At 46.0% G+C, this 107281-nt stretch overlaps 3 protein-coding genes across 4 annotated transcripts; all 3 read right to left on the reverse strand.

The window, feature by feature from the left end:
* Positions 1 to 32589: 32589 nt before the first annotated feature.
* Positions 32590 to 77517, reverse strand: LOC145348174 (uncharacterized). 2 transcript variants are annotated; one of them, XM_080196366.1, is made up of 11 exons: positions 77326 to 77517; positions 73012 to 73323; positions 69578 to 69847; positions 67772 to 67888; positions 65135 to 65236; positions 56938 to 57063; positions 51803 to 51898; positions 50436 to 50540; positions 40050 to 40129; positions 35254 to 35343; positions 32590 to 33840 (listed from the first exon to the last, which is right to left on the reverse strand). In XM_080196366.1, exons 1-10 carry the CDS (start codon positions 77393 to 77395, stop codon positions 35281 to 35283), a joined length of 1341 nt encoding a protein of 446 aa, XP_080052492.1. In that variant the 5' UTR covers positions 77396 to 77517; the 3' UTR covers positions 32590 to 33840; positions 35254 to 35280. The 2 variants fall into 2 exon arrangements, with proteins under 2 accessions (XP_080052492.1, XP_080052493.1); XM_080196367.1 differs by lacking the exon at positions 50436 to 50540.
* Positions 77518 to 81451: 3934 nt separating this feature from the next.
* Positions 81452 to 90069, reverse strand: LOC145348535 (zinc-binding protein A33-like). The gene is made up of 6 exons (XM_080196724.1): positions 89637 to 90069; positions 89148 to 89243; positions 88269 to 88502; positions 86828 to 86850; positions 86625 to 86743; positions 81452 to 82937 (listed from the first exon to the last, which is right to left on the reverse strand). Exons 1-6 carry the CDS (start codon positions 90036 to 90038, stop codon positions 82405 to 82407), a joined length of 1407 nt encoding a protein of 468 aa, XP_080052850.1. The 5' UTR covers positions 90039 to 90069; the 3' UTR covers positions 81452 to 82404.
* Positions 90070 to 95164: 5095 nt separating this feature from the next.
* Positions 95165 to 102035, reverse strand: LOC145348536 (zinc-binding protein A33-like). The gene is made up of 6 exons (XM_080196726.1): positions 101634 to 102035; positions 101124 to 101219; positions 100071 to 100304; positions 98641 to 98663; positions 98438 to 98556; positions 95165 to 97171 (listed from the first exon to the last, which is right to left on the reverse strand). The coding sequence occupies exons 1-6, from the start codon at positions 102033 to 102035 to the stop codon at positions 96639 to 96641; spliced, it is 1407 nt and encodes a 468-aa protein (XP_080052852.1). The 3' UTR covers positions 95165 to 96638.
* Between the last annotated feature and the right edge of the window lie 5246 nt (positions 102036 to 107281).

The following is a 107281-nucleotide window of genomic DNA, read 5'->3' on the forward strand; positions in this document are numbered from 1 at the left end:
GTGTGATGGGTGTATGAGTGTGTGAGCTGAGAGTGATGGGAGGAGTGACTTACCCTGCCAGGATGGAGGAGATCATTCATTCTTCCCTGGCACTGGATAGCTGTCCTCCTCTGCAAGGAGGCCACTGCTGCCCGTGCCTCCTGTACTGGGTAGGTGTACTGACTTGATGGCCTCCTTCATGGACAGGGAAGATGAAGATGTATGTGGGAGAGCGCGTGGTGGTGTACCTTGAGGTGCCAGCAAATGAGCTTTTTTACGAACTTTATTTATTTGACTTATCCATTCACTCCACCAGCGACACTTAGCAGCAGCAGTGTGTACCATCTACAAGATGCACTGCAGCAATTCACTAAAGATCCTTAGACAGCACCTTTTAAACCCACAACCACTTCCATCTAGAAGGACAAGGGCAGCAGATACATGGGAACACCACCACCTGAGAGTTCCCCTCCAAGCCACTCACCATCCTGACTTGGAAATAGATCACCGTTCCTTCGCAGTTACTGGGTCAAAATCCTGGAATTCCCTCCCAAACGACATCGTGGGTCATCCCACAGCACATGGACTGCAGCGATTCAAGAAGGTGGCTCCTCACCACCTTCTCAAGGACAACTAAGGATGGGCAATAAATTCTGACTAAGCAGCGAGGCCCGTGTATGAATAAAAAAAAATGGTGTCACACATAAGCTTACATTAATACTTACTATTAATATTCCCTAGTTGCCACACTCCAGCACCTGTCCGGGTATTACTGAGGGGCAATTTAGCATGGCCAAAGCACCCTGACCAGCACATCTTTTGGAGTGTGAGAGGAAACCAGAGCACCCGGATGAAATCCATGCCGTCACGGGGAGAGTGTGCAAACTCTGCACAGACAGTGACCCAAGCTGGGTATTGAACCTAGGTCCCTGATGCTGTGAGGGAGCAATGCTGACCACTGTGCCATGTGCCACTCTGTATATGTGTGATGGGTGTATGAGTGTGTGAGCTGAGAGTGATGGGAGGAGTGACTTACCCTGCCAGAATGGAGGAGATCATTCATTTTTCCCTGGCACTGGATGCCTGTCCTCTTCTGCGGGTTTGGCAGTGACCATTGCTGCCCATGCCTCCTGTACTGGGTAGGTGTACTGGTTTGATAGCCTCCTTCATGGACAGCATGGTGGCACAATGGTTAGCACTGGTGCCTCACAGCTCCAAAGACCTGGATTCAGTTCCCAGCTTGTGTACAGTCTGTGTGGAGTTTGCACATTGTCTGCGTAGGTTTCCTCCGGGTGCACCAGTTTCCTCTCATGGTCTGAAGATGTGCGGGTTATGTTGATTGGCCATGCTAAATTGCTCGTTAGTGTCCTGGGATGTGAAGGTTAGAGGGATCAGTGGGGTAAATGTGTGGGGTAGTGGCAGTAAGGCCGAGGTAGGATTGTTGCTGGTGCAGTCTCAATGGGCTGAATGGCCTCTTTCTGCACTTTAAGGTTGCTATGATTGTATAATGTGAGCAGGTACAGGACGTCACAACACACCTCCATGGCAGTCTGGAGGCTTCGGAAAAATTTTAGGCAGACTTTGTAGCAGCTATGATTCCTGCCTTCCCTCTGATAACCTTTCACCAACACCCTCCCCCCCCTCTTATTAATCAAGAATGTATCTATCTTGGCGTTAAAAATATTCAAACACTTTGCTTCTTTTGAGGAAGAGAGCTGCAGAAACTCACCACCTTCTGAAACACAAAAATTCTCCCCATCTCTGTCTTAAATTTAACCAGTGGGGCCAGGTTCCAGATTTTCTCACTAGAATTCCTAGTTGAAATTCCAACTTGCTTTTGTGAGCGTATAGATAAATTCAAGCAAATTATGTGGGGTTTTCCGACATTTCACCTTTGTGTGTATATTCAAGATTACAAAATAAATGTATGATAACAAAGCATATGAGTAATCTAGGAACTGCTGAAGGCAAGTCATACTGACTCAGAACAGGACCTATGCTAGCCACTGTTGGGTGGCACAATAGTCAGCACAGCTACCTCACAGTGCCGAGCATCCGGATTCAATTCCGGCCTCGGGTGTCTGTGTGGAGTTTACATGTTCTCCCCACGTCTGCGTGCGTTTTCTCCGGGTGTTCCGGTCTCTGCCCACTCTCCAATGATATATATATAAAGGGTCAATACTCAGTGGAGTTCGGAAAGATGAGGAGATATCTAACTGAAACTTACTCAATACTGAGAAGCCCAGATAGAGATAGATTAGGTTAGATGGATTGGCCTTGCTAATTTGCCCTTAGTGTCAAGGGGGGACTAGCTAGGGTGAATACATGGGGCTATGGGGGGAGGGCCTGGGTGGATTTGTGGTCAGTGCAGACTTGATGGGCCTCCTTCTGCACCATAGGGATTCTATGATACTATGAGTGGACGTGGAGAGATTGATTCCACTAGTGAGAGAGACTAGAGTTGGAGGGCATAACCTCAGAGTGAAGGGGCACTCCTTTAAAACTGAGATGAGGAGGAATTTCTTCAGTCAGACAGTGGTGAATCTGTGGAACTCATTGCCACAGAAGGCTGTATAGGCCAGGTCATCGTGTGTTAAAACAGAGATAGATTGGTTCTTGATCAATAAGGGGATCAATGGTTATGGGGATGAGAGCAGGAGAATGGGGATGAAATTATATCAGTCATGATTGAATGGCGGAGCAGACTCGATGGGCCAACTGGCGTAATTCTGCTCCTATTTCTTATTGTCTTGTGGTATTATATGCAGGTTTGGTGGATTGAACATGTTAAATTGCCACTCAGTGCCCCAAGATGAGCAGGTTTGGTGAGTTGGCCATGCTAAGTTGCCACTTAGTACCCCAAGATGTGCAGGTAGGTGGATTGGCCACGCCAAGATACCACTTACTGCCCCAAGGTGTGCAAGTTAGGTGGATTGGCCATGCTAATTTGCCACTTAGTGCCCCATGATTTGCAGATTAGGCAGATTGGCCATGCTAAATTGCCCCAAGATGTGTAGGCTGGGGGAACTAGCAGGGTGAAGGCTTTGTTTTACAAGGATAGGACCTGAGATAGATGCTCTGTTGGAGAGTTGGAGAATAGCCACCTTCCTCACTGTAAGGATTCAATGATTTTATGGATTCCAGTCCAGATAGATGGGGAAGGATACCCAATGGCAGGGCACCTGGCTGCAAAACCCTGACACCAAGTCGCAAAATGATCTTTGGTATCATTATTCAACATCATGACCACCCCCTATAACACAACAGCTGAAAGAGGAATAAAAGGTAAAGGGAAAATGAGTAATCAGATACCAATGCACATAGGTCATTGTTTCCCCCTATAGTCAAATGAGCGTGGAAACAATGTAAATCTAAAACCAGACCAGCTAGAGGAAGGTAGATGACAAGATGAGTCACCTTTCATTTTAGCTCAAAATTGAAAGCCGGCAAGGTGCTTTAGTAACGTTGGATAGGGAAAAAAAAACTTGCTTTTATATCACATCTCTCATGGCTTTGGAACATCCTAGGTGCTTTGCAGTAAACAAATTAGTTTGGTTATTATTGTCACAAGTAGACTTACATTAACTGCAATGAAGTTACTGTGAAAATCCCGTAGTCGCCACACTCTGGTGCCTGTTCAGGTACACTGACGGAGAATTTAGCGTGGTCAATACACCTAACCAACATGTCTTTCTGACTGTGGGGGGGAGCCCATGCAGACACAGGGACAATGTGCAGACTCTGCACTGACAGCGATCCAAGCCGGGAATGAAACCCCGTGTGCCTGACGCTGTGAGGCAGTAGTATAATTTAAATTACAGGTCTAAAATGGTCAGTTACATGGCATAAATTCAAATACCCTCCAACACCAATTTTTGACAACTCTCTATATCTCTTTGCAGACTCATAAGGGGCGACTTTACGGCCTCGTTCATCCCGAAACCGTAAAACCCCACCCAAGGTCAATGGACTTTCCCATTGTCCGTCCCTCGCCCACTCTGATTCCATGGTGGGTGGGGTGGTAGAATTCCAATTGCACAGATCCTCTTCACAGCTTACTCTCCAGCTTATCTTTCTGTCAACAGCAAATGGTCCCCTTCCCCTTCCCTACTATGATATGCAAGTGACCAAATATAAGACTCTATAAATACAGGACAGATTACATAGTGTTAATGTAAGCCTATTTGTGACACTAATAGATAAAAAGACCACAAGATATAGGAGCAGAATTAGGACATCCGGCCCATCGAGCCTGCTCTGCCATTCAATCATGGCTGATAAGTTTCTCAACCCCATTCTCCCATATTTTCCCTGTAACCTTTGATCTGCTTACCAGTCAAGAACCTATCCATCTCTATTATATGCAGTCAATGATCTGGCCTCCACGGCCTTCTGTGGCAGTGAGTTCCACAGTTTCACCACCCTCTGGCTGAAGAAACTCCTCCTCATCTCGGTTCTGAAGGGTTGTCCCTTTACTCTGAGGCCGTGCCCGCGGATCCCAGTCTCTCTCTTACTATGGAAACATCTTTTCCACGTCCTCTCTATCCTGGCTTTTCAGTATTCTGTAAGTTTCAATGAGATCTCCCCTCATCCTTCTAAACTTCATCGAGTACAGACCCGGCCTCAGATGCTCCACATACATCAAGCTGTTCATCCCCAAATATGGAAAATGAACATTGGAAGCCATGGTGCGTTGCCCTTCTCAAGGGCAATTAGGGATGGGCAAAGAATGTCAGCCTAGCCAGTGACACTTCCATCTCTTGGCAGAACAAACAAAGAGCTGCAAATGATTAATTGGAGGCCGTAAAATAATGGTGCAATCATCAACTTCCTTATAGAAAGCATGTCAAAACTTGTACAAATAGTTTCCCTTTATCGTGTTTCCTTTAGGCAAGAATAAAATTGCAAAAGTTCCAACGATCTAAATTACAAGTTTAGAACAGTCAGTTTACATGGCACTAATGCCGATAAAAGCTGAAAACAACTCCTGTTGGTCTCTGACATGAAGCAGAGACAAAAGGACAGCATTGTACACTGCGTTATCTCCAAAGCAACTCCTCTTGTTAGTGACTAAGCAGAAAAGAACTGGGTGGCTTTCGATTGTTTCTTAAGATTCACTCCCTTATGCTAAAGACTGAGTTTCACAAAACTATAAATCGAAAGAACTCCAGGCAAAACATCTTGTAAGTTTAAGTGCCACAAGTAGGCTTACATTAACACTGTAATGCCGTGAAAATCCGTGAGTGGCCACACTCCGATGCCTGTTCGGGTACGCTGAGGGAGAATTTAGCCAACGCTCCTAACCAGCACATCTTTTGGGAGGAAACCGGAGCACCCAGAGGAAACCCACACAGACATGAGAAGAGTGTGCTGGCACCTCACAGACAATGCCCCAAGCCGGAAATCGAACCTGAATCCCTGCTACTCTGGGGCAGCAGTGCTAACCACTGTGCCACCCTGGTTTAATTATAACAACACATACGTGACTCCAGTACAGTGCAGTTTGATCTGTTCTATTTAAGGTATGTCACTAATGTACTTTAGGGAAGGAAATCTGATGTCCTCACCTGGTCTGGCCTACATGTGACTCCAGAGCCACAGCAATGTGGTTGACTCTCAACTGCCCTTGGGCAACTAGAGGTGGGCAATAAATGCTGGTCGGCCAGTGATGCCCATGTCCCATGAATGAATAGCCCTGAAGACTGGAGAAGTGGATTGACGGTGTGATTGAGATCAGGAGAGCAAGACAATTCATATCAGGAATTTCAAACCTCAGCACAGCTCAGCTGGTTAGCAATGAGCACCTCACCTCTCAAGCTCATAGTTTCACATTCAATCTCAAAAGCTTTGAACACAAAATCGAGGCTGACATTCCAGTGCAAACTGAAGGAGCCCCCACACTGTCTGAGGTGCTGCCTTTCAGTCGAGACACTAAATTGGGGTTCCATCAGGGACATGTCAAACATGCCATGCACCTTTCTCAAAGAAGAATTGAGGCTTTTTCCTGACCACTATTTATCCTTCAACCTGCAGCATCTCAAGAACGCAGCTCGCCACCACCTTCTCGAGGGCAGTTAGCATTGGGGGGGGTGGGGGAGGTGGGGGCAGCAATAAATGCTGGGCCTAACCAGTGATGTCCACATTCCGTAAATGAATATTTTAAAATATAATTTGACATAATTCTAATTTTGCGGCTGCTTTGCCGAGGCAGCGGGAAGTGAAGACAGGGTCAGTGGATGGAAGGCTGGTTTGCGTGATGGATTGGGCTACGTTCATAAAAAAAGGGTGGCACGGTAGCACAGTGGTTAGCACTGCCGCTTCACAGCTCCAGGGACTTGGGTTCGAATCCCGGCTTGGGTCACTGTCTGTGTGGAGTTTGCATGTTCTCCCTGTGTCTGCGTGGGTTTCCTCCGGGTCCTCCGGTTTCCTCCCACAGTCCAAAGATGTGTTGGCTAGGGTGGTTGGCCATTCTAAATTGCCCCTTAGTGTCTTAGGATGCATAGGTTAGAGGAGTTAGTGGGTAAATATGTCAGGATACGTGGATAGGGCCTGGGTGAGATTGTGGTTGGTGCAGACTCAATGGGCCGAATGGCCTCTTTTTGCACTGTAGGATTCTTTGATTTCAATAAATATTTAAGAGATTGACAAGGTCTCACCAAATGTCCAAATGTTTCCTCTTATGAGGCAATCTCGAACGAGGGGTCACAGGTACAAGTTGAAAGGTGGTAGATTTAAAACTGTGATGTGGAGATGGATTGGGATGGACACAGTAAGAAATCTCACAACACCACATTAAAGTCCAACAGGTTTATTTGGTAGCATGAGCTTTTGGAGCGCTGCTCCTTCATCAGATGAGATGTGGGTGTGTGCCCTCACCTGATGAAGGAGCATCGCTCCGAAATACCAAATAAACCTGTTGGACTTCAACCTGGTGTTGTGAGATTTAAAACCGAGATGAGGAGTGCAGTAGGGAATGGGTTAATGAACTTTGTAATGCTTGGAGATTTGTAAAAAAAGTATTGTAAGACTTGTTTTCGACTTGTTTTCATGTGTCCCAGACAGATAAGTCAGCAGCTGTCCCTGCTGTTGCACACAAGTTTATGATAGTCCCAGTTAATTGTACTTAGAAATGTAGCTGATTCAGCTTGTATCTATGTTTGTGTCTTTAATATTATGGACTTCTGCCTAACATAGTGGAGTTTGCATGTCTTCATATGTATTTGTTATGTACTGATGTATTATATGTTATACAACCTACGAACATAAAATTGTTATACAGGCCCCGTTAACTTGCTTGCCGTTAATTTGTCTGTGCCGGCCTGTATGTCAGCCAAGGGCTAATCGCACCACAGATGTGGGACAGTTGTGGCCTTGAGATAACCATGAAGAAACACTGAGGCAGCCATGTTCCCACGATGGAGGACAACCCATAGCCTGGGAACCTGCCGAGAATGAGAAAATGTGTGCGTGCTCGGGGCAGGGGGGTATAAATATGTGCTCTTAATCTGTGTTCAGAGAGAAGCCTGGGGAACCGCTGTTAGGTACCAGGTGTATCTCCCAAAAGCTTTTGAATAAACTTGCTATACTTTGACTCACAACTGGTCTCAGAGGTATCTTTTACCTACAACAAGGAGGGACTCCTCGCAGAGGGTGGTGAATTTGTGGAACTTGCTGTGGTGGGATCTGAATTGTTGAGTGGTTTCAAGAAAGAACTAGAAATAGTTCTAATTAAGAAAAGGGATGAGGGGAATATGAGGAACAGGTAGGAAGGTGGATTTGAGACCAGGGAGGGTTTAGCCATGATCTAATTGAATGGCGGAGCAGGCTCAAAGGGCTGAATTTGCCAACTTCTGCTCCTAATTCCTATGTTCCTAATTAAAATAGATTTCGGGCCATTATCATTTTGTGGAAACTGTTGGAGGATATACTAAAGATTGAGTCTTCAGACCGCAGTGGAATGTAACAAGGCAAATAGATTCAAGTTTTTAACCACATCCATGCGGGAGAGGCTTTCCAAGTCAAACTTGGGCAGTGTCTGCTGTTTACAGATCTAAGCAATATATTTAAGTATTTTTATGTCTCAATAATAACATGCAATATTACTTCAAAGTAAACCACATATTAATGAAGTGTCAATACTTCCTGTTTTCTCCGTACTGCAAATTGTGTCAAGTACAGGCTCTTTGACCTATATCATCTGCTCATTGTTCTCTGACATGGTCATGTGACTGAATTACCTAAGATGCCCTCACTATTTTCTTATCTGGATGTGTTCTTCTCCTTTCTCGATACTCTCTGCTTCTCCATTTTGTACTGTGTGCTTATTTCAAGCATCTTTCTACTTTCCTTGTGTTTGCTCCTTTTTTGCGCTCTCTTATCTACCTCATCTGTCTTCATTTGTTTCGATTTGACTTATTATTGTCACATAGAATCATAGAACCCTACAGTGCAGAGAGAGGCCCTTTGGCCCATCGAGTCTTCCCCGAACACAATCCCACCTAGGCCCTACCCCCATATCCCTACATATTGTACCCACTAATCCTGCTAACCTACGGATCCCTGGACACTAAGGGGCAATTTTCTTAGCATGGCCAATCAACCTGACCCGCAGATCTTTGGACTGTGGGAGGAAACTGGAGTACCTGGAGAAAACCCATGCAGACACAAGGAGAATGTGCAAACTCCACACAGACAGTGACCCGCGCCAGGAATCAAACCCAGGACCCTGAAGCTGTGAGGCAGCAGTGCTAGCCACTGTTCCACCATGCCGCCCTATACTGGGGATATATTGGGATGCAGTGAAAAGTATTGTTTTTTGCACTACGCAGACAAAGCATACTGTTCATAAAGTACATTGGGGAGACAGAAAGGAGAGGGTGCAGAACGTAGTGTTACAGCCACAGTTAGGGTGTAGAGAAATATCAGCTTAATGCGAGGTAGGTCCATTCAAAAATCTAATGGCAGTAGGGTTAGAAGCTGTTCTTGAGTCGGTGATCTCAGATTTTTGTATCTTTTCCCCAACAGAAGAAGGTGGAAGAGAATATGCCTGGGGTCCTTAATTATGCTGGCTGCTTGCCCGAGACAGCAGGAAGCATAGACGGAGTCAATGGATGGGAGGCTGGTTTGCATAATGGATTGGGCTACGTCCACAACCCTTTGTAGTTTCTTGCTGTCTTGGTCAGAGCAAGAGACATACCAAGATGTGGTATATCTGGAAAGGATGCTTTCTGTGATTCATCCGAAAAACCTGGAACCTTGTGCGGAATTTTACTGCCTGCAATTCTTAGAATTCTTACAATTCATTCATATTTCCAGAAGATCTCTGTGACGTTAAAGTGCTTTAGGGCACTTGAGGATTGAAAACTCCACTTAGTTTCAATATCCACAGCCCGTAGGGTGAGGAAAGTTTGGATTTCTACGACACTCCATGTGAAGAATCTGTGAATTTATCTGCTCATAGACCTAGCTTTAATTTTAAGTTCCCCCACCAGTATAGATCACCTCTCAATCATCTACAATCAAGAGAATACAATCTAAGGTAATGCATTATGTCACCATACTTGAATCTCTAAGATTGTCTATCATTCTGATGAACCTGGGTTGCACCTCGGGGTGGGGGAGGAAGGGGTGGAAGATCCTAGAATTGCCATTTCAGGGAGAGGCATCGGGAGGGGTCACCTGCAGGCCTTACCTTCCCTTCATGTCGGGGCTCCCCTTGCCCTAAAGGGGTTGTGAAGGCTGTTATGTGGGCTGGTCTGGGGAAGTCCTGTCTCCTTCCTGTGTCCCTGTCCATACCGCAGTGAGGGAGTGCCCTTCCTCAGTAGGGGCTGGCAAGAGGGTGGGAGGGACATAGCACTGCCTTTCTCACACTCCACAGGGCTGAGGCAGTGCTTCCCCAAGCTTAGTGGCATGGACGGACAGGGGTGAGGCCATGTGGGTGAACAACTGAAAACTCTTCCCGAACATTCAAAACAAAATGGTGACCTATCTACACTAGTCACCCTATTATAGAAAGGTTAGTATTAAATTAGAATGAGTACAGAAAAGATTTACTAGGATGCTATTGGGACTTGATGGTTTAAGTTATAAGGAGAGGCTGGATAGACTGGGACTTTTTCCCCTGGAGCACGGGAGACTTAGGGGTGATCTTAAAAAAATCTATAAAATAATGAGGGGTATAGATAAGGTAGATAGTCAATACCTTTTCCCAAAGTTACAGCAGCCCACAATTAGAGGGCATGGGTTTAAGGTGAGAGGGGAGAGGTACAAAAGGGTCCAGAGGGGCAATTTTTGCACTCAGAGGGTGGTGAGTGTCTGGAACGAGCTGTCAGAGGTAATAGTAGAGGCGGGTACAATTTTGTCTTTTAACAACCATTTAGACAGTTACATGGATAATTTGAGTATTGAGGGATATGGGCAAAACCTGGGCAAGTGGGACTAGCTTAGTGGTTTAAAAAAAGGGTGGTATGGACAAGTTGGGCCGAAGGGCCTGTTTCCATGCTGTAAACCACTATGACTCTATCAGTGCATTAGCGGGGGTACGGAGTGAACACTGATTACTCACTTAAAACTTGAGCAATGATAGCTTATGTGCTGAGAATTATTACATTTTTCTGTTGCCCCCACTTCACCAGTGGTGCTGGTGCAGTATTCCGCCTCCCCGGCCAGCCCGAGGACTCGCTGCTCGAAGCGTGTGAGGGTTCGCAGCCCGGGCATGGCTCCAGCTGACAGTGCCTGCTGATGCCTGTTGTGGTTGAGTTTGTCCAGCAATGACACAGATAGGAAGAATGTAGGTGGGACTGTGGACATTTAAGATAGCGATGAGTTGTGGCAGGCTTGGCTGGGAGTTGAAGTGTGTGGAGAATAGCAGCAACCGGTGTTGAGGGTGGGGCGGGGTGGGGGGGGAGGGAGGGGTTGAAGTGTGTGAAGAATAGAATAGCAGTGACTGGTGTTGGTGCGGTGGAGGGGGGGGGAAGAGCAGTGCGGTGGGAGGCGGTGGGGCACATGGTGGTTGTGGGGGGAACCTGGTGCCTGGTGTTGAGAGAGACCAAGGTGGCTGAATGCAAGAAGGAGTTGGGTGTGTGTGGTATGTGTGAGACTAGGGGTGGCTCCCTTACACTGGCTGAATGAAGAAGATAATCCATAGGATGGCGTGGTGGCACAATGGTTAGCACTGCTGCCTCGCAGCATTAGGTCACCTGGGTTCGATTTCTGGCTTGGGTCACTGTCTGTGTGGTATCTGCACATTCTCCCTGTGTCAGTGTGGGCTTCCTCTGGGTGCTCCAGTTTCTTCCCACAGTCCAAAGATGTGCAGGTTAGGCAGATTGGCCATACTCAATTGCCTCTTGGTGTCAGGGGGACTAAATATGAGGGGTCACGAGGATAGGGGCTGTGTGGGATTATGGTTGGTGCAGACTTGATGGGCCAAATGGCCTCCTTTTGAAGTATAGGGATTCTATGCTTCGAAGATCATTCATTTTCTTTCGACTCTGCTGCCCTGTTGTGTTCTGGGGAACGCTTGCACTGGCCAGGGCTGCCATTACTTTCCAGGTAGGGGTGGTTACCTTGGTGAAAGGCTGTCTCTTGGAGTAGGTGCAGAGTGTCTCCCACCTCTGCTCCACTCCATCCAGCATTCTGGTAAGGGCCCCCTCTGAAAAATGCGGTGTGGCCTTTTTGGCTGCCATCTCCTACACTCGCTGTGGAACAAGTGTTGGAGAACCGTTTATACTGAGCTCCCCCAATACTTGCCATGGTTAGCACACTGCAGGGTGGGTAAATCAGAGGGGACACATAGAAGGTGCGGCGTGGAGCTCGTGGGCATAAAAATGATCATGAATGAGGTGTGAGATTCAGTTCAAAAACATCTTGGTGATGTTGGCGGCAAACACTCTGTTTTTTGAGCTAAAACCAACAGTGTACCATTGTTTAATAAGATTTTGGTGTCCTTATCTGAGGAAGGATGTCCTTGACGTAGAGGGAATGCAGCAAAGGTTTACCAGGCTGATCCCCGAGATGGCAGTTCTGTCATATGAGGGGAGACTAAGTTGGTTAGGTTTATTTTCACTGGAGTTTAGAAGAGTGAGAGGGGATCTTATTGAAACTTATAAAATTCAAACAGGGTTAGATTCAGAAAGTGTGTTCCTAATGGTGGGGGAAGTCCAGAACTAAGGGTCATAGTCTGAGGATAAGGGGTAACCCTTTTTAGAACTGGGGTGAGGAGAAATTTCTTCACCCAGACAGTGGTGAATGTGTGGAATTCACTACTACAGAAAGTAGTTGAGGCCAAAATGTTGTGTGATTTCAAGAAATTAGATATAGCTCTTGGCACTAAAGAGTGATATGAGGGGAAGTGGGGATCAGGATATTGAATTTGACGGTCAGCCATGATCAAAATGAATGGAGCAGGCGCGAAGGACTGAATGGCCTCCTCCTGCTTCTACTTTCTATGTTTTGTCCTCAGCTTCAGCTCCGTCATCAGCAATGGGAATGGTAAGGATCAGACTCAGCTGGTTCTCAGTCAAATCAATCCATGGTTCTACAACCAACAAAATTATTAGTCCCGAGCTGTCGGCACAATTGCGTCGGGACACACATTCAGTGATAAACATCATGGGACAAAACTTTAATTTGTGTCCCCCCCAGTGTGGAGAACCACCTAACTGGAGAAACCGCATGTGGAAAGCCCAAACTTTTCCAGCCATGAACTCTCCCCTTGAGTCCGATCCCCTACTGACATTGAGAAGGTGGTTCCCCCTTGGGGACAGAATCACAAGCAGAATTCATAAATGTAAGAGAGTCGTGAAGAAAAGCAGCTAAGGATCCATGAGCAGAAAATGCTGGAAAATCTCAGCAGGTCTGACAGCGTCCGTGAAGAGAGAATGGAGCCAACGTTTCAAGTCAAGGTGAATGTCTTTCTGAGCTAAGAGCAAAGAAGGTCAGACATGATTCATTCTATGAGGATGTGGGGGTGCTGAAATAGGACAAAGGGACTGAAGATGAGGGAGACTGAGAGAGATGCTAAAATATCCATCAAATGATCAGAATATGTGAATGGCAGAACAGAGGGATAGATGGTTAAGGTAGATAGCCTAGAGGAGGGAGGGGGACAAGAAGGAGAATGGGACATGGAAAAAATGGAAATGAGAAAGAAGGATGATAAAAATAGATTATTGTGATGAAAAGAAGGAACAGAATGAAATTAAATAAGTGGAAATGGGGTGAAGGTGGAAGGAGAGTTCACACTCTGAAGCTGTTGAACTCAATGTTCAGTCCAGAAGGCTGTAAAGTGCCCAATCGGAAGACAAAGTGCTGTTCCTCCAGTTGATATTGAAAAAGACAGACATGTGGACAGGAGAGTAGGGTGGTGTGTTGAAGTGGCAATTGGCAGGGAGGTCTGGGTTCTGCTTGCAGATGGACTGAAGGTGATCAGGAAAGCGGTCACTCAGTCTGTGTTTGGTCTCTCCAACATTGATTCAGGATTCAGGAGAACGTCAATTAGTCCAGGAATAGTAGGAAAATTGAGCAATCGAATCCAATAATCAAGGAATCTTTGCCCTGTACTGAACTGGGTGTGTCAGTTCCAATAACACCCCTGGAGATAGATTGTTAACTGACAGCACTCTGTATACTGCTGTTAGACTTTGTAAATAAAGGGATTTTGGTGAAGGGATCTTTGCCTCCGAAGACTTATTACAACTTTGTTGCAGTATGAATATAAACCTACTTGTGATTAACAAATAAATTTAACATAATCAACATTAACTTTTACTCCTCACCTCTTTCTCGCAGTGGAAATCCCCTTGTCAACGAGTCTGCAGGTGCAGCAAGTGATCAAGAAGGCGAATGGAATGTTGGCCTTTATAGCGAGGGGGGTAGAGTATACAAGTAGGGAGGTCTCTTGCTGCAACTGTACAGGGTACTGGTGAGGCTGCAAATGGAGTACTGTTGGCAGTTTTGGTCGCTGCACTTGCGGAAGGATATGGAGGGAGTGCAGAGGAGGTTCACTAGGCTGATACCGGAGATGAGGGGGTTGGCCTATGAAGAGAGACTAAATAGCCTGGGTCTGTACTTGTTGGAATTTAGAAGGGTGAGGGGGGATCTTATAGAGACATATAAGATAATGAAGGGGATGGATAGGGTAGAGGTAGAGAGATTCTTCCCACTCAGAAAGGATAGCAGGACTAGAGGGCACAGCCTTAAGATAAGGTGGTGGCGGGGGACAGTTTAGATCAGAGTTGAGAAGGAACTTTTTCACTCAAAGGTTGGTGAGTCTCTGGAATTCTCTGCCCATTGAAGTGGTGGAGGCTACCTCGCTAAATATATTTAAGTCACGGGTAGATAGGTTTCTGATAGACAAGGGAATTAAGGGTTATGGGAGAAAGCAGGAAAGTGGAACTGATCCACTCCAGATCAGCCATGATCTTATTGAATGGTGGGGCAGGCTCAAAGGGCTAGATGGCCTACTCCTGTTCCTATTTCTTATGTTCTTATGTTCTTATTAACACACTCTGGTACCTGTTTGTGAGGAAGAATTTAGCATAGCCAATGCACCTAACCAGCACATCTTTGGACATCCTGGCACAGCAGGGGGGTGGCACAGTGGCACAGTGGTCAGCACTGCTGCCTCACAGTGCCAGGGACCTGAGTTCAAATCCAGCCTTGGGTCACTGTCTGCGTGGAGTTTGCACATTCTCCCCTGTGATCGCGTGGGTTTCCTCCCACAGTCCAAAGATGTGCGGGTTAGGTTAATTGGCTATGCTAAATTAATCCTACTGTCGGGGGATTAGCAGGGTAAATATGAGGGGTTACGGGAATAGGGCCTGGGTGGGATTGTGCTCGGTGCAGACTTGATGGGCCGAATGGCCTCCTTCTGTGCTGTAGGAATTCTATAATTCTAAAATCCCATTTAGAATAGAATGAAATAAACACAGCGGGAGGTGACCCATGTGGCGTTATTGTATGATGTGGGTATGCTGGCGTTGGACTGGCGTAAACACAGTAAAAAGTCTGACAACACCAGGTTTTAGTCCAACCGATTTATTTGATAATAGACTCGCAAGCTTTCGGGGTTAGTCCCTTGGTCAGGTGAATGGAGAGTTCTGGCCTCAGACAGAGCATATAAAGCACAGACAGTTCAGGGATTACTGATTAGAATGCGAATCCTTACTAAACTGTCTGTGCTTTATATGCTGTGTCTGAGGCCAGAGCTCTCCATTCACCTGACCAAGGGACTAACCCCGAAAGCTTGCGAGTCTATTATCAAATAAATCGGTTGGACTAAAACCTGGTGTTGTCAGACTTTTTACTGCGTTATTGTATGTCAGGCGATATTCATTCTATATAAGATTTAGTTGTTTAAACATGCACATCTCTTTTATTTGTGTATGGAGAGAGCACAATGAGGATAAAGGATCTATTGTGTTTACTCGTATTGCAGAAACCAATTGTGAGCTTAGGCACAGTAACAGAGGGAAGTGTAAAATTGCGGAACTGCTTCATATCATGGGTAATTTTAGCCTGGCTGGGAGGTGAAGTGAGGTTGGGGGAACTTTAAAACTGCAGGGAACAATAGTGAGTCAGTTCCCTGAAACATTCCCAAAGCCAGGGTTTTTTTTACAGTGGCGGAACTGGGTGCAAAAGTCTACTCACTCCAAGGACATGGACAGTTAATTCATGGCGTGGTGGCACAGCGGTTAGCACTGCTGCCTTACAGTGCCAGGGACCTGTGTTCGATTCTGGCCTTGGCTGACTGTGTGGAGTTTGCACTAAGATATTCCTTTGGAGAGTTGGTGCAGACTCGATGGGCTGGTTGGTCTCCTTCTTCTGCACTGTAGAGATTCTATGATAATTAAAGGCTTAATTAGGGGCCTTTTTCATAGAATTATAGAATCCTGCAGTGCAGAACAAGGCCATTCGGCCCATCAAGTCTGCACCCACCACAATCCCATCCAGGCCTGATCCCTGTAATGCCATGCATTTACCCCAGCTCATCCCCTTGACATTAAGGGTCAATTTAGCATGTCCAATCCGCCTAACCCGCACGTCTTTGGACTGCGGGAGGAAACCGGAGACCCAAGCCAGGAATTGAACCCAGGTCCTTGGCGCCATGAGGCATCAGTGCTAACCACAGCTTTTGCCGTGAGTAGGACGGCCCCCTTCCATTCCCCTTCCTACCATGCTCCTCCCCCGCTCCCCCCCCCACCAACCCGTCCTGCCACCTCCTCCCCAGCACAGAGGGGAGGGGCCGATTGGAAGGGGTCTATTGGAGCACACGGACCAATGGCTGAAAGTGTGGAGTCACAGCAGGACTGCCAATGAGGGTCCAATGATCCCCCTGGAAGGCTTTCCACTCAAACCGCCCCTCCCCATTTTGAGGACTGCTTCCAATGTCTCTCACCTACCTCAGCAGTGCCTATCTCTCCCATATGGGATACTATCCATACTGACAGCAGCATCAGTCTGCCTGGCACCCCTGGCTGGAAAGCGAGCACACTGGTGGCACTTGGTAAAATTGCCAAGCCTGACCCGCTGCCAGCAAGTGTGAGTTCAGCACTGGTTTTTCACCCTGACCTTGGGGTCCCCAGGTTTTCAGTAAAACTCAGGCACTCATGCCCACAGAATAACAAACAGCATACCCTAGACTGGGGTTGGAACTGGGGAGAACCACATTTTCCTTTTGTTTTTATGGGAAGTGGGATCGCTGGCTAGACCAGCATTTATTGCCCATCCCTAATTGCCCTTGAGAAGGTGGTCATGAGCTGCCTTCTTGAAAAGCTGCAGTCCCTGTGGTGTAGGTACACCTACTGTGCTGTTAGGGAGTGGAATTCCAGGACTTTGACCCAGCAACACTGAAGGAATGGGCAATATATTTCCAAGTCAGGGTTGTGAGTGACTTGGAGGGGAACCTCCAGGGTAGTGGTGTTCCCAGGTGTCTGCTGCTCTTGAACTTCTAGGTAGAAGTGGGTTTAAAGTTTAACGTTCATTTATTAGTGTCACAAGTTGGCTTCCATTAACACTGCGATAAATTTACTGTGAAAACCCCCTAGTTGCCACACTCAGGTGCCTGTTTGGGTACACTGAGGGAGAATTTAGCACTGCCAATGCACCCTAACCATCATGTCTTTCGGACTTTGGAAGGAAACCGGGACACCCGGTGGGAATCAACGCAAACACAGGGAGAATGTACAAATTTTGCATTGGCCCAAGCTGGAATTCGAGCCCGGGTCCCCAGCACTGTGAGGCAGCAGTGATAACCATTGCGCCACATGTTTGGAAGATGCTGCCTAAGGAGCCTTGGTGAGTTGCTGCAGTGCATCTTGTAGATGGTACAGACATTTGCCACAGTGCACCGGTGGTGGAAGGTTTGAATGTGTGCAGCCACTGTCTGGCTGTGTGTGCTCTGTCTGAGTTTCCCCTCGTGCAGTTAAAGTGCTCAGGCATCCAAACAGAGGTGCACCCGCTTGGGAAAAGCTCTGAGGGGGTTTGATCACAGGATGCAGCGTGGCAGTGTTGAAAAAGGGTGGGTATTGAGGGTTTGGGGGGATAACCCTTGAGTCGGAAAGTAGAAAATCACCAGGGTAAAGAACAACTGGAGTAACCACTGGGGAATGCCTAGAGAGAGGAGAAAATCCCCCCTGGGATGGAACCAGAGGTTATGGAATTACTGGGGAGGGGAGAAGAGAGGTACAGGCTGCCAGCAGTGAAAGTGGTCTTGACTGCTGCTTCCCTATTGTTTGGCCTCAAAGAAGCCCAGAGGAACTGAAAAGGTGGTGGTAGACCATTGACACTGCATTACAAACAACAACACACACGGGAAACAGGCCCTTTGGCCCAACGAGCCCGTGCCGCCATTTTAACATTGAGTGCCCTCCTCTACCTATGACCTTTGTCTACGCCCATTGGGGAAGATTGAAGGAAGACTAATTTAGGGACAATTTGTTACACTAATCAGCCTAAGAGCACGTTCTTTGGGGTGTGGGAAGAAACCGGAGCACCCGGAGAAAACCCACGCAATCACAGGGAGAATGTGCAAACTCCTGCAGACACTGGCCCAAATCCATGTATCTTCACAGCAAACAGTAATAGTCACTGAGCTGTCATGTTGCCCATCAGATGGTCCAGTTTAAGCGTACAGTAACGATGTGAAGCACTCGGCAACTCTCGAAGCAACATCCAAGAGCAGCCCTTGCACGACCCATCGCGTGTATGCCCCTTGTTGAACAACAAGGCAGACCGAAGAACCTGTGAAGTTAAAAAGATATCAATAAGCATGCAAAACTTTGACAGACATTTATGGAATCCCCAGAAGCTCGGAGGTAAGACAAGTGAGCCATACAGTATATTGGAAGGTCCATAGGAATCAATTGATTCCCAGAGACGTCCCAAGGCTCTTGATCTTTATTTAGATCAGTCTCCTGTATCCCTCCATCTGTAGTCCGCTCATTTGCCTGTCTAAGTAAGCCTTAAACAACTCTAGCTTGCCTGCCTCCAACTCCCTACTTGGCAGTGCATTCCAGGCCTCCACCACCCTCTGTGTGAAAAACCTCCCTCTAACATCAGGATTATACCTCGTCCACCTCACCCTAAGCCTGTGGCCCCACGTAAGTTTTGTTTCCAACCTAGGATAAAGCTTACCTCTGTTCACTCTATCTATACCCTTTATAATTTTATACACCCCTATTAGATCTCCCTTCATTCTCTGCCTTTCTAAGGAAAAGAGCCCCAATTTGCCCAATCTCTCCTCATAGCTCAGTCCTTCCATACCAGGCAGCATCCTGGTAAACCTTCTCTGAACTCTCTCCAGGGTGTCCACGTCCTTTCGGTAGTAAGAATGAGGCCTGATAAGTATGCTTTGTCTGAAGTGTGCAAAAAAAAACTTTTCCCTGTATAACATATGTGACAAATTGAATAAAACAAAATGAATGGGCTACCCCTGTTATGCCAATTTTGAAGACAGATGGCATGGTGAGAATCTGTAGGGATTCCAAAATAACCATCAACCCAGCACTGCAGATCAATACCCACTTCCTCGTATTGCAGACCTGCTTAGTTGATTGGCCCATGGAAGAAATTTGGCAAAATGGACTTGTCTCGGGCCTATCTCCAAATGAGGATCATGGAAGTGTCCCAAGCACCCCTGACAATAATTCATTGGGCATTTTTCAGCTATGAGTGTCTCCCTTTCGGCAACATGTCGGCATTGGCCATTTTCCAAAGTGCAGTGAATCAAATTCCCAAGTGGGTTAACTGGGGTCCAGTGTTATCTGGATGATATTTTGCTAGCAGTCTCCATTAAGGAGGAGCATTGGAGAACTTTGAAGAGACAATTGGAAATTTGGAGGAGCAAGGCCTGCAGGTAAAGAAAGAAAAATGCAAATTCTTTAGCGTTTCGATTGCATATCATGCCGTGTCATTGATAGTGGGCAACTACACAAGGCATCTAGAAAATGGATGCCATTTTGGAAAGTAGACCAGAGCATGTCTTGCAATTGCAATCGTTCCTGGGATTGATAAATTATTATGGCAATGTGTTGCCAGATCTGGCCACCATACTGAAACCTTTACAACAACTGCTTGGTAAAGGCTGACTATGGAAATGGACCCCGAGGTGTGAAGAGGCTTATTGGCAAGTTAAACATGTCTAATGAAGGTCAAAAGTGCGAACCCATTTTGACCCACAGTTGCCATTATAATTAGCCTGCGATGCCTTGCCTAATGGGATTAGCAGTGTATTCCATATGTATCATGTATTGTCCAATGAAGAAGGTCTTTGACAAAAAGAGAAATATGCCCAGGTCAAGAAAGAGGGTTTAAGTATCGTATTTGGAGTGGAGAAATTCTCCTATTTTCTTTTTGGCCCATATACCAGAATGCCTCTAACAAAGGGTAATCCTGACTCAACGTTGGCTCTATTCTCTCTCCTCTAATGTCAGATCTGCTGAGATTTTCCGGCATTTTCTGTTTTTGTTTCAGATTCCAGCATCAGCGGCATTTTGCTTTTACCAGAATACCATCAATGGCAGCAGTATGTTTATAATAACAGGTACTATTTTTATCAGCAAACACATATGACCTACTGAGCAGACAACCCGAACAACGTGGCAATGTAGATGCTCTTTCAAGGCTGTGTTTCCTTGGAATAACATATGTTCCTGATTGGCATTTGAAAATTGTACTTTCGCCGGTATCAGCAGCCCAAGTACGAAACACCACAAGAAATGATTTAGTCACGCAAGGGAAGACTATTCAGCCTGATCTATATCTCTACCTGTCCAGGAGGTGGGAGTTGTCGTAACGGATGGATGTCCTTTGTTGCATGAGAGAGTGGTCTGAAAATAGATAAGTCCCCTGGTCCGGATGGGATTTACCCCAGGATTCTCTGGGAGGCAAGAGAAGTGATTGCAGAGCCTCTGGCTCTGATCTTCAGGTCGTCGTTGGCCTCTGGTATAGTACCGGAAGATTGGAGGTTAGCGAATGTTGTCCCATTGTTTAAGAAGGAGAACAGAGACTTCCCCGGGAATTATAGACCGGTGAGTCTCACTTCTGTTGTGGGCAAGGTTTTAGAAAAAATTATTCGGGATAGGATTTATAGTTATTTGGAGAGTAGAGAATTGATTGGAGATAGTCAGCATGGTTTTGTGGCGGGTAGGTCGTGCCTTACTAACCTTATTGAGTTTTTTGAGAAAGTGACCAAAGAGGTGGATGGGGGTAAGGCAGTGGACGTGGTGTATATGGATTTTAGTAAGGTGTTTGATAAGGTTCACCATGGTAGGCTTCTGCAGAAAATGCAGATGTATGGGATTGGGGGTGGTCTAGGGAATTGGATCAGGAATTGGCTAGCGGATAGGAGACAGAGGGTGGTGGTTGATGGTAAATATTCATCATGGAGTTCGGTTTCGAGTGGTGTGCCTCAGGGATCTGTTTTGGGGCCACTGCTGTTTGTAATTTTTATTAATGATCTGGATGAGGGTATAGTTGGGTGGATTAGTAAGTTTGCTGATGACACCAAAGTCGGAGGTGTGGTAGATAGTGATGAAGGGTGTCATAGTTTGCAGGAAGACTTAGACAGGTTGCAGAGCTGGGCCGAGAGGTGGCGGATAGAGTTTAATGCGGAGAAGTGTGAGGTAATTCACTTTGGTAGGAATAACAGATGTGTCGAGTATAGGGCTAACGGGAGGACTTTGAATAGTGTGGATGAGCAGAGGGATCTAGTTGTATGTGTACATAGATCCCTGAAAGTTGGGAGTCAAGTAGATAAGGTTGTTAAGAAGGCATACGGTGTCTTGGCGTTTATTGGTAGGGGGATTGAATTTAGGAATCGCAGCGTCATGTTGCAACTGTACACAACTCTGGTGCGGCCGCACTTGGAGTACTGTGTGCAGTTCTGGTCCCCACATTATAGGAAGGATGTGGAGGCTTTGGAGAGGGTGCAGAGGAGGTTTACCAGGATGTTGCCTGCTATGGAGGGGAGGTCCTATGAGGAGAGGCTGAGGGATTTGGGGTTGTTTTCGCTGGAAAGAAGGCGGCTAAGAGGGGATCTTATTGAAACATATAAGATGATTAGAGGTTTAGATAGGGTGGATAGTAATAGCCTTTTTCCTCTGATGGAGAAATCTAGCACAAGGGGGCATGGCTTTAAATTAAGGGGTGGTAGTTATAGGACGGATGTCAGGGGTAAGTTCTTTACCCAGAGGGTGGTGAGGGATTGGAATGCCCTGCCTGCTGCAGTTGTAAATGCGCCTAGTTTGGGGGCATTTAAGAGATCCGTGGATAGGTTTATGGACGAGAAGGGATTGGTTTAGGTTAGTGGGTCATTGTTTTGTAACTGGTCGGCGCAACATCGTGGGCCGAAGGGCCTGTTCTGCGCTGTAATGTTCTATGTTCTATGTTCTATGTTCTATGGTCTACCATGTTATGAAGAAAGGTGCTGGATCAAGTGTGCCAAAGCCATCTGAGTGATGCGAGCAAAATAGATTGTCAGGAGCGACTTTTGTTGACCAAGTGTTGACTCCCAGATCAAGCAGAGGACAGGCACTTGTGAATCTTGTGCTGTTCTGCAGAAAGCACCATCCTTGTTGCCCCTTCACCCATGGGAATATCCTGGAGCTCCTTGGCTAAGGATCCATGTAGATTTCACAGGCCTGGTAGAAGAAAAAATGCTATTGGTGCTAGTTGATGCCCACTCAAAATGGCTAGAAGTCACTATTATGAAGTCTTGTGTTCAGAGACTTGAAGTTGTTTGGTTGATATGGAAGTTCTGATCAAGTAGTGAGTGACAATGGGCCATAGTTTATAGCAAAGTGGTTCGAGGACTAGCTTGACCACTAAGGAATCTGCCAGGTGAAGTGGGCTCCATAGCATCCTGCGACAAAAGGCCAGGCCGAAAGGCTTGTCCAGATTTTAAAACTGGCACTTAGATTTTCCCAAGGGTAGGGATCCCTTGGAAGACAAGTGAATTGATTCTTAAGTACATATTGCAACACTCCTTGTGTAATGATCCAATGTTCCCTGGTGTCTTTGATGTTTGGTACAAATTGAGGACCACTTTTGACCCGATTGCCAGAGGAGACACGGAAAATGGTATAAAAGAACCAGAAGGGGAAGCCAAGGAAGGGAGAAGCCGTATTAGCAAGGCGCCTACATGGCAGATGAGAAATGGGTTCCCGTGACAGTGGTGGCTCAGACAGGACCAGTGCCTTACACTGTATAGATCCTGGACACAGGAATCAAGAAGAGACATTGATGGCATCATACAAAAGGAAGCCCTCCCTGATCTGAAATTGAGGAACTGGAGGAAGCAGATAGCGATAGTTCTGCCCAGAGAGGAAATGTTGGCAGAAGCTACTAACGGCAAAAACCAGGCTGAGGAAGGTTGAGAGCTTCAGAAAATTCAGGGAAGAATGCCCAAGCAGACTCCATAGGTGACTAGACAGTCATCCAGGAGCAATCGTCTTCTAGATAGACTGATTGTTAGTGTAGACATTTTAAGTGGACGTTGATAGTGCCATTCACAGTTGATCATGTTTTTGTATAGAGTTAAATTATGCATTTATATAATTTGTGTTAAAGTATATATGTTGTTGTTGGGGGGGGGGGGGGTCAGTTGAAGTAAAGGGGGGAGGAATGTTATGTATTTTGAGGCTTCTTTAAGCGTGCGAGTTAGGTGACCTGAGACTTGTGCTGACTGTTAGGGAATGGATGTGTTAATAAACAATTCCAGTTAGTTTACTCCCACTTTCGCTCTCTTGTTTTTGAAAAGCCAAAAGTTACAAGCCTTCACTTTCTGTTTAAAGCAATGCAATTTAGAAAGCAATTAATGCAAGTAGAGTTGGTTAACACTGTATCCTTTTGCCTCAAGTAAATCGGTGTCAAATCCAATTAATGACATAAACAGCAAGCAAGTAAATAGGCAAGTTAAAACTTAATTCCTCAAATGCGCCACAAGTCTGGTTCAGGAAGTACAACATGTCAGAAACATAGAACATTACAGCACAGTACAGGCCCTTCGGCCCTCAATGTTGTACAGGGTACTGGTGAGGCCGCAGCTGGAGTACTGTGTGCAGTTTTGGTCACCGCACTTGCGGAAGGATATATTGGCCTTGGAGGGACTGCAGAGGAGGTTCACTTGGCTGATACTGGAGATGAGGGGGTTGGACTATGAAGAGAGACTAAATAGACTAGATCTGTACTTGTTGGAGTTTAGAAGGATGAGGGGGGAACTTATAGAGACGTATAAGATAATGAAGGAGATGGATAGGGTAGAGGTAGAGAGATTCTTCCTGCTTAGAAAGGATAGCAGGACTAGATGTGAGCAACAGGTAAAGATGCTGTTAACACGTATACCTGCACACCATAGAGAAATAGCCTCAAGTCAGGACAACTGAGACAGCGATCAGGACTGCTGAGAAGGGGTGGACACATCACACTAGAATCAAGGGACTGGTAAAACCCCCAAACAACTCCAACACGTGGGTGGTCGAGCCAGCTGAAGAATCTCTGAAGCTGAAATTTAAAAGACTCTGAGTAATCAATTTTTAGTAGTGGCGTGAGCGTGGGAAAAGAACTGTTTTGAATTAAGTTCTCCCCTGATAGGTGACAAGAGTAGGGTTAGAATGGGTTGGATGGGCCAGCCAATAGCAGTAATTGGAGTTAAAGTAAAGGAAGGAGGGAAAGCTAGCAAACTGAAATGTTGTTTCCAAATCTATGTAGATAAAAATCTGAAATCACCCGACCAGAATGAGAAGGTCCCTCAAAACGACCCAAGGGCGGTAAGAGTGGTAGAGGTAAACAACCTGAAACAAACCCTTGAAATAGAGACTGGATATGAGGAGACCAATGCCTGGGTAGAATGGGTCAAATACACTGTGAAAAGCTTAAATAAAAGCAATTGCTATGCCTGTGCATCTGGGAGGCCGGTAGCTCAAATAGTACCCTTCCCTCTGGGATGGAAATGCGACAGAAGAGGTATGGAGTGCATGTTGGCCCTGTATCAAGAAAAGGGAGCATGGGGCAACCCGAACTGCACATCCCTATCCCTGATGTTCCCTCCAGTGGAAGCAAAGAACTTAAAAACTTCCCCTCAGTTTCTCGCTGCCGTTGTGAATCACACCTCATGTGAACCGACAAGGGGCAGGGTTAACTCATAATGTGGGGGAGTTGGAATCATGCTCAGAGGTCAGGAGCATAAGAACATAAGAACATAAGAAATAGGAGCAGGAGTGCTTCTTAAAATATTTAGCGAGGCAGCCTCCACCACTTCAATGGGCAGAGAATTCCAGAGATTCACCACCCTTTGAGTGAAGAAGTTCCTCCTCAACTCCGTTCTAAACCGCCTCCCCTTTATCTTGAGGCTGTGCCCCCTAGTCCTACTGTCTTTTTTGAGCAGGAAGAGTCTCTCCACCTCTATCCTATCCATCCCATTCATCATCTTATACGTCTCAATGAGATCTCCCCTCATTCTTCTAAACTCTAACGAGTACAAGCCTAGTTTATTCAGCCTCTCCTCATAGCTCAACCCCCTCAACTCCGGTATCAGCCCAGTAAACCTCCTCTGCACTCCCTCCAAGGCCAAAATATCCTTGCGCAGGTGCGGCGCCCAAAACTGCACACAGTACTCCAGCTGCGGCCTCACCAATGCCCTATACAGCTGCAGCAAGACCTCCCTACTTTTATATTCAATCCCCCTCGCTATGAAGGCCAGCATCCCATTCGCCTTCCTGACCACCTGCTGCACCTGCAAGCTGGGTTTTTGCGACTCATGCACAAGGACCCCAAGGTCCCTCTGCACTGTCGCCTGCTGCAGTTTTTCGCCACGTAAGTAATAGTCCTTCCTACCATTCTTCCTACCAAAGTGGACCACCTCGCACTTGCCAACATTAAATTCCATTTGCCATTTCCTGGCCCATTCGCCCAGCCTATCTAGATCCTTCTGCAGACTCTCCACACCCTCCGCACAATTTGCCTTTCTCCATGAACTATCATGTATGTTACTTTAACTGGAATAAAATTTGGTTGAGGTGTTAAAGTTGAACTTCCGCACATTTTGTTCTTGTCCTGATGGACAACTGTCCAATTTCCATTAATCTTACAGTTAGTGTCTTGTGTTGCTATTATATCAAATTACCAGGAAACAATAATGTCCCAATTTATGTTGTGATCATTTCTAATGTCTTACTAATTCAAATGGTTTGACAACTTGTTTATGCCATTTCTCCCAGGGTTCAAAGCTTCTGCAGCAGATCAGGAGAAGCCTATGGAAATTCTATTCCTTATCTCTACAATAGAGATAACTTCTGTAAGAGCAATAATTAAAACACTTCTTTGTAAAGGAGGAATTAAATGCTCAGATCACTACCAAGCAAATGTGTGCACATTATCAACACTAACAGCAGTGATGTCCTATTGATGCAGAGGTATTTCATAATGTTTATAATAATAAGCATTATGGAGAACAGGGCGGGAGGGAACTATTCATCATTGAACATCCCCAGGGCAGATATATGGTGGTATTGTGGAGGAAAGGTACTGAGACCAACTCTGCTCCCCACCCCCCCAACCCCCCCCCCCCCCACCCCCCCCACTCCCACCCACCCCGGTGGAAGGGTACATGTGCAATTGGCTATACCATTTACCCTGGCATTTGAAGGACCCAAAATAACCAAGAAAAACAAGCGATCATTGATAGGAACTTCTTTTGATGAAAGAATATACCTGGACCCCATAGGGGTGCCCCGGGGAGTCCCAGATGAATTTAAGGCCAGAAACCAAATTGCAGCAGGATTTGAATCTTTGCTCTGGTGGGTAACAGTAAATAAGAATGTGGATTGGATAAATTACATATATTATAACCAACAAAGGTTCATTAACTACACGCTATCTGGGGATTGGCGGAGCAACTAGACGCCACTAGTAGGATGGCGTGGGAAAACCGAATGGCTTTAGATATGATGTTAGCAGAGAAAGGAGGCGTGTGTGTGATACTAGGAGGAAAGTGCTGTACCTTCATCCCAAACAATACAGCCCCTGATGGCTCTATAACCCGAGCCCTGCAAGGACTAACAACCTTAGCAGAGGAAATAGCAGAACACTCTGGGGTTAACAACGTACTTAGTGACTGGTTGGAGTCCTGGTTTGGAAAATGGAAAGGAATGGTGGTGTCAGTACTGACCTCCCGGGGTACTGGTAACGGTGGGGTGTTGCATAATCCCCTGTGTGAGGGAACTAGTCCAACGGCTTATTGAAACAGCAGTAACCAAGAAAATGTCTGTAGTAGACCATGGGGAACGAATGAACTTATTGGAAATAGGAAATGAACTGGATGACGGAATAGATAAAACAGTGGAAAAGATGCTCCAGGAATTTGAAATGTAAGGAGTTGCAATGAATGTGTTAACAGCAAGCTAAAAGAAAAAGGGGGAATTGTGAGCAACAGGTAAAGATGCTGTTAACACATATACCTGCACACCATAGAGAAGTAGCCTAAAGTCAGGTAAACTGGATATAGTCAAACACATGGCCAAATCACATTATGAAAACAACGGTGGTTTTAATTACAAACACAGGGTATAAAGTTCGCTGATGCTGACAGAACTATGGCCAAGGACTGTAAAGGAACCACCTATTGTATAGGGATAACACCAGATGGGCAGTGGGCGGGAAGGCTTGTACACCACATACTGTAGGAATTTATGGGAGCCCAGATTAGGAGACAAATGATAAGCGTGATGTGTTGTTTTTGCAACTGAGCCTATCTCTTCACTCCAGGGGTGATATCTCTTCACTCCAGGGGTGATGAAGGTCACTGAGATAGTCAGGACATTGGTAATTAAGTTGGCAGAAGATTGATCGCAGCTGGCCTGAACTGGACATGTGAAATAGTTTTAGATAAGACAGAGGGGAGAACTAATCAAGTAAGAAGATTGAATAAACACTATCATTTGTACTCTTGCGATAACAAGAAACATGGTTAGAAGGGGAGTAGAGGGGACGGAAACATGGGAATATGAGCCAATAGGGGAATGACAACTCACGAATAGGACAGGGACCACCAGTTAGGGGAGAACAACACATTGCAAAGCCATTTCAATGCTTGCAAAAAAGGTATAAAAACCGATGTAAGGTGTGCCTATTTTTTGGACACCCGGTCTTGCAAGAACGTTAAATAAAATATCTTGCTCCTTCGGAACTTGACTCGACTAAATTGTTTGACTGTGAGCTGCGTTTCTCACATAGAGGACACAGCCTCAAGATAAGAGGGGGGTGCAGTTTGGATCAGAGTTGAGGAGGAAAATTTTCACTCAAAGGGTGGTGAATCTCTGGAATTCTCTGCCCGTTGAAGTGGTGGAGGCTGCCTCGCTAAATATATTTAAGTTACAGGTAGATAGGTTTTTGATAGACAAGGGAATTAAGGCTTATGGAGAGAAAGCGGGAAAGTGGAACTGATCCACTTCAGATCAGCCATGATCTTATTGAATGGTTGGGCACGCTCAAAGGGCTAGATGGCCTACTCCTGTTCCTATTTCTTATGTTCTTATGTTCTTAAGGCGATTAGAACTGGACACAGTACTCCAAATGTGGTCAAACTAACGTTCTATACAACTGCAACATTAGACGACAGCTTCTATACTCTATACCCCTCCTTATAAAGGCAAGCATACCACAGGCCTTCTTCGCCACTGTAGCGAAACAGGCCATCTAAAATGGCGTTTTGTGAAGCACTCTGGGACAACTGGGCAAGAAACTAAACCGACAGGCTGCAGTTTAAAGACAGACAAACAGGCTGCAACCCTGATGAGTGAATACACAGGATATGGGCCATCTCTAGGATGAAAGAGACTTTCTGGTCACACTGGGTTGTGTGCCAGACGTAAAGGCACCATGAATCCTTTTTTAGGAGGAAGGTATGTGACCTATGTGCCTACAACACCGACAGGCATGGCCGCCGGGGACACACCCAGAGATCGGTGTACTCAAAGGAAATTCAGGAAGCTGAATCTCTGTTAGGGGAGAATTGAAATCCCTCTGGATTTTCTAACTCACAATGACTACTAGTTTCAGGGTGGGCTGCTGACATATTTGTGGCATCTATAAGGTGCAGAGTACGGTGGCACAGTGGTTAGCACTGCTGTCTCAGAGTGCCAGGGACCCGAGTTCAATTCCCGACTTGGGTCCTCCCAAAGATGTGCAAGTTAAGTGGATTTGCCAGGATAAATTGTTCCTTAATGGTGAACCATGTATATGTAAGGTGGATTAGCCATGGTAAATTGCTCCTTAGTGTCCAATGATGTACAGGCTCGGTGGATTAGCCATGGTAAATTGCCATGACACAGTGGTTAGCAATGCTGCCTTGGAGGGCCAGGGGCCCGGGTTCAATTTCCGGCTTAGGTCACTGTCTGTGCAGAGTCTGTAGGTTCTCATCATGTCTGCATGGTTTCCTGCGGGTGCTCTGGTTTCCTCCCACATAGCAAAAGACATGCTAGTTAGGTGCATTGGCCATGCTAAGTTCTCCCTCAGTGTACCCAAACAGGCACTGGAGTGTGGCCACCAGGGTACTTTCACAGTAACTTCCTTGCAGTGTTAATGTAAGTCTACTTGTGACGTTAATAAATGAACTTTAAAAAAAATTGTGCTCGACCTCAGTTTAGTCATTAAGTTGTATTTACCTCCTGGTTTCATTTTGGATATTGTAAATTATTTGACATTTTTCATTTTGCACGGGAAAGTTTACTTTGTGCTTTTTAAAACCACAAAATTCTGAGTCTTTATTTCCTTCGTAAATAATTGTCAGGCTGGCACGGTGGCACAGAGTTTAACACTGCTGGGAACCAGGGTCCCAGGTTCGATTCCTGGTTTGGGTCACTGGCTGTGTGGAGTTTGCACATTCTCCCCATGTCTGTGTGGGTTTCCTCTAGCGTTCCAGTTTCCTCTCACCATCCAAAGAAGTGTGGGTTCGGTGGATTGGCCATGAGAAATTACCCCTTAGTGTCAGAAAGGCTGGCTAGGGTTAATGTATGGGATAGGGCCCGGGTGGGACAGTGGTCAGTGCAGACCCGATGGGCCGAAAGGCCTCCTTCTGCACTGCAGGGTTCTATGATTTTAAAATTCCCAAACTCCATATACATTTAAACAGAAAGGTTGCTGGCCCCAAACTGGATCATAATCAGACTAGGGGGTCTGGTTGTGGATCAGTACACTTTTTTGTCATTGACTTGTTTACATAGCAGTTATCATGTAAAATGGTTAAACGATATACAGGAACACACCGAACTGTACAAATACATTTAATGACGGTACAAGCCATGCTAAATAATGTTCCACTTCACTTCTCCATTATATCAATGTTTTCCCTACCTATTCATAGGATGTGGGTGTTGCTAGTTGGGCCAGCATTTGTTGCTCACCTCTGATTGCCCTTAAACTGAGCAACTTGTTTTGAGAGTCGATCACCTTGCTGTGGATCTGAAAATACATGCTTTCCTTCATTGAATCATACAGTGCAGAAGAGACTCTTCGGCCCATCGAGACTGCACTGACATGCGAGAAACACTTTACCTCCCACTTAGTCCCATCTACCAGAACTTGGCCCCGTAGACTTGAATGTTATGACGTGCCAAGTGTTCAACCAAGTACTTTTTAAAGGATGTGAGACATCCCGCCTCCACTACCCTCCCAGGCAGCGCAATCCAGACCCTCACCACCCTCTGGGTAAAAAGGCTTTTCCTCACATTTCCCCCCCTAAACCTCCTGCCCCTCACCTTGCACCTCTCATGACTGACCCTTCAACTACAGGGGAACAGCTGCTCCTTATCCATTCTGTCCATCTCTCTCTCATAATCTTGTACACCTCGGTCAGGTCGCCCCATCAGTCTTCTCAGCTCCAATGAAAACAACTCAAGCCGACCCAACCTCTCTTCATAATTTAAATGGTCCATCCCAGGTCGCATGCTGATAAGTCTCCTCTGCACCTCCTCCAGTGCGATCGCATCCTTCCTATAATGTGGCGACCAGAATTGCACACAGTACTCTCGCTATGGCCTCACCAAAGTTCTACACAATTCCAGCATGCTTTTATAATCTATGCCCCATTGATAAAGGCAAGTGTCCCATATGCCTTTTTCACCATCCTCCTAACACGCCATTCTGCCTCCCCTAAAGGACATCAGTGAACCAGAAAGGTTTTTCCAACAATGGTTTCTTAGAAACCATAGAATCCCTACAGTGCAGAAGGAGGCCATTCGGCCCATCGAGTCTGCAACAACAACAATCCCACTCAGGTCCTACCCCTGTAATTCTACATATTTATCCCGCTAATCCCTCTAACCTACACATCCAGAGACACTAATGGGCAACTTAGTATGGCCAATCAACCTAACTTGCACATCTTTGGCGTGTGGGAGGAAACCTAGAGGAAACCCACACAGACACAGGCAGAACATGCAACCTCCACACAGACAGTGACCCACGCCAGGAATTGAACCTGGGTCCCTGCAGCTCTGAGGCAGCAGTGCTAATCAGGCCACCCCACTTGACTTTCAATTCCAAATTCTTTTAAAATTTAAATTCAGATTTGATTGTTGAATTGGATTTGAACCCAGATTACTGCCCCGGGACACTAGGGGCAGTCTTTTATGGCCTCACTTGTCCCCAAACTGTAAAACCCTGCCCAAGGTCAACAAATCTTTCCATGGTGTGCCCCTCACCCTCTCCGATTCCCGTGGCAGGCGGGAACGGTAAAATTCCCGCCTAGGTTATTAATCCAGTACTACTCCACTCCGGATCACTTTACTGTATTTAAAAGCTTGTTAACCCTGATCCAAAGTAATGCAGGCTGGATTTTTCAATAGCTTACAGCTGGAGGGGACACAGTGAAAGTCTTACCACATTGCTGTTTCATTCTTTTTATTGTTAAAGAAATGTTTAATAAATAAAGTTTGTACCTTAACCCTGTTCCTGGATTTTCAGGTTGCCAGGTTAACACTAATATCCTTGATAAATTCGAGTCCAAAGCATTGGAGTTCCAGTTGATTGACAAGACTAATTTGAACTTATTTGGCAATGGTGCTGGAAAGATATTTGTCTGGCTGGCCCCTGTACTGAACATTGAGTAAACAAACTGGCTGTTCAAAGCAGTTATTTTTTGTCAACAGGACCGCACAGTGACACAGTGTTTAGCACTGCTGCCTCACAGCGCCAGAGACCCGGGTTCGATTCCAGCCTGGGGTCACTGTCTGTGTGGAGTTTGCACATTCTGCCCGTGTCTGCGTGGGTTTCCTCCGGGTGCTCCGGTTTCCTCCCACAGCCCAAAGATGTGCGGGTTAGGTTGATTGGCTATGCTAAATTGACCCAAGTGTCGGGGGCATTAGCAAGGTAAATGTGTGGGATTAGGGGAACAGGGCCTGGGTGGGATTGGGGTTGGTACAGACTCAATGAGCCGAATGGCCTCCTTCTGTACTGTAGGGATTCTATAATCCTATGATTCATTCAGCCAGATAGGGGGATGTGAAATGAATCTGGCCACCAGCTGAAATTTAACAGGGTGTGCACACTTAATCCGCAACATCCTTCCATCCCTGTAGGTTGCTGCATGTGAGGTAAATCCTTCTGGGGTGATGGGAAACCTTCATTTCATATGGGTGGCACAGCGGTTAGCACTGCTGCCTCAGAGCACCAGGGATCCGGGTTCAATTCCCAGCTTGGGTCACTGTCTGTGCAGAGTCTGTACTTTCTCCCCGTGTCTGCATGGGTTTCCTCCGGGTGCTCCAGTTTCCTCTCACAGTCTGCAAGATGTGCTGGTTAGGTGCATTGTCCATGCTAAATTCTCCCTCAGTGTACCCGAACAGGCGCCGGAGTGTGGCGACTAGGGGATTTTCACTGCAGTGCAGTGTTTCACTTCATTGCAGTGTTAATGCAAGCCTGCTTGTGACCTAATAAAGATATAAGTTTTATAAACTTTTACATTGCTCCTTCGAGTCCAAAGGTTTATTTATTTATTTTCTTAGTAGGCTTGCATTAACACTATAATTAAGTTACTGTGAAAATCCCCTAGCTGCCACACTCCGGCACCTGTTCGGGTACACTGAGGGAGAATTTAGTATGGCCAATGCATCTAACCAGCATGTCTTTTGGACTGTGGAAGAAAACCAGAGCACCCAGAAGAAACCCATGCAGACATGAGAACATGCAAACTCCGTAGAGACAACAGCCCAAGCCGGGAATCGAACCCAGGTTCCTGATACTGTGGGACAGCAGTGGTAACCACTGTGTGGATGTTAGGTAGATTGGCCATGCTAAATTACGCCTTAGTATCCAAAGATGTGCAGGTTAGGTGGATTCCACACTGTATGTGCGCGGGGTCATGGGGATAGGGCAGAGAAGAGGGCCTGGGTGGGATGCTCTTTCAGAGATTCGGTGCAAGCTCAGTGGGCCAGGTGGCCTCTTCCTGCATTGTAGGGATTGGATACTACTGTGTATCTCTCTTGCCCAAGCCAGCGACGTGATCTCTTTGGATGTGCGGGCCATGTCTGGCAAATTTGCCTTCGAGAGAACTGGCACTTAATGTTGCAGAATGGGCAAAACCAGGAATTTAACAAAGGAATGGTTGTGGATGTATCAGTAAAAACCAGCTTATTTACACTGTTCACAGTATCTAAAGTGGGTTGGGGGAAAGGCACTTCTCCCCTCAAAGCTGCTGCCTACAGCACCTAGTACATGACTGCCAAATGTCAACTTCTCATAGTCCATGTCCATTCGATTAACCCTTCATAATACATCTCTCCCTGCAAGTATGCTACCTTCTCACAATGGTACAAAATGAGAAATTTGACTATTTGTTTAATGTCTACCTCCTCTTCAGACCATCACCGTGTTATGGACAGTGGAGGTGACATGAGGCTGCTGGTTTGTAGACGATTGGAGAATATGTTCCACTTGCACAGTAGCCTACAAGGAGTTCAGCTGAGAGAATCTGTAGCTTGGGGTTTGGCCCAATATTAGAGCACCAAGGCCAGTGGAGAATTAATCCGAATAAACCTCCACACAGTCAACAGTCAAAATCTTTTGGAAGAACCAGTGGCTGATAGTGCAAAGCGGGAGGGAATGGGCTTGACATAAAATGAAGTAGAAATGGCACAGAGGTACAAAAACATGAGAATAGTCTCCCTCGATTTGGGGCGATTCCTTCCTGAGGGTTTCTTCCCAGTGATAGCGCTCCCCGGATTTGGGATACTTCTGTCTGGCATTCACAGACCTGGATTTCGGAATGCTTCCTTTCTGATTGTTTCTTCCCAGAGATTCCAGGATTTGGGATGCTTTCCTTCTACTGTTAAGTGTTAGGTTTGATTTGATTCCTTCCCGAGGACAGAGGTTCTGCAGAAAAAAGGAAAAGAAGATTAGAAACGGGATTCCGCACGGTTTGCCAGCCCTCCGGTCGGGAAGTGAGTGAGAGGCCGGGGGAATCCCCTCTGGCGGTTCCAAACGGGACCATCTGATACATCCAATCAGCCTTGTCAACCAACCTTGTCCCCACCCCATTTGCCACTCCCCCAATATATCTCCAAACCCCATTTCACCACCCCCAATCCATCACACCACCTCCCTACCCTACCCCACCCATTACCCTACCCACACCCATCTCCCCAAAACCCCCCACCCGTCACCCCCGATCCCCACTCATTACCCCCACCCTCCACCCACCCACCCACCACCCTCACCTCCCCACCCATTATCCACCCCTACCCATCTCCCCCAACCCCCTCGCCCATCTCCACCAACCCCATCACCCCCACCCACTACTCATCACCCCCACCCATCTCCCCACTCCCCACCCATCACCCCACCCATCTTGCCACACCACCACCCATCTCCCCACACCCCACCCACCTCCCTACTCCCACCCATCACCCCACCATCATCCCATCTCCACAAACCCCCAACCATCTCCCCACCCCCCCACACATCTCCCCACATTCGATCCATCTCCCCAAACCTCCACCCATCATCCCACCCATCTCCCCACATCCCACCCATCTCCCCAGCCCCCACCCATCTTCCCAAACCCCTGTCCATCTCCCCACCCCACACTCATCTCCCCACCCTCCACTCATCTCCCCACCCCCCCCACTCATCACCCTATCCCCACCCACATCCATCGCCCCACCCTCACCTATTTCCCCAATCCCCACCCATCTCCCCAAACTCCCACCCATCTCCCCACTCTCCATCCATCTCCCCAACCCCACCCATCTCCCCGCCCCTCACCCACCTCCCCAACCTCCAACCCATCTCCCCAACCCCCACCCATCTCCCCAACTTCCACCCATCTCCCCAAACCCCCACCCATATTCCTATGCCCCATCGATCTCCCCACCCCCACCCATCTCCCCAGCCATCATCCCCCCTCCATCCATCACCCTACCCTATCTCACCACCCCCCTCTCCAACTCCCCAAACTCCCATCCTATCGCCCCACTCTATCTCATCAATCCCCACCCCATTCCCCAAACCCCACCCCATCTCCCCACCCTAGCTCATCAATCCCGCCCCATCTCCCCGCCCCATTTTCCCACCTCCATCATATTTTCCCTCCCATCTTCCCACCCCATGTCCCCACCTCCTAGTCCATCTCTCCGCCTGTCTCTCCACCCTCCACTCCATCTTCCCAACACCCCCATCCCAACTCCCCATCCCCCATCATATTTCCCCTCCCCCAGCTCCCCATTAACTACCCGAGTCCTCACCCCACCTCGAATCACCCCATGGAATTAGGAAGCCTAGTTTTACTTTTAGCAACAGAAGAATGTAGAATGATCAGATATCGTTTTGTGCGTCCGAAGTGACTGCTTCAGGTTCTTCAACCAGTAATATTCCTTCCTTCAAAAATCAAAAAAAAACATTATTAGTGAAATCTTTGAACAACCATCTTAATCTCTCTGAATAACGTAATGATGGAACGGGCTGGGGTTCACAAGGCACATCCTTCAGTGATAACCCCCAGAACTTGTATGGGTGAATCACTGATTGACGTCTCTGTAGAACTCATAGAATACGAGCTTCCCGGTGATTGACAATTACCTTCCCAGTTGAAGCTTGTATAGCGAATCCTGTATAAAGCAGGCCCATGAGTGGGTCCATTGCTGCATTATCCCAGTGGGGACTGGTTTGTATTCACCACAGGCTTGTGGTTTTATTTATTTTATTTTGTGCTATAAAGCACTGTTCCTTTACAGCTGACTCCTGGAGTTATCATCCCTTCCGATTAGAATTTTTGATTAGAATTCCGATTAGAATTCTGATTAGAATAAAAGATAGAGTGTGTGGGAATGACCCAAGGTACTGAGCCCTGCCCTGAATCCCAATTCCTTTCCCCAACCAACACAGGGGTCAATCATATCGGAATTTGGCAGCACCCACATATATTCACTTTCTCCTAAAAGTCCCACTCTTTCCAATGGTTCTCCTCACTTACTGCTGTTGGATAATGGTACTTTTGTTACAAATGTTCACCCATCATTTCTTTCCGATTGCACCGTTTGTGGTTTTTTTTTAAGAACGCTTTTTCGCTGAGACAAATGTGCCGCAGAAAAAGCAAATCAGAGATGGCCCCGAACTCTTAACCGACTAAGTTTAGAATCAAATTGTAGCAGCTGTTATTTCTCATGTTTAACACTGTCAGAAAATTGAATTGAATTTAATTGATTCATGATCATCATATTTAAAGTTTATTTTGTTAGGGTCAATCTGAAACAAGTCTTCGGAGGCAGAAATCCCTTTTCCAGAATCCCTTTATTTACAATTCCAACAGCAGTACACAGAGTGCAGTCAGTCAGCAGTTTACCTTCAGAAGGGCCAGAGGAACTGACACACCCAGTTAAATACAAGGATAGGACTCCCTGATTAGCCCATCAATTGACTCCTTATGAGGGAGTTCATATTCCAATAGGCCAACCTCAATGGCCTGATTGAAGCAGGCTTACATTAACACTGCAATGAAGTTACTGTGAAAATCCCCTAGTTGCCACACCCCAGTGCCTGTTTGGATAGATTTTAGCATGGCCAATGCACCTAGCCAGCACATCTTTCAGACTGTGGAAGGAAACTGGAGCACCTGGAGGAAACCCATGCAGACACGGGGAGAACGTGTAGAATCTGCACAGACCCAAGCCAGGAATCACGGCGCTGTGATGCAGCAACGCTAACCACTTGTGCCACAATGCAGCCCATATATTGGGATACGGTGAAAAGTATTGTTTTTTGCAAGCTATACAAACAAAAGATCTCATTCATAGAGTACATAGGCGAGAAGGAATGGAGAGAGTACAGAATATAGAGTGACAGTCATAGCTAGGGTGTAGAGAAAGAGCAGCTTAATATGTGATAGGACCATTCAAAGGTCTGATGGAAAAAGCTGTTCTTGAGTCAGTTGGTTCGTGCTTTCAGACTTTTGTATCCTTTTCCCAATGGCAGAAGGTAAAAGAGAGAATGTCCAGGATGTGTGGGGCCCTTAATTATGCTGGCTCTTTCTCCAAGGCAATGGGAAGTATAGACAGAGTCAATGGATAGGAGGCTGGTTTACATTTTGGACTGGGCTTCGTTCACAGCCCTTTGTGGTTTCTTGTGGTGCTGGTCAGAGCAGGAACCACACCAATCTGTGATACATCTGGAAAGGATGATTTCTGTGGTGCATCTGTAAAAATTGGTGAGAGTCGTAGTGGACGTGCCGAAAAAAGTGCAGAGGAAGGGAGGTGAAGATTGTGATGGCCGGCGGGATGGGTGGTGGCGAGGTGGGTGGCTTCTGATTGTCAACCTGATCAGGTGATGATGCACTCCTGCATCTGGATTTTTAAGGAAGAGAAGTTGTCAATGTTGATTACAGCACTGTGCAGGCAATGTCCAATTGGAACAGCTACTGTGGCATATTGTCTATGGGTATGAAGCACAGGATTTTAACCATAATGGAAAGGTAATGTTCATTGCAGATTCCCTCATGGTACTGTTTGTTAATATTCTACAATGAACAGCTCAACAGCAAGAACCGACATTTATACAGGACCTTTACATTAATAGGAATCATAGAATCCATACGATCCTACTGTACTGAAGGAGGCCATTCGGCCCATCGAGTCAGCACACTGACCACAATCCCAGCCAGGCCTTATCCTCATAACCCCATGCATTTACCCTAGCTAGTGTCCCTGACACTAAGGAGCAATTTAGCATGAGTAATCCACCTAACCCACACATCTTTGGAGTGTGCGAGGAAGCCAAAGCACCTGAAGGAAACCTGCGCAGACACGGGGAGAATGTGCAAACTCCACGGAGACAGTGATCTAAGCTGGAAATCAAACCCAGGTCCCTGGCACTGTGAGGCAGCAGTGCTAACCACTGTGCCACCATGCTGCCTTAAAGCACTTTAAAAGAGCATTATGAATTAAAATTAGTCACCAAGGCTAACGTTGTAGGCCAAAAGCTTTTTTTTCATTAATATGTGACACATGGGCATCGCTGACTGGAGAGCATCTATTGCCCATCCCTAGTTGCCCTTGAGAAGGTGGTGGTGAGCTGCCTTCTTGAATCGCTGTGGTTCACATTCTGTGGGTTTACCCACAAGGCCGTTAGGGAGGGAATTCCAGGATTTTGACCCAGCGACTTTGAAGGAATGGCGATACGTATTCCAAGTCAGGATGGTGGCTGGCTTGGAGGGAAACTTGCAGGTGGTGGTGTTCCCATTTTTTTGCTGCCCTTGTCCTTCTAGATGGAATTAGTTGTGGGTTTGGAAAGTGCTGCCTAAAGATCTTGCCCATAATCCAGTGCAGTATGGTGGCAATATGTTTAGCACTGCTGCCTCACAGCGCCAGGGAACCGGACAGGTGCTGGAGCATGGTGTCTAGAGGATTTTCACAGTATCTTCAGTGCTTGTTAACGTAAGCCTACTTGTGATTAATAAATAAACTTTAGTTCCCAAAGCCAGTTGAGAGTCAAGCTCTGAAGTCACATGTAGGCCAGACCCTGTAAGGATGGCAGATTTCCTTCCCTAAAGGACACTGGTGAGTCTTTGATAAGTTTTTCCAACAATAATTCCACAGACATCAGTAGATTCTTAATTCCAGATTTTTTAAAACTGAATTCAAATTCCACCGTCTGCCATGGCGGGATTCGAACCCAGATCGCCAAAACATGGTGTCAGACCTGCTGAGATTTCCAGCATCTTTTGTTTTTGTTTCAGATTCCACCATCCGTAATATTTTGCTTTTATCCCCGGAACATTAGCTGAAGTTCTGGGTTAATATTCTCATGATAATATCACCAGGCCATCACCTCCCCACCTGGTTGAAAAGTTAGAATTTTAAAGTTTATTTATTAGTGTCCCAAGTAGGCTTACATTAACACGGCAATGAAGTTACTGCAAAAATCCCCTAGTCGCCACATTTTGGCCCCTGTTCAGGTACACTGAGGGAGAATTTAGCATGATCAATCCATCTAATCAGCACGTCTTTTGGACTGTGGGAGGAAACCGCAGCACCCAGAGGAAACCCATGCAGACACAGGGAGAACATGAAGTCGCCACACAGACAGTAACCCAAGATGGGAATCAAACTTGGGTGCCTGGAGCTATAAGGCAGCAGTGCTAACTATTGTGCCACTGTGCCGCCCTTAAAGAACGGCTTAACGGAGGAGGGAGAAGTGGATTGATGGGAGAGGTGGGAGGCATTGTGAGGCTGCACCTGGAGTATCATGCACAGTTTTGGACCCCTTATTTCAGGAAAGATGTAATGGCACTGGAGGCAGTTCAGAGGAGGTTCACTCGATTGATTCCAGAGATGAGGGGTTTGTTGTATGAAGACAGAGTTTAGGCCTATACTCTCCGGAATTTAGAAGAGTGAGAGGAGATAAAATTGAGTTATACAAGATGATAAAAGGTATGGAAAAAGTAGGCATGGAGAGGATGGGTATTAAAGGACGAGATATCATAGTCTTAAGATAAGGGGTAGCAAATTTAAAACAGAGCTGAGGAGAAACTACTTCTCCCAAAGGGTTGTGAACCTATGGAATTCGCCACCTTGAAGTGCGGAGGATGCTGGGACCGTGAGTAAATTTAAGGAGGAGTTAGACAGATTTTTATATGGCAGTGGGCTATGGGAGAAGGCAGGAAAATGGGGATGAGGAGAGCATATCGGACATGATTAAATGGCGCAGTGGACCCAATGGGCTGAATGGTCTAATTCTACTCCTATATCTTATGAACTTATAAAGGGTGGAGGTCCCAGACATCTTAGGCCCAGGCAACTTAAGGTATGACCATCAATTGTGGTACCATTAAAATCAGGTATGTACAGAATTAGAGGAGAACAGATATCTCAGAGGGGTGTGGGAGTGAACGAGAGTACAGAGGTAAGACAGTGCAAGACCATGGAGGGATTGGACACCAAGAAGGAGAACTGTAAAACTGAGGTGTTGCTTAACTGGGAGCAAGTCTGTATTAGTGAGCAAAGGCAGGTAGGTGAACAAGACTTGATGAGAGTCAAGATACAGGAAATATATTATGGGATGACCTTAAATCTTTTCATCCCAATACTTACACATATCTGAGGTTGTTCAGGATCTTCATTCTGATTTTCCGGTGGCGATTCTCTCTGCCGTCCTTTTCTCTGTTTTCTGTCTGTTGACGTGACACAAAATTAGTCATAATGATCTGCAAAGGAGCTGAACATTTCCACAATGTTTCAAGTGCTTTGTTTAAGTGTAGCCAGATGGATTTTCCTGCTCCTGTTAAATTGCATGGGATTAGAGGAACTTCAGGCAGACAGGGACACATGCGCTTGGAACAGGAGAATCACTCCAGTCACCTGTTTAAAACGTCATTGAGCTGAAACATTGAGTTATATGAACCAGGGCAGGACTTACTCAGTTAATGGGAGAATTATAGAATGAAGGGATCCAGGGGTATTGGTTCATAGCTCCTTGAAAGTGGAGCCACAGGTGGACAGAATGGTAAAAGAAGGCATGCAGCATGCTTGGTTTCATTGGTCAGAACATTGAATACAGAAATTGGGACGTCTTGTTGAAGTTGTACAAAACATTGGTAAGGCCACACTTAGAAAACTGTGTGCAATTCTGGTCACCCTATTATAGAAAGGATATTATTAAACTAGAAAGAGTGCAGAAAATATTTACTAGGATGCTAACCAGAACTTGATGGTTTGAGTTATAAGGAAAGGCTGGATAGATGGGACTTTTTCTCTGGGGTGTACAAGGCTGAGGGGTGATCTTAGAGGTCTATAAAATAATAAGGGGCATAGATCAGCTAGATAGTCAAAAGCTTTTCCCAAAAGTAGGGGAGTCTAAAACCAGAGGGCATAGGTTTAAGATTAGAAGGGAGAGATACAAAAGGGTCCAGAGGGGCAATATTTTCACGCAGAGGGTGGTGAGTGTCTGGATCAAGCTGCCAGAGGTAGTAGTAGAGGCGGGTACAATTTTGTTTTTTAAAAAGTGTTTTGACAGTTGCATGGGTAAGATGGGCATAGAGGGATATGGGCCAATTGCGAGCAATTGGGACTAGCTTAGGGGTTTAAACAAAAAGGGCAGCATGGACAAGTTGGGCCGAAGGGCCTGCTTCCATGTTGTAAACCTCTATGACTCTGTACTTTACTGGTGCAGTCCAGCATGGGCTGCATGGTGGCTTAGTGGATAGTGCTGCTACTTCACAGTGCCAGAGACCAGGGTTTGATTCCCAGCTTGAGTCACTCTCTGTGTGGGGCTTGTATGTTTTCCCCATGTCTGTGTGGGCTTCCCCTGGGTGCTCCATTTTCTTCCCATACTCCAAAGATGTATGGGTTAGGTAAATTGGCCATGCTAATTTCCCTCTCAGTATACCGAAACAGGCACCAGAGAATGGCGACTAGGGGATTTTCACATTAATTTCACTGCAGTGTTAGTGGAAGCCTACTTGTGACTAATAAATAAACTTTTAAAAAAGCCACTGTGGTTGCAATAGAGGGACAAGCTCTTCCCACTGGCAGTTGGATTCAAGGTAGCATGGTGCCTTCTTCAGCCAACTAAGAGACTGCCCTGTTACCCAGTTAAAGACATCAGCCCCACCCAACAGTTGCTGGACCAATCAGAGGGCTGGCAGCTCAGCACCACCACCAATGGCAGTGTCTCACTGGCCAGTCTGGGAGATGCCCAAGTTGCCAACTTTCTTGTGTAGACTCGATGGGCCGAATGGCTTTCTTCTGCACTGTAAGATTCTAGGATTCTAAGGGCAACTATATATTCTTTTATTTGTGCTTGTGATGAGGGATGTCGCTGGCCAGGCCAGCATTTATTGCACATTGCTGAGGGCAGGGAAGGGCCAATGACTCTTGGTGCGGCACAGTGCCACAGTGGTTAACACTGCTGCCTCATAGCATCAGGGAGCCTGGTTCAATTCCAGCCTCAGGTCACTGTCTGTGTGGAGTCTGCACATTCTCCCCATGTCTGTGTGGGTTTCCTCTGGGAGCTCCAGTTTCCTCCCACAGTCCAAAGATGTGTAGGTTAGATTGATTAGCCATGCTAAATTGCCCCAAAATGTCCAAAGATCTGCAGGATAAGTGGATTGGCCATGCTAAATTGTCTCTTAATGTCAGGGGAACTATCTGGGTAAATAAATGGCATTACAGGTAAGGGCCTGGGTGAAATGTTTACCTCCAATCCCAGACTCCATAGGCCAAATGGCCTCCTTCTGCACTGTAGGGATTCTATAACATTGTTATGGGTCTGGAGTCACATGTAGGCCAGGCCAGGTAAGGACAGCAGATTTCCTTCCTATTTGTGAACCAGAGGGGTTTATGATAGTTGTTTCATGGGCATCATTCCAGATTTTTGAGTTTAAATTCCACCATCCGTCATGGTGGGATTCGAACCCCGGTTCCCAGAGCATTATCCTGGCTCTCTGAATTACTAGCCCAGTGACAATACCATTACACCATTGCTTCTTCGCTGAGCCACTTCTAAAATTCCCTGGTCCATAATTTTAACTGGCCTGTTTGTGATGTTTAGAGGCAGAACGATTTCCTAGTTACAGAGTACAATTTCAAAGCAAAAACTTAAGAGATTATTATGAGATGAATAAGAGATAAGACCTTGAAATTATATAACACTTATTTAATGTTATCTAATTTTCCAAGGAATTTCACAGGATTGTAACTGGGCAGAATTCAGACCAAGGAGATGTCAAAGCAGATGGATCAAATTTCAGTCAAGGAGATAGGTCTGAGAGAACTTGCAGGGGGAACACTAGCTGGAGAGGTGGAGAGTTTTAGGGAGGGAGTTTCTGGGATTAAGGCCCAGGCTCAGCCACCAATGCTGGAGCAACTAAAATCAGGGATGCTCAAGGGACCAGAATTAGAGGTCTGCAAATACCCTGCTGGGGTGGTGGGGGCAGGGATGGCAGACTTAGACATGGGCAAGGCCACTGAGGGTATTGGAAGACAAAATTGAGAATCTAACGATCACGTCGTTCCTTAAGTGGGCACGAGTGTAAGTCAGTCAGCGCAGGGATAATGGGACTTGATGCAAATAAAGACATGGGCAGCGGGTTTTTGAATAACCTCTAGTTAACGGAGGGCAAAGTAAGAAGTCTCACTAACACCAGGTTAAAGTCCAACAGGTTTATTTGGAATCATGAGCTTTCAGAGTGCTGCTCCTTCATCAGGCGAGTAGAGAGTTGGGTTCACAAGCACAATATATAGTCTGTACCTGTAAAGACTCACATTCCAACCATTATCTCGCAATTAAGTGTCTGTTGATATTTACTGTGTTTGTGAACCCAACTCTCCACTCATCATAAGTGATAGGTCTGTGACGTTTGTGTATTGGAGCAGTGTAACCCAGTGGGTATTGTCTCTCAGACCTATCTCCTTGACTGAAATTTGATCCATCTGCTTTGACATCTCCTTGGTCTGAATTCTGCCCAGTTACAATCCTGTGAAATTCCTTGGAAAATTAGATTACATTAAAGAAGTGTTATATAATTTCAAGGTCTTATCTCTTATTTATCTCATAACAATCTCTTAAATTTTTGCTTTGAAATTGTACTCTGTAACTAGGAAATTGTTCTGCCTCTAAACATCACAAACAGGCCGGTTAAAATTATGGATTAACAAATTTTAGAAGTGGCCCAGCGAGGAGGCGGTGGTGTAATGGTATTGCGATTCCTCCCACAGTCCAAAGATGTGCAGGTTAGGTGGATTGGCCATGCCAAATTGTCCCTTAATATCAAGGAGACTAGCTAGGGTAAATGCATGAGGATAGGGCTTGGGTAGGATTGTGCAGACTCAATGGCCCAAATTGCCTCCTTTTGAGCTGTAGAATTCTTTGAACTCGGAGTGGTAGGTGGAGGGGGAGGTGATACCCAGAAGATACACTGGGGAAACCGTCTTCCTCCTGGAAGTACCCAGATAAGCATTGCTTGGCCGCTGCCTGAGAATTTGCCATCTGCCCCTGATGTGCGACTGTGTTACAACAAGAACCATCTAACATTGCAATTTAAATCGCAATCTTCGGAACGTTAACATCAAGAGCTACCCAGAAAATGTTCAAAAAATTAAAACTGCTTCGAGCTTCTGGTAACCACAGCACTGACCCACAACAGCCCCCCTCACTCCTCAGGCCTTCCACAACAAACTCCCTCTCCCTCCACACCACCTCCCCCCCCCACCAGAGGTTCTTCCCCCTGTACCCTATGTATCTGTACCCGCGTGCAGATGGGCGTAGGGTAGATAGGATTAAAGAGATAAATGGGTGGCTCAGGGATTGATGTGGGAGGAATGGTTTTGAATTTATGGGGCATTGGCACCAGTATTGGGGCAGGTGGGACCTGTTCAGATGGGATGGTGTTGGTCTGAACCGTGCTGGGACCAGAGTCCTGGCGAATCGTATAACTAGAACTGTAGATAGGGCTTTAAATTAACTGGGGGAGGGGAAGGGTGCAAGGGTAGGTGAAATTACAGTGTCTAAAGTAAAAGAGGTACGGGAAGGGAGTACGGGGCATGAGAAAGGTTGGTAGCGTTTCTTCAAATAGGGTCCAGATAAAGGCTGGAATAAAGACACTTTATCTGAATGCACGAAGCATTCGGAACAAAGTGAATGAGCTGGTGGCGCAGATCAGCACAAATGGATATGATCTGGCGGTCATTACGGAAACGTGGTTGCAGGTTGACAGGGACTGGGAGCTGAATGTCCAGGGGTATCAAGTGTTTTGGAAGGATAGGTGGGAGGAAAAAGGGGGAGGGGTAGCTGTGCTGATTAAGGATAGTATCAGGGTGGTAGTAAGGGAAGATATAGGCGCCAAAGAGCAGAACGTGGAATTGTTGTGGGTAGAGATAAGGAACAGCAAGGGGAGGAAGACGCTGGTGGGTGTGGTCTATAGGCCCCCAAATAATGACCTGGAGGTGGGGCGGGCTATAAACACGCAAATAAATGATGCGTGCAGAAATGGAACGGCGATAATTATGGGGGATTTCAGTCTACATATTGATTGGTTGACCCATGTTGGACGCGGTGGGCTTGAGGAAGAGTTCTTGGAATGCTGCCGGGATAATTTCCTTGAACAGTGTGTGCTGGAGCCCACAAGGGAGCGAGCGAGCTATCTTAGATCTGGAGTTATGTAAAGAGGCAGGTAGAATTAGGGACCTTGTTGTGAGGGATCCTCTTGGGAAGAGTGATCATTGTATGGTTGAGTTTTTGATGCAGATGGAGGATGAGAAGTAGGATCCTGGACCTGTGTCCTCTGTTTGAACAGAGGGGAGTACGATAAGATGAGAGAGGAATTGGCAAATGTAGATTGGGGACGCAGATTGGTCAGTAGGACTGCTGAGGAACAGTGGAGGATCTTTAAGGAGATCTTTCTTGGTGCTCAGCAGAAATTTATTCCGATGGTAAAGAAGGATCGTAGGAGAAGGGATAATCAGCCGTGGTTAACGAAGGAAATAAAGGAGAGTATTAAATTAAAAGCTGATGCGTTTAGAGTGGCTAAAAGTAGTGGGCGAGTAGAGGATTGGATAAGGTTTAAAAATCAACAAAGAATGACGAAGAAGTTGATAAAGGATAGACTATGAAGCTAAACTAGCACTAAATATAAAAAAGGACAGTAAGAGTTTTTATAAATATATAAAGAGGAGGAGGCTGGTTAGAGTGAATGTTGGACCCTTAGAGGATGAGAGGGGGATTTAGTGGTGGGGGATGAGGAAATGGCTGAGGCCTTAAATAAGTTTTTTGCTTCAGTCTTCACGGAGGAGGACGTGAATAATTTGCCAGGTGTTAACGATGGAAAGATGTTAGGAGTTGAGGGCCTGAATGTGATCACTGTCACTAGAGAGGTAGTGCTCGATAGACTAGTGGGACTGATGGTGGACAAGTCCCCAGGACCGGATGGAATGCATCCCAGGGTTCTGAAGGAAATGGCAGAGGTGATAGTGGATGCCTTAGTGATTATTTTCCAAACCTCGCTGGATTCCGGGGAAGTGCCGGAAGATTGGAAAACGGCTAATGTTACGCCGCTGTTTAAAAAGGGTAGCAGGCAAAAGGCAGGAAATTATAGGCTGGTTAGTTTAACGTCTGTTGTCGGAAAAATGCTTGAATCCGTCATCAAAGAAGAAATAGCGAGGCACCATGAGAAAAATTGTTTGATAGAGCAGACGCAGCACGGATTCGTTAAGGGGAAGTCATGTCTGACGAATTTATTGGAATTCTATGAGGTTTAGTAAGAATAATGGTAGGAAGGGTTATTACTTACGTGGAGAAAAACTGCAGCAGGCAACAGTGCAGAGGGACCTCGGGGTCCTTGTGCATGAGTCGTAAAAACCCAGCTTGCAGGTGCAGCAGGTGGTCAGGAAGGCGAATGGGATGCTGGCCTTCATAGCGAGGGGGATTGAATACAAAAGTAGGGAGGTCTTGCTGCGGCTATATAGGGCATTGGTGAGGCCGCAGCTGGAGTACTGTGTGCAGTTTTGGGCGCCGTACTTACGCAAGGATATTTTGGCCTTGGAGGGAGTGCAGAGGAGGTTTACTAGGCTGATGCCGGAGTTGAGGGGGTTGAGCTATGAGGAGAGGCTGAATAAACTAGGCTTGTACTCGTTAGAGTTTAGAAGAATGAAGGAAGATCTCATTGAGACGTATAAGATGATGAATGGGATGGATAGGATAGAGGTGGAGAGACTCTTCCCGCTCAGAAAGGACAGTAGGACTAGGGGGCACAGCCTCAAGAAAAGGGGGGGCTGTTTAGAACAGAGTTGAGGAAGAACTTCTTCACTTAAAGGGTGGTGAATCTCTGGAATTCTCTGCCCGTTGAAGTGGTGGAGGCTACCTCGCTAAATATTTTTAAGAAGCGGGTTGATGGGTTTTTGATAAGAGAGGGGATTAAGGGTTATGGGGAGAGGGCGGGAATGTGGAACTGAGCCACGACAGATCAGCCATGATCTTATTGAATGGCGGGGCAGGCTCGAAGGGCCAGATGGCCTACTCCTGCTCCTATTTCTTATGTTCTTATGTTCTTATGTGTCCAGTGCGGTAGACGGAGGGGAATCGGTGGATGTGGTGTTTCTCGATTTTCAGAAGGCGTTTGATAAGGTGCCGCACCAAAGGTTGTTACAGAAGGTTAGGGGGCATGGAGTTGGGGGTAGGGTGTTAGCGTGGATAGGGGATTGGCTGTCAAATAGGAGGCAGAGAGTGGGTGTCAATGGGTGCTATTTGGATTGGCAGTTGGTGACTAGTGGAGTGCCCGAGGGATCGGTGCTGGGGCCTCAGCTATTTACCATTTATATAGATGATCTGGAGGAGGGAACCGAGTGTAGGGTGTCGAAATTTGCTGATGACACAAAGATAAGTGGAAAAGCAAATTGTGCGGAGGGTGTAGAAAGTCTGCAGAGGGATCTAGATAGGCTGAGTGAGTGGGCGAGGACCTGGCAGATGGAATACAATGTTGGCAAGTGTGAAGTTATCCACTTTGGCAGGAATAATAGTAGGAGGGACTACTATTTAAAGGGCGAAAAGCTGCAGCATGCTACGGTGCAGGGAGACCTGGGGTTCCATGTGCATGAGTCGCAAAAACCCAGCCTACAGGTACAGCAGGTGGTCAGGAAGGCAAATGGGATGCTGGCCTTCATCGCGAGGGGGATTGAATATAAAAGTAGGGAGGTCTTGTTGCAACTGTACAGGGAACTGGTGAGGCCGCAGCTGGAGTACAGTGTGCAGTTTTGGTCGCCGCACTGACGCAAGGATATTTTGGCCTTGGAGGGAGTGCAGAGGAGGTTCACTTGGCTGATACCGGAGTTGAGGGGGTTGAACTATGAAGAGAGGCTGAATAGACTGGGCTTGTACTCGTTCGAGTTTAGGAGGATGAGGGGGGATCTTATTGAGATGTATAAGATGATGAAAGGGATGGATAGGATAGAAGTGGAGAGGTTCTTCCCGCTCAGAAAGGACAGTAGGACAAGAGGGCACAGCCTCAAGATAAGGGGGGGGCAGTTTAGAACGGAGTTGAGGAGCAACTTCTTCACTCAAAGGGTGGTGAATCTCTGGAATTCTCTGCCAGTTGAAGTGGTGGAGGCTACCTCGCTAAATATATTTAAGACACGGGTGGATAGGTTTTTGGTAGGCAAGGGGATTAGGGTTATGGGGAGAAAGCGGGAAAGTGGAACTGAGCCACTTCAGATCAGCCATGATCTTATTGAATGGCGGGGCAGGCACAAGGGGCTAGATGGCCTACTCCTGCTCCTATTTCTTATGTTCTTATGTTCTTAACCTCCTATGAGACGCCTTCTTTATCCCCCCCATCATACCTCCAGTCCCCAAATGCACTCTGAGCAGCACAGTGGCACAACGGTTAGCACTGCTGCTTCACAGTGCTAGGGACCTGAATTCGATTTCCGGCTTGGGTCACTGACTATGCAGAGTGTGCACATTCTCCCTATGTCTGAGTCAGTTCCCTCTGGGTGTTCCCGTTTCCTCTGACATGCTGGTTAGATGCGTTGACCTGAACAAGTGCAGAGTGTGGCGATGAGGGGAATTCCACAGTAAATTCATTACAGTGTTAACGTAAGTCTTACATGTGACTAATAAATAAATTTTAACTGACTCCCACATCCAAGGGACCCTCGACACCCTATGGGATCCACGGACTACATCTCCATCCCCTCAACTGCTCTCCACACCATTAGACTACCCTCCCACATCCCAACTCCCGGCTCCACCCACCTCTCCCCTGCCACCTGCCCCCTCCTACTGCAAATGTTCACTTGAATTACCCTCTCTCCATTTAAGCACTGGCCACCCTCACCCACTCTGAACACCTGACACCTCCCCATTTCCACTTCCAATCCACTGACCTTCTCCCTGGCCACTCAGTAACTCTCTCCAAGAGTAATTTACCCAGCACCGCTCCCGTTCATATTCCCTTAGCCTTGTACATTTTTGCTTTTCAGAAAATGATCCAACTCTCTGTTGAAACAGGAATCTGCCTTCACCACATTCTCAGACATTCCAGACTCTAATCATTTGTTGCATGGCATGAGCTGAAATAGCTCAGTTGAGAGAGCTTTAGACTGAAGACCAAAAGGTCCCTGGTTCAATCCTGGGTTTTGGCATGACCCCATTTGTTGGCATTCTTTGCTATCTCTAACTGGCACTGCATTTTAAAGGCAGCACAGCACCAAGGATCCGGGTTCAATTCCGGTCTCGGGTCACTGTCTGTGTGGACTTTGCACGTTCCCCCCTCGTGTCTGCATGGGATTCCTCCGGTTTCCTCCCACACTCCAAAGATGCGCAGGTTAGGCTGTGCTACATTGCCCCTTAGTGTAAAAACGTGGGGTTAAGGGGATAGGACCTAGCTGGGATTATTATTAATGCAGGTTCAATGGGCCAAATGGCCTTCTGATGCACTGTTTAAAGTTTATTTATTCGCCATAAGTAAGGTTTACATTAACACTGCAATGAAGTTAGTATTTTTTTATAATTCCCCTAGTCGCTACACTTTGACACCTGTTCAAGTCAATGTACCTAACCAGCATGTCTTTCAGAATGTGGGAGGAAACCAGAGTGCCCGGAGGAAACCCACACAGACACGGGAAGAATGTGCAAACTCAACACAGACAGCGACCCAAGCTGGGAATCGAACCTGGGTCTCTGGTGCTGTGAGGCAGCAGTGCTAACCACTATGCCATCATGCCGCCCTTAGGAATTCTATTCTATGATTCTTTTCTTGCTGCTTTTTATATGCCGGAAGACAATTGAGGAAATGGTTGAGAGAGGCAGATGAAGAATGGAGTTAACAGCAATGGCCAAAGACACAGACATGAAGTTTGAGGCAAAGGAGTGCAAAACTTATATGGGGGAGTATTTTTTTTTGAAACGCAGGAAGTGGTTTGGACAACTGAAACTAGCTGATCACAAGAGGATCTGGGAACTCATAAAAGGAAGGTACAGAAGAGAACCAGAAACAGAGTGGGCAAACAACTTTCGGAAACCTCCAAGCTGGGAGTTGAATAGAAAACTGAGCTTGGCAGAAATTCAGCCAGCTCATCAGGTTGCAGTGAGACACAGGGTTCAAAGCTGTGCTGAGTCATTGAACTTCTCAGGCGAAATTCAGCATTAGACAAGATTCCGTGTGACAATTCTAAGCAGCAGTCAACTACCACTGAAAGAGACAATCATTCCTCAATGTGGTTATTATTTATTTTGCGCAATAAAAGCCCAGTTCCTTCACAGCCAACTCCTGGAGTTATTATGTCTTTGCTTTTTCAACTTAAAGGGGGAGGGGGAAGCTCCTTACAATCTCTGCCATTGACCAAGCTTAGGGCTAATACCTCATCCATTTTTTTTCAGTCTATTCTCCTATGAAACTCCTCGGGACACTTTGCTACCAAAAGTTGCTAATCAAATGCAAGATATTATTTAAACGTTTTAAAACAACCTGTTGGATCCATACTTACATCTTAGGACATAAACTGCAAAGATTGAAAGAAAAATAATGACTGGCACCACTACAGCAAGGGCTATGCTTGTTCGTAGATTGTGTAACGGTTCACACCCTTTACCTGCCAATAGACAACAGCACGTCAAGCCAAGAACTGGGGTTGTAATCAGCATATTAGTTGCAAAGTAATTGAAAAATATCTAAAACAATTCTATTTTATTTCATTCAGCTCCCGTGTGCATGCATACCTCTCATCATTTTGTCTCAGTGTTTGAAAATGGCTTCTCAATGTTTAATACAAAGGCCAAATATATAAACATTTGGAAAAGAAATCTGTGGCAAATGCAGAACTTTCTTAGATTTCTCTCCTCACACCATCGCCAATGACCGTAGAATCACTACAGTGCAGAAGGAGGTCATTCGGCCGATCAAGTTGGCATCGACTCTCCAACAGAGCACTCTACCTTGGCCTAGGCCCACTCCCCCACCATTTTCCCATAGTCCCATGTATTGATCATGTATTAAGGGACAATTTAGCATGGCCAATCCACCTAAGCTGCATATCTCAGGACAAAAGTCAATTTAGCATGGCCAATCCACCTAACCGCACATCTTTGAACTGTAGGAGGAAACTTGAGCAACTGGAGGAAACCACACAGACACAGGGAGAATGTACAAACTTCACACAGAGAGTTACCCAACGCTGGAATCAAACATGGGTCCCTGGAGCTGTGAGGCAGCAGTACTAACCAATCTGCTGCCCATTTTATTTACCCATGAAATCCTTTGGCTCCAGGTAGTGATGCGGTTAGACACCGTACTGCATCTCTTAATGAAAAATTAATGAACATGGTGGCACAGTGGTTAGCACTGCTGCCTCATAGCGCCAGGGACCCAGGTTCATATTCCTGGCTTGGGCCACTGTCTGTGTGGAGTCTGCACGTTCTCTGCTTTGTCCGCGTGTGTTTCTTCCGGGTGCTCTGGTTTCCTCCCACAGTCTGAAAGACATGCTGGCTAGGGTGCACTGACTGTGTTAAATTCTCCTTCAGTGTGTCCAAACAGGTGGCAGAGTGTGACCAGTAAGGGATTCTCACAGTAACATCATTGCAGTGTTGTTGTAAGCTGACTTGTGATAGTAATAATAAATGAACTTTAAAAAAGAATGGGTAAATGTTTGAAGTAGAACGGGCGATACAAAGGAGAATGGTATGTGAGTTAGTTTAATCCAGCAAAGAGCTAGCACAGACTCAATCGGTCAAATAGCCTCCTCCTTACAGTGTACACTTAAACATCAGCCCATGAAAACTGAAAAAAATAACATCAGCCATTTGTTCTTCCTAGTGGGATTTCAAAAATTTCTTGACTTTATCATTGAAAACTCACCAGCTAACTTGTTTTTCTCCCCAAGCAGAATAACTGATGCACATACCACAATGACTCCACCCACTGGAGTTACTGTATCCAGCGTGATACGACAAACTGCAAAAGAAATCAAACAGAAGGAATCAAAGATCACGCATACACAGACATGCACACACACACTCACGTATACACTCACACTCACATGCACACACACACATGGCACACTGGCATTTACATTCCATTACAAATCCTGAGCCGACTGCCTTGTGCAATATCGCTGGAGAGTGTAACTGGTCACGGAGAGACACAGTGATTTAGCATGTTGCCTCACAGCGCAAGGGACCCAGGTTCAATTCCGGCCTCGGGTCACTGTCTCTGTGGAGTTTACACATTCACCCCATCTCTGCGAGTGTTTCCTCCCACAGTCCAAAGACGTGCAAATCAGGTGGATTGGCCGTGCTAAATTGCCCCTTAGCGTCAGGGGGACTAGCAGGGTAAATACGTGAAGTTATGGGAATCGGACCTGGGCGGGATTGTTGTTGGTGCAGGCTCAATGGGTCGAATGACCTCCTTCTGCACTGTAGGGATTCTATGATCATAGAATCTGAAGCATAAACTGGAAAGAACGCAAAGCAGATTGACAAGTGTGCAATTGTGACTGGCTAGCAGGGCACTATGTCAACATGGGCTGGTTGGGTATCGCTCTGTTATTCTATGACTCTGTCCATAATAGTGCCATTTGGAGGGCACCAACTCTCCAAAACAGCATTTTATCCAGGGAAAGAAACCTGCCGTCCTTACTTGGTCTGCCGACATGTGATTCCAGAGCCACAGCGATGTGGTTGACTCTCAACTGCCCTCTAAACAAGGGCAACGAGGGATGGGCAATAAGTGCTGGCCAGCCAGCGATACCCACTAATGGATAAAGAAAATGTTGAACCACGGGGGCAGGCTGAGATCAGAGGACAGGAGCAGCAATGGGGAGCAAAGGTGAGAATTGAGGGCTGCGACAGAAAGTTTGACGCCACGCAGTCTGTAAGAGATTAAAAGGAGAAGAGGTGTGTAGGGTGGAGGAGGCGTGGGCCTTGAGATGGCATCTGCATGGATGATCACTGGATGACTGTGTACAGTGGACTGGCTTGGTGTGATGTATAACCCCTTCGTCACCCCATTGCCAATCAGCTGCATAAGGAGGGCATTGTTTGGGGTTCTATCAGCAGCACATATATACCCCTTAATGGATCTGTAACTAGACTGCAGTAACAAGGTGCAGTGCAAATGTATGAAAAGGAAGCCAGAAACAGTTCAAATACATACATTAAAGGAAACTATTTCTCATACTGGTTATTAGGAGTATAAAAGTAATATTGTTAAATGGAGAGAATTATCATTCTCATTAGACTAATAAATGTGACCCATTTATAGTGCAAGGGAGGCTGTATTAACATTGCCATTTATAGAGTTTCTTTTTAGACATTTGCATGCATCCTGTTACATGAGTACAGTATTGTCCCATAGAGGGCCAGCATGTACTCAACAGGATGAATGGCCTGCTTCTCTGCCATTATGAGCAGGGAGGGGTGAATCATAGAATCCCTACAGTGCAGGAGGCTATTCGGCCCATCAAATCTGCTCCAGCTACAATCCCACCCAAGCTCTATTCCCGTAACCCTTGCTAATCTCGCTGACACTCTGTTAATTTGTTAACAGATTAAATGATTTAAAAAAAAAATCCCCAGCTCCTCCGAGCAAAATACCGTGGATATCAAACAGAATACAAAAATCGGATGTGGAAGCTGTTGGAAATACTTAGCAGTCAGGAAGCCTGTGCAGAGGGGAACAGAGTTAGCACTTCAGGTCAACAACCATTCGAACTTCCTGAACCATGGGCTGGCCCTCTTTGAACTTATTTAATTCTCTGCCAATCTACTTATCTAAGACATTATTTGTTTCACAAAAGGTTACACACAGATACACCCATTTGTGCTGTTCCAGTGATAGTTCATTATGAGCTATCAGTCTGGCAGCTTCAGCAGGGCACAAAGAAAGGGCAATATTGCCACAGAGAAATAACAATGTAGGTTATTAGGAGGTTAATGGAGACCTTTAAATCATAGAATCCTAGAATCTACAGTGCAGGGGAAGGCCATTTGGCCCACTGAGTATGCATCGACAACAGTCCACTCAGGTCCTAGCCTGTAACCCCATATAAGAGCAGAATGTGGAATCATTGTGGGTGGAGATTAGGAACAGCAAGGGGAGGAAGACGCTGGTGGGTGTCGTCTATAGGCCCCCAAATAATGACCTGGAGGTGGGGCGGGCTATTAATGAGCAAATAAATGCTACGTGCAGGAATGGAACGGCGATAATTATGGGGGATTTCAATCTACATATTGATTGGTTGACCCATGTTGGACGTGGTGGGCTTGAGGATGAGTTCTTGGAATGCTGCCGGGTTAGTTTCCTTGAACAGTGTGTGTTGGAGCCGACGAGGGAGCGAGTTATCTTGGATCTGGTGTTATGTAATGAGGCAGGTAGAATTAGGGACCTTGTGGTGAAGGATCCTCTTGGGAAGAGTGATCATTGTATGGTAGAGTTTCTGATGCAGATGGAGGAGGAGAAAGTAGGAACCTGGACCTGTGTCCTTTGTTTGAACAGAGGGGAGTACGATAAGATGAGACAGGAATTGGCGAATGTAGATTGGGGGAGTAGATTGGGAGGTAGGTCTGCTGAGGAACAGTGGAGGATCTTTAAGGAGATCTTTCTTGGTGCTCAGCAGAAATTTATTCTGATGGTAAAAAAGGATCGTAGGAGGGGAGATAATCAGCCGTGGATAACGAAGGAGATAAAGGCGAGTATTAAATTTAAAGCTGATGCGTTTAGAGTGGCTAAGAGTAGTGGGCGAGAAGCGGATTGGGAGAGGTTTAAATATCAACAAAGAATGACGAAGAAGTTGATAAAGAAAGGAAGGATAAACTATGAAGCTAGGCTAGCGCTAAATATAAAAAAGGATAGTAAGAGTTTTTATAAATATATAAAAAGGAGAAGGCTGGCTAGGGTGAATGTTGGACCCTTAGAGGATGAGAGGGGGGACTTAGTGGTGGGGAATGAGGAAATGGCTGAGGCCTTGAATAACTATTTTGCTTCAGTCTTCACGGAGGAGGATGCGAATAGTTTGCCGGGTGTTAACGATGGAAAGATGGTAGGAGTGGAGGGCCTGAATGAGATCATTGTTACTAGAGAGGCAGTGCTCGACAGACTAGAGGGACTGATGGTGGACAAGTCCCCAGGACCGGATGGAATGCATCCAAGGGTTCTGAAGGAAATGGCAGAGGTGATAGTGGATGCCTTGGTGATTATTTTCCAAACCTCGCTGGATTCCGGGGAAGTGCCGGAAGATTGGAAAATGGCTAATGTTACGCTGCTGTTTAAAAAGGGTAGCAGGCAAAAGGCAGGGAATTATAGGCCGGTTAGTTTAACGTCTGTTGTAGGAAAAATGCTTGAATCCGTAATCAAGGAGAAAATAGCGAGGCATCTTGAGAAGAATTGTTTGATAGAGCAGATGCAGCACGGTTTCGTTAAAGGGAAGTCGTGTCTGACGAATTTATTGGAATTCTATGAGGATGTGTCCAGTGCGGTGGATAGAGGGGAACCGGTGGATGTGGTGTTTCTCGATTTTCAGAAGGCATTTGATAAGATGCCGCACAAAAGGTTGTTACAGAAGGTTAGGGGGCATGGAGTTGGGGGTAGGGTGTTAGCGTGGATAGGGGATTGGCTGTCAAATAGGAGGCAGAGAGTGGGGGTCAATGGGTGCTATTTGGATTGGCAGTTGGTGACAAGTGGAGTGCCCCAGGGATCAGTGCTGGGGCCTCAGCTATTTACCATTTATATAGATGATCTGGAGGAGGGAGCCGAGTGTAAGGTGTCGAAATTTGCTGATGACACAAAGATAAGTGGAACGGCAAATTGTGTGGAGGGTGTGGAAAGTCTGCAGAGGGATCTAGATAGGCTGAGCCAATGGGTGAGGACCTGGCAGATGGAATACAATGTTGGCAAGTGTGAGGTTATCTACTTTGGTAGGAATAATGGTAGGAAAGACTACTACTTACAGGGCGAAAAGCTGCAGCATGCTTCGGTGCAGAGGGACCTTGGGGTCCTTGTGCATGAGTCGCAAAAACCCAGCCTACAGGTGCAGCAGGTGATCAGGAAGGTGAATGGGATGCTGGCCTTCATAGCGAAGGGGATTGAATATAAAAGTAGGAGGTCTTGCTGCAACTGTACAGGGCACTGGTGAGGCCACAGCTGGAGTATTGTGTGCAGTTTTGGTCGCCGCACCTGCGCAAGGATATTTTGGCCTTGGAGGGAGTGCAGAGGAGGTTCCCTAAGCTGATACCGGAGTTGAGGGGCTAAGCTATGAGGAGAGGCTGAATAGACTGGGCTTGTACTCGTTACAGTTTAGAAGGATGAGGGGAGATCTCATTGAGGCGTATAAGATGATGAAAGGGATGGATAGGGTAGAGGTGGAAAGGTTCTTCCCGCTCAGAAAGGACAGTAGGACTAGAGGGCACAGCCTCAAGATAAGGGGGGGGCAGTTTAGAATGGAGTTGAGGAGGAACTTCTTCACTCAAAGGGTGGTGAATCTCTGGAATTCTCTGCCCGTTGAAGTGGTTGAGGCCACCTCGCTAAATATATTTAAGACGCGGGTAGATAGGTTTTTGGTAGGCAAGGGGATTAAAGGTTATGGGGAGCAGGTGGGTAAGTGGAACTGAGCCACTTCAGATCAGCCATGATCTTGTTGAATGGCGGGGCAGGCTCGAAGGACTAGATGGCCTACTCCTGCTCCTATTTCTTATGTTCTTATGTTTCTTATTTACCTTACTAATCCCCTGACACTAAGGGCCAATCAACCTAACCACACACCTTTGGACTGTGGGAGGAAACCGGAGCACTGGAGGAAACCCCCACAGACACTGGGGAGAATGTGCAAACTCCACACAGACAATGACCCGAGGTTGGAATTGAACCAGGATTCCTGGAGGCAGCAGTGCTAACCACTTCGCTTTAAATTTGATTTAAATGGAGCCGAGAATGGCAAGAGGCTATTTAATGGTGAATGTTAAAAATGTGTTACCAAGAAGATCAAAATTTGAACTTACTTCTTGTACCCAAGGTCTTTTTGAACTTTTTCATGACTGATTTGCTCATACTGCACGTGGAGATTATGGTGAGTATTAACAGGATGCACAAAATCACCAACATGAACACCGCAATTTGTGAAATTTCTGTTGAAAGACCAAAAAGTGATTGAAATTACACACATCCAAAGGTTAGATAAGAGGTACAAATGAAAACTAAGGGGGTGATCCCACTATAAAAATTTCCAAGTGCCGAGTGAGCTTGAGAACAGAAGTTTCAGATCCATTTTTGTTTGCGCGAGTTTAAAAATGTAATCCTGTGCCACTCTGTTCATGTTTTCTTTGTACAATCTGTTTCCTGCCAGCAGAGGGAGGGGAGGGAGTCTAACTTGCTAGAAAGCCTGCAGCAGGCTGTAGAGTGTGCAATCGTGCATGTACACATCACTCTGTTCTGTGCAACAGAACAGAGATCTGTCGGTCACTCCTCTCCCCTACCCCCAGAATATCACAATCCTGCCTTCTCAACCTCCCCCCCACCAACAATCGCTGGCCTCCCTGGCTGATTAGCTCCCCTACAAACCTGGATATTGCCCCTCCCCCACTTTGATCAACCCCCACCATCCCCGGCTCCAATCGAACCTGATTTTTTTGCATCTCATGCAATCTTACCGGCTCACCCCGCCCATCGACTAGCAGAACGAGAAGGTAAGATTGCCCGGTAGGTGTAATTTAAGGGAATTCTTTACTTATGGACCTAGGACGTCTGTGGCATAGTGAATTACCCATTCGGTCATTGCAGCACATTGTAGGATTAATCCTTAATTAGTTACATTGTCCAGTTCACTCCCTAAGGCATTATGATTGTCCCTTCAAAGATACAATGAACTGTGCCTCAAGTGCTCTTAATAGAACATCACACACTCTAACACCTCACAATCTAATAGCATTCATCCTAAATAGAGAGAGGTGGATACTCAGCAAGACCTTGGTGTCCTCATGCATCAGTCGCTGAAGGTACAACAGGCAGTAAAGAAAGCAAATAGTATGTTGGCCTTCATAGCGAGAGGATTTGAGTAGAATGAGAGGGACGTTTTACTGCAATTGTCCAGGGTTCAGTGAGGCCACACCTGGATTCTTTTGTGCAGTGTCGGTGTCCCTATCTGAGGAAGGGTGTCCTTGCTATAAAGGGAGTGCAGCAATGGTTTACCAGGCTGATTCCGGGCTTGGTAGGTCTATCACATTAGTTAGGAGTAAGTGGGTTAGGATTGCATTCATTGGAATTTAGACGAGTGAGAGGGGATCTCATAGAAACTTATTTCGTTCTAACCAGGATTACACACGGTATATTCAGGAACAATTTCCCAATCGTCAAGGAGTCCAGGACTACGGGTCATAGTTTGAGGGTAAGGGGTAAACCTTTTAGGATTGAGGTGAAGGGAAATTTCTTCACCCAGAGAGTGGCAAATGTGTGCTGTTCTCTCCTATAGGAAGTAGTTGAGATCAAAACTGTGCATGATTTTAAGAAGAAATTAGATATAACTTTTGGGGCTAAACGGATCAAGGGATATGGGGGGGTGGGGGGGAGGCGGGAGAAGAGGGGATCAGGATATTGAATTTGATGATCAGCCATGATCAAAATGAATGACCAGAGCAGGCTCGAAGAGCCTACTCCTGCTTCTAATATCTATGTTTCTAATCTCTGCTCTTATTCTCTCAAAAACAAATTTAAATTGAGCATAGAATTATAGAATTCCTACACTGCAGAAGGAGGCCATTCAGCCCGCACTGACAACAAACACACTGAGGCTTTATTCCTGTAACCTCACACATTTACCTTCCTAATCCCCCCGACACTAACAGGGAATTTAGCATGGCCAACCCACCAAATTCTATATCTTTGGACTGTGGGAGGCAACTGGAGCACCTGGAGGAAACCCACGCAGACATGGGGAGAATGTGCAATCTCCACACAGACAGTGACCCAAGCTGGGAATCGAACCCAGGTCCCTGGTGCTCTGAAGCAGCAGTGCTAACCACTGTGCCACTGTGTTGCCCACGTGCGCATTTCCTACAATGAAGACAGTTCAAAATATTTAACTGTCTGGGAAGTATTTTGGGATGTTCTGAAGTTGTGGGAGGGTAATGCAAATCTCAGCCTTTCTTTAATTTTTCAGTTCTCTTACTTGCAAAGGTTCAATTCTTGCTTCTGCACTGCCACCTCTGTTGCCCTTCAGGGTTCTATCCTTGGTTTCCCCTGCACCCCCTTCCCACCTCCCTAACTACTTGCTGTCCCTTTGTGACATTTTTATTAGTTTTTAGGTTTCATATTCACATTGGCAATACCTAGCTGTACCCTCCCAACCACCTCTCTTGACTCTTCCAAACTATCAGCTGCTTATTAGCCACCCAGTGCTGGATGAGCAGAAATTTCTTCCAACTAAATAATGGGAGTTATGATAGCTCCAGGAATCAGCTGTGGAGGAACAGTGCCTTTATTGTACAGTCTAAAATAAACTAAAACCACATGGCTGTGATGAACACAACTGGTCCCAACCAGGACTAAAAGATAATGGACCCTCTCCGGGTCTTGCTTTATACAGGTCTCAGTATACAAGCTCCACCTGGTTGGTTAATTACCAACTGGATTAATTACCACCAGGGCGGCACACTGGCATAGTAGTTAGCACTGCTGCCTCACAGCGCCAGAGATCCAGGTTCAATCCCAGCCTTGGGTGATTGTGTGGATGGAGTTTGCGTGTTCTCTGTGTGGGTTTCCTCTAGTTTCCTCCCACAGTTCAAAGATGTGCAGATTAGTTTGACTGGCAATGCCAAACTGCCACTTGTGTCCTGGGATGTGCAGGTCAGGGGGAATAATGGGACAAATATGTGGGGATAGGGCCTGGGCAGGATGCTCTTTTGGAGAGTCAGTGGAGGCTTGATGGGCTGAATGGCCTCCGTCTGTTGTGATGGATATCACACTGTCCCAGAATTTGATTTAGGATAAGGAAGGATCAGCAGCAGAGATTAATACATGAAGTGTTTTAATTCAAAGTGAAAAAAAACATTTCAGCAGACAGGTCATTCAAAAGTCAGTATCGGCTTAAGAAAATTCAGCTGACCCAGGATCATGAAGTAACTAAAGGACAAAAACAAGATTTGAAGATCCTTGGGAATTGACATTAATTCTTCTAACTACCTTCCTGCAATTATAACTACTAAAACTAGAGTACAAAAAACATCTACAGATAATTCTATTAGTTTTAAGATAGCTGTGGCGCAAAAGTTAAAATTCTAAATTGGGGCAAGGCCAATTTTGATGGTATCAGGCAGGAACTTTCAAAAGTTAATTGGAGGAGCGGGAAGGCAAAGGGATGTCTGGTAACTGGCAGGCTTTCAAAAGTGTGTTAACCAGGGTAAACACATCCCTCTTAGAGTGAAGTGCAAGGCTGGCAGAAGTAGGGAATCCTGGATGACTCGGGATATTGAGGCCCTGGTCAAGGAGAAGAAAGAGGCACATAACATGCAGAGGCAACTGGGATCAAGTGAATCCCTTGAAGAGTGTAGAGGATATATGAGTAGAGTTAAGAGAGAAATCAGGAGGCCAAAAAGATTGTTTTGACAGATAAGGCAAAGGAGAATCCAAAGAGCTTCTAAAAATACATGCAGGGCAATAGAGTAACAAGGGAGAGAGTAGGCCCTCTTAAGGATCAACAAGGTCATCTATGTGCAGATCCACAAGAGATGGGTGAGATTCTAAATGAATATTTCTCAGAGAAAAGCATGAATGGTAGGGAACTTGGGAAAATAAATAGTCTTGAGAAGCGTACATATTACAGCAAAAGAGGTGTTGAAAGTCTTAAAGCGCATCAAGGTAGATGAATCCCTGGGACCTGATGAAATGTATCCCAGGACATTATGGGAGGCTAGGGAGGAAATTGCAGGTCCCTTAGCAGAGATACTCGAATCATCGATAGTCACGGGTGAGGTACCTGAAGATTGGAGAGTGGCAATGGGCCAGTGGGCTGACGAATGGCAGATGGAGTTTAATTTAGACAAATGCAAGGTGATGCATTTTGGTAGATTGAACCACGGCTGGGCTTACTCAGTTAATGTGTTGGGGAGAATTACAGAACTCAAAGATCTAGGGGTACATGTTCATAGCTCCTTGAAAGTGGAGTCACAGGTGGAGAAAGTGGTGATGAAGGCATTCGGCATGCTTGGTTTCATTGGTCAGAACATTGAATATAAGAGCTGGGACATCTCGCTGAAGTTGCACAAGACATTGGTAAGGCCACAGTTGGAACACTGTGTACAGTTCTGGTCATCCTGTTATAGAAAGGATATTATTAAATTAGAAAGAATGCAGAAAAAATTTATTAGGATGCTATTGGGACTTGATGTTTTGCATTATAAGGAGAGGCTGGGTGGACTGGGACTTTTTTCTCTGGAGCGTAGGAGGTTGAGGGATGATCTTACAGAGGTCAATAAAATAATGAGGGGCACAGATCTGCTAGGTAGTCAATATCTTTTCCCAAAGATCAGGAAGTCTAAAACTAGAAGGCTTGGGTTTAAGGTGAGAGGGGAGAGATACAATAGGGTCCAGAGCAGCAACTTTTTCACACAGAGGATGGTGAGTGTCTGGAACAAGCTGCCAGAGGTAGTAGTAGAGGCGGGTACAATTTTGTTTTTTAAAAAGCATTCAGATAGTTACATGGATAAGATGGGTGTCGAGGGACATGAGCCAAATGTGGGCAATTGGGATTAGCTTAGGGGTTTAAAAAAAAGGGTGGCGTGTACATGTTGGGCCCAAAGGTCTGTTTCCATGCTGTAAATGTCTATGTGCATCTATGTGTGCATCTATGTTCATAACAAGCAAAGAACAAAATAAGCAAACTTCCTAATCTTTATCACCATTTGGAATAGTGGCAGCATATTTAAGAATCTTGATACACTAAAAATAGATAATGTTGAGATGTGTCTCTCACAAACTCCCTGTCTGACTTCATATCTTAAACACCTGACATTCAAACAGACTCAAAGAACATTAAATTGCACGCTTGATGATAAAACTCATTTTGCCACTGAACATTACGTGATGCAACAGATAAACACACAAAGGGGCCTGTAGTACCAAATAAGGAAGAAATAAGCATGTAAACAGGCAGAATCTACAGATTTGTCAACTACTCTACCACCAGCTGAGAGTGCAGTCAAAACAATTCTGTTCTGCAAGCCTGCTTCATCAACAAACAGCCTTGTGGTTTTTGTAAGTGTTTCAATTAAACTTAGAAATGTATTAGAAATTGGTCTGAGATACTTTAAGATTTTCCATATTTAGAGGTATTATTCTCTTAGAGAAGTTAATTTGTTAACAGATTAATCAATTTATACTTTTAACTCTGCAGTTCTGTATGTGTCAGTTGGGCGTATTTTATAATAAAATACCAATAGGAATAAACCATATAGTCTTAATCTCATAAGTCTTAGGTCCTAGACACTCATTTAGGAAATCTTGAATGACAAGGATTCACAACCGACAGTTAGGGGTTTAGTTATGAGTGACGAATATTAATATCACCCATTCAAAAGTAACCAAAACCCTGTTTAACTATTTGAGACGCGGAAGAATAATCTCCCCTCGTGAGAGCTATTCTGAGTCTTAGCAGAGAAGCAGATTTCTCTATTTTGGTGGCTCAGCCTCATATAGGCTTGTAAGATAGTTCCTTTGGATCCGGGATACATAAACCGTTCACACTGCACTGTAGGGATTCGAACATACCCCAGTGAGCTCGTATTCAATGAGTCCTACAAGGAGGTCACTCAGTGATTCCCCATGCAAGTCACGGGAGTTATCACAGGAATACTGAAGTTGGTGCTCCTGTTCCTACTCCTAATTGCATTCCCTTGCTACCAGTTCCATCCCTCTCCCTGGCGGCAGTCTGATATTAAAGCAGTCTCTTTACAGCATTGGTGTCCCACTTGACCCTCAGTTGGGCTTCTGACTTCTGTTATGTATGTTGGGGCATAGCCCCTTTAAGGGATATGACCTCAGGTATGGGGTGAACTGTTGGGAGTGGGCAGTCAATGTTTGGGGTGTGGAGCGAGTAAGCCTAATAAAGATCTGTGTTCCCTGACACCTGATTGTGGAGTAGTTACTGAGGAGAAACCTCGGCCCCATAGGATTTAACAGTTTTTTAACAATTTAACATTAACGTCATTTCTTAAACTGTCTTATTTTCACCTCAGCAACACTTGAACCATCTCAGTTCACGTGTTGCCGAAAACATCAGTCATGCCTGCATTATCCCTGTGCTTTCCATTGCCTTCTCGCTGCTCTCTCATTTTTTAAAAATCCCTACCAGTCCATAAGGAGATCATTTGGCCCGTCGAGTCTGTACTAACCACAATCCCACCCAAACCCTACTCCCGTAACCCCATGCATTTACCCTGTTAGTCCCCTGACACTAAGGGGCAATTTAGCATGGCCAATCAACCCTAACGTCTTTGGACTGTGGAAGGAAACCAGCGTAAACCGACGTGGACATGGGGAGAACGTGCAAACCCCACACAGACAATGATCTGAGGCCAGAATTGAACCTGGGACCCTGAGGCTGTGAGGCAGCAGTGCTAACCACTGTGCCACCGTGCTGCCCAAATTTCACCTTAAAATTCAGCCCTTACAAACCTCTTGTCGCCTTGTCTTAACTCACACCACATCGCTTTCCCCTATCACCCCTGTGCTCACTAATGGCACTGGTCAAGCAAAGCCTTGGTTTTAAAAGTTTGATCCTTGGGGTGGGATTTTACAGGCTCGCTCAACCTGAGACCAGAAAATCCCATCCGAGGTCAACAGACATTCCCATTGTCCGCCCTGTGACAGATGAGGCAGTAGAATTCTGGCGTTGACTTCAAATCTTTGGCTTTGCTGCTCCCATCTCTGCAATCTCCTCCACTGTCAAATTTTCTGGGATCTCTCTAATTTTGGCCTTCTGTGCATCTGTTACTTTAACCGTTCATTGACTGGTGGCTATGCCTTCATTTGCCGAGGCCTCAAACTCTGGAATTCCATCCTTGCACCCCTCTGCCTCTCAAACTGTGTTTTTGTTTCTCAAAGAAACTCTTTAAAACCCACCTCTTTGACCAAGCTTCTGATTGCCTGATCTAATAGTTTCTTTACTGTCTCAGTGTCTACGGAAGGGAATTTTAAATCAACTAGTTAGATTCACAGACAGTTGTAGTCTTCTTTAGTGACAGGGTAGCTAGAAGGGGTTAAATGATTCATTTATAACCAGTTAATGTTGACAGTTTGCTCATATGTGAATGCAATAACAGTATTAAAACAAATGAAACTGATTCTTAAGTAAATGTTAAAATATTGAATGTATAAGATGCGTTGTTCATCTCAGTCAGAAGTGAGGATATGCAAAATGTAATGGTAAAATCAAAAGTTCAGAGCTGGGAATCCATTAGTCAGATGAAATAAGCTTTAGAAACTTCAAGTCTCGGGACATTATGCATACATTACTCCACTACCCGGGGAGACGCAGATCTCTCTGTCTTGGCGATGTGCCTGTGGGAAAGGTTCAGTTATGGAAAGCGTCCTGAACTACATAACAAGCAGGAAATAGTTTTAGCCAATGGTGGGAAGATGTCTGCAATTAAATGGACAAGTGAAGTATCATTATGTCAAGTGGTATATTGCAATTGACTGAGATATTCTGTCAAAAGCTGGACTGACATGCTAACATCAAGTGAAATTGAATCTAAGCTAATAAAATAAAAAAAACTTAGTAAATGAAAGTTATAAATTGCTCTATATTTTGGCTGAGTGCCTCAGATCTTCGGAGAGGTTTAGAGCCCTGTACCTACGCTGTCTGACCCTCTGAAGGCCTCTGAATGACCATACATTAATGTCTTGTACGAGTTTTGTGTTTTAAAATAAATTTTGGTTAGGTTTTTTGAACAGAGATTTTGTCTTTTGCGAGTTTTTAAATAGAGTCTAAGTTTTTAGGCATCAGCTACCTTTTTAAATGAAAAATCCCCACTACACTGCTATACTTTATTCTATAATGCTTCCATGAAACATGTCGGGATGATTTCTTATTTTAAAGGAATTGTATAAATTTAAGCAGCAGTTAAACACCATAACACACTGAACTATCACACAAACTGGATGGTAAACAATACAGAGAGAACAGACATGAGTACCCCTTCATACCTTCAACCTGTAGCCAACACATAAGGGCTGCAAAGAGAACGATGAATGAAAGCATTGCAGCAAACTGCAGGAATAGTAATGCATTTCGTTGGAAACCTATATCTAGAAAAACCAACAAATGGACATCAGAATTACTCACAGAAATGTAGACTGTTATAGCACAGAGGAAGGCCATTTGGCCCATCATACCTATGCCATTTCTTTTGTGTGGAGATGCCAGCATTGGATTGGGGTGGGCACAGTAAGAAGTCTCACAACACCAGCTTAAAGTCCAACAGGCTTATTTGGATTCACGAGTTTTCGGAGGGTTGCTCCTTCTTCAAGTGGATGGAGAGGTCAGTTTCACAAACACAGGGTATATGGACAAAATATCTATATATAGCCACATATGTTTGTGAAACCTGTCTCTCCACTCACCTGATGAAGCAGCAGCACTCCGAAAGCTCATGATTCCAAATAAACCTGTTGGATTTTAACCTGGCATTAAGAGACTTCTTGCTGTGCCCATCTCTTTGGAAGGGCAAATTAATTAGTCCTGCCTTCCTGTTCTTTCCCCATAGCCTGACCACTTTTCTCCCCACTAATTTTGGTCTTTCCAAGGTTCCCATTGAATCTGCTTCCACTGCCCTTCCAAGCACACAGCACTCACAGTTTGGAATAAATCACTCGACACAGGGTCATAGAATCCCTACAGTGCAGAAGGAGGCCATTCGGCCCCTCGGGTCTGCACCGACCACAATCCCATCCAGGTCACATCCCCGTAACCCTATGCATTTACCCTAGCTAGCCTCCCTGACACTAAGGGGCAATTTAGCATGGCCAATCCACCTAACCTGCACATCTTTGGACACAATTGAACCGGGGTCCCTGGCACTGTGAGGCAGCAGTGCTAACCACTGTGCCACTGCACTGCCTCAATATATCAGAAGCAGAATTCAAGACAACATTGGGTGACATTTAACTGTCTTTTGGGGCGGGGGGGAAACGCATCTTACCAGCACATCCCACCAGTCAATTGGCGTGACGAGGCAGTAAGATCAGGCAAGAGGTGAAAAATACGGATTTGTACCCAGTTTTGACCCTCTTCCAATGTTACTGGTAAAATCAGCTTTGCATCCATAAAGGACTTGAAAATTATTTCAATATAGAATCATAGAACTCTACAATGCAGAAAGAGACCCTTCGGCCCATCGAGTCTGCACCGAATACAATCCCACCCAGGCCCTACCCCCATATCCCTCCATATTTTACTCACTAATCCCTCTAGCCTACGCATCGCTGGACACTAAGGGGCAATTTCTTAGCCTGGCCAATCAACCTAACCCGCACATCTTTGGACTGTGGGAGGAAACCGGAGTACCCAGAGGAAACCCTCGCAGACACGAGGAGAATGTGCAAACTCCACACAGACAGTGAACCGAGCTGGGAATCGAACCCAGGACCCTGGAGCTGTGAAGCAGCAGTGCGAACCACTGTGCTACCGTGCCACCCGATATTTATGATCCATTTATGAGTTATAATTGGTAGACGGCATGGTGGCAGAGTGGTTAGCACTGCTGCCTCACAGCGCCAGACTGTGGGATATACACTTGCACTGTGGAGAATGATGTTGGCCAGAAGAGCACTTCCCACTCACTAGCTATTTATGGTGAGTCAAACCTTCCAGTGGTTCATTTATTTACAGTGGGTCAAACATTTATTAGTGAAAACAATACTCCACTGACAATTCCTGTACTCAGTCCAGTCTTTTTTATTCATTTCTGGGACAGGGACGTCGCTGGCTTTCCAGCATTTATTGCCCACTCCTAGTTGGTCTTTTAGGGCAGTTAAGGGTCAACCGCATTGCTGTGGCTCTGGGCTCACATGTAGGCCAGACCGGGTAAGGATGGCAGATTTCCTTCCCTAAAGGACATTAGTGAACCAGATGGGTTTTTCTGACAATCGATGGTCATCATTAGATTCTTAATTCCAGATACACTTTATTGAATTCAAATTCCACCAGCTGCCGTGGCGGGATTCGAACCCGGGTCCTCAAATTATTAGCTGAGTTTCTGGATTAATAGTCTAGTGACAATACCACTAGGCCTCCCCTAAATTAGGAGGATTCATTTGAGAAATCAGCCGTCATATCGATTCCCGGCATGGGTCACTGTCTGTGTGGAGTTTGCACATTCTCCCCGTGTCTGTGTGGGTTTCCTCCGGGTGCTCCGGTTCCCTCTTACAGTCCAAAGATGTGCTGGTTGGCTGGATTGGCCATGCCAAATTGCTCCTTGGTGTTTGGGGATTAGAAGGGTAAACACAGAGGGTTACAGGGATAGGGCCTGGGTGGGATTGTGGTCAGCGCAGATTCAAGGGGGATTCTACGATCTGACTTAAACATCATGACTGAATCCCGGGGATGCTATCGTCTGGGCTCACTTGTTCTTACTCGTCTGTTGAGGTCCTCACCGGTGAAGACCACGTACGAACCCCACCAACAGGGATCTGACATGATGGCCATGCTGGTGGGAACGGAGGCCGTAGAAGCCTCCCGGGTGGACAGCAGCAGGGCTGAGCAGTGCCCTTCCAGCAGTGCCAGCCTGGCATTCCTGGGTGGTGGGGGAGGGTAGAAGATCCCACCCAACACACTTCTCTTACCTATTCTTTGAGGGTCGTGGTGCAAACATAGAAATATAATACCAAAGACGACAGCAGCAGCAGAAATCAGTGCGACAATGGATAATACCATTGCAACAGTTAACTGAGGTGGAAGCCCTGTAACAAAAAAAAACACTCTGTTAAAAACTCATTTCACATCAGACCTCAGACTTTTTTCCCCCCATTTAAAGACGTGGGTCAGGGCCTGAAGCCCGCGCTCTCCTTCCACAAGATGGCCGACGGGGGCTCGGGATCCTGGGTAATCCAGAAATCGCTGGCAGTCTCACAGCTGATTTCTCAAATGAATCCTCCTAATTTAGGGGAGGCCTAGTGGTATCACCGCTAGACTACTAATCCAGAAACTCAGCTAATGATCTGGAGACCCAGGTTCAAATCCCGCCACAGCAGCTGGTGGGGTTTGAATTCAATAAAATGTATCTGGAATTAAGAATCTAATGATGACCACCGATTGTCAGAAAAACCCATCTGGTTCACTAATGTCCTTTAGGGGAGGAAATAAGAACACAAGAACATAAGAAATAGGAGCAGGAGTAGGCCATCTAGCCCTTTGAGCCTGCCCCGCCATTCAGTAAGATCATGGCTGATCTGAAGTGGATCAGTTCCACTTTCCCGCCTGCTCCCCATAACCCTTAATTCCCTTGTCGATCAGAAATCTATCTACCCATGACTTAAATATATTCAATGAGGTAGCCTCCACCACCTCAATGGGTAGAGAATTCCAGAGATTCACTACCCTCTGAGAGAAGAAGTTGCTCTTCGGCTCTGTTTTAAACCCCCTTATTTTGAGGCTGTGCCCTCTAGTCCTGGTTTCCTTTCTAAGTGGAAAGAATCTCTCTACCTCTACCCTATCTAGCCCCTTCATTATCTTTTAAGTCTCTATAAGATCCCCCCTCAGCCTTCTAAACTCTAACGAGCACAGACCCAATCTATTCAATCTCTCTACATAAGCCAATCCTCTCATCTCCGGTATCAGCCTGGTGAACCTTCTCTGTACTCTCTCCAAGGCCAATATAACCTTTTGCAAATAAGGGGACCAAAACTGCACACAGTACTCCAGCTGCAGCCTCACCAGTGCCCTGTACAGTTGCAGCAAGACCTCCCTGCTTTTATATTCTAACCCCCTCGCTATAAAGGCCAGCATTCCATTCGCCTTCTTGATCATCTGCTGCACCTGCAAACTGAGTTTTTGCGAATTGTGCACAAGGACCCCCAGGTCCCTCTGCACTGTAGCATGCTGCAACTTTTCACCATTTAAATAATATTCCATCCTACTATTATTTCTTGCAAAGTGGATAACCTCACATTTGCTAACGTTATACTCCATCTGCCAGCTCCTCGCCCACTCGCTCAGCCTATCCAAATCTCTCTGCAGACTTTCTGTGTCCTCCACACAATTCGCTTTCCCACTCATCTTCGTGTCATCAGCAAACTTTGTTACCCTACACTCAGCCCCCTCCTCCAGATCGTCTACTAAATGGTAAACAGTTGAGGCCCCAGCACTGATCCCTGCAGCACTCCACTAGTCACCAACCGCCAACCAGAAAAGCACCCATTGATTCCAACCAACCAGAAAAGCACCCATTTATTCCAAATCTGCTGTCCTTACCTGGTCTGGCCTACATGTGACTCCAGGGCCACAGCAATGCAGTTGACGCTTCAGTGCCCTAAAAAGGCAACTAGGGGTGGGCAATAAATGCTGGAACGCCAGCAACGTCCATGCCCCAGAAATGAATAAAAAACTGGAGCGAGCACAGGAATCGTCAGTGGAGTATTGTTTTCACTCACCGTAAATAGCTAGTGAATGGGAAGTGTTCTTCTGGCTAACATCATTCTCCACAGTGCAAGTGTATATCCCACAGTCTGATTTGATGGCTTCATAAATGACCATGGTGCTGTTGTCTGCTGTTAACTGGTGGCGTTCGTCAGCTCTGATCATTTGGTTGTCTTTCCACCACAGCACGGAGCTGGCTTTGCCCACAGATACCTGACAGACAAACCCAATAACTGTGCCCACAAAGGTCGAATTGCTGAAGATCAAAGGCTCTGCCAGTGGCTCTGCGGGAGTGAACAAAGGAACAGGTTTGAGCTTGAAGAAATTACCACTGACCTCGCCTGTGGCTGAGATATTCCGATCTCGCTCGCCTGCCTTTCAACCCCTCACTTCCCCCACTGGGAATGGAGATCTCGGTGCTCAGCTAAAACCCCATGCACTGCAGCCGCACTGGACAATCCCAGCCGTGGGCAAGGTCGGAAGTTTGGCTGAGCGCCTCCTACTCCCCCAAATTTATATTCAGGTGAGGCTCCCTGATTGGGCAATTACGACTTCAATCAGGGAGCTCGTACTCCAAGAGGCTAACCTCTTCGCCTCATTGAAGCCGTTACGATATCGCGTGGGCCTCTCTGCTGACTTATGTCAGTATTCACATCAAATGAGGCTCAGGCCTTATTTTCTCAAATTACTGCTGGCAACGAGATCGGAGAATGCCGCCCCAGTGCTTCACATTGCACTAGTGCAGTTAACTGACAAAAAGATCTGTCCTTTACAGGTGCTTATTGTCACTTCCATCAGTTAAACAGACCAATTCTGAGATATAAGCTGGAATTTTACCACCCCGCCCACAACAGGAATCCGAGAGGGCGAGGGGCGGACAATGGAAAGGTCCATTGACTTTGGGCGGAATTTTTTGGTTTGGTTTCGGGGCGAGCGAGGCCATAAAATCCTGCCCTTAGAGTAAGACGACTCATTATTAACGTAAGCTGTGTGATATACATAGTTTGCACAGAACTTACTGGGCAAGATTTTGCAGCTGCAATTGTCCCAAAACTGGAAATTCCTGTCCAAGGATCAATGGATCTTTGCATGGTCCACCTCCCCCACCCCCAATTCCCTGCCCGCTATGATTCCCATGGTGGGCAGAACGGAGAAATTCCAGCACATGTTGACAATGATAGTGTCTTATTATTTTCTCTGTAACAGACCTGGGGAAAGTTGGTCAATTATAACTACAACAAGCTAAGTAACATTTTGACCTGTCAACATCCGAAATGACTACAATGAAATAAGGTGTGCAGGTTAGGTGGGTTGGCTATACTAAATTGCCCCTTAGCGTCCCAAGGTGTGCAGGTTAGGTGGATTGGCCATGCTAAATTGCTCTTACTGTCCATACTCAATTCAAGTAGATTTTCTTGCTTGTGCAGCTACAACACATTTATTTACATATTTAACATGCAGTGGAGGAAAGCGCTATTTATTTATTGATTTATTCATTTTCTCTGAACAATGTGGACCATCCACATATTTAGATTGTGTCTAAGAAAGGTGCTGTAATGTTTTTCCAAATTCTTTCCGTAACTGAAATAACACCTCAGAGGCCAGTGTCCCTTCACCAAATTTACCAACTGCATTCCACTCCAAGAGTGCTTTAGATGCACAGTCAGAATCTGGAGTGCCAGAAGACTTGTTACTCCTATATTTGTATACAGGTGGGTCTCCCTGATTGGACAATTACGACCTCAATCAGGGAGCTCATACTCCAAGAGGTCAACCTCATGAGCCTCATTGAAGCTGTTACGATAATCCTGTGGGTCTCTCTTCAAATGAGGCTCAGGATGTAGCACTCGGAGAGATTGTGGGTTCAAGTCCCACTCCAGACATGTCAGCCCATACCCTAGGCTGCGGTGCTGAGAGAGTGCAGCGCCATTGGAATTGAGCTAGGTGTAGTGTTAAATTGAAACCTTGTCTAGCCTTACAGATGGATGCAAAAGATCCCCCAGCATTTTTCCAAAGAATAGCAGGGCAATTCTCTCTGGTAAAACACAAAATACTGTGGAACTGGAATCGGAAACAACAACAATGTATTTCAGTATTGCGAAGTACTCTGTTCGAAGCAGAGCATTTCGAAACAATAGCTCTCTTCTCTCTCCACAGATGCTGTCAGACCTGCTGAGATTTTCCAGCAATTTTCTGTTCTTGTTTCAGATTCCAGCATCTATCTTAGTGTTTAACTCTCTGCCACTTCCCTTCCAGGAATCCATTCCCTGAAGAAATATTGTTCTTCTCTCTGACAGAATTTCCATTTGTCTCTTTCTCCCTGTGCATCCTTTGTCCAACTCCACCCCTCTCCCCACCCTCATAGTACAACACTCTGCTGACTCTCTTCCCTCTCACTGTTCTGACCAAGGGTCATCTAGACTCGAAACATTGGCTCTATTCTCTCTCCACAGATGCTGTCAGACCTGCTGAGATTTTCCAGTAGTTTTCTGTTTTCGAATTCTCTCCGGTGGCTTGGCCAACATTCATCCTTCAAGCAAGGTTTGTGGGAGAAAGAAATGAATGATAGGGGTCATTCACTTTGCAGTTCGCGGTAGCTTGCTGTGCACAGATCTGCAACTGTGCCTCTCCTATCTCATTTGAAAAGGAGTTATTTGTCTGCAAAGTAAATCAATGGAGAGGGGCAAAATTTCCACACGCCACCCCTCCCAAATTCACAGCGGAGGAGGACCCTCACCATTGGCTGCAGACTGGGTCTTCTGGTCCTGCCACTGTCAATGGGATTCCCTATTAAATCCAACACCCAGGAAACCTGCGGCAGAGGCCTGCCATCAAAAAGGTCCCGCCTGGTGAGAAGGGTTAGAAAATTCTGGCCTAACTCTAAGGCACTCAGAATGCGAGAAATACCATCAGGGATCGACGAGCCCCTGTTCAAAAGTGTTTAAAATTGTTATCGCAAAATAGGGGTGGCGTGGTGGCAAAGTGGTTAGCACAGCTGCCTCACAGCGCCAGGGACAATTCCCGGCTTGGGTCACTGTCTGTACGCTCTCTCTGTGTCTGTGCCGATTTCCTCCGGGTGCTCTTTAAGGCATTTTAGTCTTTCTAAAACATTTTTTCCTCTTCTGCTCCCCTAAATCTCACCCCATGGCGCCAGGGACCCAGATTCAATCTGGGTCTATGTGGAGTCTGCACGTTCTCCCCATGTCTGCATTCCTGCTTGGCGCTCCAGTCTCTTCCCACAGTCTGAAAGATGTGCCGGTTAGCTGCATTGGCCATGCTAAATCCTCCCTTAGTGTACCCGATCAGGCGCCAGAGTGTGGCGACTAGGGGATTTTCACAGTAACTTTATTGCAGTGTTAATGTAAACCTACTTGCGACAATAATAAATAAATGGCTCCAAGCATCTTAAATTGATATCACAAAATAATTACCACCCCAAAGCACTTACCAATGACATTGAGTTGGATCATTTGGACCCTGCTTCCATTTAAGTTAATCTGCACTTGGTACAGTCCTCTGTCAGACAGTGTGATGTTCCTCAACAGCAGTGATCCATTGGTACTGTTGAAGGTGCATCGATTTTTGTATGAGTCAGTGAAGGTGGGCACTTCTGTCACCATGTAGTAGTTGAGGATTTTCCTTCCTGAAAACATCCAGCTGACGTGCTGGACATTTTGATAATCTTCATGCCTGAATCCAGGCAACAAAATGGACGACCCAACAGCTCCGACAAGACTTGGACCCTTCATTCCTGATTGGGCTGATGGACAAGGAACAACGTAAATGCACCAAGAGGTGTACACTCGCTTCCAATTCTACATTTGGGAACTGAATTTAACATGCCATGGTAGGAATTGAATCAGTAAAGTTTTCACAGCAAAACATTGGAACTAGAAGCAGGAGGAGGCCATTTGGCCCTTCGAGCCTGCTCCACCATTTATTTTGATCATGGCTGATCATCAAATTCAATATCCTGATTCCCCCTTTTCTCCCATATCCCTTGATCCCTTTAGCCCTAAGAGCTATATCTAATTTCTTCTTGAAATCACACAATGTTTTGGCCTCAACTACTTTCTGTGGTGGTGAATTCCACACATCCACCACCCTCTGGGTGAAGAAATTTCTCCTCACCTCAGTTCTAAAAGATTTACCCCTTATCCTCAAACTATGACTCCCTAGTTCTGGACTCCCCCACCATTGGGAACATTCTTTCTGAATCTACCCTGTCTAACCCTGTTTATCAGTTTCTATGAGACACCCCTCACGCTTCTAAACGCCAGTGAATGCAAGCCTAACCGATTAAATCTCTCCTCATACGACAGGCCTGCCATCCCAAGAATCAGCCTGGTAAACCTTCGCTGTGCTCCCTCTATAGCAAGGGCATCCTTCCTCAGATAAAGACACCAAAACTCCACACACAATACTTCAGGTGTGGCCTCACCAACGCCCTTTAAAACTGCAATCCTTAGTTTGAAGACAAGGGGTAATCTTTGAGGACGCAGGTAAGGAGAAATTTCTTCACCCAGAGGGTGGTGCATGTGTGGAATTCACTACCACAGAAAGTAGTTGAGGATGGAAATATTGTGTGATTTCAAGAAGAAATTAGATATTGCTCTTGGGGCTAAAGGGGTCAAGTATTATGGGGGGAGAAGGTGGGATCAGGATATTGAATTTGATGATTAAAATGAATGGCGGAGTAGGCTTGAAGGGCCAAATGGCCTACTCCTGCTTCTAGTTTCTATGTAATGTTCCAGAGAGAGCTGTAATAAAAGCAAAATGCCGCGGATGCTGGAAATCAGAAATAAAAACAAAAAATGCTGGATTCACTCAGCATTTGTGGAGAGAGAAACAGGGTTAACATTTTGGGTCCACTGTGGGATTGCCACGGAACTTGCAATCCAGCACCCCAGGGTAATGCTCTGGGGACCCATGTTCGAATCCCACAACAGCAGATGGTGAAATCTGAACTCAGCACAAATCTGGAATGTAAACTCTAATGATGACCATGAAATCATTGTTGCAAAGACCCATTTGGTTTAATAATATACTTCAGGGAAGGATATCAATTATTCTTACCAGAAGACTTTGGAGCAGAATGAGGCCATTTAGCCCATTTGATCACAGCTGATATGTTCCTCAATCCAATTCTGCTGCACTGGTCCCTGGCACTGTCACCTAGCACAAGCTGGCACTACATGGTGGCACAGTGGTTAGCATTGCTGCCTCACAGTGCCAGGGACCCGGGTTCGATTCCCGGCTTGGGTTATTGTCTGTGTGGGGTCTGCACATTCTCCCTGTGTCTGCGTGGGTTTCCTCCGGGTGCTCCGGTTTCCTCCCACAGTCTGAAAGACACGCTGGTTAGGGTGCATTGACCCAAACAGGTGCTGGAGTGTGGCAGTTAGGGGACTTTCACAGTAACTTCATTGCAGTGCTAACATAAGCCTTACTTGTGACTAATAAATAAACTTTAACTTTTGCCAGCATGACAGTGCTAACTGTGTCACTGGGCAATGCTCAGTGGACCTGAGTGGGAGTCTCATGGTGGAGTAAGGGGGGTGGGGAGAAAATGTGTGTGTAGACTCCATCACTGCTGCTCATCTGTTGAAGGAGCAGAGCTCTGAAAGCTTGTGGCTTGTGCTACCAAATAATCCTGTTGGACTTTAACCTGGCGTGGTGAGACTTCTTACTGTGCTTACCCCTACCCAACACTGGCATCTCCACATCCCATTTATGGCGTAGCCCTTTAGGAAGAACACGAAGATGTAGAAAAGATTTATGAGAATGGTTCCAGGAATAAGGAATTTGAGTTACTTGTGGCTGGAGAGGAGAATCATAGATTCCTACAGTGTAGAGGGAAGCCATCCAGCCCATCAAGACTGCACCAACAATCCCACCCAAGCCCTATCCCCATTACCCCACACTTTTACCCCACTAATCCCTTTAACCTACATATCCCAGGACACTAAGGAGCAATTTAGCATGACCAATGCACCTAACCAGCAGCATATCTTTGAGAGGAAACCAGAGCACCAGGAGGAAACCCATGCAGACACAAGGGGAATGTGCAAACTCCACACAGACAGCGACCCAAGCCAGGAATCGAACCAGAGACCCTGGCTCTGTAAGGCTGCAATGCAAACCACTGTGCTGCCCCCTAGAGTTGTTTTCCTTTGGGAAGAGAAGGTTGAGAAGAGATTTGATAAGAAGTGTTTATAAGTAAGGAGTGGTCTATAAAGAGTTAGTTGTTCAATCGTTTCACGGGATATGCATGCCCCACTGGCTAAACTGAAATGTGCCACACTTTATGTAAAGTTTGAACTGTAAATGTACTTTGATGCATTTTACAAAAGAAGCATATTTTTTGAACTAGTTAAGCTAGAAGTTGTCACACACAGTGGAAGAAACGGCACTCATTGTCAAGTTAACAGTCATGGTAAAATTAGTGTTGGAGAATTGGTGGAATTAGGAGTTACAGCACAAAATTAATAGAATCCTACAGTGCAGAAGGAAGCCATTCGGCCCATCCAGTCTGCACCAACCACAATCCCTCCCAGTCCCTAGCCCTGTAATTCCATGTGTTTACCCTGCTAATCCCTCTGACACTCAGGGTCAATTTAGCATGGCAAATCTACCTAACCAAACACACCTGTGGACTGTAGGAGGAAACCAGAGCACCCGGAGGAAACACGCACAGACACGGGGAGAATGTGCAAACTCCACACAGTGTCCCGAGTCGGGATTCGAACCGGGATCCCTGGTGCTGTGAGGCAGCAGTAACTAACCACCCTGTCACAGTGCAAGGTAATAAGGAGAGCTAGCAATGACTTGGTGGTGGCAGTATTTTCATCTTTAGAAAGGCGTTGTTCCAGGTCCTGCTTCAGAGCTGCAATAATTTTGGGCCGTTATTGAAATTTTGATCAGAAACTACTTACATGCCCTGCCCTGGGTGAAGCCAGCATCAAAGGGAGTCGGCAGAGTTCGATATTGTCCACATTACGCTTTCTCTGATATTGCACACCCAGAGCCGTGGTTTACAAACAATTCCAATTTTTGTTGCTGCATTTAATGGGCCAAATGACCACGTGAATGACCACACGCACACACACCATCATTTGTTCTTTATTATTTCGGGGTGCGTGGCACAATGAGATGCTAATATAATTAGACAACACTTTTGACGTCTACGCTTTGGGAACCTGGGATCAAATCTACAAGTGAAATTTAAATTCCACATTTGAAAATAAACCAGCCTCACTAACGATGACTATACTAATACTATAATTGTATACAGCAGTTAAGGAAAAATTCTGGGCTTTATTAATAGGGACATAGAGTACAAAAGCAAGGGAGTTATCCTGAACTTATACATTTGTTAGACTCTTCGTCCGGCTTATCTCACTTTGTTGGCCTCCAGCCGTCCTGTTGCTGGCCCTGGGTGGGTGTTGGCTTTGAAAAAAAAACACAACAACACATATGATTTAATTTTGCTGCGACTGGTTCACAGCAACGGCAGGAAATCTAAGAAGTTTGCCCACCCTGGGATTTCCTGCTGGGCAGGGAAAGGGGAGGAAGAGGATGAGATGTGCAGGGATAAGGATTTTTTTCACAGAGATGCTGGACATTGGGGAAAGAGCAGATTGAATGTGTGATAGCATGACAGTTATCTGCCTTCCCTCAGGCTGCTCCCCTTGTTCGGACACCCTGCACCCCAGTCCCACAGACATTCCCACTTGTCCTCATCCAGGTCCCCTCCCCGCCTTACCTGCTGCTGTCGCCGCTAGTTCAACACACAGGGCAAGTTGGATGAAATTCCACATGTTGGTGGCGAACATTATCCAGGACTAATAACGAATAGAGAAAGCCTTTCCGTTTGGAAATCGACAAGGGCGCGGAATCCACACAAGGAAGTGTGTCGATTTCACCTCGCCGTGTGTTGCATTAAGTATTACCAGGCAGAGAAACAACCCACCCACGCATAACCCCCCTGCCCTAATAACCGGCAGCGAGTTGAAAATTCATCTTCATTCATTTCTAACTCCGGAAACATCTCTCACTGTCTCATTGCTACCCTCTGTCACCCGCTCTGTTCTGCCCCTCCCATTTCACTTTTGAGTCATCCTATCCCTGAACCTGAGCGGAATTCACCTCTCTGAGTCACAAAGTTTCTGCTTCAGGGTATGACCCTCAATATTGGACCGTCGTCGTTAAATCTTGATCAGACACCCCCTGCTGGCTGAGTGAATTGGCCATGTGAAATTGGATTGGCCATGCAAAATTGCCCCTCAGTGTACAAACACGCGTAGGTTAGGGGGATTGGCCATGCAAAATTGCCCCTCAGTGTACAAACACGCGTAGGTTAGGGGGATTGGCCATGCTAAATTGTCCCTTAGCGTGCCAGCATGTGTAGGTTAGGGGGATTGGCCATGCTAAATTGCCCCTTAGTGTGCCAACATGTGCTGCGTAGGTGGATTGACAATGCCAAATTGCTTCTCAGTGTGCCAACATCTGTAGATTAGGGGGATTGGCCATGTTAAATTGGATTGGTCATTCTAAATTATCCCTTAGTGTGCCAATATGCGTAGGCCATGCTATATTGTCCCTTAGTGTGCCAACATGTGAAGGTTAGATGGACTGGTCTTGCTAAATGGATTGGCCATGATAAATTGCTCCTTAATGTGCAAATGTGTGTAGGCTAGGGGGATTGGCGATGCTAAATTGCCCCTTAGCATGCCAACATGTGTAGGTTAGGGGGATTGGTCATGCTAAGTTACTCCTTAGCAAACTAACATGTGTAGGTTAGGTGGATTGGCCATGCTAAATTGCTCCTTAGCGTGCCGACATGTGTAAGTTAGGGGGATTGGTCATGCTAAGTTGCCCCTTAGCAAGCTGACATGTGTACGTTAGGTGTATTGGTCATGCTAAGTTGCTCCTTACCATGCCAACATGTGTAAGTTAGGGGGATTGGTCATGCTAAATTGCCACTTAGTGTGCCAACATTTGTAGATTAGGTGAATTGGTCATGCTAAATTGCCCCTTAGCGTGCCAACATGTGTAGGTTAGGGAGATTAGCCATGCTAAATTGCCCCTTAGTTTGCAAACATGTGCAGGTTAGGTGGATTGGCCATGCTAAATTGCCCCTTTGTGTGCCAACATGTGTAAGTTAGGGGGATTGACAGGGTAACTGAGGGGCTGAATGGTCTCATTCTGCGCTGTAGGCATTCTATGATTCTATGACACATGTCCTGCCCTGGGTGAAGCCAGCGTCACAGGGAGTCAGCAGAAGTTGTCAATGTCCATGCTACGCTATCTCTGATATTGTACAGCCAGACCCAATTCCATTTTGGGAGGTTGCATTTAAGTGGGAGCAACTGACCATGTGAGCCACCTACCAGTTTCATTCCAGGTACTTTCAACCCTCCACCAAACAAAGTCTCATCAGAATGTCTGTGAAGGTTAGATTTGCTCTTTATTGAGTTGATATCTGGCCCAAACTGGAAGACCCCATATTGGGCCTGTTCCTCTCTGTCTGAAGAATGGTTCAAGGGGGTGAGAAACCTCAGCTCTGATTGGAGACGTCGGGACTTTTCTCCTTGGAGAGAAGGTGAAGAGGAGATGAAAGAGAGGTATTCAAAATCACAAGGGGGCTGGGACTGGGCAGATAGGGAGAAACTGTTCCCCCTCGTAAAAGGATCAAGAACACAAGGGCACAGATTTTAAGTTATCTGTAAAACAAGCAAACGTGATATGAGAGGAAGCTTTTTCACACAGCGAGTGGTTTGGGGTCTGGAATGCCCTGCCTGGAAGTGTGGTGGAGGCAGGTTCAATCAAGACATTCGAGAGGGCATTGGATGATTATTGAACAGAAACAATGTGCAGAGGTACGGGGAAAAGGCAGGGGAATGGCTCGAAGTCATGATGCATATTTGAAGAGATTGGCGCAGACGCAATGGGCCAAATGGCCTCCTACTGTGCCGTAACAATTCTGTGACAGCAAACTGTCGGAGGCCAGCTTTGGACACGGGTCTCAAGTCGGCTTAAGGGGGGCAGTGGTGTGTATGTGTCCCCCTTATCCTCCCACTCCACTACCCAGACCGATTGCCACCCCTGCTCCTCCTCCCCCCCCACCGATCGCCCGCAGAGTGGCAGCTGACCCCCCTGCCCCCCTCCACTAGAGTTCCATCTGCCCCCGCTCCCTGAGATACATCTTACCTGCCTCCCGCCGCACCCCCCCCTCCCCCCGAGATACATCCTCCCTCACGCTTTTCGCCCCCGGGGCCGCTTTCTCCGTTTTCTGCGGCTCGGGACTGAACTGACGCGGGTGCGCGTTTTCAAATTTTTTTCTAACTGCGCATGCGCAGTTCAGAGCTCCGATCATTTCGGCCACGCTAAGCCCTGCCCACATTGCAAATCGGACTGGAGCCTGCTGAGAGCGTACGGGGGTGCCTGAAAGCGGATTTCTAAGTTGGATCTGTACTACGCCCAGAATCGGCACTTAGGATCAAAACGGTAAAATTGGGCCACGGGTGTCAGTCCAGTTGTCATGACGTTTCCAGTAGGTTCAGAGCCACCAGCATTTCTAAAGGTATTTCACAGGATGTGAAGCCCAACAAAGAGATTCGCTGTTGGAGACAGTCCAAAAGAAACACATCATCCTGCTAATCGCAAACGCTTTGAGTAGACGATTGCACCATCCAGGGAAGACGTACGCATGTTAACCTTTTAGAATGAACAGAAGCTGAGGGGACAGGCAGCCAAATATACAGAGAGATCCTTCAAAGGGAAATAATGACATCATTGACAACCTTTTTGTGGAAGTGAGGGGCAGTTTCCATCTAGCAGCCTGTAAGCCAGTTCTAGCTCGCAGACCAGAGGCAAGAGTGCAAAAACCTTCGTGGAGGCAGGTAATACTCACATCACTGCTGAACCGAGACGAAACCTTCCCCAGAGTAACTTTTCAATTGTACAGAGTGTGGTGACTATAAGCTGTCCTTTATTTATCGATCTATTGAACTGGATGATGTTTAGGAATAGGGACGTCCTGAAAGAGTTCAGATCTCATAAATACACTTTGGATTAACAAGGGTACATAGAACATAGAACAGTACAGCACAAGAACAGGCCCTTCAGCCCACAATGTTGTGCTGAACATGACACTAAATTAAACAAATCCTTTCTACTTGCACTTGGTCCATATCCCTCTACTCCTTGAATATTCATGTGCTTATCTAAAAGCCCCTGAAATGCCCCTATTGTATCTTCCTGCACCACCACCCCGAGCATTGCATTCCAAACACCTACCGCTTTCTCTGTAAAGAAAATTGCCCCTCACATCTCCTTTGAACTTTCTCCCCTCTCACCTAAAGTGCCCCCTAGTATTAAGCATTTCAACTTGGGGGAAACATTTCTGACTCAACCCTATCTCGGCATCTCATAATTTTATAGGCTTCTGTCAGGTCTCCTCTCAGTCTCTGCTGCTCCAGAGAAAACAACCCAAGTTTGTCCAGCATCTCTTTATAGCTTATTCCCGCTAAACCAGGCAGCATCCTGATAATTTCGACAGAAACTGTGTGGATATGTTTAGTAGATCCTATATGTAACTGTTTTAGATCATCATAGACCTGTTTGAGTCTATGTGTCTTTTCTTTATTGTAATAAATTGCCTTCAGTGAGTGTTATCCTACAATTGATCTGGTTACTTTCTCACTGGGTCTCACACGAGGCTTCTCACACCGTTCCCATGAACAAGATTATACACAACCGTGAACCGTGTTCTAGGTTGGCACACTCTCGCAGTTAACATTAGCCGGGTCCGTGACAACAGTTTAGAAATAAAACATTTATTCAAGGGTGCAAATGAAATAAAGATTCACAATGAATTGTTTGAGAGTAGTTACCACAATTCAGAAGATTATGCTTCATTCTATTCTTGTTCAGCGCTTCTGTGTCCCTTTAGATTGGGATAGGGACAGTGAGACGGGGAGAAAATCTGACAGAATAACACAACGGGACTTGGGAGTCCTTGTTCAAGATTTTCTTCAGGTTGACATACAGGTTCAGTTGGCAATTAGGAAGGTAAATGCAATGTTGGCATTCATGTCCAGAGGGCTACAATACAAAAGCAGGGATGTGCTTCTGAGGCTGTATAAGAATCTGGTTAGATCCCATTTGGAGTATCATAAGCAGTTTTGGGCCCCGTATCTGAAGAAGGATCTGCTAGTCTTGGAAAGGGTCCAGAGGAGGTTCGCAAGAATAACCCCTGGAATGAAGAGCTTCTCATATCAGGAATGGTTGAAGACTCTGGGTCTGTAGTTCAGAAGGATGAGGGAGCATCTTATTGAAAATTCAGGATATTGCGAGGCCTGGATAGAGTGGCCATGGAGAGGATGTTTCCACTCGAAGGAAATCTAGAACCAGAGGGCACAACCTCAGGCTAAAGGGACAATGCTTTAAAACAGAGATGAGGAGGAATTTCTTCAGCCAGAGTGTGGTGAATCTGTGGAACTCTTCACCGCAGAAGGCTGTGGAGGCCAGGATCATTGAATGTCTTTAAGACAGAGATAGATAGGTTCTTGATTAATAAAGGGATCGGTGGGGGTGGGGGATGGGGAAAAGGCAGGAGAATGGGGATGAAAAAGATATCAGCCATGATTGAATGGTGGAGCAGACTCGATGGATCGAGTGGCCTAATTCTGCTCTGATGTCTTGTGGTCTAATAAACTGCTAGAACAAACACACTCACCCCCGATCGCACACAGCGGAGAATCAGGGCAATGTGAGCAGTTTGGACAGTGAATCAGCCTTCTCCCCAAAGCCCTGACCTCAGAAAGTGTGTGCCACTATGTTAACACGTGAGCAGTGTGAGTGGCTCAGAGTTGTTACCAGATTTATTATTACAAGGACTAAAGATGGGGTAGAGTTTCTCAGTGAATGTGTCAATGAATGTGTACAGGTGAGACATGTCCTCAGCATCGCAAAATGACACCTGCCCCCCCTCATAATCCAGGTAAATTCCTAACTTCCGGGGTTTCACTTTCAACTGGGAGATGACATCCAGGATTTTCAATGATTTGCACTCAAGGTACCGGCCAATGACCCAGAATCCATTCTCAGGTGAATGTGTAATTCTTCTTTTCCTGCTGACAGACTCCCTGCAGACACCCACAATCCAGTCAGTCTTGTTTCCAAGACCCACCTCCCAGTAATGTCTCCCTGATGTGAAACTCTGGCAGCTCAAAACACAACAGTATAATTGAAATCTTTCTGGGTTATTAGGAAGATATTTATTCTCATTTCCGAAACTCACACTGGTCCAATCCTGGGAAATGATGAGATATTTGTTTGCTGTTTTTGGATACAGGGTGAGAGATGCTACAGCTGGGAGAGAACACAAATGGGAAGCTGTTACTATAAGAAAAACCACTGTGAATCACAAGATGTGTATAAACAGTGATGGGACATTACCACATTTCTCAGCCCAGGAACTGTGGAATCTCAGGGATAGAGCATCTGAGGGAATTTCTTCCCATTCCCTCAAGGCCCATTCACCCATTACCCACTATAGTCACAGACTCATCTGATTCTTGCTCATGCAAATTAAAATTCCGACACCTCTCCTTCCACAGCCTCTCCTCTCTGTATCTCTGTAACCTCCCACAGCCCTACAACTCCCTCTGAGATCTCAGGTAGGACTAGAGGGAGGACTCTCCAAATCTTCTTCAAGCTTGTACCATGGAAACATTGACCTCCAAGTGAGAAGTCTCAGGTGAGAGGCAGCCCCTCCAACACTGCCGCAATTCCTCAGTCTGGCAATGGGATAGATTTTGATTTATTTATTTGGTTTATTATTGACAAGTATTAGCATACAGTGAAAAGTATTGTTTCTTGCGCGTTATGCAGACAAAGCATACCGTTCATGGAGAAGGAAATGAGAGAGTGCAGAATGTGGTGTTACAGTCATAGCTAGGGTGTACAGAAAGATCAATTTAATGAAAGGTAGGTTCATTCAAAAGTCTGACAGCAGCAGGGAAGAAGCTGCTCTTGAGTTGTTTGATACGTGACCTCAGACTTGTGTATCTTTTTCCCGACGGAAGAAGGTGGAAGAGAGAACGTCCAGGGTGGGGTCCTTAATTATGCTGGCTGTTTTGCCGAGGCAGTGGGAAGTATAGGCAGAGTCAATGGATGGGAGGCTGGTTTGTGTGATGGATTGGCCTACCTTCACGATCTTTTGTAGTTCCTTGCGGTCTTGGGCAGAGCAGGAGCCATACCAAGCTGTGATACAACCAGAAAGAATGCTCTCTAATGCACCATAGACTAAGGACCAAATTTCCTTAGTCTTCTGAAAAAGTAGAAAGTAAGTCAGTTGAGAACTTCTGCTCCAGATTCTGGAATGGGACATGAATCCACAGCTTTCTGACTCAGAGATGGGATAACACAATTGACATCTAAATTCCCACCAGGAAACTCATTGACACATGCAAGGAGCGATTCCAGCGAAAAATTCGGATCATTGAGAAATGGCTTCTGTTGTCTCAATACACTGGATTTGCTTTTTAACTTCCACTGTGGTTCCCTGGCCTCCTTGACAACAGGTGAACAGTGGAACTCACTGGGAACCAGTTTGTGAGGAATATTGAGGAATGGAACTCCGACTTGCCGCTAACAGACTGAAAGATAGGAAATGTACAGAATAATGAGCAGCAGCAACATGGATCTGGAACTGACTGACAGCAAACTGAGGGAAGTGGTGGACAGCTGTTTCTTCAGACAGCGGGTAGATATACAGTGGGGGGGGGGGGGGGGGGGTGCGGTTTGTTCCACAGGGTCAGTGTTAGGATCCTGCCTCTTCCAGATGTATATTAATGACTAAACCTTGATGTACAGTGCATCATTTCACAATCTGCAGATTACAGGGCAGGTTGAGAGAAAGGTTAGTAAAGCAACAGCACCCTAGGCTTTATTAATAGAGAATGGAGTGTATAAAGCAAGATGGTTATGCCATATCTGCATAAAACCCTGGTTCAGTCCTAACTGGATTATTGTGTCCCGTTCTGGGCACGAGACTTTAGGGAGAGTCATAGAGGTTTACAGCATGAAAACAGGCCCTTCTGTCCAACTTGTCCATTCCATTCCTTGTTTTTTTTTAAACCCCTAAGCTAGTCCCAATTGCCCGCATTTGGCCCATATCCCTCTATGCCCATCTTACCTATGTAACTGTCTAAACATTTTTTTAAAAGACAAAATTGTACCCGCCTCCACAACTACCTCTGGCAGCTTATTGCAGACACTCACCACCCTCTGTGAGAAAAAATTGCCCCTCTGGACCCTTTTGTAACTCTCCCCTCTTGCCTTAAACCTACGCCCTCTAGTTTTAGACTCCCCTACCTTTGGGAAAAGATATTGACTATCTAGCTGATCTGTGCCCCTCATTATTTTATAGACCTCTATAAGGTCAGCCTTCATCCTTTTACGCTCCAGAGAAAAAAGCCCCAGTATATCCAGCCTCTCCTTATAACTCAAGCCATCAAGTCCCGATAGCATCCTAGTAAATATTTTCTGCATTCTTTCTAGTTTAATAATATCCTTTCTAAAATAGGGTGATCAGAACTGCACATAGTAGTCCAAGTGTGGCCTTACCAATGTCTTGCATAATTTCAACAAGACGTCCCAACTCCTGAATTCAATGTTCTGATCAATAAAACCAAGCATGCTGAATGCCTTCTTTACCACCTGTCCACCTGTGACTCCACTATCCAGGAGTTATGAATCTGTACCCCTAGATCTCTTTGTTCAGGAGCTCTTCCCAATGCTCAACCCTTAATTGAGTAAGTCCTGCCCTAGTTCAATCTACCAAAATGCATCACCTCACATTTATCTAAATTGAACTCCATCTGCCGTTTGTCAGCCCACTGGACCAATTAATCAAGATCCCATTGCAATCAGGGATAACCTTCTTCATTGTCCACCATGCCACCAATCTTGATGTCATCTGCGCACTTACTAACTATGCCTCCTATATTCTCATCCAAATCATTAATATAAGTGACAAATAACTCAGCGCCAATCCCTGAGGCACATCACTCACAAGAATGTGAAGGCATCAGAGAGAGTGCAGAAAAGATGCATAAGACCGGTTCCTGGGATAGGAACTACAGGCGTGTGGGTAGATTGGAGAAACTGAGGTGGTTCTACTTAGAGAGGCGATAGCAAAGAGGACATTTGATAGAGATGCTCACAGGATACAACATTTAAAGTTATTGACAAAGAAAGCCACAATAAGATGAGGAAAAAATCTTTTCACATAGCACTTATTTAGGATGTGGAATGCACTGTGGTGGAATCAGGTTCAATCTCAGTTTTCAAAGAGAATGAGATCATTATCTTGCAGAAAGTTAGCGGGAACACAATGGGCTGAATGATCTGCTTCTCAGTTCATTAGTGAGACTTCAGATTGAGTATTGTGGACAGATTTGGTCACCTTACATCAGGAGGGAGATACTTTCACTGGATGCAGTTCAGAGAAGGTTGACTAAATAGATTCCTAAGATGAAGGGATTGTCTTCTGAGGAAAGGTTGAGCAAGTTGGGTCAAAACTCATTGAAGTTTAGAAGAATAAGAGGTGATCTTCTTGAGACATGTAAGATTCTGAGGGGTTCCCTTTGATAGGGTAGATGCTGGGAGGGTCTTTCATCTCCTGGGGAAATCGAGATCTGGGCAGCAAAGCTTCAATAAAAGGGTGATATAAGATGGTGATGAGGAGGAATTTCTCCTCTGAGAGGGTCATTAGTCTTTGGAATTCTCTTCCACAGGGAGAGCAGTGGAGGCTGCCTCATTGACTACAAGGCTGAGTTGGATAGATTTTTGATCAACAAGGGGGTCAAGGGTTCTGTGGGGTGGGGAGGTAAGTGGAGTGAAGGCCACAAGCAGATCAGTCATAATCTTATCCAAAAACAGAGCGGGTTCACTGGGCTGGATCACTGCTGCTCTTCTTTCTTATGGTCATTGCATCAGCCCATTAGTCACATGGATAACAGTACGGAGATGGCAATATACAGAGAATGATACCTGGTGAAATCAGTGCTCTCATTTCCCTCCACACATTGATGTATTTGAATGGTCCACCATCTATATCCACAGGTAACTGAGTGGAGACAGTTCCAGCCTCGTGAAACTCCATCTGACTCCTGTAAAAACAGGTCCGCAAATCAGTCTGTGTGAGAGAGACAGCAGCGATCACATCGCAAAACTGTTCCTTTAAATCTGCTTACCTCTTCACAAGGTCCTGTATATCCTGAGGGAACAGAAACAGAGTAGATATTATTGAGTCAGATTAGAACAAGAGGTCACAGGTACAGGTCGAGAGGCAGTAGATTTAAATCTGAAATAAGGAGGAATGACTTCTCGCAAATAGGCTCACGTTAACACTGCAATGAAGTTCCTGTGAAACTCCCCTAGTTGCCACACTCCGGTGCCTGTTTGGGTACATTGAGGGAGAATTTAGCATGGCCAATGAACCTACCCATATCTTTCGAACCGTTGGAGGAAATGGGAGCCCCGGAGGAAACCCATGCTGTCACGGGGAGAACATGCAGACACTACACAAACAATGGCCCAAGCCAAGAATTGAACCATGGGCCTTGGCACTATGAGTCAGCTATGCCAACTACTGTGCCACAATGCTGCCCTAAATGGTCTCAGGAAGGAAATGGAGAAATTTCTGACACACAACGGGTTAAAGGGATACATGGAACAGATAGTGAGATGGATCTGAGACCAGGCAGAGATCAGCCACGGTCTAATTGAATGGCAGAGCAGATGCAAAGGACTGGATTGCTGAATTCTGCTCTTAATCTTGTGTTTCAATGTTCCTTTCAAAGATCTTTTGTTGTCAATCTCAAGGAGAAATAACCAGGAGAGACAGAATGGAGAAATCGTTGAGAAAATAGCTTTTCCTTTTTCCATTCATTCTCACTCTGAGCTCATTATCACCATGTGACTTGTGTCCCTCTATCCTATTCCCAAACATTCCTGATCACCCTACCACCCCTCCCGGTGCCCACGTCCAGCTGGATGTTCTGTCCTCAGCAGCTTACATTCTTCTCTATCTGACCGTAGCCCCATCACCCCTGTGCTTGGTGACTCACACTGGCTCCCAGCTCAACAACATATTCATTGAAAACATTCTCATTCTTATTTTCAAATTCCTCCCTGGCCTCACTCCTCTCTGTCTCTGTCATTTCCTCCAGCTCCACAACGCTTGGGGACATCTGCACTCGTCTAATTTGTGTCTTCTCTGAACCCTCGATTTCAATCCCAACACCATTGTTGTCTGTGTCTTCAGTTGAATCAGGTGTTTGCAGGGGCAGGAACAGCAGAACCCGCAGCACAATAAAGATCTACCTTCCACACTTCGACAATGCCTCTTAACCCCATCCTCAGAACAGCCCCATCTGCCCCAGTGTGAACCCCTCCAGCTCCCAGCCCAGTCCTCTCTGAATCCAAACATCACTCAGTGCTGTGGTTACACTGTGTATAGGAATCACACTCAGATTCCTCACTCCATCTCCCATTGCACCCTCACTGACAGCAGCAAGAGATCATCATCCAACCAATCAGACTGAAGCCAAAGCCAGGCCCAGAGGTTAAAGGTCAGGGTGTCAGCCCTCAGTCCCACAATGTTCTCCTGGACAAGACAAAGAGGTTTTGTACCTTGAGGAACTCTGGAGCCTCTTCTATCTTCAGCCTCGATTGAAGATCTCTTATTGCTCCTTCAAGACAAGACATTTCACCCAAGGTTTCCTTTAAAATCTTCTCCATTTCCTCCAATATTTTATTGCTTTTTTGCGCCAATTCTGTTTTCATCAACTCTTCCTTCTCAAACAGGAACTTGTGCATCTTTTCAAATTCACTGTGGATTTCATTTCTCAGTCTCTCAACTTCAGTCTGGAACAGATTGAATACAGAGCGGAATAAACAATGTCTCTCATCCCAGTGTCCCTGGTCTCTGTCCATTCACTGCACGGTCAACTGTTTGATGGAATATTTGGCATGTGGTACTGAGTTACATCAGAACACATTAAAATTATAACAATGTTTTATTATAAAATATAAGAGAGCAAGGAGTGTGTTACTGAGGGAAAACTAATCGAGTGGTTTGAATTCCAACATGGATCAATGTTTACCTGGGAGTGAGTTACAGACTGGAATCTAATCGAGGGGTTCAGATGGTTTATATATAGAATAATGGATACCTGGGAGTGAGTTACAGACTGGAATCTAATCGAGGGGTTCAGATGGTTTATGTATAGAATAATGGATATCAAACTGTGAGTTCCAGACAAGATTTCTTTTATCAATCATTTAGATTCGGTGCAGGTAGAAATTTAGACCTTTGTCCCTGATTCAAGAATCAACAATTTTCAGGCAGTGCTTTATAGTCCAGTGCAGGGCATAGCCTCTAATGTACACTGGACCCCAGCATTTTATTCAGTAAAACTCTCTCCCTATTTCTCACTGTGTGAGAAGCTCACTCACTCTCAATGACAAACACAGGGAACATTACGCAAAGCCTAAAGGACACTCTCCTACCTTCATCTGTGAAATGCCATCCTCTCCTTCTCTTTTACTGTGAAGACTGAGGTCCATTTGCTTCTGCAGAGTCTCCAATAATGTTTCTAACTTGTTCTGGCAGACAGAAAGGACACAAAGGGGGTTGTGAAAGTGAACACTCGCTAAGGGCACCTTCTGGAGGAGTTTGCTGTTTTTAAATCCACTGGTGAAGGAGAGAAGGAGATATTCCCAGGATTGGTCACTCTCAATGTTTGGGATGAAAGGATAAACAAGTTTAGGGGAAACTTTGTGTTAATTCCGCCTGTGGCAATTATCCTCCTCCAGCTCCATTCCCCTCCTCTATTAACCTTCCCCTCCCCTCAACCCTCTCCCCACCCTCCGCCACTCCCTGCAGCTCTCCCCTCCCTCATCCTACAACCTCCCTCCCCCTCTGTTACTAACCGTACCCCCCCCCCCCACCCCGTCCCTCTTCCCTCCCTGTCTGTGTCAGTAGCAGTGATCCAGTACCTTGTATATCTGGGCTGCTTCCTTTATTGGGATCACACTGTGCACCTTGTGAACTCTGGACATGCCACACACCACACAGATGGCTCTCTCTTCATCCTCACAGAACAGTTTCAGCTTCTCCTCGTGTTCCTGACAGTAAAACTCCTCCTCTGGCTGTGTCACCTTCACCTTCAGCACTCTGAGCTTCTCCACGATGTTAGCCAGGGTGCGAGCGGGCCTGATGTTCCTCTGGGTGAAGACCTGTCGACACTGGGGGCAGGAAATATCTCCCGGGACCTTCTCCCAACTCTGGGAGATGCAGCTCCTGCAGAAGTGATGTTCACATTCCAGAGACACGGGCTCGGTGAATATTTCCAGGCAGATGGGACAGGTTAGTTCCTGGCTGAGATCCGGAGATGCCATCCCAGTGCTCAGAGTCTCTCTCTCTGTCTCTCTCTTCCACTTCTTTCACTTTCAATTCTTGTTCCCAGCTGCACTTCCGGGATTTGACTTCACGTGATCAGAGACACTCTCAATGCCAGGAATTCTGTAATCCCATCAAACTGAGCCCCTTTATTGTGCCTGGAGCCTTTTTCACTTTATAAAATCAACTTTAGAACATTCTTTCTTTCCTCTCTGCAAACACACCCTCCTTAAAACACCCACCCTCCCTTCTCAATCCCAACACTTTGATTTGATTTGATTTATTATTGTCACATGTATTAGTGTACAGTGAAAAGTATTGTTTCTTGCATGCTATACAGACAAAGCATACTGTTCATACAGAGGGTGCAGAATGTAATGTTACAGTCATAGCTAGGATGCGGAGAAAGATCAATTTAATGCGAGGGAGGTCCACTCAAAAGTCTGATGGCAGCAGGGAGGAAGCTGTTCTTGAGTTGGTTGGTACGTGACCTCAGACTCTTGAATCTTTTTACCGCTGGCAGAAGGTGGAAGAGAGAATGGGTCCAGTTTTAACACCAACTTGTGCCCGTTTTCACAGAGACTTGGTAATGTTGGAAGTAAGGCGAGCAGTGTGATCCACTCCATGCCCATTCCCCCTTTATCAAGCACCTAAACTGCCCGTGATCGGCACTGCGTCCGAAGTGGGCGTGACTTCATGGGCTGCACGCCCAAACTGACGGGCATTTCCCCCTTTGCCACCGTGTTCGCCCATCCAGATTCGGCACGAAACAAAAATGATCCACAAAGGTCTGTTTCAGCCACGCCAGCCTCTGAAGGGGTAAGTTCAGAGCTTCCGGCTGCTCTCTGACTCAGATCGGTGGTGGGTGGGGGGAGGCGGATCAGATTGCTCTCTGGTTGAGGGTGAATGGGGGGGGTGGGGTGGGGTGGGGTGGGGGTGGTCCGGTGGCACCCTGCGTGTGATCGGTGGGGGGAAAGTGGGGCAAAGGGCTGTGATCAATCTGGGTCGTGGGGGGGTGGGTTTGGGGGGGGTACGGAGGTCAGTTACGCTGTAGGGTTGGGGCAACGCCTGCGGGAGACAGGGAGGAGGTTTTATCCGGCCCAGAAACCGTACAGCAGGGGAACACTTTTCTTTTTTTTACAACGCATGCACCATTGAATGCTCCGATCGGATCTACAGCGTTTTGGGCTCGATAAGCCCCCCACTCACCCACCTCCCCACAGCTTCTGCAGCGCGATTCAGAATCACTGATCTTGTTTCGGGCAGAGTGTGTATGGGGGCTCCAGAGAACGGGATTAAAAGTCAGACCTGAAACACTCCCAGTTTCAGCACTTTGAATGAAAATGGTAAATTCGGGCTGTATGTTCAGGGTGTGTGGGGTCCCTCATTATACTGGCTGCTTTTCCAAGGCAGCTGGAACAGAGTCAGTGGGTGGGAGACTGGTTTGAGTGATGGATTGGGCGACATTCATAACCTTTTGTAGTTACTTGTGGTCCTGGGCAGAGCAGGAGCCGGACCAAGCTGTGATACAACCAGAAAGATTGCTTTCTATGGTGCACCTGTAAAAGTTGGTGAGAGTTGCAGCTGTCATGCCAAATTTCCTTTGCCTCCTGAGAAATTGAGGCATTGGTGGGATTTCTTAACGATAGTGTCAGCATGGGGGGACCAGGACAGTTTGTTGGTGATCTGAACATCTAAAAACTTGAAGCTATTAGGTGGCCCACCAACCGAATCCCCCCTCCCCCCGGCCCACTGACCCAATCTGCCCCCCCTCCCCCCTTACATCTTTCTCTTGTTTGTCTCCTCTCTCTCGTCCCTGAGACTTTCCCAAATCCATCTTCTCCCTGTGACACTCCCAACCTCCTCTCCCCCCTCTATCAATCTGCCCCACCCCCTCCATTCTTGAATAAATAGTCTTTGACACCTCTGACTTTGCAAATTCCCACCCCCATCTCCCCTCTCCCTCCTTTACTCTGCAAACTGGGATCAGAATCCGGGATCCAGGATGCTGATACTGGGACACCAGTGGAGAGCAGCGAGGAAGGTTTCTCCTCCGGCTCCCAGGACTGATCTCCCTCCACAATCCAGGCACCATTCCTGGTTAAAGACTGGATTTGTTTCTATCTGGTCTTTGGGGTTATCATTAACTCGATGAACAGGAACAATCCTGTGTTCCAGCTTCTCATTTCCCACTTGCTGTACATTATCCGGCTGTGGGGAGATTGGGTCTGGAGGATCACATTCATCCTCAGTTATTTTTGTCTGATTTACATCCCTGTCAAGTCCCTCTCAATGTTCCAGTGCATGAAAGGCGCTATATAAATGTAGTTTGTTTTTTTTTGACTCAAACTGAATCAAAGTGTTTCTGTTGCAAATTATCCTGAGGGGAGTCTTCATTCCCAGAGACCCTGGCACACACACTGAGACACACACTGAGACACACACACACTCACGTACACCCGAACACACTCACACACACACACACACACACACACACAATCACACACACACTAACAGACTGATACTTACACACACATGGCACATACACACTTACACGCACACGCAGTCTATCACACACAACTTCCCATCCATTGACTCCATCTACACTTCCCGCTGCTTCGGAAAAGCAGCCCGCTCACTCCGGACACTCTCTCTTCCATCTTCTTCCACTGGGAAAAGTCTGAGGTCATGTACCAACCAACTCAAAAACAACTTCTTTCCTGCTGACAGCAGACTTTCGAATGAACCTGTATATGTAAGCTGGTCTTTCTCTACACCCTACAATTATGACTGTAACACTCCATTCTGCACCCTCTCCTTTCATTCTCTGTGAACGATATGCTTTGTCTATATAGTGTGCAAAAAACAATGCATTTCACTGCATACTAATATAGGTGACAATAATAAATTAAATAATAACGCACACATTCTCTCTCACACACACAAACACACTCACTCGCACACACATTCACACAGTCACGCTCAGGCACACACACATTCACACACTCTCTCCCTCTCTCACACACACACATTCACACAAACACACACACTCACCTGCACACACATTCACACTCTCTCTCTCTCACACACACACACACACACACAAACACACACACGTCCTACCTGAGTCTCCATTTACTGGAGAGCGTTGAATGGACAGCCTCTGTCAGCTCACTGGATCACATTACATAAGAACATAAGAAATGGGAGCAGGAGTAGGCCAACTAGCCCTTCGAGCCTGCCCCGCCATTCAATAAGATCATGGCTGATCTGTCGTGGCTCAGTTCCACATTCCCGCCCTCTCCCCATAACCCTTAAACCCCTCTCTTATCAAAAACCCATCAACCCGCTTCTTAAAAATATTTAACGAGGCAGCCTCCACCACTTCAACGGGCAGAGAATTCCAGAGATTCACCACCCTTTGAGTGAAGCAGTTCCTCCTCAACTCCGTTCCAAACCGCCCCCCCTTTATCTTGAGGCTGTGCCCCCTAGTCCTATTATCCTTTCTGAGCGGGAAGAGTCTCTCCACCTCTATCCTATCCATCCCATTCATCATCTTATACGTCTCAATGAGATCTCCCCTCATTCTTCTAGACTCTAACGAGTACAAGCCTAGTCTATTCAGCCTCTCCTCATAGCTCAACCCCCTCAACTCCGGCATCAGCCTAGTAAACCTCCTCTGCACTCCCTCCAAGGCCAAAATATCTTTGCGCAGGTGCGGCGCCCAAAACTGCACACAGTACTCCAGCTGCGGCCTCACCAATGCCCTATACAGCCGCGGCAAGACCTCCCTACTTTTATATTCAATCCCCCTCACTATGAAGGCCAGCATCCCATTCGCCTTCCTGACCACCTGCTGCACCTGCAAGCTGGGTTTTTGCGACTCATGCACAAGGGCCCCGAGGTCCCTCTGCACCGTCGCCTGCCGCAGTTTTTCGGAACTGGGACATCGACTGCACAATAACATCTTTAAATTCCTGCTCACCTCCTGCTCCATCAGTTTGTTCATGTTCCGTTTAAACAAATCGTGGTACTGAATCTATTATTGTCTCCCCCGCAGTCGGCGATCATCTTGTGAGACATGTTACTGAGACAGTAATGCTGGTGAGAAGGATATTCGACTGGGGTGGCAGCACTCAATGGGAGGTAGTGAATCAGCCTCTTGTTGCACACTCTGTGCAATGTGCCTTTCCATTGCCTTCCACGGGGTGTCACTGTGAGTACAGATACTGCCATCCAGCCCCCACTTTAAAATATTGCTTCAGCTGAAACAAGGGTCTGGAACCCCTCCCAAACCCAGTCACAGTGAGTACAGCGCTGGGCATGGAGCCTCTCTCTCTATTTTCAGACTATTGAGGGGTACCGGAGGTGACCAGTACTGTCAGGAAAACTTAGACAATACAGGACACACGAAGCCAGAGGTTCTGAATCAAAGAGTTAATTTTATTTAACTAGCGGCTGCTGGGATACCATCAGAGGGGGGAGTCAGCTCTCAGGGTGAATAGCCAGAATAGATCTGACCTTTACAATTCGAAACAGAACCATTATAGGTTTTCTTCTCAATCATTCCCACCGTATCTTAGCTTACAATCAATCATCTTTAATGTACACATGTCAATAATAATATGTCATGCACCTCAGCCAATTGCATCTCACCACCCAGCATAACGATGTCTCATTTGTCCATGAACTCTCATCTTGTTAAAGCCACTTCCCTGTTGCCAGGTTACCTGAGATGCTCAGTATAGGGGTTAAAGTGAATGTTCCCACCCAACCATTGCCAAACTGGATGGGCAGGTGATCCCGCATCCGGGCACATTTCCAGCCAGACTCTGGAGAAGGAAAACACCTACTCATAAAATTGCAATATGTGTTGCTGCATAAGAAACTTTCTGAGATGAATTTTGCAAAGTACATGATTCCCAGGCCTTTGGTTCTGAACTATTCGACATTACCATCAGACCTTGTGGTAACCTGCCTTTGACTAAAGTGAATAATTCATACAACACTTAAAATACATCCAAAATATCAGCATATATGTTTAAATCATAATTACTTGTTTCATTATTTCCCTACATTCACGTGTTGTAATCTCTTTCTCATTCGCCTACAATCTTGTTTTCAGAATCATTTAACCCTTTGCTATTAACCCTGTCAGTGTCTAACTGTCGACTGTCATAAAACGTTTGACTTGTGAGAAATTTCTCACATCAAACCCCCTTCCCCATTCCTGTTCTCGTTGAATGGGAGGGAGTTCCTCATTCTAACCACTCTCTGGGTAAAGATGTTGATATTGAATTCCCGATTGGATTTGTTAATGACTATCTGATATTGATGCCCTCACTATATCCAGCCTCCAGTTTAAAGGCAGCTGACAGAGCAAGTGGCCGTTCACAGGACTGCCAGCAAATGGCAGGGTTGTTCCATACAAAACCCTTCCTGCCAACATGGGAAAAGTGCCCATCAGGATGAGGGTAATTGGGATTAGCTTAGTGGTAAAAACTGGGTGGCATGGACAAGTTGGTCGAAGGGCCTGTTTCCATGCTGGAAACTTCTATGACTCAATGAGGATATCAGGATAATTTATTTGAAAGATGGGATACTTTTAAATGTTGGGAGTCAGAGGGATTTGGGGTGAAGCAGAGAAAGTTAACAAGCAGATACAGTGAACAATTAGGACGGTAAATGGTATGTTAGCCTTTATTACAATGGGGCTGATGTATAAGAGTATAAGCCTCGCTGCAATGAAACAGTGACTGGGTGTGGTCACAGTGGAGGACTGTGCACAGTTTTAGTCTCCTTACTGGAGGAAACCTAGACTTACCTTCGAGACTGCAATGAAGGTTCACTGAACAGATTCTTGGGATGAAAGGGTTGTTCTACATGAGGAGAGAGAGTGAGTACAATGGATCTGTATTCTTTAAAGCTTAGAAGAATAAGGGGTGATCTTAGTGAGACAGACAGAATTGTTCAAGATCCTGACAGGGTCAATGCTGAGACTGCTCTTGAACTCGGAGTCACAGAATCAGGATAAGGGGTTGGCCATTTAAGACTGAGACACAGAGAAATGTCTTCACTCAGAGAGAGTTGTGAATCTTTGGGATGTTCTAAATCGGTGAGCTGTCAGCGAGAATATTCAACCCTGAGATTGATATACTCTTGTCTTGAATGGGAGTGAAGGGATAGGCTGGGAAAGTGGAGTAGATGTTGATATGTCCTCCTCCAGAACCTATTCTGATATTCTTACTCCTAATTCGTTCTGTACATTCTCTGAATCACAATCTGCAGAGTCCAGTCTGCAGATAAAATCTTTATTAAATGGAGCAAATGGAATTGGCTTCACAATGAATTGTTTGAGACTGGGGGCACAGTTTCCACAATTCATTTTATTGCAGCCCGGTGTGTCTGGGTTTGTCACAGATTGAGATCGGGATAGTTTGAGAAGCTGAATTAACTTTACAGTAAACTCCAAACTGCAAACACACTCAAACACCCGACCACATCCCCCAATATCATGCGGCAGAGATCGTGAGTTGCTTGGGCAGTGGATTCGGCAGCACACAGCACCACCCTGACATCAAAAACCATGTCTGAGTGTGTTAGTGAGTGAGCAGTGTGAGTGGCTCGGAGTTGTTACCATACTCATTATTACAAGGGTTAAAGATGGGGTACAGTTTCTCGGTGAATGTGTCAGTGAATGTGTACAGGTGAGACATGTCCTCAGCATCGTAAAATGACACCTGTCCCCCCTCATAATCCAGGTAAATTCCTAACTTCCGGGGTTTCACTTTCAGCTGGGAGATGACATCCGGGATTTGCAATAATTCGCAGTCAGGAAACCGGCCGATGACCCAGAATCCATTCCCAGGTGAGAGAATGATGTTTCCTTTCCTGTTGACAGACTCTCTGCAGACACCCACAACCCAGAGTATCTTGTCTCCAAGACCCACCTCCCAGTAATGTCTCCCTGATGTGAAACTCTGGCAGGTCAAAATATATAATCCAACATCAAATCTTTCTGGATTATCAGGAAGATGTTTATTCTCTTTTGCGAACCTCACACTGCTCAGATCCTGGGAAATGATCAGTTGGTTGTTTGCTGTGTCTGGATCCAGGGTGAGAGAAGCTGGAACTGGAAAAGAACACAAATGGGAAGCTGTTACTAAAAGAAAAATAGGAGTGAATCACGAGACGTGTACAAACAGCATTGGATTCTGACCCAGAATTGTTTGCTGTTGTTTATCATTCTGCACCAGTTCTGGGCACCACACTTTAGGGAGGATGTGAAGGTATTAGAGACAGTGCAGAAAAGATTCACCAGAACGGTTCCTGGGATAGGAACTTCAGGTATGTAGATAGATCAGAGACACTGGGGTGGTTCTACTTAGAGAGGAGACGGCTAAGAGGAGATTAGATAGAGATGTTCAACATCATGAGGGGGCTGGACAGAGAAGATCAGGAGAAACTGTTCCCATTGATGGAGAGATGGAGAACCAGAGGACACAGAATTTGAAGTGATTGAGAAAGGAAGCCACAGTAATGTGAGGAAAAACCTTCTCACACAGCCAGGGTTTAGGATGTGGAATGCACTGTGGTGGAATCAGATTCAATCACAGCTTTCAAAGGGAATGGGATCATTATCTGAACAGGAAATATCTGCAGAGCGACAGAGAGAAGGTGCAGGAGTGGGAGCAGGTGAGTTACTCTTACAGTGAGCTAGCAGGAAAACAATGGACCGGATGATCTCTTCTTGTGTACATCAGTGAAACTGCAGCTTGAATATTGTGTACAGATTTGGTCACCTTACGTCAGGAGGGAGATACTTTCATTGGACGCAGTTCAGAGAAGGTTGACTGGATAGATTCCTAAGATGAAGGGATTGTCTTGTGAGGAAAGGTTGAGCAAGTTGGGTCAAAACTCATTGAAGTTTAGAAGAATAAAAGGTATCTTCTTGAGACATGTAAGATTCTGAGGGGGTCCCTTTGACAGGGTAGATGCTGGGAGGGTGCTTCATCTCCTGGGGAAATCAAGATCTGGGCAGCAAAGCTTCAATAAAAGGGTGATATCAGATGGTGATGGGGAGGAATTTCTCCTCTGAGAGGGTCATTAGTCTTTGGAATTCTCTTCCACAGGGAGAGCAGTGGAGGCTGCCTCAATGACTACAAGGCTGAGTTGGATAGATTTTTGATCAACAAGGGGGTTAAGGGTTCTGTGGGGTGGGGAGGTAAGTGGAGTGAAGGCCACAAGCAGATCAGTCATAATCTTATCCAAAAACAGAGCGGGTTCACTGGGCTGGATCACTGCTGCTCTTCTTTCTTATGGTCATTCCATCAGTGTGTCAAAGCCCATTACTCACGTGGATAACAGTACGGAGATGGCAATATACACAGAATGATACCTGGTGAAATCAGTGCTCTCATTTCCCTCCACACATTGATGTATTTGAATGGTCCACCATCTATATCCACAGGTAACTGAGTGGAGACAGTTCCAGCCTCGTGAAACTCCATCTGACTCCTGTAAAAACAGGTCCGCAAATCAGTCTGTGTGAGAGAGACAGCAGCGATCACATCGCAAAACTGTTCCTTTAAATCTGCTTACCTCTTCACAAGGTCCTGTATATCCTGAGGGAACAGAAACAGAACAGATATTATTGAGTCAGATTAGAACAAGAGGTCACAGGTACAGGTCGAGAGGCAGTGGATTTAAAACTGAAATCAGGAGGAACAACTTCTCGCAGAGAGTGATAAATTTGAATAACTTGTTGCTGGGTACCATGGTGGAGTCTGAATCATTAAATATTTATTTATGAATGACAAGTAGGCTCACATTAACACTGCAATGGAGTTCCTGTGAAAGTCCCCCCCCCCCCGTGGCTGGTAAATTTGTGGATTTCGCTGCCCCATGGCGCGGTGGAGTGTGAATCATGAAATAGTTTCAAGAAAAGATCGATATATTTCTGATAAAAAAGGGTTAATGTGATATGGGGAAGAGGTGGAGAGGTGGATTTGGGACCAGGGAGAGATCAGCCATGATCTGATTGAAGAGCGGTGAAGGCTCAAAGGGGTGAATTACCAACTTCTGCTCCTAATTCAACTGTTCCTATTCTCACATTAAAGATCGGTTCCTGTAAATCTCAGAGAAATTATGAGGAGTGACAGAATGGAGACATCTAGAAAATAACATCTCCTTTTCCCTTTCATTCTCACTCTGAGCTCATTATCTCCATGTGACCCATTTCTTGTGTCTCTCCATCCTGTTCCCAAATATTCCTGATCACCCAACCACCCTTCCTAGTGCCCATGTCCAGCTGGATGTTCTGTCCTCAGCAGCATACATTCTTCTGTATCTGACCATAGCCCCCATCACCCCTGTGCTTGGTGACCTACGCTGGCTCCCAACTCAACAATGTATTTACTAAAAACATTTTCATCCTTGTTTTCATACAGTCAGAGTCAGTAATCATTGTTACACAGAAGAAGGCCCTTCAGCCCAAGTCCACATGGGTTAGTGATACACCACCCAAATATTCAAATCCCATTTTCCTGCACTTGGTCCCGATCCTTGTTTGCCTTTGGCCTCGCTAATGCACATCTAAATACTTTTTAGATATTATGAGGGTCTCTTCCTCCATCACCCTTTCAGGCAGTGAGTTCCAGACTCCCAACACCCTCTGGGTGAAAAGGTTTCCTGCACATCCCCTCTCACCTTAATCCTCCTGCTCCTTATCTTAACTCTCTGCCCCCTGGTCATTGATCCATCCACCTGGTGGAAAGGTTCTTTCCTGTCTACTCTATCTCTGCCCCTGATAATTTGATCTCTCCCTCCTCACGACTGTCACCCCACCATTTTTCATTTCATCACATTGAGAATACCTCACCCCATCTCCCATTGCACCCTCACTGACAGCAGCAAGAGATCATCATCCAACCAATCAGACTGGGGCCAAACCTAGGCCCAGAGGTTAAAGGTCAGTGTGTCAGCCCTCAGTCCCACAATGTTCTCCTGGACAAGACAGAGAGGTTTTGTACCTGGAGGAACTCTGGAGCCTTTTGTATCTCCAGCCTGGATTGAAGATCTCTTATTACTCCTTCAACAAAAGACATTTCATCCAAGGTTTTCATTAAATTCTTCTCCATTTCCTCCAATATTTTATTGCTTTTTTGCGCCAACTCGGTTTTCATCAACTCTTCCTTCTCAAACAGGAACTTGTGCATCTTTTCAAATTCACTGTGGATTTCATTTCTCAGTCTCTCAACTTCAGTCTGGAACAGAATAAATACAGAGTGGAATAAACAACGTCTCTAATCCCAGTGTCCCTGGTCCCTGCGCAATGGCTTACAGGATTAAAAATGTCTCCAATTGCGATAACAAATAATAACAGCTCACGGCAGGTTCAACATGATGGAATATTCGGTGTGTTGGAGTGAGTTACAACCAAACACGACAACATTATTAAATATTCGACACCAGGGAGTGAGTTCCAGACAGAAAACTAATCGAGGGATTCAGATCGTTTATATACAGAATAATGGATACCTGGGAGTGAGTTACAGACTGGAATCTAATCGAGGGGTTCGGATGGTTTATATATAGAATAATGGATACCTGGGAGTGAGTTACAGACTGGAATCTAATCGAGGGGTTCAGATGGTTTATATATAGAATAATGGATACCTGGGAGTGAATTACAGACTGGAATCTAATCGAGGGGTTCAGATGGTTGATATGTCGAATAATCGATACCTGGGAGTGAGTTACAGAGTGGAATCTAATCGAGGGGTTCAGATCGTTTATGTACAGAATAATGGATATCAGGGAATAAGTTACTAACTAGATTTATTTTATTTATTATCGAGATTGGGTGCTGCGGTAAGATCAGAGCTTTATACATTTTTGCCATATTTTGCAATTTACAGATGCTCCCTTCCATTCCAGTTCAGGGCGTAGCCTCTCATGTACACCGGACTCCAGCATTTTATTCAGTAAAACTCTCTCCCTCTCTCTCACTGTGTGAGAAGCTCACTCACTCTCAATGACAAACACAGGGAACATTACACAAAGCCTAAAGGACACTCTCCTACCTTCATCTGTGAAATGCCGTCCTCTCCTTCTCTTTTACTGTCAAGACTGAGGTCCATTTGCTTCTGCAGAGTCTCCAATGATGTTTCTAACTTGTTCTGGCAGACAGAAAGGACACAAAGGGGGTTGTGAAAGTGAACACTCGCTCAGGGCACCTTCTGGAGGAGTTTGCTGTTTTTAAATCCACTGGTGAAGGAGAGAAGGAGATATTCCCAGGATTGGTCACTCTCAATGTTTGGGTTGAAAGGATAAAGACATTTAGTGGAAACTTTGTGTTAATTCTGCCTGTGGCAATTATCCTCCTCCAGCTCCATTCCCCTCCTCTATTAACCTTCCCCTCCCCTCAACCCTCTCCACTTCCCTCTCCCCACCCTCCCCCACTCCCTGCAGCTCTCCCCTCCCTCATCCTACGACCTCCCTCCCCCTCTGTTACTAACCACCACCGCCCCTCCCCACCCCTCGACCCTGTCCCTCTTCCCTCCCTGTCTGTGTCAGTAGCAGTGATCCAGTACCTTGTATATCTGGGCTGCTTCCTTTATTGGGATCACACTGTGCATCTTGTGAGCTCTGGACATGCCACACACCACACAGATGGCTCTCTCTTCATCCTCACAGAACAGTTTCAGCTTCTCCTCGTGTTCCTGACAGTAAAACTCCTCCTCTGGCTGTGTCACCTTCACCTTCAGCACTCTGAGCTTCTCCACGATGTTAGCCAGGGTGCGAGCGGGCCTGATGTTCCTCTGGGTGAAGACCTGTCGACACTGGGGGCAGGAAACATCTCCCGGGACCTTCTCCCAACTCTGGGAGATGCAGCTCCTGCAGAAGTGATGTTCACATTCCAGAAAGACGGGCTCGGTGAATATTTCCAGGCAGATGGGACAGGTTAGTTCCTGACTGAGATCCGGAGATGCCATCCCAGTGCTCAGAGTCTCTCTCTCTGTCTCTCTCTTCCACCTCTTTCACTTTCAATTCTTGTTCCCAGCTGCACTTCCTGAATTTGACTTCACGTGATCAGAGACACTCTCAGTGCCAGGAATTCTGTAATCCCATCAAACTGAGCCCCTTTATTGTGTCTGGAGCCTTTTTCAATTTATAAAGTCAGCTTTAGAACATTCTCTCTTTCCTCTCTGCAAACACACTCCTTAAAACACCCACCCTCCCTTCTCAATCCCAACACTTTGAGGAACTCAGCAATTTCATTCCCAGTTAAGATTGAAACCATTCTTTCAGCTGTCTCTGCTCCTGACCCAACCCCCCCCCCCACCTCCCCCGGCCCACTGACCCAATCCCCCCCACCTCCCCCAGCCCACTGACCCAATCCCCCCCACCCCACTTTTGTCTGATTTACATCCCTGTCAAGCCCCTCTGGGTGTTGCATTGCATTAAAGGCGCTATATAAATGTAATTTGTTTCTTGGCTCAGAATGAATCAAAGTGTTTCTGTCGAAACACTTCTGAGGGGGAGTCCTCATTCCCAGAGACCCTGACACACACACACACATGATCTTGCACACACGCACACTCACTCACACATAGACACTCTCTCACACACAACTTCTCACAGACACACACACACTCGCTGACGTCCGCACACACTCAGACAGTGTCTCTCTCACACATTCACACACTGACACACACTCTCACAGGCTCTCTCTCTCTCTCTCTCACACACACACACACATGTCCTATCTGAGCTGAGTCTCCATTTGCTGGAGAGTGTTGAATGGACAGTCTCTGTCAGCTCACTGGATCACATTAACCCACCAGGAACTGGGACATCAACTGCACAATAATATCTTTAAATTCCTGCTCACCTCCTGCTCCATCAGTGTGTTCATGTTCCGTTCATGCCAATCGTGATACTGAATCTGTTATTGTCTCCCCCGCAGTTGGCGATCATCTTGTGAGACATGTTACTGAGACAGTAATGCTGGTGAGAAGGATATTCAACTGGGGTGGCAGCACTCAATGGGAGGTAGTGAATCAGCCTCTTGTTGAACACTCTGTGCAACGTGCCTTTCCATTGCCCTCCACGGGGTGTCACTGTGAGTACATATACTGCCATCCAGCCCCCACTTTAAAATATTGCTTCAGCTGAAACAAGGGTCTGGAACCCCTCACCAAACCCAGTCACAGTGAGTACAGCGCTGGGCACGGAGCCTCTCTCTCTATTTTCAGACTGTTGAGGGGTACCGGAGGTAACCAGTACTGTCAGGAAATCTTAGACAATACAGGACACATGAAGCCAGAGTTTCTGAATCAAAGAGTTAATTTTATTTAACTAGCGGCTGCTGGGAGACCATCAGAGGGTGGAGTCAGCTCTCAGGGTGAGCAGCCAGAACTTTCTGAATAGATCTGACCTTTACAATTCTAAACAGAACCATTATAGGTTTTCTTCTTATCTTTTTACCGCCGTATCTCAGCTTACAATCAATCATCTTTAAGATACATATATCAATAATAACTCTCATATTCCTCAGCCAATTGCATCTCACCACCCAGCGTGAGATGCCTCATTTGTCCATGAAATCCAGACGCTAAGTCCAGTTTTGGCTAAAGCCACTTCCCGGATGCCAGGTTACCAAGACACTCACTATAGGGATAAAAGTGAATGTTCCCACCCAACCATTGCCAAACTGGATGGGCAGGTGATCCCGCATCAGGGCACATTTCCAGCCTGAGTCTGGACAAGGAAAACACCTACTCATAAAATTCCAATGTGTGTTCCTGCAAAAGAAAGTTTCTGAGATACATTTTGCAATGTACATGATTCCCAGGCCTTTGGTTCTGAACTATTCGACTTTACCGTCATACCTTGTGGTAACCTGCCTTCGGCTGAAGTGAATAATTCATACAACACTTAAATACATCTAAAATGTCAGCAGATATGTTTCAATCATAATTACTTGTTTCATTATTTCCCTACATTCACGTGTGTGTAATCTCTTCTCTCATTAGTCTACAATCTTGTTTTCAGAATTATTTAACCCTTTACTATTAACCCTGCAGGTCTAAGTGTTTACTACTGTAAAACCTCATTGATTTGTAAGAAATTTCCCACATCAAACCCTTCTCCATTCCTGTTCTCCTTGAATGGGAGGGAGTTCCTCATTCTAACCACTCTCTGGGTAAAGATGTTGATCTCGAATTCCTGATTGGATTTGTTAATGACTATCTGATATTGATGCCCTCACTCTATCCAGCTTCCAGTTTAAAGGCAGCTGACAGAGCAAGAGGCCATTCACAGGACTGCCAGCAGATGGCAGGGCTGCTCCAGGTAAAGCCCTTCCTGCCAACATGGCAAAAGGACCCATCAGGATGAGGGGGTTGGGGCTGGCGGGGAGGGGGCGGGTGGGGTGCGGTGTGGTGGATTTCAGGAAAAGCTTCTTCACACAATGGTTTTATAGTGTTGGAGCCTAAGTCAGTAAATGTGGTTACAAAACAGATCAGCTGTGATCCAACTGAACTTTGGGACAGACTGGAGCATCTCACTGTCCCAACCCCTTTTGTACAATTACCCTCTTTGCAATGACTTGATGGTTTGAGTTATATGGAAAGGCTGGACTTTTTTCCCTGGAGGCTGTGGGGTGACCTTATCGGGGTCTATAAAATAATGAGGGCAGAGATTAGGTTGATAGTCAACATCTTTTCCCAATTTTAGGGGAGTCTAAAACTAGAGAACAGAGGTTTACAGAGGGGAGAGGTACAATAGTGCCCAGAAGGGCAATTGATCTCACTCAGAGGGTGGTGAGTGTCTGTAATGAGCTGCCGGAGGTAGAACTCGAAGCAGGAACAATTTGTCTTTTAAAAAGCTTTTAGATAGTTACATGGGTAAGATGGTTATCGAGGGATGTGGGCTAAGCGTGGGCAATTGGGACTCACTCAGTGGTAAAAACTGGGTGGCATGGACAAGTTGGGTCGAAGGGCCTGGTTCCATGCTGGAAACCTCTATGACTCAATGAGGATATCAGGATAATTTATTTGAAAGATGGGAGACTTGTAAATGTTGGGAGTCAGAGGGATTTGGGGTGAAGCAGAGAAAGTTAACAAACAGATACAGTGAACAATTAGGATGGTAAATGATATGTTAGCATTTATTACAAAGGGGCTGATGTGTAAGAGTTTAAGCCTTGCTGCAATGAAACAGCGACTGGGTGTGGTCACAGTTGGGGGACGGTGCACAGTTTTAGTCTCCTTACCTGAGGAAACCTAGACTTACCTTAGAGACTGCAATGAAGGTTCACTGAACAGATTCTTGGGGTGAAAGGGTTGTTCTATATGAGGAGACAGAGTGAGTACAGTGGATCTGTCTTCTTTAAATATTAGAAGAATAAGGGGTGATCTTATTGAGACAGACACAATTGTTCAGGATCCTGACAGGGTCGATGCTGAGACTGCTCTAGAACTCGGAGTCACAGAATCAGGATAAGGGGTTGGCCATTTAAGACTGAGACAAGGAGAAATGTCTTCACTCAGAGAGAGTTGTGAATCTTTGGGATGCTCTACCTCGGTGAGCTGTCAGCGAGAATATTCAACCCAGAGATCGATATATTCTTGTCTACAAAGGGAGTGAAGGGATAGGCTGGGAAAGTGGAGATGTTGATATGTCCTCCTCCAGAACCTATTCTGATATTCTTACTCCTAATTCAATGTGCACATTCTCTGCATGAACAACCTGCACAGTCCAGTCTGCAAATAAAACCTTTATTAAATGGAGCAAATGGAATTGGCTTCACAATGAATTGTTCAAGACTGGGGGCACAGTTTTTTCTTCCAAAAATATACTTTCATCATAAAAATCTCAAAGAAACTATTGCAAATGTACAGGGCTCTGAACTGCAAACAATGCAGAATCAAGACATTTTTACAGATTTGTACAAATTACAATGATAATATTTGAAGACTTAAAACTGTATCCATGCCTCAATATTTACAGATTTGTACAAATTACAATGATTACATTTCAATACTTAAAACTATATACATGCCTCAAAAAATTACTGTGTGCCGTTATTGCTCAGATTGACACACAGTTACACAGGTCGAGGGTATTCTACAGTTCCCGGGCCCTCGGTCAGCCTCCGTTTAAAGGCCTTACAGTGTGGCCTTTCCCCGTTGTGCCTTTGCAGCCCCAAGCTTCAGCGCGTCCCTCAGCACGTAGTCCTGGACCTTGGAATGTGCCAGTCTGCAACACTCGGTCGAGGACAGTTCTTTTAACTGGAAGATCAGCAAGTTTCAGGCGGACCAAAGTGCGTCCTTCACCGAGTTGATGACCTTCCAGCAGCAGTTGATATTTGTCTCAGTGTACGTCCCCGGAAACAGCCTGTAGAGCACAGAGTCCTGTGTCACCGAGCTGCTCGGGATGAACCTCGACAAATATCACTGCATCCCACTCCAGACCTTCTTTGCAAAGGCACATTCCACAAGGAGGTGTGCGACCGTCTCATCAGCCCCACAGCCGCTTCGAGGGCAGCGTGCGGTGATGTTGAGACCTCGAATGTGCATAAAGGATCTGACGGGGAGGGTCCTTCTCACCACCAGCCAAGCCAGGTCTTGGTGCTTGTTTGTGAGTTCTGGTGATGAGGCGTTCTGCCAGATGACACTGACAGTCTGCTCAGGGAACCTTCCGACAGGATCCGCCGTCTCCTTTTCTCTCAGGGCCCCAAGGACGTTACACGCTGACCACTGCTTAATCGCCATGTGGTCAAAGGTGTATTTACGGAATAATTTCTCCACGAAGGACAGGTGCTGCGGTACGGTCCAACTACTCGGAGCGTTCCGCGGCAGTGTGGCCAGACCCATCCTCTGCAACACTCGGGACAGGTAGAACCTCAAAAAGTAGTGGCACTTGCTGTTAGTGTACCGAGGATCTACACACAGCTTGATGCAGCCGCACACAAAGGTGGCCATCAGGATGAGGGCGGCGTTGGGAACGTTTTTCCCTCCGTTCTCTGAAGATTTGTGCATCGTCTCCCTCCGGACACAATCCATCTTTGATCTCCAGATAAACTTGAAGATGGCCTGGGACACTGCTGCAGCGCAGGATTTGGGGATAGGCCACACCTGCGCCACGTACAATAACACAGAGAGCACCTCGCACCGGATCACCAGGCTTTTTCTATCCACTGACTGAAACTGTGCTACTGATGTCTGTGGAGAGC

This window comes from Carcharhinus amblyrhynchos, chromosome 9 (assembly GCF_965287045.1).
Source record: "Carcharhinus amblyrhynchos chromosome 9, sCarAmb.v2.hapA, whole genome shotgun sequence".
NCBI lineage: Eukaryota > Metazoa > Chordata > Chondrichthyes > Carcharhiniformes > Carcharhinidae > Carcharhinus > Carcharhinus amblyrhynchos.

What these genes read in the sequence shown, in the direction of transcription:
- LOC145348174 (XM_080196366.1), bottom strand. Translation starts at nt 77,395, where the DNA reads ATGTTCGCCACCAACATGTGGAATTTCATCCAACTTGCCCTGTGTGTT. An exon ending in ACTAGCGGCGACAGCAGCAG is followed by an intron (nt 73,324 to 77,325) that starts GTAAGGCGGGGA and finishes CTTGTCCATCAG; the next exon opens with CCCAATCAGGAATGAAGGGT. An exon ending in GTGTTGGCTACAGGTTGAAG is followed by an intron (nt 57,064 to 65,134) that starts GTATGAAGGGGT and finishes GTCTTTCAACAG; the next exon opens with AAATTTCACAAATTGCGGTG.
- LOC145348535 (XM_080196724.1), bottom strand. Translation starts at nt 90,038, where the DNA reads ATGGCATCTCCGGATCTCAGCCAGGAACTAACCTGTCCCATCTGCCTG. An exon ending in AAGCAGCCCAGATATACAAG is followed by an intron (nt 89,244 to 89,636) that starts GTACTGGATCAC and finishes TCTGTCTGCCAG; the next exon opens with AACAAGTTAGAAACATTATT. An exon ending in ATACAGGACCTTGTGAAGAG is followed by an intron (nt 86,744 to 86,827) that starts GTAAGCAGATTT and finishes CTGTTTTTACAG; the next exon opens with GAGTCAGATGGAGTTTCACG.
- LOC145348536 (XM_080196726.1), bottom strand. Translation starts at nt 102,035, where the DNA reads ATGGCATCTCCGGATCTCAGTCAGGAACTAACCTGTCCCATCTGCCTG. An exon ending in ACGGCATTTCACAGATGAAG is followed by an intron (nt 100,305 to 101,123) that starts GTAGGAGAGTGT and finishes ATTCTGTTCCAG; the next exon opens with ACTGAAGTTGAGAGACTGAG. An exon ending in AGGCTCCAGAGTTCCTCCAG is followed by an intron (nt 98,664 to 100,070) that starts GTACAAAACCTC and finishes CTGTTCCCTCAG; the next exon opens with GATATACAGGACCTTGTGAA.